This window comes from Cervus canadensis, chromosome 1 (genome assembly GCF_019320065.1).
Source record: "Cervus canadensis isolate Bull #8, Minnesota chromosome 1, ASM1932006v1, whole genome shotgun sequence".
Classification (NCBI taxonomy): Eukaryota; Metazoa; Chordata; class Mammalia; order Artiodactyla; family Cervidae; genus Cervus; species Cervus canadensis.
Window position 1 is genome coordinate 28,915,657 of NC_057386.1, and position 134,609 is coordinate 29,050,265.

At 43.7% G+C, this 134,609-nt stretch overlaps 1 protein-coding gene across 1 annotated transcript; it reads left to right on the forward strand.

The window, feature by feature from the left end:
- Nucleotides 1-22,118: 22,118 nt before the first annotated feature.
- On the forward strand, nt 22,119-105,091 carry HS3ST3A1 (heparan sulfate-glucosamine 3-sulfotransferase 3A1). The gene is made up of 2 exons (XM_043473731.1): nt 22,119-22,717; nt 102,346-105,091. The coding sequence occupies exons 1-2, from the start codon at nt 22,119-22,121 to the stop codon at nt 102,965-102,967; spliced, it is 1,221 nt and encodes a 406-aa protein (XP_043329666.1). The 3' UTR covers nt 102,968-105,091.
- The last annotated feature ends 29,518 nt before the right edge of the window (nt 105,092-134,609 follow it).

Below are 134,609 nucleotides of genomic sequence, written 5' to 3' on the forward strand. Positions count from 1 at the left end.
CCTGAACCCAGGCAGAGCCAGAGGCCGGCCCGAAGATATCACTGCTGGGAATACAAAGGCATCAACTTCCGTTCATGATTTATGAACAAGCGGAAATAGTCATAAAGCAACCTCTGCTGAGAGAGCAGCCATCAGCCCACCTCTTTCCTTCTTCCTCTTCCAGGACAAAGGTGCTGCTAGCAGCCCTGGGGAGCAGGGAGTCTGCTAGGAAACCAGCTCAAATCAAGTGGCCTCCCCTCCCATCAATGCCTTCTAGAAAAGCCTCTGGGTAACCCCTCACTCGCCCTGCCTCTAGGGTCTCACGTCAGACTCGGCCACTTCCTTGTCACCACGGACTCCTCACTCAGCATCCTGTGCCTCTGTTTCCTCGACTTTGCGCTGCACCTGTTGTGGTTATTGTGTCCAGAATGATGGACTGCATTAAACAATTCACACATAGCAGAAGCAGGAAATGTTAGTTATCATCCCCAGGTGGGGCTCCACTCTGAGACAGTGAGCGACCAGATTGGAACAGGGGGGTCAAACAAATCCAGGGCACAAAGTCCCAGGGATGGGCTTAAAGCCAGAGCTTGTGTTCCAGCCCCCAGTGAAATCAGTGCGAGGTGGACCCACGCCGTGACAAGGGGACACCGGCTAACACATGGTGGCCCTCAGTGCCTGGCGTGGCTCCATGCAGCTCACATATATTAACTGCTTGCCAATTTCACCACAACCCTGGGAGGTTGTAACTATTTATACCATCTTCCTCATTTCTCTAATGAGGAGGTTGATGCCTGTGGACAGTAAGGAAACTCCTTGGGTCACCTGGGATCCTGTGGCTGCCTGACTGGCTTGCAGTGCATGATCTCAACCACACCACCCTCCACCACTCAGAGTCAATGAGGCAGACCGTCCTGGGGCCAGACAGTCTGAGCTGGGCTCAGCTTTCTAGAGCCTAGTTGAATTGAACTCCTTCATTTTGCATAGGCAGGAACTGGGGGTGAAGAGACGGTTTTGGATGATGCCATGTAATAGGGCAGTCTGAATCAGAGAGGTTGCTGAGAGTTCTAATTGTGCCGCAAAACAGCCCCTGACTTCAGAGGGCTCACTAATCACTAAATCGCACCTGGGTTTAGGTTCCCACACCTAGGATCCTGCCTCCTGCCCGCCTCACAAGGTGTAGGAGAGACCCTCTGGGTGATGTGCTGGGCATGGTGAGTGCTACCTGGGCGGAGGTGGGGTAGCTGTTCTTGCCCAGTTTCATGCATTTGAAGCGGTGGGGTCCAGAAGTCTGACCTGAAGACTAACTCCAACTCCAGGAGGCCTTCCCCTGCTGTCTGCTGTCTGGAGAACAGAAATGAAAAACAAAGCCAGAAGTCTAGTGAAGCCGCCTGCCTGGACTCCACCCAACATGGTTTCCAAACCCTCAGAGCCAGGGTGGGTCACAGAAATGGGGGCAACAAGAAAAGGGGCTGAAAAAAAGGAAAAGGGGCTGCCAATATAACTTGGGGCAGCCACTGTGGTAAACAGCAAGAAAGTTCCTCAAAAAACTAAAAATAGAACTATCATATAATCCAGCAGTCCCACTTCTGGGTATGTATCCAGACAAAACTGTAATTCAAAAAGATCCATGAACCCCAATGTTCATAGCAATACTATTCACAATAGCCAAGACATGGAAGCAATTTAATGTCTGTTGACAGAGGAATGGACAAAGACGTGGTACATGTATACAACTGAATACTATTCAGCCATAAGAATGAACAAAATAATGCCATTTTTAGTAACATGGATGCAATTAAAGATTATAATACTCAGTGAAGTAAGTCAGACAGAGAAAGAGAAATACCATAAAATATCATTTATCTGTGGATAGATGGACCTGAGAAAATGGCAACCCCCTCCAGTATTCTTGCCTGGGAAATCTCATGGACAGAGGAGCTAGGTCATCCATAGGGTCATACAGAGCTGGACATGACTGAGACAACAGCATATGTATGCATGGAACAGAAATGGACTCACAGACATAGACATCTGGCTTGTGGTTGCCAAGGGGATGAGGGTGGGAGAAGGATGGACAGGGAGTTTGGGATTAGCAGATGCAAACTAGTATATATAGGATGGGTAAACAGTAAGGTCATACTGTATACCACAAGGAACTATATTCAATGTCCTGTGATAAAAGGAATATGAAATAAATACACACACACACACACATACACACACACACACACATATATATATGTATAACTGAATCACTTTGCTGTACATCAGAAATTATCACAGCATTATAAATCAACTATACTTCAATTAAAAAAAGAAAAAAGAGGGCCTGCCTATAGGAGGAGCATTGACAGGGCAAAGAGTCCTGAGTCCAAGCCCCGCCCCTCACCCATCGGCCTGGCTCTGTGCCAGAGAAACCAGTGACCCTCTAGGCTTGCCTTGACCTCCCCTTCCCAGATCCAGGGCTCAGGTTAAATTGGTCCTCTTCCTAGTTACTAGATGTCCATTCTCTAAGGCTCAGTTCATTTCACAGTTCATTGCAGGGTGCCCTGCTGGAGATACACAGAAGTACACGGAGAACCTAGAAATGGGAAACCTGGAAAGTACCTGGTTACCATGCGTGGTTGGGGGTGCAGTTTAAGCACACGATGTGGGAATTTTAAGGAGGATGTGGTTAACGCAGTTTGGGAAAGCGAAATGTTGAGCGCTTTGTGTACGCAAACGTGTTTCATCCTGAAAGCATTCTCAGAGATCAACATAGTTAATTTTGCAGATGGAGCTTCAGTGACAAAAGTCACGTACTCAAAAGGTCAGAGTTAGATGTTGGGATCTAACTACCGAAGCAAAAATCCAAGTCCTTGCTACTATCTCACGTTGCTTCTCAGCGTTTATGGAGTATCTACTGTGGACCAGGTACTCTGCAAAACATGTTGCACATATTAGCTTATTTAATCCTCACAGAACCCTTGGGAGACAGATAATATTAGTCTCAATTTCTAGCAAAAGGAAGCTCTAGTAACTTGCCCATGGCCACATCAGGAAGACAAAGAGCAAGATTTGAACTCGACAAGATTTGTGGAGCTCCAAAACCACGCTCCTTCAACTACACCCTCATTTTCTCCTCTCTCTCCTCTCTTTTTTTTTCCCCTATAAATTTTAAACAAAACATTCCCAGATTCCATCAGGAGTTTGATGATAGGCTGCCATTGCTGCAAGTGAGCATAATCCTCACCATCCCTACCAGCCCTTCTCTCCTTATTTCAGGGACCAAATATTACCTCTCGAGCCCTACATAGATAGCTGCCAGGTCCAATCACTTCCTGTGATGGAAGACTTCTAGGTCAAGCAGCAGGTTGGTGTTGCGATCTTTGCGTACTAAATCCATAAGCATGCCGCCCGCCCCCCCAATCCAAAGTGACCACCTGTAACCCTTCCTTCTACCTGTGTCCCACATCCCATCAGTTGTCAGATCCCTGATGTTCAAAGCCAGGCTCCACCTTCCCATAGACTTCCTCAAATTCAGGGAACCCCTCAAACTACATCTCTTTCAAATCTCTCCATTGACCTCGGGTGCCAGACACATAACTTCCTAAAGAGCAGCAGAGGAGATATCAGACAAATAGCACAGCATGCTAACTGAAATAGATAGTATGTAGAATGGGGAGTATAGAGAACTAACTGGTTTAATGATTTTTCTGCCGAGATTATGGAAAGGTGACAAAAATATCCCTTCTCATTCTGAGTCCAGGAAGAAGCTTCTGAGTCTTTTCTCTGAAAAGGCAGCAAACCCTTATCTGTCAAAGGAGACTTTTTTTCTGATACAAAATCCACAGCCTCTGCATCGTTGTCGTCTTCATGTGTGTGTGTGTGTGTGTGTGTGTGTGTGTGTGTAATTTTATTCATATGTTTATTTTTGGCTGTGCTGGATCTTCACTGCTGTGTGCTGGCTTTTCTCGGGCTATGGCGAGCAGCAGCTGCTTTCTAGTTGTGGCGCCACGGGCTTCTTGTTGCAGTGGTTTTGCTCGTTGTGGAGCACAGGCTCTAGACCGTGAGTTCAGTAGTCATTGTGCACCGGCTTAGTTGCCTGCCCCTTGGTATGTGGGATCTTCCCAGACCAGAGATTGAATCCATGTCACCTACCTGGGCAGGCGAATTCTTTACCACCTTTTATTTTGAGCCCTCTGTTGTATTTGCATTATTAAAACTCTCTCTTTTGATCAGTCTCATTCTAGTATCTTTTTTGTTGTCTCCTCCAACCCAAAAGGTGATGGAATAGCAGTGAAGCAGCAGTCAGATGGAAAGGAAGGCAGGTTAGTCCAGGAATTGTCAGCCTGACTCTGCTCCTCAGGTGGGGAGACCAAATGTCCCCGTTTGCCTGGGGACTTTCTCAGTCTTAGAACTGAAAGTCCTACATAATGAGAAACCCCACAGTCATGGACAAATCAGGAGGGTCAGTCACTCTATCTTTCTAAGATGAGAATAGAGAGGGGTAAAGATGTAAAATTAGTGTGAAAAAGCTAAACTTTTCCTAGAGTTTCTTTTCTTTGGAACTAAGAAGACTTTCTAGAGATGACAATCCCCTGGAAGATGTGCTAAAAACACAGATTGATGCTTTCAAATTGTGGTGTTTGAGAAGACTCTTGAATCCACTGGACTGCAAGGAGATCAAACCAGTCAATCCTAAAGGAAATCAACCCTGAATATTCTTTGGAAGGACTGATGCTAAAATCGAGGTTTTGGCCCCTGGATGTGAAGAGCTGATCCACTGGAAAAGACCCTGATGCTGAGAAAGATTGAGGGCAGGAGGAGAAGGAGGCAACAGAGGATAAGATGGTTGGACGGCATCACCGACTCAATGGATATGAGTTTGAGCAAGCTTGGAGAGATGCTGAAGGACAGGGAAGCCTGGTGTACTGCAGTCCATGGGGTTGCAAAGAGTCAGACAGGAGTTAGTGACTGAACAACAACCGCGCCTACCCCAGTTTCTGCTGTGGATGTCAGGATAGAGTGGAGTACCTGCATTCCTGGCAAGGTCCCATGTGATGCTGCTTCTGCCGTTGGTCCAGGGACCATACTTTGAGAACCACTGCTCTCCAGTTTACAGATCTCCCCTCCAGAAAGTACAGGATTCCTCCGACTGTGATTACACTGGAACCATCTTGCCACTAGGTCTGACCTTGTGCGTGCCCACTGAGCCATTTTATTCTTGCTAAAGTCTTTATTGTTCAGAGAGAGCGAGTGAGTGCCAGGCCAGTGACATAGCCACCACTGATTAATGAGCCTCCTGCAGCCCTTGCATCTTTGGGAGACCCTGGCATGCGGCTTTTGCCCTCAGAGCCCTGCGTTCGAGGGGGAAAGAAATGAGAGGTCTCTTTAGAAAGGCCAGAGGGTGAAGGCTGGAGGGGCTGGGTGAGGCTGCAGATCACTGGAGAAAGACCAACCTGACCCTCTCCAAACCCACAACAAAACCTTTTCTTGAGTGATTAGCCCCAGAGAAAGGTGATTTGTTAAAGCCCTGGGTTCACCGCCTTTGTGTCCTGGGCCTTGGACATCTGGCAGGAGCCAGCGAGTCCTCTGATAGCGGGCTTGAGCCCCCATTCTCACCCAGTGGACTGTGCATCATTGAAACACTGGCTACTTATTCTCATGCTAATCTGTGAACTCGAGAGCAGATGCGAGGCGTTTGGTTCTGTTCTTGCGCGCTTGTAAAGAACTAATGCAACTTTTTGAAAAGGGAAGGGCAGAGTTGGGCTGAGAGAAGGGTGAAGGTGAAGGGGGAGAGGGAAAAGGAGGGGACGGGGGTGAATTCCATAAAGAAAGAAGAGTTTACTTGAACGACTTTCTTTCTTGGTGGGCAAAGCACCGTAGTTCATGCAAACTCCAGCCAAAGAAGTATAAGACAGGAAATGTGAATTAACATTAAAGCTGTGGGACACCTCCAACTTGCAAAGTGGACAATGTTCATAGAATGCAAAGGCAGAAAGGCATAGACCTTTCTCTCTCAATAAGCTCCCATGAGTTTTTTTCTGTCTTGTGCAAAAACTTTATCTTCTTGGGCATGGAAACTTTATTCCAGCCAGTAAAGATTACAGGTGGCACAGTGGTAAAGAATCCACCAGCCAATGCCTGCCAACACAGGAAAACCCCCTGGAGGAGGGCATGGCAACCCACTCCAGTATTATTGCCTGGGAAATCCCATGGACAGAGAAGCCTGGTGGGCTACCGTCCATAGGGTCACAAAAGAGTCAGAAATGACTAAGCATGCGTGCGCGCACACACACACACACACAGATTGCTTGACAAACTTATGGCACCCTTCATTTTATAGTTAGAATACCATTTGAAAATTGAGATAAGTTAAAGGGGAAGCTGGTAGTTGTTCAAAGGACTATGTCTCTATTTTTATATGCATTTCCTTTTTTCTATCGATAAAAAGATATGTATAGATTTATAGAGAGAAGGACAGATAAATAACTTTCAAAGCTGTCAGGCATTTAATACTGTTATTCCTGTGTGGTTCATTTGACTAAAGTGCCTATATTATTGATTGCATTGTAAATCTGTTAATGAAAACATTGATTCTGTGGAATATCTAGATTTGTTTCCTACACTGTCATCAGGAAAATTCTTAAGGAGAAAGACTTATGATGCATTTCCTGATGGTGGACTGTCCCTCTTGCCCAGAATTTGTGACCTATTTAATGCACACCACGGACATAGGCTGACATCTGCAAAGCATGCCAACTCAAAATTGTTTACAACTCTCACCCAGATGTCCTCTCCGGGCCACCAGCTAGCATCATTCACTTTAACGGCTCTGCCATGTCAATAGCCTCTTCGTGCTAAGTGACCAGACCGCCACCTTCCACTCTTGAATCTTTCAAGAAGTCTCTGAAGTCAGAGTTGTCCAGATTTCCCGAGGGGTGAGAAGAACATGGAATGCTTGTTACACAAAGACCTCTCTGGGTCTTCCACTAGAGACCCTTATTCAATAGATGAGAGCAGGCAGGAGTTCTAGCACACCTGCCAAGAGTCCCAGGTGACTCTGACCAGCAGAAATCTCTGGATCACATTGTCCAAAAGAGCGTGTTTGTGACAGTTGTGGGGTGAGCAGGGGTCTCGCATGTAACCTGAGCTGCATGCCCTCTGCCCCTTCTCTGCGAATGCTGTCCTCCTTTGTTGGGCAGGTGCTTGGGTGTATAGTATTTAGTTGTAATTTTAAAATAGCACACCTGTTTCTCTCGTGATCTAATTCTCCTTTAGTACACTTGTGTTTAGCCACCTGTGACTTCTGATACCTGGCATGCCTGTTTTCACTGTACTGCCATTACCTGGAGCTTCTGTCTCCTGGTACCTGGTCCTCAGGTCTCTGTCTTGTAGAACGATGGGCACAGGGACATTTGGTGATGAAATATATAGTGCAGTAAGTGTATGGGCTTCCCTGGGGGCTCAGACAGTAAAGAATCTGCCCACAACGCAGGAGACCCAGGTTCAATCCTTGGGTCAGAAGATGCCCTGGAGAAGGGCAGGGCAACCCACTCCAGCATCCTTGCCTGGGAAATTCCATGGACAGAGGAGCCTGGTGGATTACAGTCCATGGGGTCATAAAGAGTCGGACACGACTGAGTGACTAACACACACACAGACAGTAAGTGTATAGTATTTAATTGTAATTTTTAAAATAGTGCACCTGTTTCTTTCATGATCTAATTCTTCTTTAGTACACTTGTGTTTAGCCTCCCTTCAGGCGATGCAGTGGTAACAAATCTGCTTGCCAATGCAGGAGACACATGTGGCACACTTTTGACCCCTGGGTCAGGAATATGCCCTGGAGAAGGAAATGGCAACCCACTCCAGTATTCTTGCCTGGAGAATCCCATGGACAGAGGAGCTTGGTGGGCTACAGTCCGTGGGGTTGCAAAGAGCTAGATACGACTGTGCACAAAAGAGCATTTTCTTTGAGTCAGTCACTCTACAAAACCTTTTATATGTATTAACTCATTTACTGCTCATGTCAACTCAGTCATCTTAGATAATCATATTTACTGTCATCCTCCTGACATAGATAAGGAAACTGAAGCCGGAAGAGATTAGGTAACTTGCCCAAGATCAGGTAGCTGACAGGAGGTGGACTCAGGGTTAAACCCAGGTAGTTCAACTCCAGAACTCAGCACAATATACACATCAGTTATCCTTTCATATAATCCCTCAGTTCCTCATCTGTAAAATGGGAGTGTTAGATTTGATTTGATGTAACCAAGGACTGTGAGGAAAGCTGAGCACCGAAAAATTGATGCTTTTGAACTGTGGTGTTGGAGAAGACTCTTGAGAGTCCCTTGGACTGCAAGGAGATCCAACCAGTCCATCATAAAGGAGATCAGTCCTGGGTGTTCATTGGAAGGACTGATGCTGAAGCTGAAACTCCAATACTTTGGCCATCTCATGTGAAGAGTTGACTCATTGGAAAAGACCCTGATGCTGGGAGGGATTGGGGGCAGGAGGAAAAGGGGATGACAGAGGATGAGATGATTGGATGGCATCACCGACTGGATGGGCATGAGTTTGAATAAACTCCGGGAGTTTGTGATGGACAAGGAGGCCTGGCATGCTGCGATTCATGGGGTCGCAAAGAGTAGGACACAACTGAGCGACTGAACTGAACTGAACCAAGTTTATTTCTATAATGGGTATATGATCAGAAATTCATCTGTGCATAAATTCCAAGGATTTTTAAATAACTTTTACTGAATGAAGAGTGTCTACATATAGTGATTTTTAGATGTGACTCCACCATGATTCAAATGCACAGGGGGTATAATTTATACCTATTTTCTTTCTGTCAGCAGTCCTTCATTATGTCAGTTTGGTGATGTCAATTTAATGAAGTGAAAGTTCAGCAGTTCAGAACTGTGTGACTAACGACATTGCACCTTCGTCATCATTAGCACTTGACCCAAGGATGCTAGAGATACACCTGGCAAAGTTAGTTCTGCAAAAGAACCAGCGAGACTGGTGGCAAATACTTGCTGCCCTGTGAGGTCACGTGTGTTGGCCCAAGCGATAGAGAACATTTGGTAACAAGCCTCTGGGACACACGGTTGGCCCCCAGGTCACACAAGAGCAGTGGAGTAGAGGAGCGCACAGCCAGGCAGATTAGCGGCGCATCCTTGCTGACACCTGCTCAGCATTCAGAGCCTGGTCCAGCATTGACGATACTGTAGGAGACCTGTAAGCTTTAGAGTGGATACAGATAAAGCATCTTGCTAGTATTTGGTGAGGGGTTGTTTGTTTGTTTTTAAAATACCTATTTATTTACTTGGCTGCACTGGGTCTCAGCTGTGACACGTGGGATCTTTAGTTATGGCATGTGAGCTCTTAGTTGCAGAATGTAGGGTCTAGTTCCCTGACCAGGGATGTGTCCTGGGTCCCCAGCATTGGGAGGGTGGAGTCTTAGCCACTGGACCACCAGGGAAGTCTCATATAGCTAGTATTTTAGACTTGCCAATCGGTAAAGAGTCTGCCTGCAATGCAGGAGACCCGGGTTCAATCCCTGGGTCAGGAAGATCCCCTGGAGAAGGAAATGGCAACCCACTCCAGTATTCCTGCCTGGAGAATCCCATGGACAGAGGAGCCTGGAGGGCTACAGACCATGGATTCACAATGGGTCAGACTTGACTGAGTGACTAACACAAACAGTACAAAAAAAGCAGCCTCTAATTAAGAGCCAATTCCTTTAAATAATTAAATAAATGAATAAACAAAATATATGGAGAGAAAAATGGATGTCAAGATGCATCTATGCATGTGTGTATGGGGTTGTGACTTTTAAAAAATTTATTTTTTACTCTAGGCCAAGGTCAAAACCAGTTTGAAAAGCACTCCTTTAGGTCTTCATGTGACCGATAATTGCACCATCTCCAAAAACTCTGTATCAGCACATGCTATTTTTCTAGCCACTCACCTCAAATTCACTGGATTTTACCATTTCTCACTGTTTGACGCCCACTCATACCTTCCCTTTTATCCCACTCAGCTTAGATTCTATAGTTCTCCATGGAATGGTTTTCCTACAATCCCTCCCTTAACTCCCTTTTCTTCTTTGACTTCAGAGTGTTGTTTGACAACCTCCACTTCGGGGTCCCTAATCTTGATGCATTTCAGCTGTGCCCAGGCAACTGACTGAACACAACTCAAGAAAACACAACTGTGCTAATTTGTTGTTCACGACCACACGTGCCAAGTGGGCTGTTGTGCTTGCTATATTTCCAGATAAACTCACTCTCCTACTCTTAGATGACACAGTTTCACACCTTTGTGTTTGTTTTCAATCTCAGGCAAATTCTCTCCACAAGGAGGCTAAGGTACCTGTCTTCATTTTGTTGTATAGCTAAAGACTCCATAATAAACAGTGTATATTTTTCTGACACTTAGTAAAGGTCTCGTGAAAGACTTTAATTAACTGGGGTTGGGTCCTTTGCCTGTTCATGAGCCAATTACTATGGCCAAGTTCTGACTTTTGTGCCCACCCCTCTAAATCAGGCTGGATCCACGCTTTCCAGGCCGTATGGATCAAGAATGAGGGGGTGCTCACTTCCCAAAGACATATTTGGGGTACCTCCAATGTAATATGAGACAGAGAGTTCTTGCTTTGCATATGAGATTCATAACACAATGCTTAGCACCCAGCAAAGAAACATCGAAAGTGAAAGTGAAGTCGCTCAGTCGTGTCCGACTCTTTGCGACCCCATGGACTAATGTAGCCCACCAGGCTCCTCCGTCCATGGGATTCTCCAGACAAGAATACTGGAGTGGGGTACCATTTCCTTCTCCAGGGGATCTTCCTGACCCAGGGATCAAACCCAGGTCTCCTGCATTGCTCGATGCAAACAGCACATAGAAAAGCTTTGGGATGTAGACAAAGTCCTACTTAGATAAAAAGCTAAACCCTAAAAACTTGCATCACTGAACAACAAAAAAAATGAAAATAAATAAAATATGCTCTCTATTCTTGCTCAAGATTCTAGGACAACAAAATACATCTAAGGAAAGAAGAAAAAAGGAAACAATAGAGTTACAAGCAAAAATCAATTAATCAGAAAATAGAAAACAGTAGTTCTACTCATCAGTTGTTTTCTCTTCTTTTAGATATAAAATAAATAAAAGTATATAACTCTGGCAAGCTTAATTAAAAGTGATGTGTGTGTGTTGAGTCATGTCCAGCTCTTTGGGATCCCTTGGACTATAGCCCACCAGACTCCTCTGTCCATGGAAATTTCCAGTCAGGAATACTGGAGTGGGTTGGCATTTCCTACTCCAAGGGATCTTCCTCACCCAGACATCAAACCCAGGGATCCAATCCACATCACCTGCATCTCCTGCACTGGTAGGCAGATTCTTTACCAATGAGCCACCTGAAGGGAGGCTAAACACAGTATACTAAATAAGAATTCAAATCATGAAATAAACAGGTACAATATTTTAAAAATTATTGAATATGATCCACCATCTGAATACTTGATGAAGAGAATGATTTTAGCATGTTTTTAATGTTCATTGAGCAAATATTATACAAAGGAAACATAAGCATATTGTCATAGAAAGAAATCAATTACATATAGCAAAAACCAAGAATATCCCCTTTTCCTTCTCTCTTGCACTCTTCTTGAAAATAAGCACCGTCAAGAGCCGAGAGTTCATTATTTTTCTTCCATTGATGATTTACATATATATGTGTTTATGTCTTCGGTGTCATATGGGAATATCAAACCTGTGAGATAATATTAACCACACTGCTCTGGGACTTACTTTTTCACTTAAGCAAATGAGTTGATGATAAATCTAATGCTGATACGTAGATCTATCTCATATGATTTTATACCTTCAGCATGTTCCTTAGGAAGGTAGCCTTTTATATGACTTAACCACTTCTCTGTTGATGGACGTTTAGGATGTTAGCAACTTTCTTCTTATAAACATGAAAAATGAGCCTCTCTGAATCTTTGGGCTCAAGGGCAAGTATTTCTTTGGAATAAATTCCTGGAAGATTTCTATTTCGATAGAGGGTGGCAACTTGTCTTCCTAAAGGTCGCCACCTAACTCTTTTTGAATCTTCTTTTTGTTTATTCTTGAAAATATTCTCTGTCATCAATGTTTTTACTCTGCCAACGGGATGAGGCCAGCCAGTAATTTATATCAGGCTTTCACTGCTCCCCAGCGGTAATTTCTATTACTTATTGATCACAAGAGTCAAAAGATAAAGCTGCTTCTTCAGTTCTCATCTCTCCAGACTTGGGAGAGACTTAGTAAAATTTCTCAGGCTTATGTCCATTCACTAGAATGGTCTCTAAGGATTGAAACAAACATAGGCGCAGAATCAAACATTACTGCCCAGCTCAATTCCAATTAGTTTTCCTCTCTTTTTCTTTCCTTTCTTTCCTTCTGGTAAATTTTGTAATGGGAGAAAAGTAGCTTGTTTCTCAATTTTTATTCATTTCTTTAGGTAATGAGTAAAAGAAGTTACTGTGAAGATTTTCTGGGAGAGAGATTTTCTGTGAAGAATTTTCCATCACAAGGGAGAGATGGAGTTCAATCTTTTTTATGAATACAATATTCTCTTGATCCTCACTGATGATATTAATTTTGTTATTGAAAAGGGTTTTTGCTGTTGTTGTTTGTTCTTTTTTTTACAATTTACCTACAGATATCATTTCTTCTTTTAATGCAATTGAGTATCAGTCTTTCCTGGTGGTTCAAAGGTTAATCAAATGTCATCACTGATTGGCTATTTTGTAACCTATAAAGAGAGTGAATTAATATCTTTCAAGTCTTGTAAGATCCTCTGTTTCTCTGCCTATGCTTTTTTATGTAGTTTGGGCACTGATAGGGTTACCAGGTGAGGTGGGCTGACCCCTTGCTGGACCAGACGGCAAGCAGTGTGGGTGGGAAGGGCAGAGGAAGAAGGCTGAGCATCTCTTCCTGTCTCGTCACCCTGAGGAATTACTCCTCCACTTTAAACCCACCTGTGGCTGTGGCCTTGGGACCACACGGCGGCATACTCATCTCACAGCATGCTGGGGAGCACTTGGCTCCCTGTGTCTACTCCATTCTCCTGGCTTGCTTTCACGCACTCAGCAACATTTCTGGTCCACTCATTACACTTTTTCCTTTCCCCTCCAAGGTAATGAGTGCTCAGATTACCACGCTGATCTAAATTTTCATGAATAATTTTAAGGAATAATTACTGATTCAAGAAACAGTGGAAAATCTGAATATAGCAACCATGATTTTTTTTAAATTGTCAGTGCATACCCTTCCTCATTAGGGCTCCAGATCCAAATTGCTTTATGAATAATTTTTATATTACTCTCATATAAAGTATTTCTACTCTTGCAGAGTGTGGGAAAAAAATATAGACTATTTGGAAAAATATAGATTTTTTGGGATCATTTTAGAAATCCAGATTAATCATAATAAAAAATGACAAAATTGAATACAATAAAAGTTTAGCCTTTTGAATGAATATTTATATAAGCATTTCAAATAAAATTTACGCAAAACACATACAATAGCAAAATAAAATAATAATAATAACAATACTACATTACCATGAAGGTGAATGTGCACACACTTCAACATTGACACACATTAATGTAACATGAAATACTACAGAAAACAAATAAAAAAGAACAGGTATCTCAGTATCTGTTAACTATATTAAACAAAATCCCAGTTAATATGTATTTCTACATTTGAAATGAAGTTATCTAGTTCTTTAATAAGATAAAAAAAATCCATAATGGAAAAAGAACAAACATTACATTTTAACAGTCAAAATACAGAAGTATTCCATAAATAACATAATCAGAAGGACATCTGATATTTTATTATTATTTTGCATTATTTTTGTAGTTCTAACCAATTCAATGTGGCAAGAAAAATGAATGAGGTAGATGATTTGGAAAGCAGATTTAAAATTTTTGTCTACTAGAGATTAAATGATTGTCAACTGAAAAACAATGAAACTAGTAGGAGTGTCCACTAAGGGTGCTAGTTACTGAACATATGTGGAAAAGGCAATAGCTTGCTTATATATCAGGGGAAAATCCTGAAAATATCTTGAGGAAAGATTTATTTACAAAAAGATCATACATCTAACTCACATAGGAATAACCATGACAAAAGATGCAGGAATGTTATGAAGACAATGAAAAATTCATCCTGTGGCCATGCAATATAATTCAATAGAACAGAATAACTGGTGCTCTAGAATAAGGCATACCATGTTTTTGGAAGGGATTACATGTATATGTATGTATATACATATATGCCTGTGTTTGGATGTGTGAATTTCCTCTCAAGTTCAGTAAACTGAATTAAAGTCCAGTAAAAATGTGAACAGCATATGGGGAGTGGTCATTGATATAACAGACTTCAAATTTCTAGGAAAATAAAGATGTCAGAATAGTCAACACATTTTGAAATGCTAGTTTGGGTTTAAAGTCGCAAAGTGATAGTTCACAAGTAATACTGTAATGATAGTATGTGATCCTCATGGGAATAACAGTTGAGTGTGTGTGTGTGTGTGTGTGTGTGTGTGTGTGTGACATAGTCGTGTCTGACTCTTTGCGACCCTTTGGACTGTAACCCACCTGTAGCCCTGCCTGTAGCCCAGGCTCCTTTGTCCATGAGATTCTCTAGGCAAGAATGCTGAAGTGGGATGCCATGACTTCCTCTAGGGGATTTTCCCAACCTAGGAATCGAACCAGCATCTCCTGTGTTGCCTGCATTGCAAGTGGATTCTTTGCCCACTGAGCCATCATAGAACAAAACAAAATGTTCCAGGACAGATTTGAATATGGATCAAGTTAAATGTGGGCTTTCCAGGTGGCTCAGATGCTAAAGAATCCGCCTGCAATGCAGGAGACCTGGGTTCGATCCTAGGGTTGGGAAGATCCCCTGAAGAAGGAAATGGCAATCCACTCCATTATTCTTTTCTGGAGAATTCCATGGACAGAGGAGCCTGGCGGGCTATACTCCATGGGGTCACAAAGAGTTGGACAGGACTGAGAGACTAACACTTTTCAAGTTGAATATAGGAGAAACATGTCATTTCAAGTCAGCAAGGAAAGAATAGTTATTAGGAAAACTAGTTCATCTTAAGAAGGTAAAGTTTGAAGGTTAACTTGCTACAAGTAGAGAAATTGCTTAGGTAAGAAACATACTCAGAACACCCCTTTCCTGGTGATATTTCCTGGTCTTGCTCATGATCTCTTAGGATATTTAGTACACTAGATTGAATTTCCCTGTTTATAAAGGAAAAAAAGAGATCTAATGATATACAAAGAAGAAACTTTTTTAAATCATTGTATAGCCATGTCTAGAAATGTTTTTTTTTTTTTTCCTGGGCAAATGGGTCTATAAAAACCACATTCTTATACAGTCCAGAATTTGAATTATCCCACTTCCTTTTAAAGGGTGAGAACTGTGTCAGAGGCTAAGCTGTAAAAAGCTCAGACATGAGCTTGGGTTTTTAGTGTTTAATTAGTAAAGATAAGCTTTATCTTTGCAGCCCCAGCTAATATTATGCCAGAATTGAAAGGCAGAATGCTAAAGAGATGGGGTGTGATCAGATGGATAAAATGACCAAGTCCATGTGCAGAAACTATCAGCGGGAATGAATCTTGCACTCAGTTGCTTAATAATATGTCTGGAAAAGGTATACTATAGTATAGTATAGTATAGTGTAGAAACAACAATTGGAACCAAGAAGAAAAATAAAAGCCATTTGTTGAAAGAAGTACTTTGCCTCGGTATGTCAAGGCATGTTCTGATGAGTTAACTAAGCCTAGTAGTCCATACCTACTTCAGAGAGTGTGTTGTTTAGTCGCTCAGTCGTGTCCAACTCTTTGTGACCCCGTGGATCATAGCCCGCCAGGCTCCTCTGTCCATGGGATTTCCCAGGCAAGAATACTGGAATGGTTTGCCATTTTCTCTTCCAAGGAATCTTCCAGACCCAGGGATTGAACCTGAAACTCCTGCATTGGTGGGTGCATTCTTTACCACTGCGCCACCGTAGAAGCCCTCAGTGTTCAGTTCAGTTCAGTCGATCAGTCGTGTCTGACTCTTTGCGACCCCATGGACTGCAGCACGCCAGGCTTCCATCTCTATCACCAACTCCCAGAGCTTGCTCAAACTCATGTCCATCACCGAGTCGGTGATGCCATCCAACCATCTCATCCTCTGTCATCCCCTTCCCCTCCTGCCTTCAATCTTTCCCAGCATCAGGGTCTTTTCCAATGAGTCAGTTCTTCTATCAGGTGGCCAAAGTATTAGAGTTTCAGCTTCAGCATCAGTCCTTCCAATGAATATTCAGGACTGATATCCTTTAGGATTGATTGGTTTGTAGTAGTTAAGAGAATGTAGTGGGCACAAAAAAACCTCAAGTTGGAAATCAAGTATTCACAAAGTAAATTTTTCATACTTTTGAAAGCTGAACTGAATTTCCATTTTTAGTGCCTGTTTTAACAAGTGGCAAAAATGTAATCATAGTCCATTCTGGGTACCCTTGGGGTCTCTGTCTCCCCTGCTCCCATCCCCTTATCAATCCCTCTGCTCCCACTCTGTTTTCTCTTGTTTGGTCTTAGAGATGCTAAGACATCACAGAGAATCTGAGCTTGGGCCATTGTTCCCATCCACTGGGCATCTGACGAGCTATACTTTGTCCTCCCTGTCCTTGGTCACCAGCGCATGCCTATCGCAGTTGCATCATGCCTTGTTCCTGACCTCCAGGCTTCTCCAGACCCTGCATCCTTATCTGGACCCCACTGCCTCCTGGTTGTTGCTTCTCCCATGACTCTGGCGTTTTGAGGGGGTCCCTGGGGAGTTGTTGCTGGTGCTTCCTGCTAAGGAATCCCACAGCCCCTCTCCTCCTTTGCTCTGAAGTGGGGGATTTCTTTGAGGCTTGCCGTTTCTCTGGGTTTCCCTGGAGGCAGTTGCACAAGTCTCCTTTGCTCTCAGATTCCCTCGGCTCATCTAGAGGGTCTAGCTCCTGCCAGACATAATCTCTGGAGGAGGGTGGACAGGAAGCATCAGCCTGTCTCTCTTCTACTTTTCTTCTGATTCATATCTCCTCCTGCAACACTGAAAGGTTAAAAATCTCTAGAAGTGGAGAACTAAGGCAACTCACTCAGAATCACCAATCATTCAGGTCTATTGTTTATGCCTCACATCCTTCTAAAGTTCACCTAAAAGATTAACTCAGTTTGGATCTTCTATTATAAAACCTATGTGATTTCTTTAAAGTTTTTTTTTAGGTGGACCAGTTTTAAAATCTTTATTGAACTTGTTATAGTATTGCTTCTGTTGTTTTATGTTTTGGTTTTTTTGGCTGACAGGGATCTAAGCTCCTCGATCAGGGATCGAGCACACACTCCCTGCAGTGGAAAGAGAAGTTTTAACCACTGGACCACCAGCAAAGTCCCTATGATATCTTTTAAATAAAGGAAATGCTAATATTATAATGAAACAGAAAAAATTATGGACTCAGCATCCTCTACTTTCAGAAAAGAAACACAGAACAAATTTTAAAAAAAACCCATATAACCCACCTTGAATCAACTTTTAGCTCCCTGTTATTTATGTAAATAGGTACCGTTTTTTCAAGTAACAGTTCTTAATTCTTCTGATGCTTAGCTTTTACTGTATTCAGGAGATTTTGAGAACCTGAGCGATTAGTCTATTGAAAATGTCCCTTGATCCTTTTGCATGTTAATTCACCTCTTGATAAGGTGTATTTCCAAACCTGCACCCATTTATTTCATATGTCACAGAATCAGAAAGAATTGACTCAGGACAGAAGCAAGATGCGTGAGTAATTATCAACCTTTCCAATTATTTTTTTTGCCAAATCAATAATTCATGAAAATGACCATTTGTCAAGACCTTAGTTAAAGTCCTATCCCTCAGGGGAGGTGGGTCCTGGAGAAATAATAGAACAAAGAAAATTCCAGATACATGGGTGGAACGTCTCCCACCTGGTCTCAAAGTAAAGCCAGCCCTCACTATCTGCAGCTGAGGCCCCTGTCTGTTCAGAAAACATTTGTCCTCTGAGGTTCCTGACAATAGCGAGCCTTTATAAAGTTTAGGATTACATTTCTTGAGGCGTGTTCTGAGAACAATGAATGTTATTGGATAGGACATGGGTAAGAGGAGTCCATGGTCCAAGAGGCTTGGAAAACATTGGATGAAGCAAATTTAACTGGTATCTTTACTAAAAAGTCATCTCAGAGACTGTAGAATGCTAATGTCTATTGGGAATACTCAAGAGGGTACAGTCTTTCAGATTTATTCAACTGTAGAATACTTTGCTATGGAACACCCACCAGGGTTCGGGATGTAGCTGGGGAAACTCTGGCCTCTTTCAACACTGGAAATGGCAAGAAAAGACTTGAGCATCCACTCAGAGTAGGATGCTAGGAGCAAGCCCCAGCTCCTACCTGGCCTTTAGTAAATATCATTAGTCTCTCTCCCTCATCATCCTTTCTTTTCCAAACTTCAGAGACTAATACTGGCCACTAACAGCAGTAAGACAGCTTCCCTGGTGGCTCAGCAGTGAAGAATTCACCTGCCAATGCAGGAGAAACAGGTTCAGTTCATGGGTCAGGAAGATCCCCTGGAGAAGGAAATAGCAATCCACTCCAGTATTCTTGCCTGGGAAATCCCATGGATAGAAAAGCACAGTAGTCTACAGACCACACGGTCGCAAACAAGTCAGGCATAACTTATTGACTAAGCAACAACAGAAACAGTTGGTAAAAGCACTTCTTAATATGGTCTTGTAATAATTTTGCTTGTTTCTCAGTCTGGAAATACCACTATGCTCATCTCCACCTCCAACAATCTTACTCCATCTTCAACAAGGTCTTTCTTCAATTCCACTTACTTTGGGAAATCTTGGCCATCTTTCAGGGCACATCCAGGAGCTGGATGTGAATCTGGTGAGTGGGTAGCACTGTCAGTCATTCGCTGGAACACAGTGCACTGTTGCATTCTAAAGAATGTGTGCATGTTTTGTCTCATCGAGATTACAAGCCCCTAAGACCTGTGTTTCCCCTCATGCAGGAGATCGGCTGCTTGCTCATCCAGATCCATGTCACCCCCTGTTTCTGCTCCAGGAGGCTCACCTGGAGAGCTGACATCAACAGGCTCCCAAGCTGTCTGGCTTCCATGATGGTTTGGCCACTGTGGGGCCAAACACAAGCTGGATTTTTAAGACTTGGTATGAAAAGAAAGAACATAAATGACCTCAGCCATATTTATATTGACATGTTAAAATCACATTTCTAGGTAGGTAGGATATATTACTAAAATTAACTTCACCTGTTTCTTTTTACCATGTTTAAGGTGGCTACTAGACATTTAAAATGACCTATGGGGCTTGTATTCACGGCTTATATATTTTATTTCTAAGGTACAGGGCTGCCCTAGAGCTAGATATGGTGGGAGTGGTTCTGAGAACTCCAGTCTCCTACATAGTGTGGGTGTTTAATACCCACGGAAAGGAAATACCTGTACTTGGAATGTGAAAGTCATGATATTCCACCATGTTGGAGCTGAAGCTAGAAGGAAACTTGGCCACCACCATTTCCAGATGGGAAAACCCAACCGTGTTTGTAAACATTTATAGGATTGCACATGTTTTCAGAATAACTTTAAAATTATCTTCTCTCTCTCTCTCTCTTTTTTTTTTGGTCTTACTTCTGCAAATCAGACTGAAATACCTAGAGATAAACTAAAATATATTAAAGCTCAACTAGATTGTTGACATCCAGTATTAGGACACAATGAGGCATTAACGCTTGGCAGGACTTATTGCTCATCCTTGTAAAAGCCCATTGCTTTACGGCAGCAGAACCTAACAAACTCTTCACCAGAGGACAGAAAAGGCTGGGATTGGCACTTCATAAACAGAAAACCACGTCCAGCCCTGAATATTTATCCAGCTGGCCCACATACAGCGATTCCACCCAGGCACCCAGAGTCAGAAACCGCCAGATCGCCCTGGAAAGGTTATAAAGACTTCACTTCCATGTCAGATGGAGCGCGGGAAGGCAGACAGGCCAAGTCCCCACACTGGGCAGCAGGAGCTCCCCGCAGCCCGGCCCCGCGGCCGCGGCCAGCCTTGGGCAGCACCCACCCGGCGCCCCGAAAGCCGCCCGCGCGGCCTGCAAGGGTGAGTGTGAGGCGGCCAGGCTACCGCCCACATTGCGGGGCGTCCTGCTGAGACCAGGAAACCAAGAAATCAGGAACAAATCGGATTGGAATTAAAAACCACCTCATGCAGGTTCCACGGGCCACCTCCCTCCATTAAACAGCAAGGCGATTTGTAGGCCTTTCTGACCCGCTCTCTGAGGAGCGCGGGGAGAGGATGTAGGGTCAGGAGGGGCAAGCGAACCAGGAAATCGCTGCTCAGGAGAAGACATTTAACTCGGCACTGGGGCGCGCGCGCGCGCACACACCCCCCCCCCCCCACTAAAAGAATTCCCATCAAAAACTGGGCCTATGGATTTGGAATCGGAGTTGATTTCTTTAAAAAAAAAAAAATCTGAATTTCTCCATTTGATTCAGTTATTGGCTCATTTCCTAAGAGGTTGGTGGTTTCCAGGTCCAGCGAAACTTTGATCATCCTAAACTAACATAGGGAAACAATGAAATGAAAAGCAAAAACAACAAAACACCAAAAGCTGCTGCGAGCAGAAGGCTTCGCCCGGGCGTCCGCAGTGGACAGCAGGGTAGGTGGGAGGCGAAGCAGCAGCGAAGGAATCCAGTTCGCCCCGGACAGCCAGGGGCGCGGCGCCCGGCGCGGTCCCGGGAACCGCCACCAACGAAGCTTCCGAAGGTTCGCGGAGGTGGGGAGCTGGCGGCTCCGGGGTCAGGACGGAGCGACCCTGGAGGGAGAGACCCCGAGCACAGGGATCGGAGGGGTCGGGGCTGCGCTGGGCTGAGCGGCGTCGGAGCGGTTCGGGAGCCCCTGATGGAGCGCGTGCCTCGCGGGGTGGAAGTCAGGCCCCGGGGATCCGGCGCCCGCGCCGGCCGGTCAGAGGTCCCCGGAGCCGCCGCAGACCCGGCCCGGCTCCGAGGGGGCGAGGCAGCCGGCTGGGGTGGAGGGGGCGGGGTGGGCGGAGTAGGGGAGGGGCGTCGCCTTGGTCGCCCCCGCCCTCTGCGCGGTCATTGGGCGGCCGCCGCGGGGTCCGCGCCACCTTCTCCCCCGTGCACCCGCCCGCTCCCCCTGCGCTCCTCCGGGGGCTGGTCCGGCCCCGGCCACTGACGTCACCGACAAGTTTGCTGCCCTCGGAGCTCCACGTGTGGCGGCGGCGACGGCCCGGGAGGCGGCGGGGAGGCGGGGAGCTCAGTGGCCGCGGCTGCAGACGGGTCCCGCGCAGCCCGGTTCAGCCGCGCCGCTCCCAGGTGGGACCGAGAGCCGCCGGAGCGGCCGGGTGCGCACGGAGAGGGGCGGACAACTGGGCGCGGCCCCTCTGGCTCCCGCTCCGGCAGAGGGACTCGGGGGACCTCGCCCCAGGGCCGGGAGCGCGCACCCAGGCGGGCCGGGGACCGAGCAAGCGGCGGCTTGGAGGCGCTGTCCCCGCCGCGGTCTGGAGCGCGCGGAGCCCAGCGGCCCGGGAGCCGCGCGTCCGCTCTCCGGGACTGAGCGAGGGATGCGCGATCGCTGAGCTGGGACGCGCGCTGAGAGGCTGCTCCGGCCCGGGGCTGAGACGCACTCCTTCGCCACCAGCCGCCGAGATCCCCGTTCCGGCAACTCTCGGGGACCTGGGGCGCCGAACGCGGCCCCGGGCTGAGGACTCGAGCGAGTCTAAGACGATGGTTTCTTAAGCACGGCATCACGTCCCCCTTCCCGCCCCCTCGACCGACCGGAGGCTGGGATCCCGCGCGCGGCTCCGGGGTCTCCTTCTCCCGGAGGAGCTCCGGCTGCTGCAGCCCGGGCAGCTTGCACGGCCGCAGGGGCGCAGGGCGATGTGGCCTCGGTCCAGCGCGCAGGAGCCCCTGGAATATGTCCCGGCACCTGGCGGAGTCCCGGCCTAGCATGGCCCGCGCGCTGCCCGACGTCGCCTCCGGCTAGGATGGCCCCTCCGGGCCCGGCCGGCGCCCACCCCACCTCTGCCGAGCCGCTGTCCCGCAGCGTCTTCCGCAAGTTCTTGCTGATGCTCTGCTCTCTGCTCACGTCCCTCTACGTCTTCTACTGCCTGGCCGAGCGCTGCCAGACCCTATCGGGCCCTGTCGTGGGGCGGTCGGGCGGCGGCGAGGAGGCGGGGACCCCGGGCCGCGGCGTCTCGGCCGGAGGCCCGGGGGAGCTGGCCGCGTGGCCAGTGGCCGCGCGAAAGAAGCGCCTCCTGCAAGTGCGGCCGCGACCGAGGCGCCGGCCGCCCGCCCCGAGAGACGACGGCGAGGAGGCGGCCGGGGAAGAGGAGCCCCCCGGGCTGGCGGGGAGTCTCGGCGGCTCCGGGGCCGGGAGCAGCGTGGCCGAGACCCCGCCGGGGACCTTGGCCCTGCTACTGGACGAGGGGAGTAAGCAGCTGCCGCAGGCCATCATCATCGGCGTGAAGAAAGGCGGAACGCGGGCGCTGCTGGAGTTCCTGCGCGTGCACCCCGACGTGCGCGCCGTCGGCGCAGAGCCCCACTTTTTCGACCGCAGCTACGACAAGGGCCTCGCCTGGTACCGGTGAGCGGGCGCGGGGCAGGGCGGGGGCGGCAGGAGCGCGCGGTGGGCCCCCAGGAGCCCGTGGCGACCCTCACCCAGTGCACTCCCTCCCGGATATCATCAGAAGGGATAGGGTCACCAGTCGTGGTCCTTAAGACGAGGGCTTTTCCCCACCCTGCCTCTGTCTAAATGTGGCGAAATATTTAGTACTAAACCCCTGTATTTTCGATTTGCCGTATAGACTTTATTTCCACAATAAAGCGGATGGGGGCGGGGGAGCGTGATATTTTGGCCTTTGGAGATATTTTACTTTAGTTTTTCGGATTCCTTTCCCCCCAAATAGCCCATCTCTTCATTTTCTCCTACTCTGTGGAAGTAGAGAGAAAATGTCCCTGCTAAGTTAGAAACCTGCTCACCAATTACTAGATAAGTAACCTGGTGGATCCTTTCCCCAAGGAAACCTGTTTCTATTTCTCCTTTATCTTCTGGGCGGTTCCCTGGGGTTAATGCAGTCTTTGCCATCGCCTATTTATTTACTTATCTTAACTCTTTGCCAGAGAATTGTCCTGGGTGGTAAGTAATATAGATAATTGTTCTGAGTGGTAAGTAATACAGACACTTAAAGTGTCAAGAACTGGACTCTAGGTTTGGGGGTATGTATGTAAGAGTGTTTTTTAAAAGGCTTTGTTAGCAATAACTTTTGTTTAGGGCAAGGAAATTCTACAAAATGCCCTCTGTATTTGTGGGAAGGAATACCTTTTGTCTTTGGACTGGCAGAAACTTTTCTAAAGATCTTCAAACAATTCCCTTTATAAGTGAGGTAGCCGAAATTTTTGTTAAAGGAAGAAAAGTGGGGGAAAAATAGGAATCTTGGTAATGCTGTGAAAAAACCCTCCTAATGCAGTGTAGGAAACAAGGCTGATTTAGATCTTAATCTTAAATTTGCCAGTCTTCTCAAATTCAGACCACCTTTAATAACAGAATAAGCCAAACTCTAATAAATCTTAGTGTCACCTGGGTTTTGTTTGCCATAAAATATTGGTGTTTTTTCTCTCCTCGGAGCATAAGGAAAAATATGCTGGAATTTTCCATTTTCTAAAGTTTTATCTTGTTCATTAAAGGTGCCTTCTCCTTGTTATTTTAACTGAAATGAGAGTACAAAAGTTACACCACCATTTAAGTATATTTCAAAAGCCCACTCAATTAGCCATTCATCCCCCAAAGAGAAATGAACGTGATTTGACAAGTTTGTTTACTTGAGAGTCAAGCACAGGAAGCAAATTTACAGTAACCCAACTCAGGAGAAAACGGTTTCGTCCTAAAAGTCAAACTTGAACATTAAACATGTTTCAAACAGTAACTTTCCATTTGTTGGAAAGAAAAACAAACAGCCTTCCCGTGCTATGGGATATATATCATTTAAAATCATCAGCCACTTAAAAAAATCCCCTTGTGTTTCTGTCATTTCTGTTGTATCCTCTGGGAAGTTCTTATAAAAATGACCTGTTGAATCTGGAAACAACAGGTCCTTCTTCTTAGCACAAAGGCAGCTCTGTTTTTTCCATCAAGGACACAAGAAAGAAGTGATTAAAGACCCCCTAAAACTCTTATCTAAAGCAGTTTGCATTGAATGCGGCCCGGTCCACGGCTGTAAGTGAACACATTTCAAGCCGACTGCCCCAAAACATCTAAGACCATGTTGGACTCTGAGGTGCTGTTAAGTATGGTGAAATATTTAGTGCTAACCCCCTGTATTTTCGTTTCGCCACATAGACTTTATTTCCACAAAGTAGGATTGTTTCTTCCCGTTTCAGAGATGAGTATCTGAGGGTACAGTATATCTAGAGAGCTGGATCTTATTTTCCATGGACCTTTCTGAGCTAGTGTAAGAGAAGGAAGGTTTCAAGGTAACTAGAAACACAAGTTTTGTGTTTTTTTTTTTTTTTTTTTAAGAAGGGAGAGGCAATTTAAAAAAAGAAGAAAAAGTCATAAACTTTTAGGCTGTTCTCTTGCTTGGAAACTGGATGCATGCTGTAAAGTAAATATCTCCTTGGATTGTTTACTTGAGTAGAGGAGTTTTATAAAGCAATTTATGGTGGTTACAAAAATAACTGCACAGTAGACTTCATGGTTTGGTGAATTTAATTTTCTAAGTGTTAGAGCAATGTCTTTGTTTTACCATTTGCAATGGTCTTTTATGGGATGCATAAATTTAAGTTTAACTCAATTACATGGAAAACTGTTATTTAAAAAAGTCCAACCTATGGAGCCGGGATTATGCGATTATTTAATGAAATTTTGCCACAGTTCCCTTTCATCTTGGCTCTGAACTTGGAGTTAGATATTTGTGGAAAAGACTGAAGACTTAAACAAGAAAAAGAAAATCACACACAGCACCATCTATTAGGCACGTTTTAGCTCTTGGGTTTAGCCAGTATTTAGGTAAAGGGATTCCTTTTAGACCTTCTTCGTCCCAAAATTGTAATATAGGATTTCTAACACACACTTATGAAATGCCATCCCCCCAATGCCCCCCTCCCACACACACAAAGGAACAGAAAGAAAACCCTAGTATTTGAGCCCTGAAGTGAGTTATTTCAAGAGGAAAAAATCTGTACAATATTTTTTAGATGCTCATTGACATGGGAGAATCATACAAGTTTAGCCTTGTTTTTTCACCCAGTGAAGTTTCTCTCCATTTGCCACAATAGTTTGTTGTGGCAGCGCCCCCTACCGTCCTGATGATGGCACAAATCTGTTGCTGATGGGAAGTTGGGAGAAAAATCTCTTGGAAATTGAGTTTGCTAGTTTAAAACGCCTCTTGCTAGGATGTGTCAATACATTTCTCTCTCTGGGGAAGAAAATTAATGGTACTTTTTAAACTACATCCCAGAAATAGTGTAATCAATGGTTTCTTCATTTGGACAAGTGTGTAGCAAAGCTTAAGAAAACAAGTTTATTCAAAATCTCAAAAAAGGAAATTATTCATATTGATTTTAAATGTCCGAATAGTACTCTCAAATCAGTGAAACACAGGGACATTTTAGTATGCCAGGGAATTTGTTAATGATAACTTAGGAAGCTTCAGTGGAGTTTTCTGGATATGAAACTCTGCCCTGATGGGGTTTAGAAAACATTCCACATGACTTAATTTAGCCGACATGCTATCAGGACGACGACAAATGTCTGGCTCGCGCATCACGGGAAAGCAGTCCTTCACCATGCTGTGTCTCCATGTCCATCGGATGTGTGGCGGGTTCCTCAAGAAAAGTGGGGAATTGTTTCATTAATTTCAAAACTTTAAGATTTCTTCTGAAAGTTAAGACCAGATACCTCTGCTGTAGTTCAAGACCAGGTGAACTTGGAATTCAATAAGAACCCCCCTCCCCCACTCTGCTTGTATATTTGCACTAATTATAATGTATGGTTATTTTTCTCCTAAAAGATACCTTAGCTTTTATCTTACCTCCTAAGATAAAGAATACCTATTTATAAAGTATTTAAAGATACATGTGTGTGCTTATACATACTATGTATTTATATATGTATGTATATGTTTGCATTCTGTAACACTTCAGTCTTTTATTTTGGGACAAGATAGTTAAGTGTTCATTGTCTAATCTCTTATGCTAGCATATCTCATTCCTATATTTTGATTCAGTTTTTTTAGTGAGACCAGATGATTTCCACAGAGAAAAATGTTTCCAATATTATTTTACTCTGTAGCAGTGGTCCCTAGCCTTTTTGGCACCAGGGACGGGTTTCGAAGAAGACAATTTTTCCACGGACTTGGGGTGGAGGAGGGTTTCAGAATTATTCAAGCGTATTACATTTATTGTGTGCTTTATTTCTGTTATGGTTATGTCAGCTCCACCTCTGATCATCAGGCTTTAGGTCCCGGAGTTTGGGGACCCCCGTGTAGTAACCAGGAAGATCAGAGGTGACTCAGCTTGGAGTTCAGGAGATGGTTCTTTCCTTGGCTGCAGAATGTGAAGCTCTCTGGCCCTTCCCGATCACGGCCTTGTTTATCAGCCACGGGAGAGGCAGGCTGAGCAGAGGCACTTTCGGTTCCTATCGGGGGTGATGGGCGTCTCAGAGCAGCTGGGAGCAGCTGTGGAGCACCCCCGTGTTCGCTTTCCCACCCTTGTGAGCCACCAGCCCTTCTGTAGGAAGGGTGGGGCGTGAAATGTGAGCCACAGGAGTCTGGCCACCCATGCAAGGTCCTGGGGACTGCTGTCCAAAGAGGCCCTGTGTCCTCAGAGGGGAGTGAAGGACCTTGGAAGGCACGAAAGGTGGGGTGGGGCGGAAAGTGGGGAGAAGCAGCTTTGGGCCCTGAGTCCTGTGTCTTTGGAGGGGGAAAGGGCATCATGTCTTTCATTCATTTGCTCCCAGGAGTCCTCAGTGACTGGACATTTCCTTCGAGTAGGAGGTTGCAAACAGTGCCTTCAAGAAGCCTTATGCTGCCATTTTGTTTGCCCTGGGTTCATGCTCTGGTAGACCTCCCTGGCAAGACAGGTTCAACAGTCTCGTCTGTGTGTGTGTGTGTGTGTGTGTGTGTGCACTCAGTTTGTGCATGAACCCACCTTCAAGAGCAGGCACCCAGTAGGTGGAGAAAGTGATAGAACTGATAACAGGAATGTTATTTAGTGGTTAGGGAACTTCTGAGCAGTATCAGACACCTAAGTGAAACAGGGTCTAGGATATGTGAGTGATTATTCCCTTAGAGCGATGAGATTTATCACATGCTGATAGAGCATGAGATGGCTGGATGGCATCACCGACTCAATGGACATGAGTTTGAGTAAACTCCAGGAGTTGGTGATGGACAGGGAGGCCTGGCGTGCTGCAATTCATGGGGTTGCAAAGAGTCGGACACGTCTGAGCGACTGAACTAAACTGAACTGATAGAGCGTATGTGAAACGCAGAGCCATTTAGGAGCAAAAATCCTATGGTCATCTCCTGCCTTCCCTTTAAAAAAGAAACCTAAAAATGCTCTGGCCCAAATATTTGTCTCATGGAAATGTCTGTGGATGGGCCCAGAAAGAGGACATGCCAAATCTGTCTTCTGGAGGGGTCATGAGAACAAAATAAGCTTGTGCAGTTAATGACAAGAGGGAGTGACCTTACGTAGGCCAGAAGCTCCCATCTTAGGAGAGTGTCACAGAGCAAACAAACCCACTTGATATAAACAACTAAGGCTTGCCTGTCTCTACGGGATGCGTTTGAACAACTGCACATCACACTTACCATCACTCAGGTTGCTGGGTCGGAAACTTCATAGATGTAGCGCTTTTCCTTAGGGAAAAGCTTTCCCTTTCTCCACCAAGGAACAGGAACTTAGCTGATAAAGAGCGTCATTTTTACGTGTGCTTCCTAGTGATATTGGACTTGAAGCTTTGAGAAAGCTTGTTTCTCCTTAAGTGATGAATCCTTATTGTGGAAATGAGGTTTCTTATTAAGGCATATGCCTTTAATATTATAACCAGAGGAAATTGCACCTCAGTAATATTTTGGCTCCCTAGTCTTTGCATTTGTAAGAATGTCTTTAAAATGTTTGCCAGCACTTTAAAATCTTTGCTAATTTGATACAGTTACAATGTCTCTATGGGCATAGGGATATTGATACAGTTAATAAATAGGCCTATGTGAAATAAACCTAGGTGAAACCAGAACCTAGAAATTGAGGAAATGCCGAGTTCAGAGACCTGAAGCATATTCCCAGCTGCTTGCCTCCAGTGATGCAACTTCTGATTTTTTTATATCACTCATGTGGTCATGACTGTTACATTTAATCTGTGATCCTTTGAAAGCTGTGTTCCAGAAGTTCAGATTTGCTGTCAGATGGCTGTAAATGTGGGCTTCCCAGGGGGCTCAGTGGTAAAGAATCCACATGCCAATGCAGGAGACCCAGGTTCCATCCCTGGGTTGGGAAGATCCCCGGAGAAGGGAATGGGAATGCACTCCAGTATTGTTGCCTGAAAAATCCCATGGACAGAGGAGCCTGGCTGTTTACAGTCAATGAAGTCCTAAACAGTGGGACATGGCTTAGTGACCAAACACGCACGCAAGGCGGTAAATGTTAAAGAAAAGAGGGAATATTTAGTAAGAAGGAAACTAAGTACTTGGCGTTAGGCTTGTGATATTCTTGCAAAATTTAAAAAAAGAAAAAAAAAAAAATCCTGTTAAGGGGACTCTTGAGAGCAGCCCACTTTGAATGTGACGTTTAGCGCCACCTAGTGGGAGGGAGAGTCAGCAAGGAACCCAAAGGGCTGAACTTGGAAAACTTCTTCATGATCAGAGTATATGTGGTCCCCCCATTTGTTTTAAACAAAAAAGAAGGAGGGAAAATCATGCTGGGTAGCACTTACAGCCTCTCTGCCTGAGCCCGCTCTTTCAGGCAGGGAGGTTATCCTTTAGAGAGAAATAAAAAAGACCTGCCTTGACAATAAACCTGAACAACAAGGTAGAAGTGATTAGGAGATTTGTATTAAAAATGTGCATGCCTGAAAGAAATACCATATGCCCCAGATTAGTTTTGTTAGTGGGTTTTGCCTCTGTTTCTGAAAACCAGCTTCACAGGAAAATACTTCCAGATGATTTTTATTTCAACATCAGTCATGCAGTCTTATTTCTTCCACCCCGCGTTGGACAGGCTCTTGAGGAGGGTCCCAGGATTCTTAAGGGGTGGCACCCAGAAGCCGGTTTAACCCTTGACATGCCTGAGATACACTTTGCAAGATCTGTCCGTGTGGGACAGTCTTATAGGAAGGTCCTTTCAGAGTTTCCAGCAGGAGACAGCTTCCTGTGAAGCCGCCCAGGGCCTGGGGAGCGGGGTGGGCAGGTACACAATACTATATATAAAATAGATAACCAACAATGGACCTACTGTATAGCACAGAGAACTCTACTCAGTATTTTGTAATAACCTATATGGGAAAAATATCTGAAAAAATAGATATGTATATGTATCTGAATTACTTTGTTCTGGATGTGAAATTAATGCAACATTGTAAATCAACTCAACTCTAGTTTTTTTTTTTTTTTTTTTTAAGTAAGCATGGGTGGTAAGGGGCTTATAGGAATGTTACAGTGGAGGAACCCGGCGGACCCCACCCAATCCAGGTGATGTGAGTGACATCCCCTTATTTTCCTGTTGAGATCTTGTGTGTGTGTTTGAGTCAGCTGTGTCCAACTCTTTGCGACCTCATGGACTGTAGCCCACCAGGCTCCTCTGTCCTTGGGATTCTCCAGGCAAGAATACTGGAGTGGGTTGTCATTTTCTTCTCCAGGGAATCTTCCCAACGCAGGGATCGAACCCGAGTCTCCCACACTGCAGGCAGATCCCTTACCATCTGAACCACCGGGGAAGCCCCTGAGATCTTGTATCCCCTGGTGTAGTGCAGGAAGGAAGACTTCACATGCGGGGTTTTCTGCCCCCGCCAAATGTTCAACCCCCGTCTGGTCATGAGAAAACATGAACGGATGGGGCAGCCGCAAAATACCTGAGCAGCATTCTTCACAAATGTCGAGATCGAGACTAGCAAAGCTGAGACACTTGTCACCGCTGGGAGGGGACAAAAGAGACTAATTACTAATGAGTAAATAGAATCTGGTACCATCCACTGGGTCCCGGAATAGAAAAAGGGCATTGATGATAAACTGAGGCTATGTGACTGGTGTCTGTGGTTTAGTTCATGGTGCCATTGCAAGGTTAGTTTCCTGGTTTGATCCTTTTCCAGGGAAGATGATAACCTCAGGGGAAGCTGTCTGGGTTTCTGAGAATTTTCTGTACTATTTTGTTTACAGTTTTGTTGTCTAGAATAATCCCAAAACCAAGGGGGAAAGAGCATCATTAACAAGGAAGGCAGAGGTGTGGGATGAGGGTTCAAGAGGGGTTCAAGAGGGAGGGGCTATATGTGTACTTACAGCTGATTCATGGTGTTCTACAGCCGGAACTAGCCCAACACTGTAAAGCAGTTATACTCCAATTAAAAAAGAACAGAAAAACAAAAACAAAGAAGGCAGAGGGCTCGAGGGCTCATTCTGAAACCCTCTACCAAGCGAGCCCCTTTCCTCCTCTCCTCCCAGCTCCCCGCACCCCGCCCCGTCCCGCCCCCCAACATGGGCTAGCCAGCTCCCCTCCACGCCAGCACCTGTTTCTCTAGACATGCTGATCCTTCCCTCAGCTTATTTCATAATAAAGTTGGCTCGGGGCTCCCCTTCCTGCTCTCTTGTCTCTGAAACATGGGCAGAGACGGTTTTGTGTTCCTTTTCTGTTCTTTGTGGCTGGCAGGTGTCACGTCACGAAGGTATAAAGTCATTCAAGCCCTCTCAGGCTGGAGAGCAAAAGCTCTGATGTCAGTGATGGGTTTTTGAGGACACAAAGGACTGAAGTGGAAGTCAGAGGAAAGTCTGACGTGGGCATCTGGCTTTGTCTGTTGTTGCTTCCAACCAAGGAGGAGGAGTTGTCAGGGGTGGGGAAGCTGGCAATGTAGGTTAGAGGGATGGATGGACCCGTGCCTGTGGATGCACCTTAACCTAGCATGACAATACAGTTTAGATTTTAGGGGTGAGCTTAAATATTCTTTTTTAAAAAAATATTTATGTATTTGGCTGCACCAGCTCTCAGTTGGGGCATATGGGCTCTTTAATTGCAGCATGTTGGATCTAGTTCCTTGACCAGGGATCAACCCTGGCCCCCTGCATTGGGAGTGTGGAGTCTTAGCCACTGGACCGCCAGGGAAGTCCCCTCAGTTTAAATAGTCTGTCTCCTTACTTGACCTTTTGCTTTAACCTTTGGTTTAGACCCTGGCTTGTGAGACCCGCTGCAGCAGCGATGCAGGTCTGGAACAATTGCAGATGTGAAGGAGAGGGAGGAAAGGAGAAAGTCCAACTTCCATAGTGCTGGAGGGCTGGACCTGGGCCTTCTGGGTGGTTCTTCCTGCTGGAACGACTAAGCCTGGGATGCCAGTGTTATCAGGCTCCAAGTTCCCATCCAGGCAGCACACTGGCATTTTCTGCATCTGTTTTTAAGCACACAGTTGTGCATCGGAGGCTCTGGCTTAATGGAATTATGAAAATTTGCCTCAAAACATCTCCTTTGATATTTTTAACGACTGTCAAAATAAAAATCACATTTTTACTAAAGCAAAACAAGAAAACAACTCTGGCTACATCTCGAGACTCTAAGAAGATAACAGTATTTCCTCTTAATGCTTGACTCACTCACCTTGATTGAATCTGTTTTATGAACCTGTGTCGTGCCAAGGACAAGCTACTAAATGCTTGTATAGATAAAAATAATTTCTATGATTTAATGCTATTCTGGGCTTGTTTGGCATTTTTCCACCTTAGACGGCATACACTTTTCTTCATGCAGTTTGGAACTTTATAAGTATAGCAAAATATTTGAACCTGCAACATATATTTGATGAAATGTCATTTTAGTTTCTATTTCACTTATTTTCACTCTAATTTTTGTTATTTTCTTCCTTCTGATAACTGTGAGCTTAGATGATTCTTCTTTTTCTGATTCCTTGAGGGGTAAAGTTAGGTTGTTTATTTGATTTTCTTGAATGCAGGCATTTATCACTATGAACCTCCCCCTTAGAACTGCTTTTACTGCATCCCCTAGGTTTTGGTGTGTTTCCTTTCCACTTTTATTTGTCTCAAGTTATTTTTAAAATTTACTTTTTGATGTCTTCTCTGACTCATTGGTTGTTCTCTGACTCATTGTGTCGTTCAGTCTCTACATAATGTGAATTTTCTGGTTTCTTCTTGTCACTGGTTTCTACCTTCATACTATTGTGTTCCGAAAAGACATATATCATGATCTCAAGCTTCTTAAATGTGTTAAGACTAGATTCATGGTCCAGCCAGTGACCCACCCAGGAAAATGTTCTGTGATGTTTACAGAGTTCATCTGTAAGCATATCAGAAATCCTGAGCCATCCAATTGATTTATCACCCATCCATTAAAAAAAAACAATTAGCATGGGAAAAAAAAAAAAAATCCTCTTTGTTTAGTGGTCCAGATGAGCAAGTTTCCTCCTTCTAAATGGCTGCATGGGGATGCCAAAATATTGTCAGGAGAATAATGAGAAGGCAACTGGCTGCTCCTAGAAGTGGGGGGCAGGGTGAGTTGGTGGTTGTACTCATTCCTTGGAATCTTCAACCCTGTGCTCTCTTTTGACTGTGGGAAACCCCCAGCCACCTCGCCCTGAACATGGCTGAGTCACTGCCAAAGTCCATCTTTCTTATTCTTTTCTGAAGTATTTGCACTTCAGATTGACACTTTTATCCTTTAGAAGTGTTAATACTCCCAGTGAGGCCATAGCCCAGTTTTTACCCCCCAGCACTCTTCTGTTGATCTTCATTATTATTATTATTAATAACTTTTATCTAATTATTCTGCCAGTTGGTCATGAGTAGTGCCAGGCTCTATACTATAATGGTCAGATCATTGCCAAGTAAGACGTGACTGTCGATATGCATTTCTTTGGTTCTAACAATCAGAAACTGTAAAGAAAATTGGAATTAGAAGGTATCTTAGAGATTGTCTTCTGCCTATGAAAAAACAGGGTGCCTTGCCTAAAATTAAACCAAAGACAAGAGCTCAGAGCTTCTATTTTTCATGGTAAAATTCTGGAGACTACAACTGGGAAACCATTGCTTGCTCTGAATTACGTAAATTTTATTTTGGAGGATTTATGTCAATGGCAAAAATATTCCAGAGAATGGAACAATTGATAGCATTATTTTATCTCTTTCCAAGACTGGTGAATTAAAACACTGAATCAAATTGAGTCAGTGATCAATTCATCTTTGCATTTCTGGCTTTCATCTCAGATGTTTTCACCAATATTTTGATGCTTATAGATTTTGGAATCCAGCTAGCACTATTGGCCTATGGATCCTCGTAAGTAATTTGTTTTATGGTTGTTACCTGTTTGTAAAAGATTAGTGGGAGAAATCCAAGTACAGACAGGAGAACGTTTTCTTTTTCTCTCTTGAGCGTTTGGAGTAGGAAGTAATCCATCAAATTATAGGAATAAAATTCCTTTCCCTTTTTCAGAGTTCTCATTTGGATTAGAGCTCTCCTTTCCATAGGAAATATCAAAGTTGCCAGGCTGGTTTGAGTGACAAAGTCAAAAATGGTATGTTTGTTACGGTCATAAATCTTTGCAGATACTCATTACGCTCAGGTATTTTAAAAAGGGAACTGGATTAAGCTGCAGTGAAAGTTACATTCCCAGGGCTAACTGCTCCCCTCCCCTCGTCACCTTCCTTAACTGAAGTCACGTTTGCTCCCAGTGGATGCTTTGAAAAGTTCTGGCCCTACAAACCGGCTGCAGCGATGAAGTGATTTCGTTTTACAAACAAAGCTGTTGAGTAAACAAATCTGGCATCTGGTTCTTTTTCTCAATTTTCTGCTGGACTTTAATTATTCTTGTAGTTTTCTTTCATCAAATGTTGTGGGCTTACTTTCTTTTTTAAGAAATAAAGGCGGCTTGGTTTTCTTTCTACTGAGGTCTTTCTCTTTCTTCTTGCTGTAGAAGGACTTGAGATTACAACAGTATCTGTTAGAAAGGCTTTCCCCAAATCCAGAGGGTCTGCTAAAATGCCCTGCTAAGGTTTAATGATGGAAAGAAAATACAGTTAATGTATTTCATATTTATACAGGGAAAGGTCATGGGGAGCTAATGCTTGTGATGAAAATTCTTGGGGTTTTCAGGTGCACTTGCTCTGTGGCAAAGGGTGGCAAGTTGGAAGCAAACATTGGAGAAACCGCTTCTCGGCTCCAGTTGACAGGAAAGTAGATTCTAATTGCCATGCCCTCTGATTTCTATAAAGAATCTTGGGATATTGATTTGTGAAGTAATTAGCCTCCAACTAATAAAAATAAATGAAAAAAAAAAAAAAAGAAAGTTAACAGGAAAAAAAAATAAAAAAATAAAAATTATAAAAAAAAAAGAATCTTAGGATATTGATTTTTCAGAAACCACAGTGAGAAATAATTAACATATTCAAAACCAAAACTCAAAAAAACCAAAATTCTGCAAAGAATGGAGTAAATCAACCTCTGACCCAGAGTGGCTGCTGGTTTTTAACCTTTGGCTTGCAGTGAAGATCCGTGTCAGCAATAAAAATCTGGTGTGTACTAAGAGTTTTTCAAACTCTGACTTGCAAGACATTGGTGTATAATAAAGCCAGTTATTATTTTTTAATGGAAGGGGTTATAATAGCATAAAATAAGAGAGTGAATCCCAGGTAGTAACCCAGGCAAATATTACCTTGACAAACTTGCTTCAGGTACGAACACAGATAAGTAGATCAGGTGTGTGCAGGAAGGTTGGAGATAAAATGTACTTGTCAGTAGTGGATCTCATTAGAAAAAACTTTGAAAAACCCTGGCCAGTGTGAACAGAGGTCCTGTGTGAAAAAACTACAATGAACATACCAGGGGTGTCCCTCCAGAAACTCACCTCAGTCTTTTTCCACCTTCTATCTCCAGGCCCTGGAACTTCACCTGTCACAGGAGAGATTCACTATTTGTTTAGCGAAACAAAAATGATGCCTTAGGTCATGGGCCAGCAGTTTCTTCCTGGAAAGGGCCGGTAGTAAATGTTTTAGATTTGTTAGTCAGACGGGCTCCATCACAAGTATTCAAGTCTGTTTCTTACCAGGAGAGCAGCCTTCTTGTTTTTCAGTCACTCAGTCATGTCTGACTCTCTCTGCGACCCGATGGACGGCAGCACGCCAGGCGTCCCTGTCCTCCACTGTCGCCTGGACTTTGCTCAGGTTCATGTCCATTGAGTTGGTGATGCTAGCCATCTTATCCTCTGCCGCCCTCCTTTTGCCTTCAGTCTTTCTCAGCATCACGGTCTTTTCCAATGAGTGGGCTCTTTGCATCGGATGGCCAAAGTATTGGAGCTTCCTTATGTAAATGATGGATGTGGCTACCTCCCAATATGTAAATGAATGGGCTTGGCTATGTCCCAGTAAAACTTTATTGACAAAACAAGCCTTTGGCTCACTGGACATGCTTCTCAGACTTCTAGGACAGGCTAAAAACTTCATGTATGTCCCTGGACCTTCCCTGACTTTACTTATCATATAACTCTCAGGTGAGTATCCATCATGAACACTCACGGGAGGTGTTGAGGATGCATGATGTAGCTGATGGACTCCCCACAAGGTATCACTCAGAAATTACAGCTCCTCTTGGCCAGATGAGGCTAGAAGAGTCCATCCTGGGAGTGACCTGTGGGAACTTTTTGAAATAAGCAGACTTGTGCAGGACGATGGCATTTCATGTAAAGGTGATTCATGTGCTCAATGACAAACATTTTACTTTGGAAAAGACATCATATAAACACATCTAAGCGGTCTTTGGTCTTTTTCTTTTATATAAAAAAAGCTTAATAATGCATTTTGCTGTTACCTTGACTTTGTACTTGAGTACGTGTTTAATTTACACACATCTTCCTCCACTTCTCCATTTTTCCTTCAGTCTTTTGGATGCCTGGGCATCCTGTGATGGGGTCACTTGACCTCTGTCCTGAAATGCAGTCCCATCCTGTGGTTTCAGCCAACAGTCTGAGTTTGCAGGTGAGGAGTGAGACGTCAAACTGGAATCAGTGTCGGGAAGGATTTTTGAGGCTATTCCATGGCATGTGTAAGGAGATTAATAATATTTGATAGAAGCCAATACACCTGAAATATTACAATTTCAATGCATAATCAACAGTAAAACATTATTGATGAGATATTTTGGCATTTTTCATACAAAATCTTCCAACTCTCAGATGCATTTTATTTTTTAACACTTTATTTTTTAGTTTCAAGTTTTAAATTTTTTAGTTGTGCCGCATTGGCATGTGGATTTTAGTTCCCTGACCAGGGATTGAACCCCTGCCCCCTGCATTGGAAGGCAAATTTCTAACCACTGCACCGCCAGGGAAATCCCTTTTTTTCTTTTAATTGCAGATTGTGTTCTTTGGATGGATGCTTAAGGCTTCCTGCATTAGTTTTTACACACAAGTAGCATCTGATATTCCTATTTAATTTTCTTGAACATTCTGGGAAAAGTGTAGTGGCTAATTTCCAAGGCAGTGATGCACGAGCCTATTCTAAACTCCATCACAAGGGTAGAAGGCAAAATAAACTTGCTTTAAGAATCCCTATCTTATTGAAAACCCACTCAAAAATTCCCTGAAAGAATGAAGACATTTGAATACTTTGTGTTTTCTCTTACCAACACTGAAATTTAAAGTTTCAACCGTGGATATTCTTTCATTGGTGGCATCTTATTTCTGCTCAATGAATGCTTAATAGCAGACATTGTAATGCTTGTGATATTTTCCTTTTCGCTGGGAATTTTGGTGATGACGAGAAAGCATTAAAAAAGGGAGGGGGAGAAAAAGCTGAGAAAAACAAACCAATGTATTCCTACTGTTTGACTCACAAATTTATTGCTTGTGGGAAAAAATTGTTTCTGTAGTGTTCATTTCTCATGTAAGTCGATGGCAGTCATTTCTGTCTGATTCATAGAGGCTCGTGGAGAAAGGACTTGGAGGACATTGCAAGTTGAAAATGGCTTAAAATAAGGATACTCGAGTATCTAAAGTTCAGAAGCTATTTTCATGGCATCTCTCTAGGTTTAGTCTTGGAATATTATAACTGATTAATCTATTTCACTGTGGTGGTCCTTTCTAGGCCACTCAGAAATTGAGGTGGGGGGTGCCTTTAAACAGCATGGTGATGGATCAGGGGGATCAATTTGGAGAAGAGGAGGGAAGGGGAGTGTGTGAGACTTGCAGAGAACTGTGGCAACCCACTGCAGTGTTCTCACCTGGGAAATCCCATGGACAGAGAAGTCTGGCGGGCTACAGTCCCTGGGGTCGCAAAGAGCGCAAAGAGTCAGACACAACTTAGCAACTACACAACAACAACAGGAACAAACAAGTTCAGTTCCTAGAGAGCTGAGATTTAGTGCAAAGTCTGTGAAACTCAAACAGGAACTGAATATCATAAAGCTAAATCCAGTCACACCCTTCTGAGCCTCCAGTGCCCTGGAGGGCTTAAGGGTATACAAATGACTGCATGGACTCTTCGCTCAGCTAATATCTGATTAAAATGAAACCAGTCACCCCATAGCCATCTGCATTTGTGTGACAGAACCAGAGAGCGTTTCACTGTGTGGCCAGAACACTACGTAATTGCAGCAGTGGAGAAAGCAGAACACTAGAAGGGGAAGAGAAAGAGAAACACTTTGGAACAAATGCCTCAGAGGCCACCGATAAAGGGGCCTAGAGACCCACCTGGAGGGGTATGAGGTGGGAAAGGTGGTTCAAGTCTGGCTGGTGGGCGCCCTTCTTCTCGGTAGATTCCTCCACCGAGATGTGTGTCATGGCATGATTCATGTCCAGCAGATTTGTAAGTGAAGTGAAAGTCACACTCTGTCAGCGTGCCTGCTGGGATGACTGTCCGAGACAGCATAGCTCAAAAAGAGGGTTTGGGGAAAATATGACCAAATGTCAAATGTGATTTCTTATAACAGATTATTGATTTCTTGGGGAGAGGGAACAGGAAAATCATGAGTGGCATGATAAGATGTGTGAACAGAGGTATACAGATGTAATAGGTGATTATTATGAAGTCCTTACAAATCTTGATAGCTCAGGTGGTAAAGAATCCACCTTTAACGCAGGAGACCCTGGTTTGATTCCTGGATCAGGAAGATCCGCTGGAGAAGGGATCGGCTCCCCACTCCGGTATTCTTGGGCTTCCCTTGTGGCTCAGCTGGTAAAGAATCTGCCTGCAATGTGGGAGACCTGGATTCCATCCCTGGGTTGGGAAGATCTCCTGGAGAAGGGAAAGGCTACCCACTCCAGTATTCTGGCCTAGAGAATTCCATGGGGTTACGAAGAGTTGGACACAACTGAGTGACTTTTACTTCATTAACAAATCTGTTAGACATGAATCATGCCATGACCAATCCCCTGATTGTTATCAAACTACATCAATGGAGAGATTTATATACATGCACATATATAAATATGTGTGTATATATATATATATATAAAATATATATTTGTGCATCCTGAAATTCCCAGATGTAGAGATGTTTGTACCTGCCCCTATAATATGTATATATATATATATATATATATATATATAGGGCTTTCCAGTTGGTGCTAGTGGTGAAGAACTTGCCTGTTAATGCAGGAGACATAAGAGATGTGGGTTTGACTCCTGGGTTGGAAAGATCCCCTGGAGGAGGGCATGGCAACCAGTCCAGTATTCTTGCCTGGAGAATCCCACGGACAGAGGGGAGCCCATGAGGAGCCCAGAGGGTCCCAAAGAGTCGGACACAACTGAAGCAAGTTAGTATGCTTCAGGGCTGAGATACACAGATGCGTATGTATATATCTAAAAGTCTGTATTGATACATAGTCCATTCACAGTGTGTTATTAATTTCTGCTATGCAGCAGAGTGACTCAGTTATACATCCATGTATCCTTTTCCATTATGGTTTACCGCGGGGCCCTGAATACAGTCCCTGTGCTATACCGCAGGACCTTGCTGTCCATCCATTTGGATAGATTGTATTTTGACTCTCTTCTTGCAGGCGTTTCCCCTTCGTTTATTTAAAAAAAAAAAAAGCAAATCAATAATAGTTCATTTAAACGCCTCTGTTAGTACATAGACTTGAACGTGGGACTTCCATGCACCTAGTCTTATAGTCTTAGCACCGTTTTAAAGGTTCAAGTGAAATGGTTCAAAACAGGAAGTTCTTAAAAATTGCATTCTCACTAGATATGTAAACAATTTCAACACAGTGATGTGGGCGTCTGACTTCTGATTGCCTCTTATCAGAACTTAGTAGAATATGCTAGCTCAGTTTTTGAAAGCGTGGGCAAAATCATTTTCCTTAAAGAAAGTACTTTTCGTTCCTCCCCAAGGCCTTACAGATCTGAACTGTTGAACCCAGACTTGAGTAATGATGTCCTATACTTTGCCAAACAAGTCGTTTCCCCCTTTATCACATCCATCAGAAGGGGAAGTGTCCCGCCGGACAAACTGTTTCCCAGGAAAAGCCTTTTCGTGTGTATGTGTCTGTTTTCTTAAGTCAAAGTAAGTTGAAAATCAGGAAAATTTCAAGTTGGTTTCTGTATTGTTTGCAGGTGATGTTCATGAATCTGAGTCTGTGGGTTGTGTTCTGTCGGCACCAAAATGCTGAAGCATTAATCAAAGAGGAATCTATAATCACAGAAAAATAATGCAGATCGTTTAACAGCACCCAATCATGTAAAAAGGATGGAAACAAGGCATCGTTGCAGCTTTCTTAGACACAGCTGCAACTAAATAAAAGATATGTTGTAAATATTTTTTTGAAAACTTGAAAAATTTAGGCCCAGAACAGTGTGACTGAATTTACTTCTATTGTATTTAATTCCTATTTGAATGTCACAGAGTTTGTACTAAAGCTTTCTCTGGAAACTGAACTTGTTTGTACTTATCCCAAAATCAATTATTAAGAAATAAGTACACGATCGTAAAATCTCATATTAGCATTGGAAATGACCTCTGAGTCATTTGGCCCAATACTTATCTGATAGACCAAAGTTTATTAATATTAAAACGGCTCCATAGCTACTGTGGTCAACAAATCATCTCCTGATATATCTTAAAAAACTGATAACGTTTGTGTGTGCTCGGTCTCCTAGTCGTGACCCCATGAACTGTAGCCCGTTGGCTCCTCTGTCCATGGAGTTTTCTAGGCAAGAAGACTACAGTGGGTTGCCAGCTCCAGCCCCAGTGGATCGTCCTGACTCAGGGATTGAACCTGTGTCTCTTGCATTGGCAGGCAAGTTCTTTACCACCGAGCCGCATGGGTTGCTCTTTCCTTCTGTAGGGGATCTTCCCAGACCAGGGATCAAACCCCCATCTCCTGCACTGCGGGCGGGTTCTTTTCCCCTGAGCCACCGTGGAAGCCTGAAAGAAACACTAGATGAATGCAGAAAACTGCAGTCAGCCGAACTGAGTCGTGTAAGAACACACACATGCGGATACATGCCTCACCTATCCACCAGCCACCTCAGCTCAGCTCCAGTTCTGACTCACATTTATCCGTGTCTGGTCAACAACTTTCTGCCGCCTTTTTGACAAGCTTCCTTCAACACTTTACAATAACTCCCAAGCTGCGATCTTCCCAATGCCCACTTCCATGGAAAACTTCAGGGCTTTTTCAAGGTCAAGGGTCATATTTATTGTTGTTTCTATGAATTTCTTAACCAGTTCAGGTGTGAAAACTGTGCTTCCCTTATTGTTAGGTTCCTACCTTTCAAAAAAGTGTGCCCCTGATAAAGTTTGAGAGTGTTGTACCCTTACTCCGTTTTCCACATAAGCTCTGTGGTTTTTATGATGAGTCTTCCCTGGTGGCTCAGAGGTTAAAGCGTCTGCCTGCAATGCGGGAGACCTGGGTTCGATCCCTGGGTCGGGAAGATCCCCTGGAGGAGGAAATGGCAACCCACTCCAGTATTCTTGCCTGGAGAATCCCATGGACAGAGGAGCCTGGTGGGCTACAGTCCACGGGGTCGCAAAGAGTCGGACACAACTGAGCGACTTCACTTGACTTTATATAGTGGGGGATTTGGGAATGTGTATTGTGAGTTACAGCACAGCTGATTATATACCATCACAGAAAATGTAGCAATGTGGTACAGACAAGCTTTATACCAATCTAATGTATTTTTTCCTTAGGCATTTTACTGTGATCGCATATTTTTAAAATTTTGTTGATCTAATTAGACTCAGGGCATATGTACAGTTTGTTAGGAGTTTTATCATTTAGAAGTTTCATATAAACATTTTATAACTACATTGTTAGACCTTTGATAAATATTGTAATGACTTCTAAGCCTTCTTTTAAGAATATGTCATAATTTACTTATCATTTAGCCTTTAATCACTTTTTGCTGCTGTTCTGCTGCTCCGTCATATCCAACTTTTTTGCAATCCCCCTGGACTGTAGCCTGCCAGGCTCCTCTGTCCATGGAATTTCCCAGGCAATACTGAAGTGAGTTGCCATTTCCTCTTCTAGGGAATCTTCCCAACCCAGGGGTTGAACCCATGTCTCCTGTATTACAGGTGGGTTCTTTACCCAGTGGGTCATTGGGAAGCCCAGGTAATCACTTTCTAATTTGGGACTATTTTACACAGTACTTTGATAGATATCTTTGTAGAGCTTTTTGTTATATTGAATCCAACTTGTTTGGAATGAACTCTGAGAAATAGAATCATAAGGTCAAAGGCTATGAATATTTGATACATATTGCTGAATTGATTTCCAAAATGATGGTGTGAATTTATACTCCCAGCAGTGTTGTACAGGTGAAATGTGATCAAGTTTCTCTGTTTTCAAGATTCTCAAACACAGAGAGAAAATTCCATTTGAACAAGAAGACATGAGCCCTGCATCTGCAGGATCAGATGTTCAAAACTGCTCTCTCATTGCCTCTACTGGTTCCTACCTTGTTCTTAGCATCCTGGCTTCTTTTAAATCTCCTTCTAAAATGTCCAGGAGTGTTGTCTAGTCCTTTGAACTCACATCCTCAAGACAGAGGTCTAGCTGTCCATCCCCTAGGAGACCTGCTCCTGAACCCTTCAGGTGATGACCTGGGACAAGTCCATTCCCCTTGTTAGGACCTCAGTTTTGTTTTCTTAAAAACTGAGTTCAACTCAGCATTTTCTGAACATATTTTGCCATCTTTAGAGACATGTTCTCACAGAATTCATAGAGGTAAGAAAGACATGGTAAAAGTTGAGGAGAAGGGAGATGAAGGCAGATGAAAAACATCTATCCCTCTATGACTTAGGAGAAGACTGATTTTCAGAATAGCATTTAGTTATGAAACATTTCAGGATAAAGTTAAAAGGATTTTACAGTTAGTGTCCATCTACTCACTACCTAGAGTCTATTTTTAACATTTTTTTATATTTCTAGTAATTAAAATTTTTTGACTACACCATGTGGCATGCTGGATCTTAGTTCCCCAACCAAGGATCAAGCGTGTGCCCCATTCATTAGAAAGCAAAGTCTTAACCACTGGACTGCCAGGAAAGTCTCACTGTGCTTGTTTTATCACATATTTTTCCGACAACTGTGGATTCTCTTTTGTTTTCACGATCCCTCAGGGCACGGTGACTCTCCTCAGACACCATGGGGCTCTGGGAAAGTTGGGGTAGTTTTGGCAGTTAGTCACTGAAACCATTGGAGTTGGCATATTGGTACCTAGCACCATCTTGGATGGTACCAAGTACCATCTTTGATGCCCTCTGAGGGAGATTTTCTTCCTGCAGTTTCAAAGAGAAGAGCTTATACTAAAATAATGCATCCGTTGCAGAGTGTAAAATATAAAACTAAGGAGACTGGATTAGAAATAACACAGGATCTGTAGATCCACATGAGCAATGGTCATCAAAGCCATCTCACTATAGACATTCCAAGGTTGCCACCACACAGAGTAAGGATTTTTTTCTTTTGGACTTCCCCTCAGGACCATACAACTCACAAGAACACTGGCTTTATTGCTCTGGGAGGCACACGCTAGTTAGACTAGTGATGCTGCTCCTCCAAGCCACCCCCAGCCCCCACTTTCTCCCGTTCACTCCAGCTGTGGCTCTTGTTCTCATGACCCATGAGCTTGTGTGGGCTGAAGTCACGAACCCTGAGCTCCCTGGGTTTGCAGACATCTGAGGAGAGGGCTTTGATGACAACGAACTTCTCTTGCCTCTTTGTGCTGCTGAGCAACTCACCATCAAATGCCCGTGTCATCCTTTCCTTCTCTGTAAAACACGGCCAAGGATTTTTACCTGGCTTGAGTTAGAGGGTTGTTGTGATTTAAAAAAAAAAAAAAAGAGAGATACTTGGGAATCCCAAACTCCTGTAAATACATGAAAAGTACATGGGGTAAAATGATTTTAAATAACAGTTTGTGATACTGATGGAGGAGGGCATGGCAACCCACCCCAGTATTCTTGCCTGGAGAATCCCATGGACAGAGGAGCCTGGAGGACTATGGCCCATGGGATCACAAAGAGTCAGACATGCCTGAAGCAGCTTAGGACAGCACACATGATACTGAAATAAAAGTAAGGCAAAAAAAAAAAAAGATTGAAGATGCCTTAAATACTAGCATGCTGAAATTAGGTACCAGTGATGATTTCTCTTCCTGTTTCCAAGATTGTTTAGACAGTAAGTCCCCTACAAGGGAACTTTCAAGTTGTGGGCTTTCAAAGATGGGGACGTGCATTTCCATGTCCAGTCATGTCAGTTAGCTGACGTGTCTGGAGCACATTGTCAGATGCGTGCGTCCTCTAAAAGTGGTTGAGCTTTTGTGCCCTTGACTGTGCCGCGCTGTGTAGACCACAGTAGTGTAATATCTTCATTTCAAGCCCAGGCTGTCCCAAACTTCCCAACAGAAGCGAAGTTCCCAAGAAATCTTCCCAAACAGAAGCAAGCCTAAAAGCAGTGGTGATGTAGCTGCTACTGCTGTCCTTTTCAAAGTACGGTAAAAATAAAAATGTTTTATTTTTTGTTTGTTTGATTTCAATGTATTATTTGTGTGAGAAGTATTATAAACCAGAGCTTCCTTGGTGACTCAGACGGTTAAGAATGTGCCTGCAATGCAGGAGACTTGGGTTCAATACCTGGGTGAGGAAAATCCCCTGAAGGAGGAAATGGCAACCCTCTCCAGTGTTCTTGCCTGGAGAATTCCATGGACAGAGGAGCCTGGTGGGCTGTAGTCCATGGGGCCACAAAGAGTTGGATGCAGCTGAGTGATTTACACACACACATGTTATAAACCTAGTAGAGTCCAGTATTATATAGGCGACTGTGTTAGTTTGGTACCTCGGCTAACTTGTTTGGACTTACAAACAAATTGGACTTAAAAACATACTCTCGGAATGGAACTCATTCATACATGTAGGGGACTTCCTACCTTTATCGTGAAAAAGTGTATTAGGACTAAGCATCTGTTGTTCTCATCATCTTAGGACAAAATGCAAGAAGTGACTTTTGTAGTAGCCAGTGAAAGAGGGAAGCCATCAGTCTTCTTGGGGAGAGACTGGAACATCCCAGAAATGAACCTCCTTTGCCTGCTGGTAGCCCCGACTGCTGATTTATACCTTCTGCAGCCTACGAGCATTTGTTTACTTTGCATCCCTGGGTAACAGCTGGAGTCTCGCAAATGTGTTGAGAATATTTGAAAAAAAAAAAAAAAAAGAATATTTGACTGTCAATAATTCTGGAAGGTGTTATCACGTTGGAGCTGTCGAGAGACTTTGAGAGGTTAGATTAACTGTTAGGTTAACTCACTAGCTCCTGTCTTCTGTGCTGTGCCCCTTTCAAGGGGGGATTAGCAGTGCCCGGAATAGAATTCCCAGGTCCCAGATTCTGTGAGCAGGAAGGTGGGAGGAGTGGGAGATGGCCAAGACCCGGTTTAGGATTTGGGAGCAGAGAATGTGGAAACCAGCCAGGTGGCAAGGGCAGGCATCCTTGAGAATCTTGAGTGTGCTCTTTGGAAGTTCTGTTTTGCCTTTTTTTAACCCCAGGGGATTGGATGTACATCAGAATTTCACTTCCAGTCTAGTTTCCTGCATTAAAATTTCAGAAGTTGCTAGTTGTGAGAAATGAACATCTTAAAAATCTTGGCTGGTCAAGTAAGTCAGATGGAGAAGGAGAAATATCGCATGACATCCCTTATATGTACAATCTAAAAAGGAATGATACAAATAAACTTACTTATAGAGCAGAAATAGGCTCACAGACTTAGAGAATGAACTTATGGTTGCTGGGGGAAGGGATAGTTAGGGAGCTTGGGATGGACATGTACACACTGCTGTATTTAAAAGGATAACCAGCAAGGACCTACAGTATTCCACAGGGAACTCTGCTGTGTTAGGTGGCAGCCTGGATGGGAGGGGAGTTTGGGGGAGAATGGATACATGTGTATGTAATGGCTGAGTCCCTTTGCTGTCCACCTGCAGCTATCTCAACATTGTTAATCAGTTATGCTCCCATAGAGAATCAAAAGTTTAAAAAATTTGAGCTGGAATATAAAGTATAGATCGTGGCTGGTTGTACAGAAAGAGGGGAATGGATGAGCTGGCAGGACCAGGAGTGGGGACTCATCAGATTCAGTCTAGAGTCAAAGCGAGCGTCAGGCTTTGTGCACACGATGGCATTTCAAGGAGTCTGCTTTGGGGGACTTGTGTGCTGTGTGTGTCTGCCGTGTGTTCCCACAGTATACGCTTAACTTCCCTCATGAGATGTGGGACCAATATAGTCGCATAAAAACAGCCTGTAATTATTTCAGAAACACTTGCAGGGGACAAGCCAAGATGGGAAAAGACATGCTTTCCTTCCGGCCTACCCTCCGCCCTCTAACAATAAACACGCAGGAAATGTTGCCGAAAATGTAACAACCACCACAATGGCTCAGACAGTAGAGAATCTGCCTACAGTGTGGGAGACCTGGGTTTGATCCCTGGGTTGGGAAGGTCCCCTGGAGGAGGGCATGGCAACCCACTCCAGTATTCTTGCCTGGAGAATCCCCGTGAGCCGAGGATCCTGGCGGGCTGCAGTCCGTGGGGTCACAAAGCATCAGACACAACTGGGCGACTAAGCCAGCAACAGAAACACGTGCGCCCCGCCAGAGTCCGGAGACTGGGATTCCCGCCTGCCGGAGCGGTGCAGACTAAGACTGTGGTGCCCATAGGATGCCCAGGACGGGGGACCTGCAGCCAGAAGGTGGGTGTTCTGGGATGCGGCCTGTGTTTGCCAGGAGAGACAACACAGTGACCCCTACTTCAGCCCAGTGCCTTGACACACCCCCTGCACTTTGACCTCATGGCTCACCTCCCAGGCTCAGAAAAATGTGGCAGAGAAGCTTGCCTTCTCAACAGGGGTTTGGGCAAAAGAAGAAAAAAAAAAATCACCCACAAAAAATTCAAACCGCGGTTCTGTATGTTGGGATGTGGTCTGAGCTTGTACTTCCTGTGAATGTGAGAAGTACTCACTGAGACGTCGACGGGAGAGCTGGTCTCAGGACTGTTGAAACCCCTGGTGTCTTGGGCAGGGGAAAGAAAAAAAAACTGCTTTGGATTTTCTACAACTTGGTTCCCAAGAGAATTCCTCAGCCTGAACAACCACAGTAGAGGGTGTGGACACCATTAGCAATTTCAGTCACTTGAGAAAAGAAATCAACCATGAATGAAAGGCAGGAAATCTGGCAAACCCCAGGCAGACCTCAAAGATATAACACTCTGAAAGGTGCTTACAGCTTGTTTTAAATTATTAGAGAAATTGTAAAATATGTAAAAATTTTAAAAAAATATGTAAAAATTACAATGAAAAAGTGTGACAGCAGAAAAAGATTGGGGAAAGGACCAAAGAGAATGTGGGAGGAACATTGGAGCTGAAATGAAAGACTCAGTGGCTGGGCTAAGCTGCAGATTGAAACAGAAGAGACAAACAGTAATAACCAAGAGATCAGTCTGACAGGTTTACCAAACACAAGAGCCAAACGGCCAGAACATATTGATAACTAAAAGATTTGATGAAATCACCAAAGAGATAACAGGATGGGGGATTGGAAGAGGATGGTTTATAGGCAGAGAATAGACTTGCTAGGTCCAAGGTACATTTAATAAGATGTCCAGAGAACAGAACATGAAGAACTTTCAGATAAATAGAGTTAACTACACACAGGTTTTTGCTGAAACAACTATTAAATGACATATTTTATCAAGAAAGACTGAATCCATAAGGAAAGCATGGTGTATTAAAAATAAAAGCCATGTGGAGCCAAGAATTGGGTAAATATGCTAGTACATTTAAATGAAACTTAATAAAAGTGATAAATGGGTTGGATTATTAATGAGACTAAGAGGTGAAGTGGGGGCAGTGTTGACAGTGATGTTCACTTTTGATTTTCTTAAGTTAATCATCAGGCAAACCATTTACATGTAACCACTGGAAGAATAACTTCAAACTGGAGGACAGTAAAATAAAATACGTAATAAACTCAATCAACCGTAAAGAAGTAAAAAAATGAGCCAACCCTGCCCCCCATAGAATAGGAACAGTAGAACATACAGATAGACATAGAATCTAGAAAGCAGCAGATAAGATGGTATAAAACAAGCCCAAATTTGTTAAGTAATCAAGCTAAATGTAAATGAATTAAACTCAGACGTTGGAAGATTCTCAGATTGGATAACTTTCTCAGAAAGAGAAGCCTCAATCACAAAGAACCTGGATCTTTGGAGAAAATTTCTACTCCTTTCAAACTTCCTCCATACTTCTATTTTCTACACCGAGGCATTAAAAATACATGTTGCTGTGCACAGACTGAATAAAGATCAGAGTGTAGAAAAATTATCATTAACACATGTCCTGAGGTGCTGCTGATGGAAGAATGGCTTTTCTTGGATTAACATGAAAAGTTTCTTAAAATCAATCCTGAACTTTTTAGTTTCCTACAGAACAGTGGTGATGCTGATTTTGGTCAGGGGGACTGGTCCAAATGTTTCATTGTATAAGAGTATCTTGGGCCATTCATTAATAATTAATTAACAAAAACTCTGTGCCCAGCATCAGTGCTAACAGTTACGATTTTGTGACTTTTTAAAATGGGTTTACTGTTTTATTAACATTTAATCTTCACTAAGAAGGAGCTCAAGTATATGCCTGCCACACATTCAGATTTTTGAAAGGAGGATAAAATGGACAGCTTTAAGGGTGCAATGTATTTGTCACTGCACAATATATTCAGGAATTAGACAATCTAGGGAATGGTATAATTGGACAGCAAGGAGATCAAACTAGTCAGTCCTAAAGGAAATCATCCCTGAATATTCATTGGAAGGACTGATGCTGAAGCTGAGCTCCAATACTTTGGCCACCTGATGTGAAGAGCTAACTCATTGGAAAAGACCCTGATGCTGGGAAAGATTGAAGGCAGGAGGAGAAGGGGACGACAGGTTGAGATGGTTGGATGGCATCACTGACTCAATGGACATGAGTTTGAGCAAGCTCCGGGAGATGGTGAAGGACAGGGAAGCCTGGTTGCAGTCTGTGGGGTCATAAACAGTCAGATGCAACTTAGTGACTAAACAAGAAGTAACTCTACACCACAAGTACAGCAAAAAGCTCTGAAATTGGAGGGAAAAAACCCACCATTTAGGACTGCACAGAGGTCCTTGGCTGTTGACACAATCTCCCCTTGACTTCAGACTTGAGACAAACTGAGGGAGTCTGTCCGTACACAGAAACTCTGAACTCAGAACAAACAGTAACAGGATATATTGGCCAGAGCCAGTTCAGATTGCGGGGCCCAGTCCAAAGCCAGCAGGGTTGGCTGGAGGCTGAAATGTTGCAGCCGAGGTCCAAGAGAGCAGACATTTTCTAAAAATTGCTTATTTCCCAAGAAATCCCTAAGAATTCATTTTCCCAAACAGGAAATTTTGTGATTTTTTTAAATTGCCCTCTCATAGTTGATGAAAAGCATCTAAAAAGCTCAGAAACATATAGTCAAGACACGAAGGCGCTCCAGCCATGCTCTTTGAGGTCACATTTGCACAGCCAGAAAGAGAGAGAACAGAGCCCTCAGTACATCGTGGGGACATACATACTCTGTATGTCTCAAGAAAAGGTCGTTTCATGCTTTGCTGGGCTAAATGTCTTTGTATTAGTCATTCCTAGAGGCAAAGCTGGAAAGAACCTTCTGAATTTCCAACCTCTCCAGCTACTGTAGACCCAAAGGAAGCTAAACGCCCCCAGCAGCCCTCCCCCTGCCAGCCTATGCTGGAACGGCAGAATGGCTGGACATCTGTGACCTTTACGTAGTTTGTCCAGGTTCTGACTCCTAGATTACCTACACAGATCATCCTCCAGTTGCCCTGATTCCAGCTGACGTAACATCCTTGTGCATCACAATCTGAATAGGACATGGGTACCGGCCAGCACACCCACCCTTCACGTGCCTCCAAGAGCCGAGAATTCGCCGTCCTCTCCTGTAGCATACGGCCCTTCTAAGCCCTCCACTTCCCTGGGCTCCAACTGTTGTTTCTTTCAAAACGGTTGTCCCCTGAACAGATGACCTGTGATCTAACCATCAAGGCTCGGGTGGCGTGTCTGAAGGGCTCCTCATTTCCTTTCCGTGTGGGGTCCATCCATCCCCAGAAAAGACTCTGATGATGGGAAGGATTGAGAGCAGGAGGAGAAGGGAGTGACAGAGGGTGCGATGGTTGGATGGCATCACCAAATCAACGGGCATGAGTTTAAGCAAACTCCAGGAGATGGTGAAGGACAGGGAAGCCTGGCATGCTGCAGTCCATGGGGTCGCAAAGAGTCGGACTCGACTTAGCGACTGAACAACCACAGCAACATCCCCAGAGGGAGGAGGGTCTGGAACTAGTTTGGGGACAATGGGTTCCCTTCCCGCTGCCTTCCGTCTGCAGTGTGCATCCCAGGCATAGGTATTTTCCCACCTTCAGTGTAGCCCTGAGAACCTGGGGAACCTGGTTGAGAACCCCTGTTGGGTTGACTCAACTCCGTTATCCCAGCAAAGTGAGCAAACAACAGCTGGCCGATTCAGCTCCTCAGGCTCTGTATCCGCTCCTGATACACAATCCCCTTGTAAAAGAAGCTCAGGCCTTCCAGGCACCCGAAGTTAGAGAAAACTCATCTTTTTTATGAACTCGAATACGGTCCTGTCATAGTAAATATAAGATGGTTTACGGTCACAGGGCACGTCGGCTGGCTTCATAAACCCTGCCTCCTGGAGCTCAGCTGGGTGCCTTGATATTTGACTCTACGGATGAAGCTGGGCCCTGGTGGAAATGTTTGCCAGCGATTTCCATCAACATAGAAAAACAGGACTTACAGCCCATAAATTCTCTGCCCGGCCAGGGCTGGGGGCTGGGGGTAGGTACGGAGGGGCCTGGGGGGAGGGTGTTAAAGGACCTCCATCCGGATAGTGTTTCTCCAGTTTTTGAATCTGTCTTTCACGCTGGACATTTTTATAGGGCCATTCAATCCCAGGATGTAAGGAGATCAGAGGGGGCGGGAGGGGGCGGCGATGTCAGGAATCGGATAGGGTTACTGGCCTCGCCCGCTGTTTGTCCGTGAGTGCCCGGCCGCTGCGCTGGTGACAGGATGTAACAGTGCTCACAGAAGGGGCCGGGGCCTGTCCATTTGTCTGTCGGAGGCAGATGGATCTGTCGGAGCAAGTCACCCTGGACTCTTCTGGGCCAAATCTGTCTGACTCATCTTCTGGCACACATGGCAGGCTGCTGTCTGCAGCCCCCCTCCCCTGGACACAGAGCCAAAGATACTGCTGGCCCGGCCCACGCAGGACAGCACGGGAAGGCCCTGGTGGAGGAGATGGGGCAGGGGCCGGTCCATCACTCGTTCCCATTTCTAGGGTGTTTGACACCGGCTGGGCTCTGCTGGAGGAGGTAGCTGTCCGTAGAGTTGAATTTGCAGAGGGCTTTGGCAGTGTGGGGGTGTTTCTCCTGCAGTTTGGCTCCCGGTGCAGTGCGAACCCTTTCAATGCAAAGAGCTGATTCTCCAAGGAAGCTGCTGGTGGCTGAGAGCAGCACCAGCAGCGAGAGCCTCCCCTGGTCACCCCTGATCGGGACCTCTGTGCTGGCGAAATACACAACATTATGGGTGCTTCAGTGCACAAAAGGGCTGCTGTTTGCGGTTGGGCCCATCTCCTGCTAGAATTCCCCAGTGTCTCCAGCCCTGGGGTCTGTGGCCAGTGCCTTTAGGGATTCTCCTGGCCTGGCATCTCCTCATGAAGAAGGCTCAGGAGCACGTCAGCAGCAGGGAGAGAGAAGTGCAGACCAGCATCACCTCCTGAGACAAGAAACTTCCTGCATCTCGGCAGTAGACCAGAATACTCAGCTGCAGCCTGAGTCTGGGCTGCCTTCCATCCAGGGCACTGGGTCCCCATGCTGGCTGCTTTCTGGAGCCACCTGGGGAGCTGGTAATACTGATGCCCTGGGTCTCCTGCAGAGACTCCTGTCTGAGTGGTCCCAGTGGAGGCCAAAGCTTCTGGGAACATGTGCCTGCAGGCAGGGGGCCGGCCCTGCTTAGATGTGTTAGGACTGGAAATGAGGGAGATGGAGACATTTGTTTCTGGTCTTTTGTGCCTCTTCTACACCCACATCCCCTTGGGCTATAAGCATTTAAGGTTTTGTGCTCTGTTGCATGATCTGCTGGAATTTTTTTGAATTTCACCAACTTGTTCTCAGCCCATGAACGTGAGGAATGCCACTTTAATTCCTCTAACTTTGGTGTCTTTTTCAGTTAAAAGGAGAAAACACTGGAAAGAGTTTTTCTGCAGTTGTTTTATTGTTGTTTAGTCACTCAGTCGTGTCCTACGCCTTTGTGATCCTATGGACTGTAGCCCGCCAGGCCCCCCTGTCCATGGAATTCTCCAAGCAAGAATACTGGAATGGGGTACCATTTCCTCCTCCGGGGGATCTTCCTGGACCAGGAATTGAACCCCCATCTCCTCTGTCTCCTGCATTGCAGGTGGATTCTTTACCTGCTGAGGCATTGGGGAAGCCCTAATTACTTTTCAGTAACCTTGTCATTTTTTTCAAGTGCTATTTTTGATCTTGGCATTTTGTAAATATTTTTATGACAGTTACTAGACTTCAGTATTTAGCTGGTCTGTTGTTGAAGACTTTTATTCTCTGGTGTCTCCTTTATCCAGCTATTTTTAAAAGACACAATACATCAAGCATAAAAATAATACAGATAATTTCTCATGTACCAGACCTGACATTTTGCCATATTTGCGGCAGACACAGGTACAGAAGGATATAGATGTTTTCAAAGACAAGCTGGTCATGTAAGTTAACTCAAGTCTCCTTGAGTCCCTGTTGGATTCTAGCATCTCCCGCCCTCCCTTGAGGCAACCACCATCCTGAATTGCTTTTTTAAATCATTCACTTGCATATTTTTACTTTTATTACCTCTTTATACTATAAATAACTGCCCAATTTTTAAAAAATTCTGTGAGATATTGAACATGTTATTCCCATTTATCCATATAGTCGTTGTAGTCCTTTAATATTTTCAGCATTTTATTATGAGTCTTTCCAATTTTTTAAAAACCTCTTAAATGAGAAGATTTGTCTTTGACCTACTTCACTTAGTATGATAATCTCTAGGTTGATCCATGTTGCTGCAAATGGCATTATTTCATTCTTTTTTATGGCTGAGTAATATTCCATTATTCATTTACTCCTTGGAAGAAAAGCTATAACAAACCTAGACAGCATATTAAAAAGCAGAGACATTACTTGGCTGACAAAAGTCCATCTAGTCAAAGCTGTGGTTTGTCCAGTAGTCATGTATAGATGTGAGAGTTGGATTATAAAGAAAGCTGAGTGCCGAAGAATTGATGCTTTTGAACTGTGGTGTTGGAGAAGACTCTTGAGAGTCCCTTGGACTGCAAGGAGATCAAACTAGTCCATCCTAAAGGAAATCAGTCCTGAATATTCATTGGATGGACTGTTGCTGAAGCTGAAACTCTAGTACTTTGGCCACCTGATGTGAAGAACTGACTCCTTGGAAAAGACCCTGATGCTGGGGAAGATTGAACACAGAAGGAGAAGGGGATGACAGAGGATGAGATGGTTGGATGGCATCACCGACTTGATGGACATGAGTTTGAGCAAGCTCCAGGAGTTGGTGATGGACAGGGAAGCCTGGCGTGCTGCAGTCTATGGGGTTGCAGAGTCAGACACAACTGAGCTACTGAGTTGAGCTGAATATTCCATTGTTTGTATGTACCACATCTTCTTTATCCCCCCGTCAGCGGACACTTAGGTTGCTCCCATGTCTTGGCTATTGTGAATAGTGATGCTGTGAACACAGGGGTGCATGTATCTTACTGAATTAGGATTTACTCTGGATAGATGCCCAGGAATGGGATTGTTGAATCATATGGCAACTCTTTTATCAACTTGCTCTTTCTTAGCCTGTCTTTATCCTTAGTATTTCACAATTTATCCATTTCTGTAAAGTCCACATTTAAGTTTGGTGAGTATAGGGGGCAGATATCACTTAAAACTTTCTTCAAGTTTTGTTTATTTACTGTAAATCTTTTTTTCCTCTCCAAAATGTACCTCTGCTGTCCCTTTCTATTTAAGGCTTTGTTCCTTTAATTTTGTGGCTTCTCTTTCTAGAACTGATGTCTGTTGTTATCTGTTGACTCATACTTGAACATTCAAGGTTTTATTCAGGCCTTTAATTTGCTCAAAAAATAGGGTGTGTGATTCACCCCAGATAAACAGGAGGTCCAGTTAATGAAAAATCCAGTCTAATTAAGTGATTCAGCAGCTGGGAGGTGGAGGGAAGAGGTGGCATTTCAGAGGACCCACCAGAAAAACATTTCCAGCCTGTCCTCTGACCCCCCGTTTGTTTCTGTGAACCTGCTGGTCTCCATGGCTGCTTTCTGCACGGGCTTTAGCTTCTTGGGAGTTTGCTGGTTTTGTCTGTTTTCATTCTGTTTGACCTAGTGGTCTCTTTGAGTCGGTGATGTGACTGTGTCTTACCTACTTCCTCCACCTCTACCTGCTCTTTCAGGGAAATTTCTGCTGTCCTGAGGGTTCTGCGGAGTGCACGCCCTATTACCATTGTTTCTGAGCAGGTCTCTGCTTATTCTTGATCTGCTTATGCAAGATTGCTCCTTGCTGTCTCACCCTCTCTCCTTCTAGGGAGACTTGAGGATTTCCTCCAAGGAACCCACTACTCACAGCTCATACCTGCACTTCACTTAGGAAAGGTGCCCAAGTGTCAGGCCCTTCACATGAGTCCATCTGCGCCCTGGCTGCAGAGGTGCCCTGAGGCTGAAGGCGGAGGCCACCCTTCACTGATTTTCAATGCTGAGTGGGGTTTCCAGATCTTTATCCTCCTCCTGTCATTTTGTCTAAGCCTGGATGAAGGATGTGAGAGGGAACGATTTTTAACAACGTCAGAGGTGTCTTTTACCTTCATGACGGGTTCCTTTGCTTCTATACTTAGGAAATCCTGCTCCGGGAGTTAACTGCAGGTACGGCTCGGTGTTCAGGTCCTTATAGAAAATAGAGTATCTTCCTGTGCACACTTAGGTCTTTTCCCATCTGGAATTTCCCTTCGTGTGTGGTTTAAGGTACAGAAGGCGCTTTATCTCAAATAGTTAAGATTGTCCTAGCACCTTCTGCTGAGTATCTTTCTCATTTTCATGATTTCACTCAGAAGGGCCACATTTACATCATAGGTAGATTGTGTCTTGTTTGAATGTGAGATCCATTTTTAAAATTTATTTATTCATGTATTTGGCTGCGCTGTGTGTGAGTTGATGTGACACGCTGGGTCAGTAGTTGTGGTGCCTGGGCTTAGTTGCCCCACAGCATATGGGATCTTCCGGGACCAGGGAGCAAAACTGTGTCCCCTGCATTGCAAGGCAGAGTCTCAACCACTGGACTACCAGGACGTCCCCTGAATATGAGCTCTTAAAATCCACATGTAAGGCAAGTTCTTAGAGACTCAAACATTCCCCTGGGAAACCCTTTGATTGTGTCTAGATTGCTGCAGAGCGACTAGCTTCCACCCCGAGGGTCCCCCAGGGGAGGGGGACCCCTGAGGAGACTGCGGAGGTACAGCATCCCTCCTTACTTTCTCAGGAAGCCCCCCTCCTGAATATCAGGACAAATCCCCTGTAGTATTTCAGGGAATCCTCTCTCTCTGTTGCCAAACTGAATCTGTATATGTGAAATGGGTTTTTTATGTTGAATATGACAGCCCTCTAAACATGGGTGGATCCTGCATCTCCACTGGCAATTCTTAGTCTGACACTGTAGGAACCCTGGGGTCCGTTTACGAGAGCAGGGATTTGGAGAAGGCCCCTGGAGCAGAGTGGGGAGAACTGCATGCAGACAGCGGGCTCCACAGAGAGGTGTTTAGGCTTCCACCTGTGCTCAGGGTGCCAGGTATTTCGGATCAGCAGGCATATGGGTAGCAAGCTGGGGAGGAGTGGGTGTCGGCCTAGGAGAGGTAGGTAGTCTGGGAGTCCCTGGGGGACAGCTGTCACTTCTGGGCTGAAGGGTTGGTTCATTATTTGCTAAGAAGCCAGGTACCCAGAATGGTTTTAAGGGGAATTTAGGAAGAACGATTCAGCAAGATGAGGGTGCAGGAATGGGTTAGAATGATGGTGGTTTGCCTACAAGATCACTTATGAACACATCACATAGTTTAATCCAGATAAGAAGGCAGAGAGGAGTTGTGGGTGAACAGATGCTGGCGGGAGGTGACATCTGTTCCAGGGACAGTGTCTTTCCTGCCACCTACCCTGGCAGATGAGGGAAACCTCGATGAACTTCTTCTCTTCCTGCTTGAAAAACGAAATCTTTGCCTTCTGTCTCTTTCAAGGGAAGACTAAGCATGCTTCTAACGAGTTTGCTTCTAATGAGACTTTGGACAGGACAGTTCCTGGGTCACCAGCACTGGGTGAAGAAGGCCATGCCCTGGCCAGGGCCGTGCAGTGACCCCTGAGTGCCCGGCGGGTGACCGCAGCCCAGGGACGCCAGCACCACGTGAACCTCGAGTGCTCAGATGGCCGCTCTGGTCATAGCTGAGTCTGGGAAAACTTGGCGGGTTTGCCATTCCCCTTGGAGCACTTTTATTTCTCAATTTTATTTTTTAATAAGCCTGATACATTATACATTGCTCATTTACTACTAAAATTGGAACCAGTAGAGCAATAACTGGCAATTACCTCTTTGAGCGCTGTGAGTTTCCCTGCTACTTTTCTGCAGTCAGCGAAGGCTCCAAGCTGCTCCGTCTGCTGGCCTCAGGCTGTGGGCTTTGCAGCTGGGCCCGTGAAACTCCGAGCCTCTCTCCCAGCCTCTCTCCTGACACACGGACCTATTGTTCACAGGGCTGGCCTTTGGGCCACAGTGATGCTTGCTCATGAGTCGACTCTGCCCCATGGGAAGGAAAGAAAAAGGATTTTAAATTTACTTGATCATGAAAAACCAGGAAGCAGAAGTCCCAGGGGAACCAAAAGTCCAAATGACACCAATAATGCCACTTCTTGAAGCAATCGAGAAGCACTCCTTGCTTCAAAAAAGATTTTTTCTTGTCTGAGGTGCCTCTGGTCAGCTGATACACTCTTTTCTGAATGCTCTAGAGTTTTTTCCCAGGCACAATATTAAATAGTGTTGATTTTTCAAAAATATATCTCTTTTTATGTTCACCATTCCTAACCTCATTCCCTTACTCTTTCAAGTTGTTATCGTTGTTCAGTTGCTAAGTTGTGTGTGATTCTTTGCCACCCCATGGACTACAGCATGCCAGGCTTCCCCGTCCTTCACTATCTCCCAGAGTTTGCTCAAACTCCTGTCCATTGAGTTGGTGATGACATCCAGCTATCTCATCCTCTGTCTTCCCTCTTTTCCCTTTGCCTTCAGTATTTCCCAGATCAGGGTCTTTTCTAATGGGTCAACTCTTTGCATCAGGTGGCCAAAGTAGTGGAGCTTCAGCTTCGACATCAGTCCTTCCAATGAATATTCAGATTGATTTCCTTTAGGATTGACTGGTTTGATCTCTTTGCCGTTCAAGGGACTCTCAAGAGTCTTCTCCAGCACCACAGTTCAAAAGCATCAATTCTTCAATGCTCAGCCTTGTTTATGGTCCAACTCTCACATCCATACATGACTACTGGAAAAACCATAGCTTTGACTAGACGGACCTTTGTCACCAAAGTGGCATCTCTGCTTTTTAATATGCACCCTTTCAGGTACTTCCTTTTAAAATTATCAACGGTCTTGGCCTAACCACCCACATTGTTATCAGATTTTCCTTAAAATGATACCCAGGAGGAATCTTATTCCTTTGGAAACCCTTACAGATAGGAACTTCAGATCAAGGGATGATTTAATAGTTTCCCTATAAAAATTCCAGACAGAATTCCATAGGAAACTTAGACACAAGACAAGGGTACAGAAATATGGGAGCTGGAGACCCCAAGGAAAACCAGAGATTCAAAGGAAAAAGAGCTTCTGCATAACGTAACCAGAGTTGGGGGTCTTTCTGTCTCATAGATGAGACATCTCATCCATTCAACAGATCATAGGCTTACTCTTTGGGGTTTTCTTGTTTGTTTATTTTGCTTTGATTTGTTTCTAAGACTTTCTGTTGAGTGGCGAATCTGCTCCAGGCAGGACTGAGGCTCAGGCCTTCACATGTTACTCAAGTTTCTGATTTTTGGCTTGTTGCAGAAAGATTAGGTGTGGGAAGCTGTTTAGCCCAATCTGCAGCTTCCATTTCCTCCTCTCAAGTTCAAGGGCTCAGAGATGGCTGGAAGAGAGAAGGTTTTAGCCATCCCTTTCTTTATCTGATGGTAAAGAATGGTAAAGAATCAGCCTTCACTGCAGGAGAGGCAAGTTCGTTTACCGGATCTGGAAGATCCTCTGGAGAAGGCAATGGCTACCCACTGTTGCCTAGGAATACCATGGACAGACAAGCCTGAAGGATTACAGTTAATGCAGTTGCAAAGAGTTGGTTAGGACTGAGCAACTAACACTTTCACTTTTTTCTTTGCTTTAATTTGCATTTGAGAAGTCTCCCCACCCCACCCCCGCCCGCCCCCAGACCACCGTGAAAAGTTACTAACAAATGCAATACTGAATGGTCCTGATCCTGGAGTTGGTTGGATCACTCTCTCCCCAGCCAGTAGGCAGAGTTCTGGAGATAAACACATTTCAGTACAGATGGGGACTCTTTTTTATAAATAAATTTACAGAAGAGCTGACAGAGCCAAAGCCAGCCACCTAAGAAGAGGTTGAAAGAACACCCCATCCACCCTCCCTATGTCTACTTTTCACATGCCTTGAGGATTCATACCTTCACAGGGAGGTTGTATTGATCAATGTCGCAATCATATTTTGCCCTGACATACCTTGGCACTTAGATGATGAGTACCGTGGTCAGCCAAGGGAAAATTAAAGTGTTCAAAACTAAAACCAGCAATTGCCAGCCAGATAGCCATAAACCCAGCTCTAAGTCAAACAAGTAAGTGCCTGTCAGCTGGACAAAAAAAGGATGAGATGGAAGATCCCCTGGAGAAGGGAATGGCTACCCACTCCAGTATTCTTGCTAGAGAATTCCATGGACAGAGGAGCCTGGGGGGGCTACAGTCCACAGGGTCACAAAGAGTCAGACTCAGCTGAAGAGACTGAACGCATATGCACGTGGTCCTTAGAACAGGGCAGAGGTGAGATCCAAGCTGGGCTTTAGGACCACTCAGTGCTGTATGCTCGGTAGAAGGTGGAAGCCTGTCAGGGGAACCTGAACATGCTGCCGGAGCAAATAAACGGTGACCCTGCCTTTATTTAAAAGATTGCTCCTTTGTTTGTGATTGATATTTTTGCGTCAATTCTTATTTCTTAAAATACTGCGTGAACATCTTACTTATTCTGATGACTGCATTTTTGGTGCCCTTGAAATTTTACACCAGAGGAAAGTATCTCAGTCATCTTTCCCTGGTCCTGAATAAATCCCTCAGTTTGAATTTCTCCCTAAACCAAAACCAACCTTTCACTTAGGATTGACTCTCTTAACAGCTTTCATGTATAATATTTGTTGTTTGTTGTTTTAGTTGCTAAGTCACATCTGACTCTTTTGCAACCCTATGGACTGTAGCCTGCCAGGCTCCTCTGTCCATGAGATTCTCCAGGCAAGAATACTGGAGTGGGTTGCCGTGCCCTTCTCCAAGAGATCTTCCCAACCCAGGGATAGAACCCAAGTCTCCCACACTGCAGGCAGATTCTTTACAGTCTGGGCCACTAGGAAAGCCCCTGAGATCTTGTATCCCCTGGTGTAATGCAGGTCAGGGGCTTCATGGGCTGGCTTTTCTGCCCCCAAATCCTTGACCCCCATCTAGTCATGAGAAAACATGAACGGATGGGGTAGCCACAAAATATCTGAACAGCATTCTTCACAAATACTGAGATAGAGAATAGCAAAATAAGACTGATACACTGTCGCCGCTGGGAGGGGATAAAAGAGCAGTGAGAAGGGGGCCGTCTGCAAACCAGGAGGAGAGCTCTCAGCAGACACCGTATCTGCTGCCGCCTTGATTTTAGACCTCACGGCCTCCAGACTGTGAAAAAAGAATGTCTGTTGTTCAAGCCACTCCATCTATGTTATTGAGTTACAGGAGCCTGAACCGATTGTAACAGTATACAAGAGCAGCACAGTGACAGAGTCATTGAAGACAGACTTGGACTTGTTAGTATCATTAAATAGCGAGATGTTAAAAGGTGAGGCATAGGGTCAGATGCTGAGGGAAGGGCTTGAGATGAAGGCTTCTTCTCTTCCCCTGACATGGATGGGCGTGGAGGGCAGGTTTCTGTGTAAAAGACAAGGTCGAATGATTTACTAGGTCATAGAATAACGGTGGGAAGTTTGGTCATCTCTGAGTCTGGTGTATGTTCCGTGAGGTTCCTAGGCAACCTGGAAAACACGAGTTCCACAGCAGGGTGTTCACTAAAAGTTGCATACCATGGGGTCTTGGAGCTTCATAGTACTTTTTACAGCATCACAGGGTCTAAAAGTCCTTAACATTAAACACATGTATCTCAACTCTTTCTGAACTTATCTGTTTATCAAATCCATGTTTTCATGCACATATATTTTCATTTATTCAACATTTATTTATTGCACATCCTTACATGGCCCTGTGCTTGAAAGGTTAATTGTTCAGAGAATGCAGTTTGAGAAATGATGACCTTGTCCATACTCTTTATTTTTTGGATTAGGAAAGTAAGCGCGTGAATGGTCAAAAAAGGGAGGAGTTAAAGATGAGTCACTGAAGAGGAGGTCCAGTTTCCATAGGGAAGTCAGTGGGGACGTTGCCTGAAGAATGATGAAAGCTGAGAAGAGTGACATGGAGCTGGCAGGACGAAAGTAGGAAGGCAGATCCATTTTTTCCCCTGATGATGATAAAGGAGTGAGACAAGATAGAAGTACTTATATCCTAGCTTCAAGGAGGGAGTCTGTATAGTTGTTGTTCAGTTGCAACGTTGTGTCCAACTCTTTGCAAACCCATGGACTGCAGCACACCAGGCTTCTCTGTCCTCCACTATCTCCTAGAGTTTGCTCAGATTCATGTCCACTGAGTTGGTGATGCTATGCTATGCTCATTTTATGACACAAGAGTGAGTGAAAGCACTGGTGGAAACGAAGCATAGAAATACAGGGGATCCCATACAAAAGCAACCCCTAAAATCGATAAGAGGCTGGAGATAACAATTCATCTGATACTTTTTAAGTTACTGGGCTGGATGCCCTGGGTAATGCAGATCAAGCAGGAGGCAGCCTCTTCCAGAACTGAGGTCTCTTCCGTGACCTCACAGACAGGGTGATGCCACCCCAGATCCAGGATCCACATTCATCTGTGTCCTGAGCACAGGTTGGCATATTTCAGAGGCCACTCAGCCACAGAAATGGGGCCCAGTGGAGTGGGACAGGAAACATGAAAACCTCTTCTGTTAAGAGAGATGCTTAGCCCCCCAAGTCTAGAGAAGGAAGAAAAGCTTTCTCAGGTCATGATGGCAAACCAAAGGGAAAGAAAAATCCAGAAATGAAAGCTCCGCTCTGATGATAAGCAAACCATGGGGTGGGTTACTGGGGAAAGTGCTCCCTGGAGCCAGCACAGGGTCCATGTCTCCATTCATTCATTGTCCCCTGGTCTCATTACCCGGACACTCTCTGGTGTCATTAAGATATCAGCGTGATGTAGGCATATCTGCATGGGCAGTTTAATGATGTCTGGGGAAGGCACAGTGTTTATTCATGGGTGATCTTGGGCAGTTGTCAGACTCCAGCCTGGAGATAAAGATGCCAGGTCTCAGGGATGTTAATCCTCCTGCTGGCACTTGACAAACGCGGGAGCCAGCTATTACCAAACTGATTATTTCCATCATTAACAACCCATCCATCAGTCTCCTTTGCCCGACGTGGCCACATGCATTCATCTCATCATAAACAATTATCTGACAAGAGTGCCGAGAATTGCTGCTCAGGGGGGAATTGCCCAACCTGGTCCGCCACGGGATGTAGCAAGCTGACCCCCTTGCTAGCACCCTCATTTCATTAATCAGATTAAGACAACAACCCGCGGAGGGAGCGTCTTGTTAAACAACAATATCCAATCAGGGTTCCTTTGTGTTGCCCGCCTCTGTGGCTGCGTTTCCTTTCAGAAGATGAGGCTTTGCAGGTCCCCTTGGAAAACCCGCATCTTTGCTCCTGTGATCACCCACCCATTTATAATAATTACTCGTGTTCCGAGGAGCAGGGCGTGCTGAAGGGCTGGAGTGATGGAGGCACCATCTGCTGCTTATCGCTCACCTGAGTCAGAGTCTCCTGACATCTCTTCTCCACGGCAACATGAGCCAAGCGGAGCCAGTGAAGAGGCTGGGGCTGTGCCAGAGAAATGATGGATGGAAGCAGGGGAGACAGCAGCTCTGCTTCCGGGCAGACAGCCCTTTCCTCCAAAGGGTGACTCATGGCAAAGGCAGTTTTACCCCAGTTACGAAGGTCGTCCCGGACCTAGTCACGAAGGACTGATGTTTGTTTCTATGTGCCTACAGCTTAGACAGATCCCATTACACCTAGGGAAAATAGAACCCTCTGTCCTAGCTCCCCTCTGCTTTTTCTTCTGGTGTCATGCAAAGTTTCAGGGTTTGGTTTGTCAAGGAGTTTAGATGATTGCCTTTTCAGTAAACACTTGTTTATATTTTTAAAGCAAACCTAGAACAAGGAATAAAAACATTCATCCATTGGTATCCACGGGGGATTGATTTCAGGACCCTCCGTGGGTACCAAATCTGAAGATGCCCAAATCCCATCTCAGCCTTCTGTATCCTCGTTTCCACATTCATGGATTCAACCAGCCGAGTATTGCATTATATTAATTGAAGAAAACTCCCTGTGAATCCACACAATTGAAGCCCACGTTGTTCAGGGTCAGCTATATATATACGCAGGCAGGACGTGAAGATTCATCTGATACTCTAGGATTTATCTTTAAGAGATGAATATCTTCTTAAAGAGATATTCTTAAAGAGATACTCATCTTTAAGAGATGAGTATCATCTTAAAGATACTCTTCAAAATTCATCTGATACTTTTTGTGCTGGATGTTCTGAAGTTTTTGTTCTGGATGCTGACATGAGCATACTTCAGAGATACTGCAGGTTTGGTTCCAGATCGCCAAGATAAAGAATATTGCAATAAAGCAAGTCATGTGGGCTTTTTGGCATATAAAAATTATGCTTACATGGTGGTCTATTAAGTGTGCAATAACATTATGTCTAAAAATCAGTGTACATGCCTTAATTAAAAAATACTTTGTTGCTAAAAGTGCTCACCATTCTCTGAGCCTTCAGCAAATGATCATCTTTTTGTAATTCTAACATCAAAGATCACTGATCACAGATCACCCTAAAAATATAATAATAATCAAAAAGTTGGAAATAGCATGGAGATTACCAAAATGTAACAAAGAAACATGAAACGACCAAATGCTGTTGGAAAAAGGATGCCAATAGGCTTGCTCAAGGAAGGGTGGCCACGAACCTTCAATTTGTAAAAAATGCAAGGGCGATGAAGCTTCCCAGGTGTAATAAAATGCATGAATATTCAGTCATGTGCAACTGTATGATCCCATGGGCTGTGTAGCCCACCAGGCTCCTCTCTCCATGGAATTTTCCAGGCAACAATACTAGAGTTGCTATTTCCTACTCCAGGGGATTTTCCTGACCCAGGGATTGAACCCATGTTTCTTCCATCTCCTATAATGGGGTATGCCTATGTTTATGTATGGGTTAGTTAGGGTTAGGGTTTAGGGTTAGGATGGCATTTCATTTGATGACACAAACAACATGTTGATGGTGATTAGTTTCCATTCATATAATGCTTCAATAATAGTCTTGATTTTCACAACAAATGTACTTGCTTTAAAAAAAGATTTTGGGGGACTTCCCTGGTTTTCCAGTGACTGAGACACTGTGGTGCTAATGCAGGGGACCTGTGTTCAATCCCTGGTCAGGGAACTAGATCCACATGCCACAACTAAGACCTGATGCAGCCAAATAAATAAACGTTTTTTTAAAAAGAAAGACTACATTTAAAAATTTTTTGGAAGCTGAGATTAAGAGATGCCATGCAACTTGCCTTCTATCGTGATCTGGTTAGCAGTCACCTTTGATGAGAGGCCTCCTGAGTCCTACTCTTATCACTGAAAATCATCTTAGACTCGTACGAGTCCAGCATTCTACATGATGCTTCAAAATCCTGACAAATGGTTATTTTTGTGAAGGGATCTCATTTCCCTTTGTGTAGAGCTCATTCTTCTTTTGAATAACTTTAATCATTAAAACTTCTTTTTTATAATTGAGCCCAAATCTTTTATCTTTATCGTTTTAGCAGATTCTAGATTTCCTCCTAGGAACACAGAGAAAAAAATTAGATTCTTCATGTCCTAGCCCCTCAGATCAAGACCTAATGTCTCCTGGAAATAATCTTCTTTATGATGATTCCAGATCTTAAGGTTTTATGGTTCTGTATGAGTTTGCTAGGGCTTCTCAGGTGGCTGTGTGTGAGCTAACTTGCTTCAGTCATGTCCGACTGTACGATGCCGTGGACTGTAGCCTGCCAGGCTCCTCTGTCCGTGGAGATTCTCCAGGCAAGATTACTGGGGTGGGTTGCCATGTGCTCATCCAGGGGATCTTCCCAACCCAGAGATTTAACCCGCGCCTCTGGGAACCCCCCTGCCTCGCCACCCCTCAGCCAGGTGGCTCAGCAGTAAAGAATCCACCTGCCAATGCAGGAGACATGGGTTTGATCTCTGGGTCAGGAAGATCCCCTGGAGGAGGAAAGGGCAACCCACTCCAGTATTCTTGCCTGGGAAATCCCATGGACAGGAGACCCTGGTGGGCTACAGTCCATGGGGTTGCAGAGTCGGGCATCACTTAGCGACTAAACGACAAGAAACAGTTTGTTTGCTGGGACTGCTGTGATAGAACGCCACAGACTGGGTGGCTTAAACTGTAGGAAGGAGTTTACTTTCTCACAGTTCTGAAGGCTGCAAGCCCAGCATCAGGACAGCAGCAGGACCTCGCTGCTTGGCTTACAGATGGCCACCTTCTCACCGTGTCCTCATGTGACCTCTCCTCTGTGCAGGAGCATCCCAGGTGTCTCGGTCTTGTCTAATAAGGACATGAGTCCTATTAGATTAAGGCTCACTCTCGTGATTTCATTAACCTTCTCTGAATACAGTCACTTTGGGGTTTAAAGCTTCAACACATGGGTTTTAAGGAGACATTGATCCCATAACAGGTAACGTTAGGTCAAGGCTTTCATTTCTTCAGCCATGCTTTATTATACATACAAAAAACTAGAGAAAACCAGAACTTTGCACAGATGCAAAAAGAAGAACTGACATGCATCTTCCTTATTGGAATAACCTTCAGAACTTGTGTCCACCCAATGAGAACTATGTCAACAGCCAACAGATGGCCACCCGGCCATGATGCTTGAAGACTCAACCTAAATCAATGTTGAAACTAATCAAGCTTATGATTCCACTAAAGGAGGAGAGTTCTCAAGGAGCATGAGTCTCTTGGAACTGGTGCTGTTCTGTAGCACAGGATATAAAATTGGAAGAGTTGGCCCCTCAAGTCTCGAAGAAACTGGACTCAGGCCTGAATTTCTTATAATATGTTTGGGAAGGTGGAGAGGGTAATTATACAAACTGGCTCTTCCATTCCCAACATGTATACCAAGAGTGAGTTGAGACAGTGATGAATTACCAAGGATGAGGTTAGAATAATTTAATAAGAAAAGGTGGAAATGTGGTCTTTAATTCTTAACCTTCTGAGCTGTGGCTAAAATCCATTAATAGAACACGGATTAAGAAGTCTAAAGTACGATTACTCAGCAGCTCTCACCAGTGAATCACTCTGGCACTTGGGCCAGAATTACATCTGAGGATTCTTTCAAACTTTATGGCTGGGTCTTTTTTTTTTTTTTTTCTTTTTTCCCTGGCTTGACTTCTTTTGTAGTCTTGGGCTCTTTAGCACAGAGATAGGAAATGTCTGGCATCCATTCAACACTCATTCAAACCACAGGGTAGAAGTATAATGGAGGCCTTCGGGGATATTCAGGGTCAGTTTGAGTACTTCATATCCTAGATTTCAGTAAAAAAAAAAAATTCTTTTACGCCATCAGTAAGGAGAATTGTATCACAATATACAAGTAGATTTAGCAAGATTTACAAATCCACATGTGTTTCTTTAAGCAGTAGATTTCAAATATTTGGTGACCTTAGAACTCTCGGTTCAACTGAAATTTTACACTGAGGCAAAATGGAACAAAGCTGGTGAAAGGAAAGTTGCTGTGCTTAAAGAAGGATGTGAGTCTCAGAGACCCACCCCCCTTTCCATTTCCCTCTTTTGGGTAGCCCCCAATGGAAATAAATGCCAAGATCTTCTAAGAAGATAAATTGAATGCATTTTCTCTGGAGGTTCTTACTCTACAGTGATTTTCTTCTGATGAACCACAGAGCATGTGTGAGTGGAAGCTGATCATTAAATAGTAAATCACACCTCTCCTTAAGTTCTGAAAAATATTTTGAAAATGATATGTGATCATCCAACACAAATGTAGAGATGAAAGGAGTCATATTTTCCCCACTGCAGGAGCTTTTAAAACTCTTTGGCTGTTTAAAGCAAACTGCTGAAACAAGGTATACTTTATCAATTGACCATGCATTTTTTAATCCATCACATCTACAGTGTCGAAGATGGAAGGGACCCTAGAAATTGAAATCAAATGAGATTGTTGCATAAAAGTGCTTTGTAACCTTTTATAAGCCTTTTGTAGATTGTTGCTCGAGAGTATTTTGATCAATTAGAAAAGCTTGGTAATCAGAGTCCATCAGAAATTAAAAAGAGAACATTTACTTTCTTTGTATAAAAATGCATGTCATCTATACTAGAGATGTATCTCAAGGAGCTAATTTTTGCTGGAACTCAAAAGTCTATCTATCAACCTGGACGTGCAAGTCTAAAATGTTTCCATGGAGGGAATTAGGGCTTACTCACCTAAGCCTGGGGGGCAGGGCAGGTTTCCTTTCTTTGTAGTTCTGTGGTGACTTTGTTTTGAAACTTATAAGATGGAATCTCATCTCCCATGGTTCATGGTGAGCTTTTAACATCACTGAACTACAGCCAAAATGATCTCTAAGAATCCTTTAGACCCATGGAAATTATTTTTGTTCCTGGAAATTTGGCCAAGAGATTCTTTCTTTTTTTGTTTTTAATTTTAACTTTTTTAACACCAAAAATATTTTGTATTGGGGTATAGCAAAAAAACAACAACAACAAAGAGAGATTCCTTTTTCCGCGTTGTTGGAAGCCAAGGCTTCTTTTGAACCAAACAGGGCAGCATAAAAACATTATATGTTTCGTTCTCTTTAAACATGATTATTGAGTAGTTGAGGAATTGTCCACAATCTGATTCCACTGTACAAATTTCCTGCTTTATCCACAACTTGACTTCTGGTGATAGGACTGATCTGTAACTCAAACAAATTTGAGTTTGCAATTACTCAGTAATAGCAAATCTGCAGTGTTGTTTAAAGAAAAAGATGCTCTTCAGCAACAGGTCTAACCTGTGAAGTGAAATGATGGAGAATGACTAACCACAAATCCCCCCACTGATCTTTAGTACCTTCCTCTGAGCTAGGACCTCAGTTTAGAGGAACACTGGGTGATAATATGGGATTGTGTCCAACGATGCCCACCAACAGTTCCTCCCATCCATATTTGTGCATCCCTTTATCCCATTGAAAGGTGGAATCCGATAATCTAGTAAGTTCTTCTCCCTTGGATCTGAGCTGGCTGTGTGACTTGCAGGAGTCAGTAGACAAAGGCAGAGGTGATGCTCTGCCAGTTCCAGACTTAGTTATCCATGTAGAGACCTGACAGCTTCTGCTTTTGCTCCCTTGGTACTCTGACCCACAGTGTGAGGAGGCCCACCGTCTGGAGAAGGAGGTCAGCCAGTCCACCTCTTTAGCCCCCTCAGCTGAGGACCCATACTTGTGATGAAAGCTATGTTGTTACTCTAGCCCCAGCTGAGATCCAAGATGAATAAAAGCTACATGAGTCCAGTTGACATCACATGAAGCAGAAGAACCGCTTAGTCAAGCTCTTCCTAAAATACAAAATGCTTTGTATTGCTTTCAGCATTACGTTGTGAGCACTCCCTTAAACAGCAGTGGATAACTGAGACAATAGGCCAAGAGGTTTCTGATGGATTTGATTTGGTAGAATTTTCCCTGGCACTTTTCCTTCCTCCTGAGAGACTCTTCTGCTTTTGTATCTTTGGATGCTGCCCAGACTCTTGGTGAAGAGAAGTGAAACATAAACAAAACATCAGGGACTTGTCAGTGGTAGACCCTGCAGGACTTCCCTTCCCCCAGAATGGGGCCGGATTGGGGGCTGGAGGACCTGGGCTACCCAGTGGGTAATCTGAATGACTGGAAGTAAACCACTGAGCCATTTCAGGGAAGGGTAAAAAATTTTTGGAAAAAATAGTGGGATTGCCCTTGTAAACGCAAAGGGTGACTGAGCTGTGTAGTACCACAGTGAGCTTTGTTTCAGAAAACAGCTGCTGGATATCTGACAGTTAAGGGGTAAGACATGTTGTTTCTGTTGGGTAAAAAATACTATAAAATTGATGTGTCACGTAAAATGCACAAATATGCACTTAACAAAAAAAATAGATATTTCTTGATAGAAAACACTTTTTAAAAGAGTGGGAGGGCAAAGCAATCTGCTAAAGAATGTTTATTGCATTCGTTGAAAACTCAGTTAAATTCAGTGAGATTGTCACCTAAGAAAACAGTGACGTCCGGATTTTCATGTTATTGAAATATCGATGGCATAAAGTGGAGGCTGATGAAATAAAAGATCCTTATTACTTTCAGTACCTTGGAATAACCTTCTCCCTGTGAACCTCAGGGCGTGCTTTCCCAGTCTCTTCGCCCCACTCCCCTCATCCCTGTCCTGTAAAAGAGGCATCTCTACCCTCAGTTGACAAGTGTCTGGTGGAAATTTTATAAGGTTTTTTCAGCGAGGCATCAGTTGTCTTTAATACTTGAAAGGAAATTGAAGGGAAGGATTCAATTACTCGTGTGAAAAATGAACCTTCTCCCCAAGGTTTGGTCACCGCTGGTGTGCTTGTTTTAAAGCTGAATTATAGGTGCAATACGTTTGCCAGAGACATGGGCATTAATTTTCTCAAAGCATTCAAGATGGGGAGGACACAACTGGGGGGAGTAGAGAGAAAATAAGATAGTAAGAGTTTTACGTTGATTTATTCACCTTTGTGCAAAGTAGCAGGGACAGGCGGGGGACTGCTTCAGGAGCTGTGGAGGGAAGGACTACAGGGCAGCCGGCCAAACAGAAAGTCAGATTGTTGTTCTTAGATGATATAGGGTCAGTTTATTTCTCTAGCTACTTTATAAAAATACATATGCATAAAATATGCCACTGGTGCAGCCGTATGGGCCAAGGCCATGCTGTTTATCCAGGAAATGATTGTGTCCCTAACCTGCCTGTCTGTTAGCTCATTCCTGTCATAAAGTTAAACCAGATCTGTGCAGAGCATAGCCTATGATTCCAGTGTGTTCAAGTCGACCAGTGCAGAGAGATTGACTCACAGCCCACCCATCCTCTGTGGATGGATGTGTGGATGGATAAATAAATGTGTGGATGGATGGGTGGGAAGAGAGGCAGATGAATGGATGGGTGGATGGATAGTTGGGTGGATAGGCAGATGAATGATTAGATGGATGGATGGATGGGTGGGTGGATGGGTGGATGGATGGTGGATGGGTGGATGAGTGGATGATGGGTGGATGGATGGATGGAAGGGTGAATGCATGGATGGGAGGGTGGATGCATGGATGGAAGGGTGGGTTGATGGAAGGGTGAATGTGTGGATGGAAGGGTGGATAAATACATGGAGGGGTGGATGCATGGATGGGTGGATGAGTGGATGGATGGATGGATGGGTGGGTGGATGGATGGATAGCTTGATGGATGGATGGATGGATGTGTGGGTGGATGGTTGGGTGGGTAGGTGAATGGATGGGTGGATGGATGGATGGATGGGTGGGTGAGTGGGTGGATGGATGGGTGGGTGGCTGGGTGGAAGGATGGATGTGTGGGTGGATGGTTGGGTGGGTAGGTGAATGGATGGGTGGATGGATGGATGGATGGATGGATGGGTGGGTGGGTGGGTGGATGGATGGATGGGTGGCTGGGTGGAAGGATGGATGTGTGGGTGGATGGTTGGATGGATAGGTGAATGGATGGGTGGATGGGTAGATGGATGAGTGGGTGGATGGTTGGGTAGATGAATGGACGGGTTCTTGGGGCACAGAGTTGATGTGCCACAGGTCTGCATAGGTGAGCTGTCCCTCAGAGATAGGGTCACTACATGCAGATGTGAGAAGCACTGGACCAGGGATCTGGGGGTGGGTCCTCCCTCAGTCATTAATTATCTCCATGCAGGACCAGGTATGTCCTTTATGGGGCATGATACAGAGTGAAAATGGAGGAGTCCTTGTTAACAAATTATCATGAAATTTTAGCTATAACAGCAGAGCACTGAAAGGAGGGTGGAGCCCTTCTGAGCATGGACCCTGAGAGACTGCAGGTCTGATGCCCACAAAGCCCATCCTGACTTTGTGACTTTTAGACAAGAAGCTTCTTCTTATATGGAGGGTTCTGTTTTCATGCCTTAAACCAACTGGTTTAATGATTGGTTTAATGATATGGTTTAACCAACTGATATGTTTGGCAGTTTTAGCCATAGCTAGGGAGGGGGTGGTGGGGAAGGGACTGAAGTGCTATCTGGTGTTCCTGAGCATGGGAAGGCTGTGATATCTATGGAGAAAATCAGTGTGTTAGATAAGCTTTGTTCAGGCCTGAGTTAGTGTGTGATTGGCTGCAAGTTCAGTGTTAATGAATCAACAGGATATATTAGATGTATTTAGATAGAAACACACATAAGACAAGATCATGTACTGATTAACTGATGGGAATTTTGTGATCAGAGGCTCATGGGAACCCAGTATAACAGCATGGTTCAGTATTCGCTAATTCAGGGGTTGAGGGAGGTTGTAAAGTGCCTGGAATAACGAGAATAGATTGTGTGGTTGAGAGTCCACCTGTTCATGTGAAGGGTCAAAAGGGCAATGGAATGCATCCCATCTTTAAGGAGTGTTTAATGACAGAACTGATCATTCATGACTCCTGCTCAGTCCAAGTATCTTAAGTACATCATCTGTGAATTCTGAAAATTGGGCATTAAGCCATTTACAGGAACGAAGACTCGGGTTGACATAGCTACGAAGTGGCCCTTGCAGATGTCATGAAAATAGCCTGTTATGTTTTCTCCCTTTTCATCCTGAGTCAAAACCAGTATGTCACTGTATTGTTTACTCGTTGCAAATATTTCTTAGAAATAGTCGAAGCCACCAAGATTGTAAAACCACCAGAACCTGATTCCAGCACGCTGCTTTTCGATGTTCTTATCATCTTCTGCCTAGACGTCCCAAATCCCACCCTTTCATCTGAGGACAATGGAGGATGGTGGCCTTTCCCATCTTAAGTGTCCTGTGAGCGGAGAGAATTCCTTAATTCTCTCCTAAACTCTGTGTCTCCAGATTCCTTTTCTGCCTTGATCTCCACTCTGTTCGTCTTCCATTCTGAGCCCTCAGGTTCTGGATCCTCCTGGAAGCCTCCTTCCCACCATCTTGTCTCTGCCTCCTCCCCACCAGGAATTCAGCTTGCTCCTGAAGTGTAGCCTTCTTGTCCTGATTTTGAGAACAGTGGCTTCTTCTGGAACTTGCTTCTGACCCCTGACAGCCTCAGGACCGCACATTTGCCAGCTTGAAGTCTGAACTTTCATGTGGTACCTCTCGGTCTTCATCTTGCTCCTCTGGGGGCTAGGAGAGTCCATCTGGGTCCCTGCCCCCTGTTACAGGACAGCCCGGTCTTTTGCAAATGCAATTGTAAGTGGACACGTGTGCAGAGAACACTTGTGCGTGCAAGGAGATTCCCTCCACGTGCAGGAGCCCACTTTCAGCTGCCCCACTCCAGTCTTGAGAGCAATGGCCAGAGAAGTCACTCACTGGTGGGCTGGGGTACTCTGGTGCAGAGTGGCCGTCTCAATTCATCTGGCCGATTGTGTTTGCAAAGAAGCTTGAGTTTCAACTCTAATTACAGCCGCTAATTCAGGCCTGGCCTTCTGATCATTCATCTTTTAAGTGTTCAGCTTCTGAATCCCATTTGGTTCCCTGTCCTTCCCCCACCCCCTCCCCTTGATGTGGCCAGAATAGTTAACTCAGACAATTAGTAAATGCTGAATCATTGAGTCAGTGAATGAAGCGAGTGTCTGTGTGAGGTATACAACTTCCTGAGTGGGTTTAATGGAAGCCTAAAGAGATTTTTCACAGATTCATGGGTTTTCAAAGGAGAAATTTGCATATTAATAAGAAGCTGTTCAGACTGATTCGCTTAATGTGTTTGGAGTAAGTATAATTAAATGTCAAGGGAGATATATCATGAAGTAATGGAGCTGAAGCCAATTTATCAAAAATAAGGTCTAGGGAGAGACATTTCAAATAATAAACAGTTCTCCAACCTTCCTTTTTAAGGTGATTTGCTTAGTCTGGGCCAAGATTTACACATTTTTTGAGACTCGTTCAAACAAAGATGCTGGGAACAGAGTCGGGGGGTGGGATAGAAGAAATGAACATTTTTTTTTTCTATTCAAGTTTATAACATTCAAGGCAGTCTTTCCTGCCTGAAACATTTTAAGGGAATCAAACCTTTTTAATTTTTTCTCTCAAATATTGGGATGTGGTAAGATCAGCACCTCTGAGCCTCTCCTCATGTACGCAGCTGCCATTTGCAAATTCCTTGTTCTGATGAGAGGGTATGTCACGTTTAGCAGCATCTGGTCACCCAGGAAATGCACCGATGACAAAAATTGGTTGAACATTGAAAAGGATTCTAAATGTTGAAGGCGAGCATTTACTAATAAGCATGTCTAAGGAGTTGACTGTTCTTTGAACAAACTCAATCTGTGGGTCTTCACCTTGAATGTACTCTGGAGAGAAGCCATGGTTAAAAGTACACAGACACCTTTTTATGCTTTTCTCTCTAAATGTTTGAATGGACCAAGACATCCAGGGAAGTAGATGAATTCTCTTGAATTCTGGATATCACTAAGGTGACCTTGGGATTAGATGCTTGAGCAGATCAAATGGAAATGGGTCTTGATTATGTTTATCAAACTCTGAAGCCAGTGAGGTCATTCCTGGGCAGACTAGAATGAGCACACACTCACCACCCCTCTTCAAAGAGGTTTGGGGTGGGAGAGAAGGACTTGATTCAATGCTGTAAAATCACAGGATGGAAGGGAGGTCGTGCCCACCTCATCCTTGTGTGTGATGCCAACAAAATGAAAACTTTAAACATTTACAAAACTAAACACGTTTACAAAACTTTAAACATGTTTCCACATGCAGTGACTATGCATGATGCTGACTGTAGCCATTGAGAAGATTATATAGAGAGAGCCACTTGAGGATATAAGCTTTTTGAAGCACCATTTAAATTTTGGTTGGTAGCAGTTTCCTCCAAGTTTTGCAAAGCAAACTCACCTTGAGTTTCATTGGGTTTGATCTGCTTTGTCCTATATCTGAACACAGTGTATTACCTAGGGCTTTTTGTGGGGTTTTTTTTTTTCTGTTTTTTCCATTTATTTTCAATTGGAGGATAATTGCTAGATGTCCATCAACAGATGAATGGATAAAGAAGTTGTGGTACATATACACAATGGAATATTACTCAGCCACAAAAAGGAATGAATTTGAGTCAGTTCTAGTGATGTGGATGAACCTAGGGCCTTTTATACAAAGTGAAGTAAGTCAGAAAGAGAAAAACAAATATTGAATATTAACACACATATATGGAATCTAGAAAAATTGTGTTGATGAACATATTCATGGGGCAGAATAGAGACGCAGATGTAAAGAGCAGACTTGTGGACACTGAGAGGGAAGAAGAAGGTGGGATGAATTGAGAGAGTAACATTGAAACATACACATTACCATATGTAAAACAGATTGCTAATGTGAAGTTGCTGCACTTAGGGTTTTTTTAGAATTACTTAATATGACTTTGTAATAGCAATGCCCATCTTGGGTTTAAGTCCCAACACTCCCTCTTACCCTTTGGGTAACTTGGGACAAGTTGTTGAGTCTCTCTGCACTTCAGTTTTATCATCCAGAAAGGTGGAAGCCTTAGAGATAGTGAATGTGAACTATCTTATTATTGTGATTTTTGGCATTTGACCCGTGAACTCATGAAGCCATCATTTTTGGACCACTCATCTGTAAACATCCTTTGCATTTAAAATGACTGGAGACATCGGACCTAACCAGGAGAATCCCCTGGGAACTTCATGTGGCCTCTATTTAGAGCAATGAGAAGGAGGACATTTCTTCCCCTGGTCATGTCCCTTTTCCTAATGACAGATAGATTGCAGCTCTGTTTTCAAATGTTTGTACAAAACTATGGCAAGTCTTACTCTGTGATAGAGTCTGTGCTGACTGCATGAGGGAGGGTGGATGTCCAGAACCCACCTGCTTCACCTGCCCTCTCACTTAGCTTTTGTTGTTCGGTTGCTCAGTCTTTGCGACCCCATGGACTGCAGCATGCCAGGACCCCCTGTCCTTCGCCATCTCCTGGAGTTTGCTCACATTCATGTCAGTGACGCTATCCAACCATCTCATCCTCTTTCATCCCCTTCTCCTCCTGCCTTCATCTTTCCCAGCATCAGTCTTTGCCAAGGAGTCAGCTCTTCGAATCAGGTGGCCAAAGTGTAGGAGCTTCAGCTTCAATTTCAGTCTTTCCAGTGAATATTCAATGTTTATTGCCTTTAGGATTAACTGGTTTGACCTCCTTGCAGTCCAGGGGACTCTCAAGAGTCTTCTCCAACACCGCAATTTGAAAGCATCAAATTAGTAAACATATCACTTAGTAGGGCATCCCTAATACATTTCCAAAGAACTTTCAGCACTGTATTCAGCCAAATTTGAGTGCATGACTCACTGGCTTACATTTTCTCTAGCTGTTTGGCTGGATTTGCATCATTTTTTTAGTAACGTGCCATTTTGATCACATCCATAAAATTTCAGATGGACACAGGAATACTGCCCTGGGGTCACGGACACCAAGACAGCTGTATACAAACATTCCTTCGTTTTGCAAAATAGAAAGTTCATTCTATAGATGATTGCTTGGCAAGTCAACAAACCATAGGCCTGAAATTTATTATACCTTCAAGGTGTGCTTCCAGCTTGGAGCTTTTCTTTCAACTAAATATATTCATTACTAAATATAATATTTCCTGGCTCCACCATTCCCTGGACTTTCCACACCATGACCAGTTGGAAGGACCCTCCACATACCTAGCTGAGAATGAAGCCTATTTAACTTTATCCTTGAGTCCAAAGGTACCAAATTCAAAAACAAAAGATGGAATTTTGTGAAAGCAATGGTTTTGTTTGCTACTATCACATTTCAATAGGAAATGCTTTTGAAATCCTTGAAGTCTGCCAGCAAAATATATTCCCTGTAATGTTACTTCTCTAGTGTTTGCTGGTGTTATGAGGGCAGGAGGATCTTGTGGTCAAATATGAGTGGGAAATGGATTCAGCCAACTTAAATGGGCTTTAATGGTGGACTTTTAAGGGTTGTGTTTCTAGGATTTGCTGTGACAAGTAAGTGACATTTGTCATGCACAGTGTTTCCCCCGCGACAATGAAAACCCAAAGGACTGTTTGTTTCTTGGGTTTTCACAAATGAAGTTTGGTAAATGCTGTTTCGTGGGTTTTTTTTTTTTTTAATTACTTATTTTTGGTTCACTGGGTCTTCATGGCTGCGTGGGCTTTGTCTAGTTGCGGTGAGTGGGGGCTGCTCTGTGTTGCAGAGCTTGGTCTTCTCATTGTGGTGACTTCTCTTGTTGCAGAGCACAGGCTTAAGGCACATGGGCTTCAGTAGTTGCAGCTCACAGGGGTCAGTAGTTGTAGCTCATGGGCTTTAGTTGCCCACAGCCTGTGTGATCATCCCATGTCCCCTTCATTGGCAGGTGGGTTCTTATCCACTGTACCACCAGGGAAGTCTGCTGTTTTGATTTTTTATTGAAACAAATTGTGATTTATAAAATGAAAACTTTGTCAGGATGGATGAACTTCATTGTTAGAATTTGATAGCAGTCTTAAGGAAGTTATTTTGTATCTCAATGGGCAGATCTTTTTTTTTTTTTTTCTTTCCTGAATAAGTAAATGGGGATGGGAGTGTTAACTGCCAGTTTCTTTCCTGAAAACATGAGCCTGGAGGCTGAATTTTACATGATAGATTGGCGTTACTATATGATTGATTTTGCAGTAACGTGGGACAAGTAATTCATTTTCTCCCTGACAAATAGCAGGTGGTATTCGTCCAAGGAAACCACCTACATAGAAGTAAAATGTCTTTTTTTTAGGGCTGTCAGGAGTACTGTGCTATGGAATTTTCCATGTTTTATTGCTTTGGGTAGCTCATTCTCCCAGGGTTACCATTTCCATAGTCTACAAACCAAGAGTGTTACTGAAAGTGGGGGCCAGCTGCTCACTGCTGAAAACAAATAAAGAGGCCAGGCTGGTGGAAAGGAGTGTGTGTGTGCATGCTCAGTTGTGTCCGACTCTTTGTGACCACATGGATTGTAGCGCCTCAGGCTCCTCTGTCTATGGGATTTTCCAGGCAAGAATACTAGAGTGGGTTGCCATTCCCTTTTCCAGGGGATCTTCCCGACCCAGGGATCAAACCCACATCTCTTGTGTCTCCTGCATTAGCAGGTGGATTCTTTATCACTAGTGCCATCTGGGAAGCCCCAGGTGGAAAGGAAAGTTTGCTTTATTTTGGATGCTGGCAGCTTGTGGGGGAGGGCATACACCGGTCCAAAGGCCAACTCCCCACCCCCCTACCCCCCTTCCCAACTGGTGGGCAAGAGCTTTTATAGACACAGGGAGGGGCTCCATGCAGAAACAGCACAGTCATCTTGAAATGTGTCATCAATGGTCTGACCAGTGTCATCTTGATTGTTTTAAATACTATTAGTCTTTAGCTTCAGGATCGGTTGGTCTCCATTTCTTTGAGGTCAGTTCTTGGAATTGTGGCAGCTTATGTCGTGGCTACAGCCTGGTCATCATGCAGATGACTTCTCCCACCCAGTGGAGGCTTCAGTATCTGTAAGACAGCTCACAGGATATGGCTCAGAATGCTATCTATAGCCCTTGAGGAGGAACTAAAGGTCCCTGACTTTGCTGAATGACTAAACTCTTATTATTTGCTCTCCTTTCACTGTTTTCCTTTGTTTCTGTATATTCTCACCTCTCTGATTAAACTTATTCTTTGGCTAAAGTATTTTCCCAGATCAAAGGCAGGCTGAGGACACTGGGGGCAAGGACCATAGGGTCCCGCTTCATTTCAGCAGGACTGTACCTGCAAGGCTTCTGTGATGGTGGTGTATCTCGGATCCTGTGTTTTCCACCTTTTTGTTTCCAGTGTCCCATCCTGCCTCCACCGCTGCAGTTGTGGAATACTCCGTTCCCACACACCGCCCTTGGTCCCACATCCGCATCTTTATATCTCGTGCCTTTTCACCCATTTCTCTGCTGGAAATGCTGAGTGTTTTCTTTTTCTACCCATTAAACCCCCCACTCATTCTTCAGATGTGCTAAGTCACTTCAGTCATGTCCAACTGTTTGCAACCCTATGGACTGTAGCCCGCCAGGCTCCTCTGTCTATGGGATTCTCCTGGCAAGAATACTGAAGTGGGTTGTCATACCCTCCTCCAGGGGATCTTCCCAATCCAGGGATTGAACCCTCGTCTCTTAAGTTTCTTGCATTGGCAGGCAGGAAGCGCCTGGAAAGACGCTTCTAGAACCACCAGGAAAGCCCATTCTTTAGAGGAAACCTCAAATGCCACTTCCTTCATGACCATGTTTTCCCACATGGTTGGATTCACCACATCCTTTCCTGAGTTTTATGCCATATTGTTTACATCTCATTCCCCGTCATTCTTTGGGTTTTCCAGTAGGTGGATCCTGAAGAGGAATTAGATGTATAAAAGATGACTTGGAAAGAGGCTGCCTGTGGAGGAAAAGGCAAAGAACCTGGATTGGGCAGACCCAGTGTAGACCAGACAGTCTCTGCCAGCCCCAGTGGTTGACCCATAGCCAAGATCGCTCATCAGAGGCTTACCGATTTGGGCTAAGCTTCTGTGTCACCACTTTGTCCAGTCACTGACCAAGAGCTGCCCGGAGCAAAGTCTGTGATTCCCACTGGGATGAACCCTGTGGGCTCCAATGGCTGGGACCTTTCTGCTGGTCACACAGCTGGGCTGAAGGTCCTTTCATGAAGGGAGATCAGTGTTAACTCATTTCTGAGCCTTCCATGTTTTTTGCTGCTGATCAAAGTTTTTTTAAAATATAATTTTATTTCTTTGTTTGTGGCTGTGCTGGGTCTTCATTGCTGTGTGGTCTTCTCTAGCTGCAGTGAGTGAGGGCGCCTCTCTAGGTGCGGTACACAGGCTCCTCACTGCAGCGGCTTCTCTTGTTGGGGAGCACCAGGCTCTGGGGTGCACGGGCTTCAGTAGTTGCGGCTCCCTGGTTCTAGAGCCCAGGCTCAGTAATCGTAGCACACAGACTTACTTGCTCCATAGCATGTGGGATCTTCCTGGATCAGGGATCAAACCTGGAAGGCAGATTCTTCACCACTGAGCTACCAGTGCAGCCCCCATCAATTTTTTTATTCTTTGACCTGAATACCCAGCATGTTAAAACTAGAAGTAATTTCAATGCAAGTGCACTGGAGCCTCTACATTTTACAGACAAGGAGGCAGAGATGCTGTCTTATTATTTCCTTCATTCTAGGATCCATTCTGAATTGACTCTCAAATTAGAATCTGCTGGATCAATCCAACCATTCCCATTCTTATTCCATTCCAGTGATATTCAAGTATCCATTTTCCCAGCCATCTCACTGCCCTCCCCACCCCCCCACCCCCCACCAGGAGGCACTACCTTTTCCTGGGAGCCAAGAGAATGAATGCTGATGGGTGTCAGGGAAGAAAATGAGGGAATTATTTGTGATATCAGTGCTTGGCCCAGTGGTTCAATGACACCTTTACAGAAAACGGCATTGACACTTTAAATATCAGGCTTTTGTGACTTGAAGTCCCCAAATAATTTCAGACAATAAGGGGAGCTGAACCCACAAAGGCAGATGAGCTGCAGCAAGAGTTGGGAGTCTGAGTGCAAATTTTTGTTCATTGAAGGAGGAAGATCGGCGGCAGAATGGGAGTCCATTGTAGGAATATCTGCCCGTCGTCCTGGGTATCACTCACTCTTCCTAGAAGGTGCTGGGCTCTGGGGTCTTAGATGCCCTTGGGGGGAGCTCTACACACTGGCTGTGGGTACCATCCCTTCCTCCTCTCCTGAGAGGTCCGCTCTGCTCTGGGGTGACGGTCTTGCCCTGGCTGCCAACCCCATAGCAGGTGATGTCTGTCTCCTTGGTCCTGAGGGCCCTTGATGACTCAATTCTCTCAAAGCAAACACTTTCCACATCAATAATTAAACAGATCAATTAGGGGGAATTTACCAAGTATAATCAGGCAAAATCAACTGTGTGCCCCTCGAGCATTCTATTTTTCATGCCCCGTTCCCTCCCTCCCCTTCCCCTGAAGTATTGTTTTGTGGACACAGAAAGTCTCTGTTTTGTGTTTTTATAAAGCCCGAGCAGAAAAGGGGGGAAAAAAAACAAACAGGCAGTTGTAAAGGATGGACGTGAGCAGTGGTAGGTGACCCAGGCTGTTCGGTCTCCGCTCTCTCCTTATAGCTCCTGGGGCTTGAGGAGTGGAACTGGGGCAGGTTGTTTTGGGGGCGGCACATGCTGTGGGGAAGAAAATCCATGGGGAGGGGGCCCTGGTCCCCAGAACGGTGAAGCTTTCAGCCAGAAGCAGTGTGTGTTAGGCGTTAGAAGGCTTCTTATCCCACAAACAGAATATAGGCCATCTTTTCAAAAAGCTACAAAACATTGATAAAATGTTCATCTGCTTGGCCACAAGAAGGATAATAAGTTTCCTGAAATGTTTAATGTTAAACACAGTTTGACCACAAGGGGAAAGTAATAGTAAAAGGACAAATTGAATGAATGAAACCACTACAAGATTAAAAACCATTTTCCTAAATCCCTGAATAAAAGAGGAAGTCAAATCAGTGGGAAAAGGTCATTTAGAAAAGGGACAAACAGTAAACTAAATACCTGTCGTACTTGTTCAGTCAGTGATACACAAAGGGTGAATTCAAGTCCTCACATGTTTTAATATCAAATTAGCAAAGAATGAAATCAATATTCAGATTCAAAAATCAGAAAATGAGCAAAATGCAAATAAAACAATGAGAATAAATATGGTAAAAAATATCAGTGAAATTAGAAAACATACAAAGAAAGTGAAAATCAGGAAGGTTGTCCGGCTCCAAGACGGCTGTAAGTGTATGGATTGTCCACCTTTGTGATTGTGGGGCTTCCAGGCAACTGTTGCCGCCTTTCCCAGCATCACAAGAGGTGGGGAAAGATGTCCAGATCTTTCCTAAAGAGCACAGTCCTTCATAATCATTACCCAAGGCACTGAAAGAGCCTGCCTCACCTTGGGAAGTTGGCAGGGGAGGCAGGCATTCTCTACTTGGGGAGCAAGTGTCTGCCGTGTTGTCAAAACCACCAGCCTTCACCGCCCTTACTCACATCTTTGCAGCATTTGATTTTTGACTTTGTTGGTCAGGACCACTTTTTATAAGGTAGTTTTTCCATCCCCTGTTTTGTCTCTCATCAACACCAGCCTTCTCCTTCCCTGCTTTGTTCCATCAATTGTTAGCATCCTAGACTCAACCACCTGATCCTGTTTCCTTCTCAAGAAACTAACCGGGTTCTTTGTCTTGTCTTTATTTTACCCATTTTCTGCACAAATACACGGCCAGATCTTAACATCACTTTTGTCCTAGAAAGGAACAAGTATTGGGGGAAAATGGATAAAACTTCTCTTGATCTTTTGCCTTATTCTAGAGTCTTCAGTGCTGAACCCTTGAGACCTAGTTCCTCCCTTCTCCCTATGAACCTCCTCACTTGTTTCACAGCTCACTTTTGACTTTACCTCTTGCCTCCTCTCCCTGTCTTGACCTCCTTCTGATCCATTTTCAAACACTCAGCATTTCTAGCTCATTTTAGATGTCTATTTCAGTTTGGGCTTTCCTGGTGGCTCAGTGGTAAAGAATCTGTCTGCCAATACAGGAGACACGGGTTTGATCCCTGGGTCAGGAAGATCCCCTGGAGAAGGAAATGGCAACCCACTCCAGTATTCTTGCCTGGAGAATTCCATGGACAGAGGAGCCTGGCGGGCTACAGTCCATGGGGTCGCAAAGAGTCAGATACGACTTGGCGTCTGAGTACACATGCACACAGGGAGCTAAGATCCCCCGTGCCGGGCAGCACGGCCAAAAAATAAATAAATAAATAAATAAAAAGTAAAATAAGTGCTTTTCAAAAAAAAACAATGCCTTCTATTTGATCCTGTCTAATAAATTCTTATCTTGTATTTTATTGTAGTCCATTCTTTTCACTGCAGGTGGCAGTTTTCTAAAGCTGTGCTTCCCAACAAGGGATGAGTTTGCTTCCCAGGGGACACTTGTCTGGAGACATGTTTGGTTGTTGTCATGCCCCAGGGGCCTGGTGAGATAGTTCTGGCATCTAGTGGGTAGAGGTCTGGCATCTAGTGGGTAGAGGTCTGGCATCTAGTGAGTAGAGGCTTATTGGCTGAAATTGTTTGGGGACTTCAAGTCGCCTGCTCACATCCTACAAAACACAGGCTTGCCCACCACAAAGAATTATCCGTCCTGAAATGTCCATAGTGCCAAGGTTGAGAAACCCCTCTCTGAAGGGTTGTGTCCATAGATCTAAAAACACTTCTCTGCCAGGGTTACCAAGAAGGGGGCAACACTGCCCCTAATAACACACCAAGTTTCTTCCAAGAGGAATAATAAGGACAAGTTTTGTCTTTCTGGTTAGTCTCATTTTCCCTTCCTTTAGTGCATGGCGTCCTCTTTCTTCAAGTGTGTGTCAACTAGTGAGACTTAGGTCTCCAAGGCCACTTGGAGGTTAAAGTACTAATGAACGCTCCTCCAAGTGTCCATAGAGGCTGATTCAGCACGCGGGGCGATTAGCAGGGTCGGGTTAGAACTAATGAGCTCTGGCTGCCAGTTGTGGCCATTGGAGTCTAGTGGGGCTTTGAGACCCAAAAGCCCTCGACTTCATTCTGACCGGCTTGGACTTCTATTACTTGAAAACCCAGGAGGGAGAAAACTGCTGAAATGGTAGTTTCCTCCCCATCAGGCTAATTACTTCTTTTCCCAAGATCAAGACTGTATTTGGAAGGGCTGAGACATCTGAAAGCAGAGAATATCCTGCCTACTGGGGCAAGGAAGCAAGGGCTGTTGTGTGCCCCTCAAAAGAGATGGGCGATTAGCAAAGACTCTGAAAGCAGAACACGAAGTGGAGAGACTTGGAATAGAGTCTGCAGACCCACCCGGCCAAGAAAGAGGTGGTTGTGACTGGAAATGCCAAAGCCCGGGCCTGGGAGGTGTGCCCTCTGCTCCTGAGTAGGAAGAAAAGATGCCAGTGGGACTGGAAGAGTTCAGCAGAATGCATGAAAGTGGTGGAGAATTTGGAAGGGAGCAGATGATGTTGCTTTTGGGTGGCAGGTGTGAGATGACCTCACCAAGCTGTCAGCAAACTCAGCCTAGAGGAATGTGGTTCTAGTTTTCCTATGAATAAGTGATGCATTTTATTTATCTAAATGGAAATATGTTGCCTATTCTTGAGCATTCTTGTTTGTTTATTTGTTTTGGCTGCTCCAGGCCTTAGTGGTGGCACTTGGGATTTTAGATCTTCATTGTGGCATGTGGGATCTAGTTCCCTGACCCAGGGATCAAACCCAGGCCCCCTGCCGTGGGAGCTTGGAGTCTTAGCCACTGAACCACCAGGGAAGTCCCCAGCATTGTTAGCTGTAATCACTATGGATTGGTTTTACAGATGTGCACTGGTTAGGAAGTCTTTTAGAGGTTGCTCTGGCTTAGAGCATAGGGTCCTGGATTTTTTATCCTATTTGATTAGTAGTGCTCAGTCACTTCAGTTGTGTCAGACTTTTTGTGACCGTATGGACTATAGCCCTCCAGGCGCCTCCATCCATGGGGATTCTCTAGGCAAGAATATGGGAGTGGGTTGCCATGCCCTTCTCTGGAGGATCTTCCCAACCCAGGGGTAGAACCTGCATCTCTTATGTCTCCTGTGTTGGCAAGCATGTTCTTTACCACTAGCGCCACCTGGGAAGCAGTGTTGGGCAAATTATTTTGTGTCTCCCAGCCAGACTTTTGTAATATTTAAATGCATGGTTGGACTGGTGTCTTATATAAAGCTTTGTTTCTCCTTGAACTTACTATGGATTGAAGAGAATTGGTTGATGTCAGAACTGTCCTGTTAGAATAATTTCTTTACATCTTCACCTAAGCTGAATTAGACATTAAAAGCATACCAGGGGAGGGGGACTTAATAACAAGTGAAAACTTTCGATTATAAGAACTAGGAGAGTGCCGACAACAACGATATGTTAGTCAGTTTTCATAGGTCCTTTGCAGGCTTCTTAGCATTTTGAAGGCAAAAGTAGGGAGATGATGGCAAGTGACTGAATTTGATTTTTATAATGGGATTATTTCATTATTTCCATTAAATGAAAGAGGAAGCTGAGACACCAAGAAATTAAGACACTTATGGGTCACATAATTATTAGGAAATGGAACCAGACGCTTCTAGTCCCAAACTTGACCCATTTTCACAGTATTTTTCCATCCAACCACCTCTAAGTTCTGTGCTTCATATCAGGGGATTGTCTTCTGATATTTTGGATTTTATGGTTATTTTAAATGCCTTGAAGGCAGTTAACAGTATTTGTTGAAGCTTAATAGGAAGAACAGTCCAGCCCAATCAATGAGTTTCTAGTGACTTGCTATTTTCCTAGACTTGCTGAAGGTTAAACAATAACAAAATCTTCTCCCAGACAGTCAGCATGAAGGGAATGAAATAACTATGTACATCAGTATCTAGGTATTTACAAAAGATCTCTCTTATTTTCATCATCTGAAAGTCCAAACTAAATCAAGCTCAAGGAGTTTGAGAGATCATATTGTTTTTGTTCAATTGCTAAGTCGTGTCCGACTCTTTGTGACCCCATGGACTGCAGCACGCCAGGCTCCTCTGCCCTTTGCTGTATCTTGGAGTTTGCTCACATTCCTGTCCACTGAGTTGGTGATGCTATCTAACCATCTCATTCTCTGTTGTCCCCTTCTCCTTTTGCTTCAATCTTTCCCAGCATCAGGGTCTTTTTCCAATGAGTCGGGTCTTAGCATCCGGTGGCAAAAGTATTGGAGCATCAGTCCTTCCAATGAATATTCAGGATTGATTTCCTTTAGGATTGACTGAGAGATCATATAGCAGTTGGCCATTTCTGTGGCTAAAAATAAACTCATCGCAGCGCCATCACATCATCAGCTTCACCATACCGAGCGCCTTCAACTTGTTTGCTCGCGTGTGCAGCATCTTGGGTACCTCTAACAGTTTCTCATCACGGCTTTTCCCATTCCTAGGAGACACAAGCATTATCTTGATGGCCTTACCCACCCCCAACAGGAGCCACACACATCTTTACCAAAAAAATAGGCTAAAATAAAGGTTAAGTGACTCCTTCACTCATGTCCACACCATCCGTGTTGCAGACAGGCACCAATGCTGGCCATTCAAAACATTTTGCAAACCAAACCAGTGATGTAACCACGTAGACTTCATTTTAAGACGTCCGGGATTAGGGTCTATTTTCTTATTTACTCTGCTTTTGGCATTTTAGGACTGAGTTAGGGCTTCTCTGGTGGCTCAATGATAAAGAATCCATCTGCTAATGCAGGAGACCTGGGTTCGATCCTTAGGCTGGGAAGATCCCACATGCTGCGGAGCAGCCATGCCGATGGGTCACAACTACTGAGCCTGCGCTCTAGAGCCCAGGAGCCACAACTGCTGAAGCCCACGTGCCTTAGAGCGCGTGCTTCCCAACAAGAGAAGCCACCACAATGAGAAGCCCTTGCACTGGAACTCGAGTGTAGCCCCTAGTCTGGAGAAAAGCCCTTGCAGCAATGAAGACACAGCAGAGCCATAAATAAATAACATTGTTTTAAAGTGAATAAGTTAAGGAAGATGAGTCAGAACAGAAGGAGCAATTCTATTTCTTAGAGGATACAGCAAAACTTTTGGTATTGGGACATGTAAGTTGATGAATAATTCCACTCACTAACCTGTTAATAGTTTGGTGAGCATCTGTCCAGATTTTTGGTAAGCCCATATTATATACCAGTACATCATGTCAGTTATTATGGCTAAAATCGTGTTTCATAACATTACCACAAGACCTCAAAGACATATGGATGCTTGTTTGACAAGGCTGCAGGGTTCTTCTGATCTGGGTTGGCCTGAGATTGCTGCTGGCCTTGCTCACATGTCCGCATGTCTGTGGTCAGCTGTGAGTTGACCAGATGGCTGTCTTGATCTTGCCAGGGTCTACCCACATGACTGGGGAATCAGCTGGCTGAAGGCTGGTCTCGGGTAGGCTTAGCTGGGATAATTGGGTGACTGAACTTTGTTCTGTTTATCGTCCACCCTCCAGAAGGCTGGTCCAGACATGACCTCACAGTGGTGGCCAGACAAATGAGTGGAATATGCAGGAGGTTTTTCCAACCTCTTCTTGAAATAACTATACAATGTTATACATTGTATAACTATAACATTGTATAATGTTATAACTATACAATGTTGATGCTCATTGACCAAAGTAAGCCACATGGCTGAACTCAGTATCCAGTCATGGGAAAATAGATTCCGTGTTCATGATGAAAAAGCTGTAGAAGTCATGGCAAAGGGCGAGGAGAGTGAGAGGGACCAAGAATTGGGGCCATCAACACACTCAGACCAATAATCACTGAAACATCCTTTAACACATTAGTGTTTATTTATTTATTTATTTATTTTTTACAAGTGTTTTTTTTTATCATATTTTTACACATATGAGATAATATCCTATTATTTTATGGCTTACACAATACTGAAGATCTTTCTTCATTTGAAACAGATACAGTTACATCTTTTTTACCTTGCACAGTGTTTTTTTGGATAGCATATGCAGTTTTTACCCAGTCCCCTAATAATGGGCATATAAATTGTTTCCTGTTTTGGGAATTTTTGGATGGTGCTGCCATAGACACACATTTGCATAAAGTTTTCTATACTGACACTGATGTTTCAGTAAATTGAACCTATGGAATCCCTCCTGTTTTATCCTCCAGCAAGACTGAGCCACTTGTAATTCCCTGAATGTGTCACCACCTACTGCGCCTCCATGCTTCAAACCCTGTTTCTTCTAAAATCCTGCTCCTTGGTCCACTTGACTGATAAGCTCTCGTGAAACCCATGAAAAAGTGAATCTGCATGTAACATCACTGACGATTGCCTTCACCGCCACCCTGCAGGGTCTCAAATTCATAGTGTGTGCAACTGTACTGTTATTCCAGCCTTCACTGAGGCACCACTGTGTTTGTGAAGCCTTCTCTAAATCCCTTAGGCAGTTCCTGTCCTTCGCTGAACATCTAAGCACTCCTATTACAGTCATTGTCCCAAACCCCTTTGCTATTCTGTCTTTCTGTCAAGAGGGTAAGTAAGCTCTTTGAGAGCAGGCCTGCTGTCTTTCTGATTCTTATTGTTCCATTTCCTGGTGGGGTGCTTGACCCAAGTGGACACTTGACAAAGGTTTGCTAAATAAAAATCTTACACTTGGGGTCAAAACTAAAGGTAACCGTACAATAATAATTCAACAGATACTCATTCATTCACTTAACAAATAGTTATTGAACATTGGCAGTGAATTGCATGTTTGAAATGGGAAGATGGCAAGAATGTCAGTGTGATTTCTTGACATCAGATGGTGTTTTGAAAGACTCCTTATATCAATGTAAAGGAAATAAAATCTAAGAAAAAAGGCATCTCAGTAGAAAATAATAGATCAAAATACATAACCAGGAAATAGAAATAGCATTCTTTAGAAAAGTCTTTAGAAATAGCATTCCTAATAAATGTCTGGGAAAATGTTCACTGGCTTAAAACATAAGTATTAAATATTTAAAAATTTTTCCCATATATTTATTGGCATTAATTATGCAATATTCATAATGCACAGTATAAATGAATGCATTAGAAGACATACTTTAATATATTGAAGTAGAACTGAGATATCTGAAATAATATATTAAAATTCAGAGATAAAGTTTAAATACTTTCACAGAAGGCCAGTTTGCCGTTATGATTCAAAAACCTTTACAATATACACACCTTCCCTTCTACTTCAAGGAAATAATTAAACATGAATGAAATGTTTAACTTTGGAAACAACCTAAGTATCCAACAATAAGGAATTCACTGAACGCTTCGTGGCAGTTCACATAATAGCACACTACATGGTCATTTAAAATTAAGTCAGTGTGTATTTAAGGTCAGAAATTTCCTATTTCAAAGTGTACAAAAGCAGTTCAGAATGGTTTACATACATAATGATCTCATTTCACAAGTGTTATAAAGAATTGCATAGAATAGCTTGGATGAATAGACTTCAAGACACTTCATCTGAATGTACAAGAATTTGGGGCTTCTCTAAACTTTTTCTACAATGAATCTTCTCAATTTGTATGTTAAATTTTTTTTTAATTTAATTTTAAAAAGGCCTTGGGGACTTCCCTGGCAGTCCAATGGCTGAGACACCGTGTTCCCACCACCGGAGGCCCAGATTTGATCCCTGGTCAGGGAAGTAGCTCCCACATGCCAAAACTAAAGAACCTGAATGCTGCAACTAAGACCCAGTGGAAAGCTGCTGTTTTTCTCTGGAGTCGTACCCTGCAGCCTGCGGTGTTTTGTTTCCCTGAATTGATGGGAGAGCGATTCCTTCCTGCTCCATCCCGTGAAGGTGGTGACAGCATGCCTGCAGCATCTCTGCCATGGAGGGCCTCCCTGTGAGTCGCTTCATTTCGAAAGTCCAGTTCCCAGGGACCCTCAGGCTTGTTTGGAGTCAAAGCTTTGTCTGTCTGCCTTTTTTCTCTGCGATGACCTCTCTGAGGCCTGGTACATCCTCCCTGTGTGCTTAACAGGTCCCTGGACAGAACTATTCATGCATCTAAACATCCCGTGCATCTAAACATTTCCAAAGTGATAAACCAAGCGAATAAACCGTTAAACAAAATATATTCTGTTCTTCTATTTTGATAGAAGAAATATTTGAATTTGAAATACTCCTTAATAACAACAAAACAAAAAACAACAGTGCTTAAATCTATTGTTTTTATGTGTCTGAAAGTTTAGGCAAAATACCAGAGGTAACTCGATTTAATTGTTATTGCTCAGTTGGGTCTATGGATGGGCCAGCGATGTGTGGGTGAGTAATGAATGGAAACACGCACACATCATGAGCAATTACATCTTCTGCAGTACAATTCATTTCTCATGCTTCATTTCAGCAAAATACTAATTACATTACCGTCAAGATTTTTATGATAATTTTGTTCTGGTGGCAATAATGACCTAGAGCAGGGGTCGGTAGACATTTTCTGAAAAGGTCAAGATCATAAATAGTTTAGACTTTGCAGGCCATCTGGTCTCTGTCACAAGTGCTCGACCTGCCGTCCAAGTTCAGAATCAGTCACAGACTTTCCATAAGCAAAGCCTGACTCTGTGTTCACTATTCGCTACTGAGACAAATAGCTGGATTTGACCCGTGGGCTGCCTGGTCCCTGTTGGAGCCATGATTTTCTCCTCCTGGGCGGCACAGGTGGCAACCTTGTCGATGGAGTGGATCTGTGAACCCTCACTGATCGCTCTCCCGAAGTTGGTTTTGTCCGTTTGTCTCACTTCACAATTGATACCGTGATTTTGGAGGTTGGTCTCATCTCACCAGAGTGAGACTATTTTGGAAGTTCTGTTAGTGAGACAGAACATAGGTCATTTTTTGCAGGTCAAACCCAGGGAAGCTGATAGCAGGTCCTGATGGCCCATTTTAGAAAGAACATCCAGGGAGGCCAGGGCCCTAGTCCCTGAAAAACCACAGCTTCATGTTGATTTTCCTGCTTTGAACTTTAAAGGCAGGGGCTTCTACGGTGTGGCTCAGTGGTAAAGAATCCACCTGCCAGTGGAGGAAACACAGGTTCGATCCCTGGTCTGGAAAGAATCCACATGCCAAGGAGTAACTAAGCCCATGTGCCATGACTACTGAACCTGTTCTCGGGAGCCCACATGCCGCAACTACTGAGCTCATGTGCTGCAACTACTGAAGTCAGAGCGCCCTAGAGCCCATGCTCCGCAACAAGAGAAGTCATTGCAGTGAGAAGCCTGCTCACCACAACTAGAGAAAGCCCGTGCACAGCAATGAAGACCCAGAGCAGCCTAAAATACATACACATAAATAAACTTTGCAGGCATATTGCTGAGCACCCACTCTGTGTCCAGAACCTAACAAACAGAAATCAAGGAAACCAAAACCGACAACAACAAAAAATGCATCCTTATCCAAATGTAACAAAGAGGCTTTCTAAAATGTCAAGGTTTTTCTCATCCTGCCCCCATGTGTCTCGGCTGCTCTGCTGTCCTTAGATCGTCAATTTCAAGCCACGAAAGCACATTTCTTGCCTTATCTGTAGTGGCACGTATGCGAAGGGCTGATAATTCCAGGCTGATGAGAGGATCCGTCTGCAGCTGCACAGAAGCTGACAGCCCTCAGACCAGTCGTTTATAAAACCCTGTCTGGAGCCAGAATGAGCTGAACTGGGGGCATGCATGGCCGTGGCCATGGCCGCAGCCCTGGCTGTGGCCGCAGAGCTAGGAGAGCTGCCCCCACCCTCGGCCCTGGCCCTGCCTGCCCCATGAGGAATTCCACGTCTCCTCTGGATGGTTGATCTTGGAACATGGTTAAAAGTACCAGATAGGATGAAGAACAGCCCCTCCTTTCATCGAGGCTGGTGTTTAATGCATCATTCCTGCCTCAAAAGGACCACAAGGGAATTTCCCCTGCAGGGATGAACTATATGGTTTAGGGAGTTGAAACCTCAGCATGGTCGAACCCAGAGCTCTCTGTATTTCTAGAATTTGAGAAGAATTTTGTATCATGGAGACAACAGTGAACCAGGGCTCAGGTGAACAGGGTCTAAGCCAAGCCTTGGGTCCATCCAGCTTTGGGTTTTTTCAGAAAACCCATGGTTTCCTGCCTCTGTGAAACCACAAGACTGGGTCGGGGATTGGGTTGGTGCTTTGAGACTCCCCCCAGTTATCCGTCAGTGATGGTGCCCCCACAAGATCACAGTCTTACCTACTTCCTTTTCTCCAGCTCATTTTGGTTTCTTTTTGGTTTTTACTTTATATTGGAGTATGGTTGGGGGCTTCCCAGGTGATTCCAGGGGTAAAGAATCCACCTATAATGCAGAAGATGCAGGAGACCTGGGTTCAATCCCTGGTTCAATCCCTGGGTGAGGAAGATCCCCTGGAGGAGGGCCTGGCAACCCACTCCAGTATTCTTGCCTGGAGAATCCAGTGGACAGAGGAGCCTGGTGGGTTATAGTCCAAAGAGTTGGACATGACTGAAGCAACTTAGCATGCACTCGGAATATAGCTGATTGACAATATTGTGTTCATTTCAGGTTCAGCAGAATGACTCATATACTATTCATTCTAAATATATTTAAATACTATTCATTCATACTAAATACATCTGTTCATTTTAAATTCTTGTCCCATGTAGGTTATTACAGAATATTGAGTGTAGTCCCCTGCGCTCTACAATAGGTGCTTGCTGATTATCTATTTTATATATAGTAGGCTTTGCATGTTACTCCCAAACACCTAATTTATCCCTCTTCCCCCAACCTTTCCCCTTTGGTAGCCATCAGTTTGTTTTCTATGTCTGTGAGTCTGCTTATGTTTTGTAAATAAGTTCATCTGTGTCATTTTTTTTTAGAGTCCGCATGTAAGTGATATCAAATTATATTTGTCTTTGTCTGACTTTCTTCATCTCATTCTTGATCTGTCTGTCTTTCTGTAATCTCTCTCCCTCTCACACACACACACTTTTAAGAGTTTATAAATATTATTTAGGCTGTAGATGCTAATTTAATTACAGTTTATCTCTGTTTTCTATCAGGTTCAGTTCAGTTCAGTTGCTCAGTCATGCCCAACTCTTTGTGGCCTCATGGACCAGGCTTCCCTGTCCATCACCATCTCCCAGAGCCTGCTCAAACTCATGTCCATCGAGGCGGTGATGCCATCCAGCCATCTAATCCTCTGTCACCCCTTCTCCTCCCGCCTTCAGTCTTTCCCAGCATCAGGGTCTTTTCCAGTGAGTCAGTTCTTTGCAATAACTCCAATTCCAATACTGTTTTCTATAGTCATTTTTTTATAACTAGATTTAGAAACGTTAAGACATTTCTGTTGTACAGTCACTAAATCGTGTCCAACTCCTTGTGACCCCATGGACTACAGCATGCCAGGCTTCCTTTCCTTCACTGTCTCCCTTAGTGTCCTCAGAGTTATGTCCATTGAGTCAGTGATGCCATTCAATCATCTCATCATTTCTCTTCTAATTGAATTTCTATGTCCCCTCTGTTTCTTGGACATTTGAGCTTTTCATTTTGCTCTGTCTACTGTTCAATTAAAATGAAATCTCAAGGTTGCTTTTTTGCTTAAATTCTCCTAGATGCCAAGTGTTTGGAATCATTGCCTATCTGAAGATGTAATTTGGATGCTTCTTTCAATGCAATAAAACTGAGCTCAGTAGAAACAGCTCAGATTTTTCTCTTTATAATCTTCTATACATTGCGGGCCCTAACTCAGGTCTATGCCAACCCCTCTCCCACCTTCATAGGTGTCAGTAGCCTAGATATTGTGCTGTTTTGTTTGCCTTTCTTTGGGAATGCCCTTGAGATACTTTCTTTATCCTCAAATTCTAGAACACTTTGTGAATACTTTTCAAAGTGTGGATCTCTACCAAGGCCAGAACTAGGATGCGGCATCAATAGTACATAGAATGCAAAAGTCAAGGAGATGTTCACTCCCAGGCTAGCACAGGTATTGAAACCTGTGTACCTGGACTGAGTAATGATCATCCCTTCCCAGCATGATGCATAAAGAACACCTGACATCCAGAGATAGATCCACTGTGGACAGACGGAAAATCCCCATCTTTTTCCCAGGTCCTCTCTTTCCCAGACTCTGGTTGTCTTTATCAATTCTGCCACTATTATTAGGTGGTCCGTTACCTCTAGATTTTAATGGGGTTAGGGCTTTCTTTCTGGGTATTCTTTGATATTTTGAGAGGACTTTGGGAGAGGTACGTCAGTTCCCAAGAGCCAGACACCATTTTAAAACAGAGTTTGGGGGACTTCCCTGGTGTCCCAGTGGTTAAGACTTCGTCTTCCAATGCAGGAGTGTGAGTTCGATCCCTGGTCCGGTAACTGAGATCCCACATGCCTCGCAGCCAGAAAACCAAAATGTTAAACAGTAGTAATTTGTGACATTCAATAAAGACTTCAAAAATGGATCACATAAAAAAAACTTAAAAAAAAAATAAAAATAAAACAGAGTTTGGGATGCTGTAAACGAGGTTAGAAAGGATATTTTCAATCTTATGAACACATGAGTTTCCCAAAGAAGTAAACTTAGAAGGAGAAAATGAGAGGGTGGAACAATGAGCCTTGTAAGATACTGGTCTATTTTTGTATTTCCTAAGAGTCCACAGATGATAAAAATTGTAGAATTGCTTGGGAAACTCTGAGATCCCACACCGACATCAAGGATTATGGATTGAATTTATGATCCCAGATAACCCTTGCCTCTTCCCCTTCAGGACTGCCCTGCTATATGACCTGGATCCAGATGTATTTTCTGTCCTTCCATGAGGCTCCCCCACATTATCAACCAAGAATCCTTGACTTCCCTCTCCTCCCCTGCAGTGCCAAGGAGCATTGTGTTGCTTTCTTGAAATAAGCTGGTTTCCTTGGTCCATAAGCCTGAGGAGGGTGAGAACCATCTCTTTCTGTCTCTTTACTTGATTGTTCAGATGTTTAGAAGGAACACTGGCTTTCAGGGCACTGGGAAATGTATCCATCTTTAAGTCTGACGCTTGGATATCTTGACGACAGTTTGCTTATCAGATCTGCACATCGATATTCGGTCAGTGTGGGAGCCGGTTCCAAAACCATACATCTTCCTTTCCTACAGAAGCCAACTCAAAAACATCAGCGAAAGGGAGTTTTCTTTCCAGCCTCAGAAGGCACGTTCGGAGTGGGGGTCCCACATAATGCCAGCAGGAAAAGAAATATTGCCATAGCTGCCCTTGGCCCGGGCGACGCAGGCCCGGCGGCATTGGAGTTACTTTGCTTCCTGTGCTCCTGGCTCACGCCATCGGAGGCCCCCCTGGGAACCACCTTCACTCCATGGCCATGAAAAGAGCATGTTTTCCCTAGAATTTCCTGCTGCCGGAGGTTTCCAGAAACAGACACACAGTTCTGTTTGGTTGCAGAGACTAAAAGGAAAAAAAAAATGTATGTGTACATGGACCAGATTTATTTATTTCTCAAGGTAAATTACCTTTGCCTTACAACTTAGGTCCTTCCCTTACAGAAGAAAGCCTTTGAAAAAACAGGCAGTGTCTGCGACCTGTTTGCAAGATTCCAGGCAGAATGATTCATGCTCTTGAGGTGGATAGGGAAGTAGTGCCTGTCATATTCCCTCGTTGTGACAGAATGTCAGTGATGGATCTGCCATCTGCCAACAGACCCCTGCCCAGGTCCAGGAAGGTGGAAGGAGCATGTGCTGTGGGGCAGAATGGACCTGGATTTTCATTCTGTCCCTTTCACTCATTACTGTGTGTCTTTGGACAACAACTGTAATCTCTCTGAGCCCATTTCCTCCTCTGAGATATTACGCAAGTAATTCTAGCTTTTCACTGTTGTGAGATGCAGGAAAGAATACATCAGATCTCGATCTACAGTAAATGCTAAGTATGGGTTCCTTTGCTTCTGTCTTCATCATGTCTTCCTAAGACACTTGGAATTGAATTCTTGAGTGTCCTGTGTCTGTTATTGGTAACAGAGTCTTTTCTGTGGACTTCACTTTCTAGCAGTGACATCTTGTTTTGATGTTTTGGCCACAGAGGATGAGTGATGCAGAGATGGGTCTCCTTCGGGACTTCCCTGGTGGTCCAGTGGTTAAGACCCCCTACTTCCAGTGCACAGAACAAGGGTTTGATCCCTGGTCAGGGAACTAAGATCCCACATGCCACATGGTGCAGCCAAAAAAAAAAAAAAAACCACACACACACACACACGCAGATACAGAGATAGGTCTCCTTTGTCCCTGTCTTCCTGAAGGCAGCAAGATTACTCAGCTGGTGGATGGGCTAGTTGGTCTTTCTGCTGCCTCCAGGCACCAGGGAGATGCCAAGACAGCCTTCATCTGAACCAGCCTCAGCACTTTGCCTTGGTGTCTGTTACTGGAGCTGTATTCTTTTCAGCCTCATTGATTCTGAAATCAATTCTGTTGATGCCAAGTTGCCCTGCTTAATGGTTTGCAAAAATCTTTTTATTTGATTGGTAGTCACACTTCAGAAGAGATCAGCAAGTGTGAGGCTGGGTGGAACTTTCAATCTGACAGGTTACTAATGAGTTAAAGCCCTGAACATACGTGGAACTTTAGAGCTGGGATGGTCTCTAAGATATGGGAGATGGTGGTCTTATTTTGCTGATGAAGAAACCAAGGCCCAGAGAACTTAAGTGATCCACTTAAGGTCACACAGCTTTTAATATCAGAATCAAAGCTGAATCCACACTTCTATTCCCAGTTTTGAGTTTCCTATGAAACTCTGTTTTCTTCATGGAGATGTATGATCCATCTAAGCCATGTTTTAGGATAAAAGCAATCATGTGTTGTCTTTTGTCTTCATTAGAATTCTCAGGCAGAAATCTTTTTTTTCTCATGTGAAAGATTCTTTAGTGTCTTCTATTTATTCATCATATAAATTAAGTGATGTATTTCTTCCATTAGTTATTTTTTTTAAAAAAATGAGTGTAGCAATGGTCTTATTTTTTTAACTTTTTTTTTAAGTATAGCCAATTAACAAACAATTAACAGACAGTTTCAGGTGACCCTCAAAGGGACTCAGCCATACATACACATGCATTCTCCCCCAAACCCTCCCATCCAGGAGGCCACATAACATTGAGCAGAGTTCCTTTTGCTGTGCAGTTCAACTGCATTTTTGTTTTGGGAGCTGTTTGGGGGGCTTTTTTATAGTAAAATTTCTATCATTTTCCACCTGTAAAACTTTGGGATCTTCTTTGCAAACATCCCCTCTGTTCGCTCCGTGAATCAGTTGTGTGGCCCCCTGTGGCCCCCCCATCAGTATTCCTCCCTTTCTCACCACCTTTTTCTTCCTCACTTTCAGCCCCTAACCCAGGTCCTCTGCTCCTCAAGCTGGGATCGCACTGGAAGAACCTCCCCAGATATATCTAACTACCTGCAGGGCTTTCCTGATCCATCCTGACTTGTACGCTGACTCAGATTTAATCTCTCACTGACGTTAATCACACCCTCCCCTTTTCAGTCTAATTTCACGCAGCTCCCCTGTTTCAAACAGACAAATTCCTTCATCTGTGTTCAATTTGGGCCTTTCAGCCTCTTCACAGCCACCCTATGGGGTAACTTTCTCACATTATTGGGTCTGCATCCATCGAACTGGCTCCGTCCGAGTCACCCTCTGTATGTCCTTTTCCCATTGCTCTTGTCTGCTGACTTTTCTCTCATCCTATGCAACAGGGATAACCTGGCCGCGGGCACTGGGAGGACCATCCATCACCTCTCATAGACAACCATGGGAGCTTGGACCTGCTGCTTTTCCTGCCTAAATCTCAGCTTCTTCCTCAGAAAAACTGGGAGCATAATGTCTATCTTATCTTACAGGAGAAAACCATTGATAAATGTTTTGCAAGCATACTACATTCTTCAGCTATCTCTGTGCTTGTATCCACACTGTAGAGACACATCCTCCGTGATACTGTGAACTCCAAGGCGCTTATAGCGCTGGGAGAATCTCATTTGGGACAGAGGCCAGGCAGCTCCTGTTCTGATAACTTGCCCGGGGTGAGGGGCAAGGGGTCCCTAGGAGGATCACTGGTTCCTAGAGATGGAAGCTCAATCCTTGTCCCTTCATGAACTAAACTTCCACAAATTGTAAATGTAGTTGGTTTAGCAAATGCCCTTTTTTATAAATTATTTACTTATTTTTGGCTTTGCTGGGTCGTCATTGCTGCACAGGCTTTTCTCTAGTTGCAGCAAGTGGGGGCTACTCTCTAGTTGCAGCGCATGGGCTTCTCATTGCAGTGGCTTCTCTTATTGTGGAGCATAGGCTCCAGGCTACAGGCTGCAGTAGCTATGGTACACAAGCTTAGCTTCTCTGCGGCATGAGGGATCTTCCCAGACCAGGGATTGAACCCTTGTCGTCTGCATTGGCAGGCAGATTCTTTACCACTGAGCCACCATGGAAGTCTCGCAAATGCCCTTCTTGAAATCCACGTGTTCCTTGGAGAATTGTAGAAAACTGGTCCATTTATTTTTATATGTGCCATAAGTTTTTACTGAAGTATAACACCATTCAGAAAAGGACTCAGATCCTAGGATCTGACTCAGTGATGTTTCACAGGGTGGATACTCATGTCACCAGCACCCAGATCCTGCACTGGGGTATTCCTGACTTTCCAGAAGCCCCTGTGGCCTCAGTCACTAATCCTCCCCCCCACCAAAGGTAACAGCTGAGCTGACATCTAACACTAGAGGTGGGTTTTGCCTGTTTTTGAGCTTTTTATAGGAGACATCATCTAGTGTATACATTTTTGTAACTGGCTGTCTAATTCATTTCTATTGATACAATTCGATGTCTTTGTCTTCTGGGTGAGTTCTTTTTTTAAAGAAATCAGGCTAAAATAGACATAACATTTGCCATCTTAGCCATTTTTAACTGACCATTTTAACTGACCATTTCCCAGGTCAGTAGCAGTAAGTCCATTTACGTTGCTAAGTGATCATTCTCCTGAACTCTTTTCATCTTGCAAAACTAAAATCCCCACCAAATACAAACTCCCCCTCCCCCAGCCCCCAGCCCTGGCAATCACTATTCTACTTTCTGTCTCTGTGAATTCAGCTTCTCTAGGGACCTCATACAAGTGGGATCACACAGTCTGTATCCTTCTGAGCCTGGCTTATTTCACTCAGCATAAAGGCCTTAAGGCCCATCCGTGTTGCAGCAGGTGTCAGAATTCTGTTCCCTTTTTAAGGCTGCATAATATTCCACAGTATGGGTAGATCATGTTTTGTCTGCCCATTCAGCCCTCAGCCCTCTGTGGACACTTGTGTTGCTTCTACTCTTTGGCTATGGTGAATTCTTCTTTTTTTTCTTTGGAGACAAAGAACAAAAGTGTGCCATGCACCTGGTAATAATCCTCCATTTGCTTGTGAAACTCTTTCTTCTTGTGAAACTCCTTCTTCTCCTTGACATCTTCAGGAGAAAACAAATAATCATCTCTAATTTTTCTTTATAATTCTAGTTTCTACCCTTTTATCCTACCCATTTCTACTATAAATTGTCTCAAAATTATTTTCACTCCTGCAAAGTGAATGGAACAGCCAATCCCGTTTGCCTGGAAATTAAGGCATCCTAGGACCCACCCTGTCCATTGTTCACTGGAATTTCTCACCCTGCACCCCAGCTTGTCTGGTCTTTAGGCAAACCCACATGTCTTCTCATTGCACTCGCCTCTCTGCTCCCCTCACTTGCCCGGTGTTTCTGAGAAGTTCTCATTGTGCTTGTGTGGCTCTTCCATTGAGTGTCCCAGGCTGAACCCTTATACAGAGCAGTCATAGTACATGCTTCACTTGGGTAAGGAAGGAAGATGTCTAAATTCACCTAAACACTTTGAAATACTATATTCCAACATATATGTGCATTTTGTTTTGTGTGATAAAGGAGCTCTTTTCTGAGCATTAAAATTCAAGTTGCAATAAGAAAACGAATCTAAGAATTTAAAAGGGAGATGGCCATTTAAAGAATTCTGAGATGAGTCCTTTTACAAAGCAATAATTCTCTGCAATATAAGCCTCATCAAGGATTTACTTGCACTTGCATTTCTTCCTTTATGAAGAAAGTAGGTAGCAGGCAGCCCCTAGTTCACTCGAACTCCCCATCCCGTCCACTTTCCTCATCCTGAAGATGACAGTAATTAATGTGTTTTTCCTCTGAAATCCTATTTTAGCTGTTTCCTCTTCAAACTCCTCCTACTTTGGATAGCTCTTTTTCCTACCCTATCGAGATAATTTAAAATAGCATTTCTTTTCTTCAGGGATATGGGTAATATTTCCTCTGGGCCGGCACAGTCTATGACTTTAATCTCTGCTGACAGGCCGCTGGGGAGTCTGTACTTCTCCCCGGGGCCGGAGGGCAGGAAGACTGAGATTGCCCACCAGCAGCTCCCATCTGAAGGGTGTTATCTCTATTCTACTGGCAAAATGCGAGGTCGAGTGGTTAAAAGTCAGAGATGATAGGAAAGGAGGCAAGAATGCTGACTCTTTTTAAAAAATCATGAAATACTCCTCCTTATCATTTCAGTGGTGTCTGAGGTGTGTTTTTTTTACAGCCCAGAACTTTTTTCACACATTTGATCCAATTTTCTTCCCTGAGATAGTCCAACAGTTTCTGTATAGATCTCCTGGCTCATCTTATAAAAGTGTAACTTAGCTTCCAAAGTAGGTTGGTCTAGCCGACTTCTCAGTTCCATGAAGGGGCTATGTGTGTGTGTGTGTGTGTGTGTTGTCGTTGTTGTTTAGTTGTTAAGTCCTGTCCAACTCTTCTGTGACCCTATGGACTGTAGCCCTCCAGTCTCCTCTGTCCATGGGCTTTCCCGGGCAAGAATACTGGAGTGGGTTGCCCTTCCCCTCTCCAGGGAATCTTCCCGACCCAGGGATTGAACCCAGATCTCCTGCATTGCAGGCTGATTCTTTTCTGCTGAGCCTTGAGGGAAGCCCATATACGTGTGTATATATGTGACGAATCCACAGATTCAGTCACTGTGAATATATATATATACACACACATACACAGTGACAAAATCTGGGGATTTGTGTCACACGGGGGCCCCAGCATTACACAGGCAGTCATGACCATCTGTGTCTCCCTTGTGTCAACACAGACTTCCCTGGTCTTTGCTTTTTCTCACCCAGACCTTCAGATATGTCTAAGAAATGGGAGATGGGGACACAGTTAAAAGTTCTGAAAAAGGAATTGCAGATTTCTTAAATCAACAAGGAAAAAAGCAACAGGAATCAGATATCTAATTATCATTTCCCCTCCAAAAGAAAAGTAAAGATAAGCTGACTAAAATATCAAAGAAAGAAAATTGTGAGGAGATCTGTATCATTAAACTAAGCCAGCATCAGTGGCTTATTGCACGAATGTTGAAGAATTTGTGCCAGGTATAAATGCACATGGTAACAGATTGTTTGTGAAGCAATTGACATGATGTCTGAGATAAACGTCAAAGTAATTCATTTGGGGTGATGGGGGAGTTGACACAGTGGGTTAGGAAGGAAATGAAGTTGGCAGTCAGTTGCTTTTTGAAGTTGGATGTAAGTTACGTGAGATATATGTTATAGTTTTCTCTACTTTGGGGTATATTTGAAATTTTTCATAATATACAATTAGCAAATATACAGGAGGAATAAAATTACAGGAAATCAAACAAAAGCAGACTCATGTAACACAGTACATTTTTTATTACAAAGGTGAAATAGAAGTTAATAATAAAATTATGAATGAAACCAGCAAGTCAACCATCAGAATTTAATAAAAGTAAAAGCAATCCTAATGCCTGAACCAAAAAGAAAAAGCATCAAGTGCAATTACTAAATATTTGTGAAGTTATGCAAAGGACCAACAGTACATGTCGAAGTTTGGGGAATTTGACCAAGTCTGTACTTAAAGGGAAAATAGTAGCTTCAAATGTTTTTATTACTTGAGATGAGAGAAATTATAATAAATGAACTAAACATTCAATTAATTAAATTGGAAGAACAAAGCATGAATAGAAAAAGAATAAATGTCATTAAAAAAGTAAAATGCAAATAAGTAAATTTGAAAAGTCATCTACCAACTAGAAAGAAAGGCAGGAAGAACCCCCACAAAATTATAGTTGAGACAGGGCATAAAACTTCAACTACTCAACTGGGTGATTTTTAGGAAAATATTAATTGACAAAATTCACCGAAGATGAAGCAGATCATTACAAAACAACAATAACCACAAAAGAAACTGTAAATGTATTTGAAGATTCTAGTCCCTTTCTTATCCTCAACCCCCAAAAGCACCAGTATTAGATGGCTTGGGGCTTCCCAGGTGGCCCTAGTGATAAAGAACCTGCCTGCCAGTGCACAAGACACAAGACTTGGGTTCGACCCCTGGGTCAGAAAGATACCACGGATCCAGGATTCTTGCCTGGAAAATCCCCTGGACAGAGGAGCCTGGTGGGCTACAGTCCATGGGGTCACAAAAGAGTTGGACATGACTTAGCCACTAAACAACAACATATAGATACATATTTCAAATCTATGATAAATAGTGGATTTAATGGCAGTACACTTTTGGAAAAACACATAGGTTTTATTTCACGTGCTTGTACTTTTGGACTGGCTCTGAGACCCATCCTTTCTCATGCTTGAATTCGGTAGCAATCTCTCCAACAGGACTCTTAACAGGAATTTCCCCCCTACCCCCACATGACAAGTGATTCTAACATTTGTCAGGAAGAATAAACAGACAAGAATCGTCAAGAACGTTTTGAACAACAGAGTCAGAATTTACTTTGATGTACAAGAAAATATATTACCGTAACATGATAGTAACTTAACATGACAGTTGGGCCAATAGAGAGAGGGACCACGATATTTAAACTATTTTAAGGGTGGCATTTCAAATTATTAGATGATAAAAGATGGATTATTTGATAAGTCTTGTTTGTTATTGGAAAGTTCAGAAATTATAAAGAGAAATATTTTGTGTACTACACAATGATATTATGTTGATTATAGTTTGTTTATAAGAAAACGACAAAAAGGGCTCAGGGTATTTTAACACCATCTCACTGCTGTATAATTGTGTTTATTACAATATTCTAATTCACCTAAAAGAATTTGATCAAGGTTATTGTCTTACAGCCTTGTGGGTTGATGATTATAAAAAAATTACATAGCACTTATTTTGTGCCAGGCACTTTTCTAAGCTATCAAGGTATATTAATACCTTTAATATTACACAACATCACAACATCCGTGGGAGGTCAAAATAGTGTTATTATTTCCCATAAAGTACATCCACTAGGAACTAGGGGTGCAGAGTGTCTGTGCAACTTCTCCGAGGTCACAGCGACATACCTAGTAAGGGGAGCGATTGGTACATCAACTCAGGCCGCCTGGCTCTGGGTGCATAAGACTTTCGCTCTCCTAGAAGGAAGCTCACAGAGTCCATTAGGGGAAGGCACTCAGGCTCCTGGCTCTAATGTGCCTTTCTGCTCCACTCAGGGACCTGAGGTTCTCATATCAGATGTTCAGGGCCCTCTAAAAGCTGGATACGGCAGAAAATAAGGGAAGAGGTGACACCAGGAGAGGATCTCAGAGAATGTCGAATCTTTCTCCTTCTACCCTAAACTAAGGTGCCTTCACATCTTAGGTGGATAGAGATCATCTGACCTCCAAGCTTCAGAGGGACGTTCCTGTATCTCTCAGCTCTGAAATTTGGCTTACATTTTTTCATGTTTCTACAACTGTAATTAGATGGAGCCAGGATTGAAAGTGTTGACATTGCAACTGGATGCTCGGTGATGACCTAGAGGGGTGGGATGGGGGGACGGGTCCAATGGAGGGGCGGGTGGCAGGGAGGGGGTATGTGTATACCTATAGCTGATTCACGTTGTACACCAGGAATTTACACAACATTGTGTAGCAGTTAACCTCCCATTAACAATCAATTTTTTAAAAAGTGTTGACTTGGAGATGTGTGGCCAAAGAGCTGTGACCTCTGACCCGCCCTGGTCTGTTTGCTCCGCGCAGGGACCTGATGCCGAGGACCCTGGACGGCCAGATCACCATGGAGAAGACCCCCAGCTACTTCGTGACGCGCGAGGCGCCCGCGCGCATCTCGGCCATGTCCAAGGACACCAAGCTCCTGGTGGTGGTGCGGGACCCGGTGACCCGGGCCGTGTCGGACTACACGCAGACGCTCTCCAAGCGGCCCGACATCCCCAGCTTCGAGAGCCTGGCCTTCCGGAACCGCTCGGCGGGCCTGGTGGACCGCTCGTGGAGCGCCATCCAGATCGGCCTGTACGCGGAGCACCTGGAGCGCTGGCTGCGCCACTTCCCCGCCCGCCAGATGCTCTTCGTGAGCGGCGAGCGCCTGGTGCGCGACCCGGCCGGCGAGCTGGGCCGCGTGCAGGACTTCCTGGGCCTCAAGCGCATCATCTCGGACAAGCACTTCTACTTCAACCAGACCAAGGGCTTCCCCTGCCTCAAGAAGGCGGAGGGCAGCGGCCGACCCCACTGCCTGGGCAAGACCAAGGGCAGACCCCACCCCGAGATCGACGCGCAGGTGCTGCGGCAGCTGCGGGATTTCTACCGGCCCTTCAACCGCAAGTTCTACCAGATGACGGGCCACGACTTCGGCTGGGACGGATGAACTTTTAATTTAAAAAGAAAAAAGAAAATATCAGAAGATAATATATTTTTTTACCAATCGGTAGAGAAGAAGCAGTTTAATATTTGCGCTGCCGATATTTGTTTCAGTATTTTTTTTCCCCCATGAATGTTAAAGAGATTGTTCTCCTCTCCACCCTCACAACTACCAACCGCAATGGTTTCCATAAAAAAAGGAAACCTGCAGGAATCTCCATTTTCCATCTTTATTTTATGTTTTACGTGCACAGTTATGAAGTATGAGTGTCAGTTGCCATTAAAACTTTCAAGAAATTCCTGAGAGTATAGCTCACTCCCTCTCTTTTTTTAACACAGCCCAGATAAAACTGATATCTCTCCTGATGTTTTTCTCCCTTTAATTTTGTTCCTGTGCCACTTTTTCTTAAACCCTTTCCCAATTAATAATTCTGTACGGTTACCCATCACTTCTCGGATATCACAGTGTTTTCAACTACATCTTTCTTGATCCTTATATTCAGCTGTGATTTAACAACATAGAACAGGAAGGCTATTATCCCCATTTTATAGATAAAGAAACTGAGTATCAGGGAGGTTAAGTGACGTATCTTACTGCCAGGTGGTGGACCCTTGACAAAACTCCATCTTCCACTTATTCCCTGTTTTGTGCCACTCTTCTCAGGAAGTATGGGAAAGGCACAGACATCCTTTAGAAATACTTGGCTAGTTTGGGGAGGGTTTCCTGTTGCTTTTGAGTTCTAGGCAAGCCTTATGGCGCTCAAGACACCTTACACAGTTGTGCTCAAGGAAACGACTCTGTCCTGGACACAACGTCTTTTAAGAGGCAGTCTTCTTGGCTTGCTAAAGCACCCCAAGAGGTGGAAATCCCGACTGAATTGAAGTGAGGGGAATTACTGGATTGTTGCATGGAGAACAAGGTGGCTACTCGCACTAGGAGCAGGACAAGCTGTGGTAGAGGCAGAATTTACGTATTCTTGTTTTGATTACCTTATTTTTTTTTCCTTAAAGAAAAACCCACATCAGTAAGAGTTTGCAAATAGCAACCTCAGTTTTTAACCTATTTTTTAACAAAGAAAGTCTGCCTCTGCTTATAACATCTTATTTCTAACCTTGGAGCTAGTACTAAAAAAAAAAAAAAAAAAATCAACATCTTATTTACAAGGCCCTCAGTTTTTTATGGGTGGAGGGAGGGCTGTCACTTTGTCACTTTATTTTTCCCCATTTCCTCTTTATACCAATTATAATATTCATTGATATTTGGAAAATAGTCTTAAGAAATGCAGATATGGGTATAACGGTGATTTTTTTTTTCTATTCTCCCATCTGTTTCTGCCTGTTCCCCATTTAAATAGCTCAAATAAATCAATAGTTTATTAAGAGTGTTCCTTTCCTCTCTGAGTGGGCATTAACCAGATTAGCATTAATGGGAATTAAATTGGTTTAGAGAAGAGCACATATGCACAAACTATATAAAACATTTATAATTAGTCTGTCAGCAACATTTTATTACAGGTTTAAACCCAAGAGGAAAATGTCTCCAATCTCATGAACGTTTTCCATGTCTGCCAAAATGGAAAGGACCGGACACTCCAGTGTTCTAAAACAGTATTCTTTTTTCTTCTCTGTTTTGTCAATCGAACCTAACGTCATTTTAAAATATGAAGTTTTATTGTGCATTTGACAGAGATGCTATTACTGAGTGAACTATATTTCTTGAGAAGTCTAACACAGGATTAAAATGAAGGAAAAAAAACTTAAGTTTCTAGGTATCCTATTCTTGCTTTAAATCTCTGGATTTATTTATTAATTCTCTTTTATGGGTGTTAAGTAGACCCCAAATCCAGGTCCCCTTTCCCAGCTGATCTCCTTCCCTTCTGTGCCCTCAGCTTCCTGACACTACAGCCTGTTTTTCTGTTCTACTTGAATCATCACTACCAGCAGCAAGAAATGCGTTTTATACTCTTCATCTTTTCTCTTATATCTGTGCTTCTGATTCTCTCATAAGCATTTGTTGGCCTTACCCAAAGGTGGCTCGCACAAGGAAGCAAGCACATCTAACAATTGTATTCATCAGCCTTCATCTTTTTATGTTAAGAAATAATAAAAGAACAGAATTGAGTGCAAAGAATTTCTTGCATGTAGATTTTTTTGTTTGCTCATATGATTTTTTAAATGGATGACTACAGAGCATTCCAGGAAAACCTTCTAAGATTTCATAAGAATATTAGAAGTTCTTGATCCTAACCAAGTGTATGAAGATCTCAGGTCAGTGTACCCCAGAACAGGAATTTTCCATTTCTGCCTTTATGTGATATTTCCCCTTTCTGTGTGTGGACTTGGACTCAGATTTCTTTTGTCCATTTGGCTCCATCACATAAGAAATAGGCTGTGCTCTTGATCTGAGCCTCTTCGTCACCCTTCCTCCAAGCTCTCTGCTCCACAGTCATGTCCACTGACCTCCTGCTCTCCTCTCAGACGTAGAGAACAACCAGAGGTCAGCCTCACTCTGAATCATTTTGCTTTTGAGGCCATGTCTACAGTGTATAAATTCTTCTGATTAGTAAGAAATTCTAAGAGAAATAAATTTTAGTCTATTGACTAGAGATCAGTAAGCTTCTAAAGAATGGATATTTATTATTCCTGGAGTATCAATCCCACTCCAATTATCTTATTTTCAAAGATCCTCAAAGTTAGAGTAAACCTTGACAGTGATCGGGATTAAATCCCCATTTGGCACTTGAATTCTTTCTTCTGCTGGTTGTGCAGGGGTTTAAAACACTGATGTGTCTATCAATTAACTCTTGATTTTTGCAGTTGTAAAGAGGATAAGTTTCTTCCAAACACTTCCATCCTGTCAGCTGAGACCTGCCAAATCTGATGCCTGTGAAAATAAGCAGCATTTAACATGTGAATAAATAAAATCTATCTGTAAAGCGGTAATGTAATAGTTTATGTGAATGTAGCAGATTACCCTTAAAGGCATCTTTTGTCCTTAAACCAACACCTATTTCCACTCACATTCAGTCACTGTACAGATGAGAAGACTAAGGTTGAAGACAGTGGTTCTCAAAAATAGCAATTTTTCATCCCAAGTGATGTCTGGAGATATTTCGGGGTTCTAAATAAGCATAGTAGAGAATAGGGTACTCCTAGTGAATCAGCGCCAGGGATGCTGTCGAATATCTAATAATGTACATGAGAGCCTTCATCACAAAGAATCATGACACCCAAATGTCCAATGATGCTGTGGTTCCCCGCTGAAGAAGTAAACCAGTTACAGCCAGTGTGTGTCCAAACCAGGTCTAAAAAACCAGACTGTAATTAATGCTTGACTGGTAATTCTTTCACTCAGCACTCTAGGTTTTCTCTTGAAAACATTTCTTTCTCTCACTCTATAAATGACTCCATTATAGTAAGCAGATCAGAGTTTAAGGGTGTGCTTTGTCAAGAGAAGTACTAAAGAGAAACTTTGCTGAGCTGGGTTTTTACAACTGAGACACAGAAGCAGCTTGTAACAAACGGTGGCTGCATTTCTGAGAAGTGGAAACAGCTTCACATGAAAAAATGTCATTAAACATTTCTAGAGTGTTCCTCAAGTTCAAGTCTTACAGCTTCAGTCCTCCTCCATGAGAGTGGCTTGACAGTATTTCTTGTCACCTGATGCAACCAAGTATCAAGAAGTAGAGGTAAATGCCTAGGCTTCTGTTAATCAGCTAAATTCAGATGGACATGCTGTGGTTTATAATTGACTCCTAGTGGATGCAAAGAAAGATGAATTCTTACTGCTACGTTTTCTACCAGGTCTTTGTATGTGATCACCGTAGAATCAAAGAGAAGGTATGGTTCCCCAAATTAGAAAATATGGAGTCAGTCCAGTGAAAGTCTTAGTGTAGGAACTTCCCTGGCAGTCCAATGGTTAAGAATTCACCTTCTGGAAGTTCCGTGGTGGTCCAATAGTTAAGAATCCACCTTCCAATGCAGGGGACATGGTTCAATCCCTGCTGGGTGGCGGGGGGAGTAAGATCCCACATGCCACAGAGCAACTAAGCCTGAACACCACAGCTGACAAACAACGCAGCCAAATAAATTAAAAAAAAAAAAATTTTTTTTTTAAAAAGAATTCATCTTCCAACGTAGGGAATTCAGGTTCAATCCCTAATCAGGGAGCTAAGATCCCATATGCCTCATGGCCAAAAAGCCGAAGCATAAAACAAGCAATATTGTAGCAAATTCAATAAAGACTTTAAAGAAAGGTCCACAGCAGAAAAAAAATCTTAAAAAATAAAAACGGATGTCTTAGCATAGAAATAAAACCCCCACCTATGCTCCTGTTGCAGCCGATAACCACTGAGGATGAATGGGACTTTCAAAACCCAAACATCAAGAAGCATCAGTGTTACATGGAGTTTATGGTCCTTGAAATATCTTCATCAGTGTGAAAATAGATTTGCATTCAGAGTCTCGGCTACATAGGTGAGAACCATGGATAGGAAAAGCACAAACCTGTTTTTCACATCATGAAATTTTGTAACCTTTAAAACTTAAAAAAAAAAAAATGAATTTGGGAAAATTATAAAGCAGTGCAACCTCAAATACAGAGTAATAAAATAATGCATTTTTATTATGTCAGGAGGAAATAAAGCTGAAAATAGAAATCGCTTCTAATATAGGAATCCATTGTGGGACATTTAAGATATTTAGTGAGTATGTTTCAGGCTATAATCCTAATTTTCTAGTTAAATTTCCAACTGTTGGCTGTGTTCGTTTAATAGCTATATGCTCAACATCTTAACTCTCCTCTAATTTCTCTGTCAAAAGGTAACAAGAAAGAAGGATCATGCATTCTGCTCTGAGCCCTTTTCATTCCCATCATTCTGGGTCTGATCTTTTAGGTACAAAGGGTCAGACAGGATGAAACAGCATCCTTTGCTAGCTCTGGCTGGCTGGCATGTGATGAAGCTAGATTTCTAGCTTTCTAATTCCTCAGAGGCGTCAAGGTTACTGTCTAATCCACACATTGTTAAACTATGGTCCACGTGTTTCTTATAGTAAACATCGAGTATTTATCATCCTTGGGGGCTTCTTTTCATTGCAACGAGAAGTGATGTAGATTTTCCCCTCCTACCTCCAAGCTCCCTGCTCCCTTCCACTTTCCAAGTGCCTTTTCTCTGCCTTCATCTACCTGTGTCCACAGATCCTTGGTGTCCTCAAGGGCTTCACCTACTGATCTAAGTTCTACCCTCTCTTCAAAGGCACCGTGCTAGATGCTATCCACTCCACACTTCAGATACTTGCATTCCACCTAAGGCAGCAGCTCTCAGCTTCAGCTCTAGGGAAAGTAGTCTGTTTATCTGATATAGACATCAGGAGAGACTAAGGTCAGATGGGTTTCAGTTTCCCCAATGGTATTTACATTAGGAAAAACAGGGCCCACAGGAAGGTGGATGAAACAGAGGTGAAAGTTGGGGGCACCCCTTTGACTGGAGCTGGAGGTGTTCTCGGAAGGACACTTCCCAGGCCTCCAGGGCCCCGCCCCTCATCCTTGACCTGAAGGGCCAGGGTCAGCGACTTAGCATTCCACTCCTGAAAGGTCGTCTGCCTCTGGTCTGGGCAGAGGCATGTTTCTCCCACCTGTTTTCCCACAAAGCCTTATCGAAGCTCGGATTTCTTTATTTCAAGCCTGCAACAGCTGGTCAACCAGGGAACAGTAGGAAGTGAGAAAACTCGACAGTCATTTCACTGCAGTTTTTCAGAGGGAACAAGAGTTCTTGATCAGTTACCATCAACTGATACCTCTAGAGCCAAACCTAGTTCTTATTTCAGACCACTTGATCTTACCCTTTAAAGCTCAGATCAGTTGTTCTTTGTCACAAAGAGTTCCAGTAAATATTCTAGAATAATAAGAATAACTTTATATAGAATGATTCAAAGCATGTTTATACTGTAGTTAGGCCTGAATAGTTTCTTTTATTTCTAAATTAAAAAAAAAAAGTTTAGTCTGTTATAGCTTTTCAGCATTTCCAACAAACTCCACATGTCCCATCAACTGAATAACTTACAAATATCTTTGCACCCTTCTTTCCCCTCGCCCTTCTTGCTTCCATATCATTTCTCTTCTAGGTGACCTCTTACCCCTCAACATTTTAGTGTATCCAAATCCTATACCAAAAGTCATCTTGCATCCTTATGTTTTTTAGATTCATTCCTTTCTTTTCACTGAGACTCTTAGCTGTTACTTTTCGCTTTTGGTAACCACCTGGCCCCAAAATCATACGTTATTTTTTATTTCCAAACTTGCCCTTGATTCTGCCTTCTTTGATCTTCTTCACCTTTTATTAGAATGTGTCTTTTCATTTTGGGCTTCCCTGGTGGCTCAGATGGTAAAGAATCTGCTTGCAATGCAGGAGACATGGGTTCGATACCTGGGTCGGGAAGATCTCCTGGAGGTGGGCATGGCAACCCACTCCAGTATTCTTGCCTGGAGAATCGCATGGACTGTGGAGCCTGCCAGGGTTGCAAAGAGTCAGACACAACTGAGTAACTAACACTTTTCATTTTAGGAAAAGTTCTCTTTAGAGAAAAACACCCTTCCCACCAGTATCCAAGCATCTGGCACTGAAACCTTTCTTGAGGGTGCAGCTTTCTTATCCCTTCTTATCCACAAAGATGGAAAAGCACCAAGCAGCCTCAAATTTCAACTGTAAAATGATTCTGTACTCAGCACATCCAGCTCTTCTTCCACCCAGCCATAAATAATGAGCTCCTCTTCAGACTGTTTGGCCCCTGCTATTTGATGAGGCCATTAATAAAAAGTTCTGTATCAACAGAATGGTAAACTCGATTAGCCTGAGCCATATATAATGAATACATAGAAAAATTGGAAGCAGATCTCTTTTGACCAGCCTCATCCTGTCTCCTAACTCAAGTTGCAAATCTCCCATGTGATCATAATGTCCAGACTCCGTCTCCCTCATCAGTACTTCAGCGTGTGTCCTTAGCTCTCTCAGCAGGCTCTTCCCTGCTTTTTCAGGCCAGTTTATTCCAATGACATCTTCATTATTTAACTGACTCTAGCTCTAGTTCCTCCAGTTTTATCGTCATCATTTTTACTGTCCTCTGGGCTTCCCTGGTGGATTGATAAATAATCCGCCTGCAATGCAGGAGACTCAGGGTTCACGCCCTAGGTCAGAAAGATCCCCTGGAGAAGGAGATAGCAACCCACTTCAGTACTCCTGCCTGGAAAATTCCATGGAAAGAGGAGCCTGGTGGGCTACCGTCCATGGGGTCACAAAGAGCCAGACATGATTGCATGACTAAACCACTACCACCATCTTTTTTTTCTGGTATTGTCACCGTGATGTCTGTTATGTGCCTAAAATTGTGCTGTCCACCTTTGTCTGACTCTTTATCACCTTTCTAACCAATCCTTCTCATTTCCTACATTATTTAAATTTTCCCCCCATTCATTGCTTCAGGTCAGGGATATAGCCATGCTGATAAACAATAGGATTATACATTCATTAGATTTACCTAACACTTCATTAGATTCATTAGATTTACTTAACCCACGAGGTTCCTCTATCCATGGGGTTTCCCAGGCAAGACTACTGGAGTGGGTTGCCATTTCCTTCTCTAGGGAACACTTCCTACTTAAATAGACCATAAAAGGAATCCATGGTTTGTCCAATCCATCCATTTCTTAACCCTATCTTCTTTCTCTTTTTTTTTTAAAATGGTGTTCCAATTCATCAGCTCTTTCTGTGCCTTCATGATGAAACCCCAGGTCTTGTGGATTATTTTGTGAATAGTCTTGATTTGATCAGAAAGGATGAAATCTTGCATGAATCATTCAGTATCACTAAACCTCAATTTTTCTCATTTTCTTTTTAAATGCACAGGATAAACTGTACTGTCAAGTTCATTCCAACTGAAATGTCTGGAAGCATTTTATGGCTGGGGCTGTCACAACCATTTTTCTTCTGTCTCTTAAAATGATTATCATTTCCATCACTTTAACTATTTGCCATAGTCCACTGAAAACTGTCACCAATTGGACTTCTTGGAAGTCCAGGGGTTAAAACTCTGGGCTACCACTGCAAGGGGCGTGGGTTCAATCCCTGGCTAGTGAACTAAGATCCCACATGCTGCACGGCACTGTCAAAAAATAATAAAAATAAATTCAGTTTCTAGATGTGTTCAATCATTCATCCAGCTCACCAAACATTTTTTAAAAATTGCGACCGAAATTTGCTTTTATTAATAAGCATCAGTGCTAGCTTGGCCACCAGACATTTCCTTCCTCTCTTGCTTGGCCACATGTGTCAATGTCAGAGGAGCCACGACTACCCTTGAACTGTGAGTTTCTTCCTATATTTTCTGCTGCCCTGGTGTTCTCAATCCTTGACTCTAAGGCCATATCTTTTCTGGATTCTGGGGGAAAAAAAATCTGTTAAAAAAAAAAAGCCCTTAATAACAGTTTCTAAACTGAGACTCTCTTAATCCATCCATTTTTGGCCCTTTAATTTACAGACTACCTCCCACCTTGAACAGTAAAATATAGCTATGAAGAAACTTATTCATTCTTGTGTTAATCATTGCCTCCATCATCACTTTGATCTGGTCCAGACAGACCATGTTTTTCCACTGACATATGCTATTTTCTGTGGATTTTTTTACTCTGACTTTTTCTTCCAACTGCATCATCCATTGCCTGCTCAAGAAAGAAAGAGACAGAACCTCACCCTGTGAATATTTCACTACTGAGAGAATCACCATTGATAACCTTTTAGAAATGAGAACTCTGCTTCTTGCCTCTTGCTTAGCCATACAAATGCCTCCTGAGTCCAGTGCTTGCCCAAAGATCACCATCAAGTAACCTGAAAAGACAATATCTATTATTTCATGTCCTGACATCTAAGGTTTTAATAGTTAAATCCAATTGGCTTGAATTTGTGGGAATTTACTTAGTTTCCAAGGGATCTTTGGAACTCTCTTTTTAAAAAGGGATCTTTAAAAAAAATTATTTGATAAAATACACTTAAAATCTACCATCTTAAACCATGAAGTGTATAATCCGGTGTCATTAAACATATTCATAATGTTGTTGGGCAGCCATCACCACCATCCATCTCCAGAAATTCATCCTCCCAGACAGAAACTCTAAATCTGAAACTCTAGACAGTAACTCCCCATCTCCCCTCCCTCACCCCAGGCCGTCTCTGCTCTACCCTCTGTCTCTGTAAATCTGACTCCTCGTGGTACCTCATGATGCATGTGTGCTCACTCAGTCGTGTCCAGCTCTTTGCAACCCCATGGACTGTACCCCGCCAGGCTCCTCAGCCCATGGAATTCTTCAGGCAAGAATGCTGGAGTGGGTTGCCATTCCCTTCTCCAGGGGGTCTTCCTAAACCAGGGATTGAACCCAGGTCTCCCGCCTCGCAGGCAGATTCTTTACCATCTGAGCCCCCAGGGAAGCCCAGTGCCTGGCACGTAGCAAATAGGATGCAAGTTTCAGCGTTTCTAGTAGCTATTGTTTAGAAGCCTTACAGACTCCCTCTCTTTTAGGACATGATCATTTGTATGAATCATTTTACACAGGTGTATCCCTATCTTCCTATGCATTTCCCGGCCTCTCCGCACAGATTACGCAACTTGGGATAACTGCTCTCCATTTTAAGATTATTTCACCCTGAAATTAGAAGACTGCTCAAACACACACTGGAAACTTCTGAATCCTAAAGTTCTTGAAGCAGAGATGGAAGGAGAGAGGAATAGCATAAACCCACTGATGGAGTTCGTGTTTGAGAGTCCACAGTCACAACCCCCTGTTTTGCAGAAACAAATCATGGGCAGGGGAGAGTCTACCTGGGCTTGCTGACTCTAAATCATCCAACAGGAAGCAAACCCTCAGAGTTACTTGGTGGAGGGACCCATGGGTCTCGCCAGAGAAGGGCTGTCAGAAGCCACAAGGAGCAGCCCCCATGGCCTCTTGTCCCCATTCTCTCTTGTGACTTTCCATTAATCCTTAAAGCTCTTAGAGGCTCACCTGTCTCCTCAGAGAGTAGGTGAGATGGTCTTAAATGTTCCCATCAGCTCTCAATAAGGATAAACACATGTTTTGGTCAAACTTGAAAATAGGATGGCTTGATGAACCCTAATGATGACACATTTTAACTGTGGCCATGTTAAAGTTTGCTCAAGCTTTTTGATGCCAAATATTAACTTTTTTTTCATCAGCATCCCTGAAGGTGGAGCTTTACATGTTCATCACAGAGTATTCCTTGGAGACCCTAAGTTTAATGGCATGTCCTCTCTAAGATCTTTGCAACCACAGGCAGAATATTGTCTTTATTTTAAGAATTCTTATCACGGGCACAGAGATCGAACAGACTTAATGTTAATACCAGTGTACACCACATCCCACTGCTGTAATCATCAGGTAAGGAGACAATATAAGTTCACATTTCTTGTTTTTATTAGAAGAGGAAGGGACTTACCTGAGGGTCCAGTGGTTAAGACTTTGCTCTTTTAATGCAGGGGTCTCTAGTTTGATCCCTGGTCAGGGAGTTAAGATCCTACTTACTGCACAGTGTGGTCAAAAGGGGGAAAAAAGAAAGTTGGAGAGGAAGAAAGATGGTGGTTTGCAAGTTTAAAATATATTGATTTTTCAAGTGATAACTTTAGGGGAAAAAAGCCTGATGAGAGAAGATGACTCATATACTGGCAACCTCTCCAAATATAAACTAGGTTAATCAAACTGGGAAGTTGTGTTTATCAGACTGGTTTGAGGTCATGGAATTAATTCATGATTACAGTTACAAAACCTCAACATGACGCAAATGCTCTTTAGTAGCACTTCTATAAAATGAAGATATTTACCATGAAATAGGACTTATGTGCTATGAAATAAAACTTTACAAGCCTCCCAGCTTTACAGACTAGGACTATTAGCATTTTATATATCTATCAAATTGGTTAAAGAGTTTTAGCTTCTCTGCCTTTTCTGAAATAAAAAGTTGTAATTTTTCAAGGGTACATCTAGGCTTCCTAGGGATTTTTGCAAATATATCAAGGTTCATAAAAAACAAGCAAATTCATCGTTTGCCTTGATGGTTGGGTTTCATTAAAGCCAATGGCACGCATTTATTTATTTTCTTCCCCCTGGAGTGCAAAACCAACTGAAAGGAGACCATTGGTGGTGGTGGATGTTGATTCAATGTAATTTATTTTCTCATGTTTGTTGAAGTAGAAATTATATTTACATATATGCTATATTAAGAGGACACTCTATTTGAAGTTCCAAGTTGTTTGGTTGTTTTATATGATGACCATTAACAAAGAAAAAGAAAAGCCTTTCAAAGATCCTTTAAAATATTTTTCTATGACTAAATCATCAAAAAGATAGCTTTTATGTGCTTTGAATTTTCTTTTCAGTATTGCAAATTTTGCCTCATCTGAGACAACTGACCTTTTTATTCCTCCAAAGAAATATAATTTCTTCTTCTGCTTTTAGCCCATAATTTTTGATTAGTTCTTACAAAGCTGCTGAGGTCTTTTATTCAAAATGTTTCTCTTTTATTCAGAATTTTCTTAATTCTTTAACTTATCTACTCTAGTAATTTAAACTAGACACTATGTTTAATGTCTTAATTGCATTTAATGTATTAAGTGTAAACTTGCTGTGATAAAGTTACAAAAAAGAATACTATAGGCAATAATAATAAATTGAAAATTTAAGCTTAAGGGAATTTCTTGGTGGTCCAGCGGTTAGGAGTCTACCCTTCCATTGCAGGGGGCATGGGTTTGATCCCTGGTCAGGGAACTAAGATCCTGAATGCCACCGGGAATGGCAGAAAAAAAAATAAGCTTAAAACTGGAAAATCCCATTTTAAATATATTTATTAAATTGCACCACTATACCAGGTTTTCTATCTCTTTCTAGTAACATGAAATGTGTATGTCTTCTGTGATAAAGATTTAAAGAGTTTAAAACATCTGTTTTTATGTACTTTATTGGCTACTTTCTGTTCTGTGTTATTCCTGTTTAAAAAAAAAAGATTTTGTTTGTGTTTTATATTGTGTGTAATAAATGGCATCCATTTCATACAATGCAGGGTCTGTTGCTGGCATTCACTGGTGCTTACTTATGGGACAGTCTGTCTTATTTTCCATGGAGATTCAAGTAAAGTAATTCTGACTGAGGGCCAGTATTTGGTGAAACTCTTCTTTGGGTCTCCAGCCTCATCACTGTGGACCATCTCTCAGGGCAGTAATGTTTGACCCAGGCCTCCCAGGATGGAGGGGATTATTGCTGGCGATCTGAGGGTACGAGACAGCACAGTCCCATCACAGAGCAGGGTCTCTGAGCACCCAAGTCAATGAGCCGGTTTATTCTTTCAGGTCCCTATTGAGGGGTCAATGCAGGTCCAGTGGCACCACTGTGGGGGATGGACGTGACCTGCCTCCCCTGTGTTGTCCACTGCCTCCCACACTCACAGAAGATGCCATTCTCCATTCATAGTGCGATGATGTATTGAACCCTGAATCCCTGGAAAATCCTCCCCAGGCACATGCTTAGAGAACCTACTACCAAGTGGCCAAAGCCGCTGCACATGATGAATCTATCTGCATCCCTGTTGTAGACCTCAGGGCATGAACTCAAGGGATCAAATGGAAAAATGAGGCTTAGAAAGAAAGATGGACAAGATCCCTGGGGCCTCAAATAGTATGAGACCTCTTTGATAGTATGTTCAGCTTCATCACATTTCAGCTTCCCAGACCTTCAGCTACAATACAAGAGCCCAGAGATATCTGGCTTCCCAAAGATCACAGAGTCAGATGATGGTGTTTTTAATTTGCTTCTCTTTCTTATGTTAATGGAGATATCAATGACATCAGATCCTTAGAATCGTTGTAAAGATTCTGCAAAGTTGTGTGCATCAGGTTCTGAGAGCAGGGCTTGGTGAGGGATGGGTACTTGATAAATGTCAGCTGTCGCTGATATTCACATCACTCAGGACCAAACAGTTCCCCTCCTGGTGAGGTCTGGGGGGCCTTTCTTGTGTGGGCTCGGGGGAACCTCACCCCTGCTCTGGGGACAAGGCATGTGAAGGAAGTGACAAACTCCCTCTAAGTTAACCACATCACGTCAGAATAGCTACATCAGCGGGGTCTATAGCCTTGAGTGAATTCGAATATATTTCCCCCAGGCAACCTGATCCTGGCCCCTCACAGTGCTTTCCATTAACTTTTACTTCTCCTCCAAGAGACTTTCACAGGAAATGTGGTTTTAAAAGTGTTGGAGGAACTTGTCAGCCAGGACCTCCTTCATTACAGAGCCCAGGTGAGTAACCAGGGCAGGAAGACATCTGTTCCTTGGCACCCGGCTGCCCCATTGGGCACGCAGCACCCCCACTCCAGGGGAACAGTTCATAGCCGAGTCCCTTCTCACCGTCATCTGCCCCCATAAATCCTGCATGTACTGCGCATTGATACCCGTGGTATCCTGGGATGCAGCGCTTGATTCATTAGCCACCGGTGAGGTTAGGAATCCGAAGGCCTGCCTTTTCTTCTCTGCTTCATTATGTTCAAGAGCAACTAAGAAAAGCCGTGTTGTCATCACAGGCTTGGCCATAAATGCCCTTTCAGTGGGTGAAGCTGTAGCCTTGAGGCAAAGAAAAAGGGTCGGGTGTTTCTATCACATTTTCTAGATGAAGATAATGAAGGCCATTGTCAGAGCCTTTTGGTCTGTGTCTCTCAGAGGAGCCTAGTAGGCTACAGTCAAGCTTCCCTGGTGGCTCAGTGGTAAAAAAAAAAAAACCCAGCTGCCAATGCAGGAGATGAGGGTTCTATTCCTGGTCTGGGAAGATCCCCTGGAGGAGGAAATGGCAACTCACTCCAGTATTCTTGCCTGGAGAATTCCAAGGACAGAGGAGCCTGGCAGGCCATAGTCCATGAGGTCACAAAGAGTAGGACATGACTGAACATGCATGCTTTGATATGGACCATTTTTAAAGAACTTTTAAAAAATAATGTTTTAATGTAGACCATTTTAAAAGCCTTCATTGAATTTGTTACAACACTGTTTCTGTTTTATTGCTTTATGTTTTGGTTTTTTGGCCAAGAGGCATGGAGGATCTTAGCTGCCTGACCAGGGATTGCACCAATACTTCCTGCATTGGAAGTCTTAACCATTGGACCGCCTGGGAAGTCTCCTAGAGACCACACTTTTGTAAAGAAAACCACCAAGAAAGTTTCATGAGTGAATCCTATTGTCTCCTCTTTCTCTGGTTGTTCATCCCTCATTCATACAGCTGTGAGGACCACCTTTCTCTGTGGCAAATACCGGGGCACTGGCAGGCTATCTGGGCCAAGTCAGTTGACCTCCAGAGCTAGTGTTATACAACTCCTGTATCCTTTTCATCCATGCCAGATGTTACATCCACTGTCATCGTTTAATGCACACAGCATCCTGGTCAGAAGTTTCAATGTCAGATTGTTTCTGGATAGTTGTTCAGTTGCTCAGTCATGTTCGAGTCTTTGTGACCCCATGGACTGTAGCACTTCAGGCTTCCCTGTCCTTTACTATCTCCTGGAGTTTGCGCAAGCTCGTGTCCATTGAGTCAATGGTGCCATCCAACCATCTCATCTTCTGTTGCCCCCTTCTCCTCCTGCCCTCAGTCTTTCCCATGTGTTGGGTCTTTTATAATGTGTTGGCTGTTGGCATCAGGTGGCCAAAGTATTAGAGCTTCAGCTTCAGCATCAGTCCTTCCAGTGAATATTCAGGGTTTGTTTCTTTTAGGATTGACTGGTTTGATCTCCTTGACGTCCAAAGACAGATCAACGAAAAGGATCCTGTTTCTTTGATGTCCCTGACTTCACCCTACCACTACAGTAATGTTCTAGAAACTTCTTGTTCAAAAATTTTTATTAACCCACTATTTGTCTTCCATAATTGGTCTGGATTTTTTTTTCTGATGCTATTTTTTGTGATTCCTTTCTTCCTTTCCTGCTACCCATCTGACAGTCCACGTGTCTGGCTCATGCCTTTTGGAATATTCTACTCTTGTTCTCCTTCCTCCTAATTTCTCTGCAGGTCATCACACCCTGACCCTTTCATGACCCTGTTGCAATGCTTTTTTACATAATCCTTCCTCCAATCACTCCATGACTTCAGCTACTCCCCTTCTCTGAGCCCTTCACTGAGCCTCTTCTGACACCTGACAATCTCTCTCTCTCTCTTTTTTAATATATATTTTTTTGATGTTGATCTTGCCCTTTGATTGTTAGGGATGGGGGAGATAATCTTTGCACAGGAGTCCACCCTCCCCCCGCAACCCCTCCTGTTGCCAGCATCCAAAATAAAGCAAACTCTCCTTTCCATTCACCTGGTCATTTTTATTGGCTTTTGAGAGGCAAGCAGTCAGACCCCACTTTCGGTTACAATGTTGGTACCTTAAACTCAACCATGATGAGAGTATTTACACTGTGGAAATTAGCAAACACTACAAACATGGCCTTTCTTTTCTTTTTTCCTAAGAGAGCTAGTTTACCAAATTCCACTGAAGCAAGTTCATCTCTACTCCTAAAGACAAATATAAGACAGAATACCTGCCCACAGGGATGTTATCCCATTTCTCCTAAAACAGAAACTGTATCCTATCTCTTCAAGGCCAAGTCCATATGAGGAAGCTGAGGCTCACAGCTGACTTCTCCAAGGGAAAGAACAATGAATGGAGCCCCCCCCAGTCATCTAGATCAGCATCTTAGTTCCACCCAGGTCTGGACTTAAGGTACCACATTTTTTTCTGCCCCAGAGTCAGATGAAGCTAAGCAAGATGGAGAAAAGTCAAATGGACTGTTTAACTTTTTTAAAGGATTTTATTGTTGTTCTGTTTCTAAGTTCTGTCTGACTCTGTGTGACCCCATGGGTTGCAGCACACCAGGCTCCTCCATCCTCTACTGTCTCCTGAAGTTTGTTCAGATTTATGCCCATTGAGTTGGTGATGCTACCTAATCATCTCATCCTCTGCTGCCCCCTTCTTTTGCCTTCAATCTTTTCCCAGCATCAGGGTCTTTTCCATGGAGTAGGCTCTTCACATCAGGTCGCCAATGTTTTAGAGCTTCAGCTTCAACCTCAGTATCCAGCTTCCAATGACTATACAGGGTTGATTTCCTTTAGGATTGACTGGTTTGATCTCCTTGCAGTCCAAGGGACTCTCAAGAGTCTTCTCCAGCACCACAGTTCAAATGAAGTCAATGAACGCTTAGGATAGAAGGAGCTGCTTCCACCCCAGCCTCTCATACATTTCCACATCATGCCAGCCCTAATGGGGAGTGACAGCTGATGAAAGCTGCTATTCATGGTCATCTGAAACAGCTTTTCCTCCCAGATGAAATTCGGTGTGGCATGAGTCTAAACATGCAGACCAAAGGCCGGGCGAGTGTATTCCCCAGGTCTCTAAGGGCTGGCAGAGGCAACTCAGTTTGTGAAGGGGGCTTCCTGACAGGGCATCACACAGGCCCAGTGTAAACAATAGGAGTCTTTGTGCCCCAACCCCCCGGCCCTGAGCGTAGGCCCGAGAGGGTGGTCCTGGCCCTGGACTCTGCCCATCTCAGGCTCTCCTCTTTGTTTATAATCAGCAGCAGGCACTAGGGTGACTTTCGAGTTTGGTGACTCGTATTTTCCACCACCCTGTGGAACAAAGCTGGGATTTGTCCTCACTGCCTCCTAGGTGGACCACGTCCCTGCAGGGAGCCATGTTGGGTGGACGACACGATGCTTCAAATGCTTCAAATAGTCAGAGATGGTTATTCTGACTCCTTGTCTGGAAGAACCAAAAACGAATGCATGTCCAGCCAAAGGGCTTTTTGTGTGGAGTTTGGAGACATTGGGTTATTCCAGCAAACTGTAGACGGATCTTTACCAGCCTAAGGCAAGCAGGCACCCTTTGGAACAAGAAGCCAGAGCTTCTACTCTGAGTCTTGCCATCTGACACTGACGTGAAGTAACAAACATATGGTTTCCATCAAAACAGAGTTGGCTCTATTCCATCAGCCTCTGGGATCCAGGGACTTAGAAACTGGGCGGGAGGGGGAGGGGGGGTAGTTTCTCGTAGTGAGAGGTTGGATACTTGGAAGGTGTCTGGGCATCGGGGCCAGGAGTTGAGTCCTTTTGGAAGAACCAATGCACAAACTCCAAGAAGGTGAGCATGGGCCAAAGTGGCAAGATCAAGAGAATATAAAAGAATGAAATACTGCCATTTGTAGCAACAATGGCAGACCTAGAGATTGTCATACTGGCTGAAGTAAGTCAGACACAGAAAGACAAAATATGATGTCACTTATATGTGGAATCTAAAAAAAAAAAAATGGTGCAAATGAACTGATTTACAAAACAGAGAGTCACAGAAGTAGAAAACAAATTTATTGTTACCAGGGGTAAGGTAGGAGGAAGGATAAATTGGGAGATTTGGACTGACATATACATACTACTATATATAAGATGTGTGTGTGTCAGTTGCTCAGTTGTGTCTGACTCTTTGTGACCCCACGGACTGTAGCCCACCAGGCTCCCCTGTCCATGGAATGCTCCAAGCAAGAATACTGGAGCGGGCTGCCATTTCCTTTTCAAGGGGATCTTCCTGACCCAGGGATTGAACCTGCGTCTCCTGCATCTCCTGCATTGCAGGTAGATTCTTTACTGTCTGAGCCTCCAGGGAAGCCCCATATATAAAATAGGTAACTATTAAGGACCTACTGTATAGCAGAGGACATTCCACTCAACACACTGTAATGCCCTATATGGAAAAAAAGCTGAAAAAAGAGGACATATGTGTATGGATAACTGATTCACTTTGCAGTAAACCTGAAACTAACACAACGCTGCAAATCAACTAGACTCCAATAAGTTTTTGTTTTTATTTCCCCAAAAGCAGAGTCTAGGGCTGAGAGAAAGCTGATTTAGTCCCACGGCTTCTGCCTCCATCCCGAGTCACCTATCAAGGTGCTGCTTCTTCCTTGCTCTGAGGTTCACTTCAGTTCAGTTCAGTAGCTCAGTTATGTCCAACTCTTTATGACCCATGGACTGCAGCACACCAGGTCTCCCTGTCCATCACCAACTCCTGGAGCTTGCTCAAACTCATGTCCATCAAGTCGGTTATGCTATCCGTCCTCTGTCATCCTTGGCTCTGTTTCAACTACCAGAAATTTGGTTGTGGATGCCCAGCTAGGAGAGGTGAAGTGTACTGTACATCACACTGGCAAAGGCAGGCCGCTGGGCCAAGAAACCAGAGCAGAGCATCAACGTTTCTCTCTTTGGCTCTCCCGACTCCTGCCCCGTCCCTGAGATCCCTGAGGAATGATTACTCATCTGAGGCCACAAACGCAGCTTCTCAGACATCTTTTCTCCAGCTAATCTTCTTTTCTCTATTAAGATCCTATGCCACTGTTCTATTCTTTTATATCCCCAGGAACTTAAAACTATGTATAGAAACTCAAGAAATAAGTTCTTGATTGTGTAAATTTTAGGATCTTTCAGTTCCCATAGTGCTGTGTTTCAGTGTCTTGCTAAGTGCCCAAGCAGGGTGTGTGTGTGTGTGTGTGTGTCTGTGTGTGTTGGGGGATGGCCTGTCTGGTCCTCAGTAGAGCCAGCATTCATTGGGTTTTCCTCCCTTGTCCCGTCATTTCCTACAGTTACTTGACCATCCAGTCTGTCGCTTCATCCTTCCTGCAGCAGACAAAAGTCTCTTCATACCCACCTGTCTAGCTCTGAGTTAGCCTTTTCTGTTTCTCTGGGCAGGGAGCGGTGTGCAAGGCAAGTATTCACCCACTCTCTGGTGCCCTTCTTAAGTCTAAGGACTCTGAGTCCTCGAGACACCCACCAAGGCTCTTTCTCCCCTAGAGCATCAGAGAAAGGGGTTTTAATCTCCCCAGGCTCCACAGGCAAGACAGACACAGATGTCACGGCCGTAATTCTCCAGCCCACCTGGAGCTGTCATCCTGCCGACCTGCCTGAGGACCAGATGGGTAGAGAGTGGAGCTGCACCACTCCTAACCTGTCTCTAACCTCCTTTCTCTCCTCTAATGGGAGGAGGAAATGGCAACCCACTCCAGTATTCCTGCCTGGAGAATCCCCATGCACAGAGGAGCCTGGCGGGCTACAGTCCATGGGGTCGCAAAGAGTCGGACACAACTAAACATGAGCGTGAGATGGTTGTCTGAACTCACTTCTCCGAAAATATTTTGAATGTAAAGTAGACATTACAAACCAGGTAACATGGGTGAGAAAACTGAAGCCAAGGAAAAGGGAATTACTCATCCAAAATGTTCTGCTAGGGAAAAGCAGCAGGGTGACTTCTGTGGAAATTCTGTTTCCCACTTGATGAGTTTAATCAGATTTCTGGTAGCTGGAATAATGGGTGCTAATAGAATAAGCATTTTAATATGGCTTTTACATGAGAACCAGGAATGAATCTGAGTGGTGAGAATTCTAATTTGGGTGTAAATGTTAAGGTTGTAGAAAATACCAAAAGGAAGCTTGAAGTCACTGGCTCCTAGGAGCTGCTAGAGTATGAGTGGGGAAATAGCATAGATAAATTCTGTGGGTTTTTTATTCAACAGTTATTACAACTATGTTAGCACTGCTCTAGGCATAGGTGACAGGAATATAAAGATGAATAAAACACCATCAAGTAAAATTCAGATGTAGTGGAATATGAGTGTTTCGCCTATCTTTTACAGAGTTCAACTTGATTTTTACTGTTTTCTTTGCTTTATTAGGTTTCATAATACACCTATGTGGAATCTAGAAAAATGGTAAACATGATATTATTTGCAAAGCAGAAATAGAGACAAAGACATAGAATACAAATATGCAGATGCCAAGGGGGAAGGGGTGCTGGTGGAGTGAACTGGGGGATTGGAATTGACACATATGCAGTGTCGATACTGTGTATAAAAGAGATAACTAATGAGAACCTACTATATAGCACAGGGAACTCTACTCAGGGCTCTGCAGTGACCTGAATGGGGAGAAAATCCAAAACCAAGGATAGTGTATGTATATGTGTAGCTTGGAGTAGGAAAAGGCAGCTCACTCCAGTATTCTTGCCTGGAAAATTCCATGGGCAGAGGAGCCTGGCGGGCTACAGTCTCTGGGGTTGCAAAGAGTCAGACACAACTGAGCACGCAGGCAAAAACAAATAAACAATAAAATTCCAAGGAACTTTTTAAAAAATGCCTTTGAGAAATGATGTCACTTTAATCATGCCCTTACTAGGGTTAGGGTAAGTAGTGATGCATGAGAAGACATTTGGCCCCAGAGTTTAATTAATGATTTAGTGATGCAGTAGGTCTATCTAGGGGGAGGGAGAAGAAAAAAGGTTGCTAGTGAATGAATGAATGAACTCTATGCATCTGTTCATGACTCTTGGGTGTCTGAAGGCAATGGGGGGAATCGGATAAAAAGGGTATGACCAGCTAGAAATCCATTATCAAATGCACAAGTTGCCACAATGCCACGTACTTTGTGAGAGTACCATCTACCACCGTCAGGAAGAAAATTGCATGTTTTAGAGGAATAAAAGCAGTCATGCCTCATGAACACAAAAAGTTGTTCTTGGAGACAGGAGTTCTGAATAAATAATTGATGCTTCTTTTCGCTGAATGCACAATGGATTTTTTGCATCATAAATAAATGAGCAACCTTTTATTTATCCGGTGAGACCTCCTTGGGTGCACATGAAACATCATTCTTATATCATCATGTTCATTTAAGGGCTAACCAGCTGTTTGCTCTCTGCTCTCTGGGACAGGAGAAATGGTTCAAACAAATGATAATAGCAAGTATGTGTCTGCCACAGGTTCTGCGGGGGCCTCGATCAGATGATGTTTTATGGCATTTTCTTAAACTTCACACAAAGAAAAGTGGAACATTGTTTTCTGGGAGATGGGTTTTATATACCTGTATTGGGAGTCATCTTGTTTTGTGAAATTCTCACTTTGTATTACAAACTGGGCTGCAAATGCAGGACTCAAGAAGGTCATCATTTCCTCCCAGGCATTCTGCTCATCGCTGAGTGCACAGTTTTGCTTAGCTTTAGCTCTGCGGGCCATGCCTCTTATGTCTCCTGCATTGGCAGGTGGGTTCTTTACCACTAACACCACCTGGGAAGCCCACTAGTTGGATAAAGCGAAGCAAGTGGAAGTGATGAAATTTTTTCCTTGCCAATACATCCTCTCTACGATGCAGAGACTGAAATTAAAACACCCTCTGGTGACAACCTAGAGGGGTGGGATGGGGAGGGAGGTGGGAGGGAAGTTTAAGAGGGAGAGAACATGTGTATACCTGTGCCTGATTCATGTTGATGTATGGCAGAAACCATTACAATATTGTAAAGTAATTATCCTCCAATTAAAAATAAAATAAGACTCTCCGTGAAACTTGAGGCTATCAAATAGGTTCTCCCAAGGCCTTTGGAAGACAAATAACAAGCTGGAGTTATTGTGGTCTAAAAGAAAGAGCATGTTGGAAATAGGACTAAAAGCCCTTGGAATGGCTGGAGTCTCACATGTGAGGTGATATAAATAGCTGAATCAAAGGATGTCTGTTCTAAGTTGTCCTTTTTGCTGGGTATTCTTGAGGGGAGCAGAGCGTGGGGCGGGTCCACTGGATCTGAGGGAGGGAACCAGTGTGGACCAGGAAGCATTGCATTCCTGGAATAAGTCCCACTTGGTGATGGTGGATAATCCTTCTAATACACTCCTGGATAGGGAGGGATTCTTTCTTAAGTAATTAATCTGATGCATAATATATGTTGTTGTTCAGTTGCTAAATTGTGTCCAACTCTTTGTGACCTGGGTCAGGAAGATCCCTTGGAGGAGGGCATGGCAACCCACTCCAGGATTCTTGCCTGGAGAATCCCAGGGACAGAGGAGCCTGGAGGGCTACAGTCCATAGGGTCGCAAAGAGTTGGACACGAATGAAATGACCTAGCATGCATGCATCCAATTAAACAGGCAAGAGAATGTCCACATACTAAGAAATATTAGACATTTGTCTAATTTTAATCCTCAATTTGAGAGGTCAGGGAGCAGTGAATTCAAACTTGAATACAAGGAGTCTTACCAGAGCTGAAGCTGGAATCTGCCTGGAGGGAATGGCTGGATGGAACATGGTTTTGTTTGTTGGTTTTGTGAATTTTCTCTGTTTGTTCTGTTTGGCTGCTTATAGCTCCTTCATTACGAGTAGCTGCCTTTGTATTAATACCAAGCAGCCCTTCAAGTGTGCACTTGCTGACTCCCTGACCTCAGTGACTGATGATGCTCTGCTGCCAAGCCCTGGTGTCGACACACCTAGAAAGAGCAGGGGTGAGCCGATGCTCCTAGGCTTGAAATTTCTGCCTTCCTCACAAGCCCCTGAACTTCAGTATTTGTGACTCTGCTAAGCTGCTTATAGTCAGTCCCCCAGGCTACACACTTATTCACTCCCTCAACAGTTACTCACCGAGTGTCAATCACATACCAGGTACCACCACCCTGAGTATTAGGGATGTATGAACCAAAAGAAAAGACCTGATCTCAGCCCCTATGAGGTTTTACCACATTCAAGGGAGACACACAACATATACACAAAATAAGGATCCAAGATTTACCATCAATTAAATATTACCTTCTGAATTCAAAGGGGCTTCCCAGGTGGCTCAGTGGTAAAGAATCCACCTGTCAATGCAGGAGATGTGGATGTGTTCCTTGGGTCAGGAAGAGCCTCTGGAGGAGGAAATGGCAACCCACTCTAGTATTCTTGCCTGGAGAATCCCATGGAAAGAGGAGCCTGGTGGGCTACAGTCTGTGGGGTTACAAAAGAGTCACACATGACTGGGTGACTGAGCACACTCTGAAATAAGATTCTATTGATCCTAAAGATTGAGGTTCTGGATGTGGGGTGGACTCAAATTTAACTCAGGACTCTCTGAAGAAATTATTGCTTACTTACGGAAACACATTTTTTGAATTCTGTCCCCAAACTCCAAAAAATAAAAAAATAAAGGAATTCTTAAAAGCTGGTTTACTTAGGTTGCTTTTCTCTCTCTTGGCTAGTGTAAATAACACTGCAGGGATGGGGGGGACATGTGTGTGCACCCATGGCCGATTCATGTTGATATATGACAAAAACCACCACAATATTGTAAAGTAATCATTCTCCAATTAAAATAAACAAATTTTAAAACAAAACAAAAATAATGCTGCAGTGAACATAGGGGAGCATATGTCTTTTTGAGTGACTGTTTTTTGTTTCCTCTGGATGAATACCCAGAGGTGGGATGGCTGGATCATATGGTAGTTCTATGTTTAAGCTTTTTAGGAACCTCCATGTGTTTTCCAAAGTGGCTACACCATTTCACATTCCCACCAAAAATTAAAGAATCATTCTTGGTGAGTTTTTTAAGTGTGGATTCTAGATACAAAGCTGAGAGAAAAAAAGCATGTTTCCATTTCTGTTGGTCTTTTGAGGTCTGGGCGGGAGAGAAAGTAGGGTTTCTTGCACTGTGTCTGCTGTTTCCTTAGTAAAAACAACTGTTCTAGGTCCCCTATACTTTCCACAGAACTGACTGGCACCACAGTGGAAAGGCTTGAAGACTTCAAGCTCTATTTGGTGTTTCTGTATAATGAAGATACAGAGTCTCATAGCCCACCCCAGGAATTTCTACTCAGAGCCCAAGACTAAAGGAGTTTTCACCTAGCAGGTAATGGAAGCCCTGTAAACTGGCTAAGAAATTGAGACTGAACACTGTGTCATTCCGCCTCCTGGACTTCGTCAATTCTAAATGAGTGTGAGACAGTCTCAGAGAAAATGAGACCAGTGACCGTAACAGTCATGAAGACGGATGCATGGCTTTCCTAAAACAAGGATGCAAGCTGAGAGAGAGAGAGATGACAAACACACAGCTTTGGATGGGAGTGTTCTTGAAGGCGGAACATTTCGAAAGGTCATTATCATTAACACGACATCATCCTTTCCGTGAGTCTCACGTCAAACAATAACTTTCTCATTCCCAAATGCAACACTATAAAACATATTTTTGAAATTTATGACACTATATATCCAGTTGATGACGAGAGCCAAACAAACGATCACAACACTTAATGCCTTTTAAATGCGGTTATGGAAATAGATGGAAAACAGCCAGCGTCTGCTCAGCACAAGGATATTCAAATCTGATACAATAATCATAAGTTTTATGTTTCTCAGAGCACCCTTCCTCATGTATCAAAAGCCACACGAAATTTAAATAATAGAGTCAATCATCTGGCAAATTTGATTTGGTGGGAAAGGTTTTTCATTAGACTCTCTGGGGAGATTTCAGCCTGATAAAACCCCTATTCTCTAGATTCAAAACCCAGACAATGTTTTGTTGACAAAACATTCGAGAAGCAGGTTATTATAAACATCAAGGAACTCATAACCAAACACTGAAGAACTTCTTGGAAGCCATAATAACCACAGAGGCAGGAGATGCCATGTGTAAAATCATTGATTTTTGGAAGCAAAATCAAATGGCAAATGCTCAGGAGAATATTTCCATTTGGGTCTAATTGGGCAGTTTTTTGGGTATCACTGGAATCTGGGGAACAATTTCCTCCAGATAGATTTAGAAGAGACAGCGCTCTTCTCTTTAGAGTTTTACACAGCATCACATCAATTTATTAAGCAAAAGTCAGCAAAGGTGGAGACTCCTTTCTATGCAACTCTCCAACCCTTAGTAAGATTGTAAAAACACGGTCGATGCTTCAATGGAAACTGGAAGCCATGTGGAAAATCAAGCCCATGCCGTGATAGGAATGAGAAGACTGCTCTGTGTTGGGTTGTGGCGCTAGTGATAAAGAACCCGCCTGCCAATGCACAACACAAGAGATGCCAGTTCGATCCCTGAGTCAGGAAGATTCCCTGGAGAAGGAAATGACAACCCACTCCAGTATCCTTGCCTGGAAAGTTCCATGGACAGAGGAGCCCACCAGGCTACTACTCTCTTGCAGAGAGTGGGACATTACTGAGCGACAGAGCACACACACAACACATACCGTGCAACTGGACAATAGAGGCTGATCCTGGACTCAATTATGGAGTACTTCTTCCTTTGAGGAGCTGGATCTCTGTGATCTGTCTGACAGTTACATTATGAGCTAAAGCTGCAGAGAAAGTGACGGGCGATGGGGAGAGGCCCCATTCATCCACCAGAGTTTACTTTGGCAAATTACCCAGCTAGGATGGAAAAACGCCATGGGGCCGAGGGGCCGAGAGAGCATTTAGTTATTATTTCTGCCAGCAACCTCTGAGCTCCTGAAGGAATCCCAGAGGAATTCGGACACCCTGGTTGGCTCCATTGCCTTTTTGAGCCTCACCCATGTAACTGATCACTCCAGCTCACATGCTGCGGATCACAGGTGAAAGAGAAGTGAAGAGAAATTTTTGTCAACGATTTTCTGGGAAGAGTGCTGGAGACCCTCACAGCCGCAACAAGGAACACATAGAGGCTTCACTTCAGCTGGCCAGTGGCAATCCTGCCTTAACCATGCACTCTGTGTCGTCTTGTTGTTGTACAGTCCCTAAGTCATGTCTGTTTCTTTGCAAACCCCATGGACTGTAGCCCACCAGGCTCCTCTGTGCATGGAATTCTCCAGGCAAGAGAACTGGAGTGGGTTGCCTTTCACTTCTCCAGGGGATCTTCTCAATCCAGGAATCAACCCCAGGTCTCTACATTGCAGGCAGATTCTTTATTGTCTGAACCACCCCAGAAGCCTCGGGGAGGGGGAGGGTGGAATGAATTGGGAGAGTAGGTCTGACATATATACACTGCCGTGGGTAAAAGAGATCGCTAGCGGGAACCTGCCGTATAGCACAGGAAACACGGCTCAGTGCTCTGTGATGACCTAGAGGGTGGAATAGGGAGACAGCGGGAGGGAGCTTCAAAGCTAGGATTGTGCTGGAGTCACCGCACCAACTCAGCATGAAAAACATTGTCCAAAGGCCTGTACTTCAGTCCCTCTAGTGATGGGAGAACAGAGGGCAGAAGGGAACCTGCCTCTGTACTTGGTACCTCTGCCTGTATGGGAGGAGTCCGGGCCACCCAGGGCTGGGCTGCTGGCTTTTTCTCTATCCCCTGTCAGATTTTCTGTTCTTCCAACAGAAACAAGAAGCTTACAACTCTGATAGAAAAAGGAAAGAGGACAACTGGTCTTCCTCCTTTAGATCCTAAAACATATTTACAGTTGCCTTTTAAACTACACATCAGCAACCCTTTTATTTTGTAAATAAAGTTTTATTGGAACACAGTCACAATCATGTGTGTGCCATTGCATATGGCTGCTTTCATGCAACAGTGGCAGAGTTGAGCAATTTAATGCATTATGGGCTTCCCCAGTAGGTGGCTCAGTGGTAAAGAACCCATCTGCCAGTGCAGGAGACCAGGCTCAATCTCTCGGTCGGAAAGCTTCTCTGAAGAAGGAAATGGCAATGCCCTTCAGTATTCTTGCCTGGAAAAAAAATCCTATGGACAGAGGAGCCTGGCGGGCTACAGTCCCGAGGGTCTCAAACGAGTCAGGTATGACTTAGCAACTAACCAACAATGACTGTTTAGCTTCTTCCCTACTGTAGTGGCGGAGAAGGCAATGGCACCCCACTCCAGGACCCTTGCCTGGAAAATCCCATGGACGGAGGAGCCTGGTAGGCTGCAGTCCATGGGGTCACTAAGAGTCAGACACAACTGAGCAAATTCACTTTCACTTTTCACTTTCATGCATTGGAGAAAGAAATGACAACCCACTCCAGTGTTATTGCCTGGAGAATCCCAAGGACAGGGGAGCCTGGTGGGCTGCCATCTATGGGGTCGCAGAGAGTCAGACACGACTGAAGAGACTTAGCAGCAGCCGCAGCTACTGTAGTGGAAAGTGAGGGGCTGCCTTGGATCTGAGCAGAAGTCCCAGCCCTGCCCCTCACTGGCCATGAGACCTTGGACAAATGACTACCTCTCAAACCATGGTTGTCTTACCTATAAAATAAGAGCAACTGTCTCTGTCACAGAAATGTGTTAAGATTGTATAGAAAGGGCAAAACCTATTTTTTTATGCTTAATTTATTTATTTTTAATGGAAGGATAATTGCTTTACAATAATGGTTTGATTTCTGCCAAACATCAACATGAATCAGCCATAGGTATACATATGTCCCCTCCCTCTTGAACGTCCCTCCCACCTCCCACCCTTTCCCACCCTTCTAAGTGTTACAGAGCCCCAGTTTGAGTGAAATCTATTTTTACTCAATCAGCAGGTCAGATAAGAGATGCCCATGGTTGTCTGAGTGGCTTGGGAGGATGGCCCTGGACGAACTTTCCTAATTTTTGTCCTCTGAGTTTTCTTTGGAAGAGTGAATGTTGCTGTTTGGTCAGTGTTTGTATGTATGCCTTTTTTTTTTTTTTTCTGGGCAAATATTGATTTTTCTTGCTGGCTCACTGAACTCCCAAGAAAAACTCTCCATTTCATAAGAGACCATTTGTAAGAGAGTAAATACTGGTCATATTCATAAACACCTGATGAAATAAATTTTATGAATGCTTGGGCTTGACTGATGGCATGACTGGGGTTATGATGTGGAAAGGTAAGCAGGACAGAATCAAGGAAACTGAAAGGGAAAAAATGCCATTAGAAGTTTCCCAAATACAGTCCCCAAGAGAGGGATGTTGGCGTCCCATTTTTCAAGATTGCCCCTCCCTTTGGGACCCTTCAGCCTGTCATCCAATCTTTTGATCTGATGCACAAGTGAGACTGGCTAAGTACACCTCTTCTTGCAAGACCTTGAGGATATTTGCATCAACACTAACACAGGGCATTTCTTTTTAAGACAAAGTTTTATACAATGTGTTTAAAAAGGATGTTGAATGAATTCTGAAGGTCTAGTTGACTTTTTTTGTTTGTTTGTTTCTTGTTTTTGAGAATAAACATATGAACACCAAGGGGGGAAAGAGGGAGGTGGGATGAATTGGAAGATTGGGATTGACATATATACACTATTGATACTATGTACAAAATAGATAACTAATGAGAACCTAGTCAAAGCTCTGGTCTTTCCAGAAGTCATGTATGGATGTAAGAGTTGGACCATGAACAAGGCTGAGCACTGAAGAATTGATTCTTTTGAATTATGGTGCTGGAGAAGACTCTTGAAATTTCCTTGGACTGCAAGGAGATCAAACCAGTCAATCCTAAAGGAAATCAACCCTGAATATTCATTGGAAGGACTGACACTGAAGCTGAAGCTCTAATACTTTGGCCACCTGATGCAAAGAGCCGACTCTTTGGAAAAGACCCTGATGCTGGGAAAGATTGAGGGCAGGAAAAGAAGGGGGTGACAGAGAATGAGATAGTTAGATAGCATCACGGCCTCAATGGACACGATTTTGAGCAAACTCTGAGAGACAGTGGAGGACAGGGGAGGCTGGTATAGGGCAGTCCACCGGGTTGCAAACAATCGGACACGCCCGAGTGACTGAACAACAATAAATGGAAACCTAGTGTACAGAGCAGGGAACTCTGCCCAGTGTTCCGTGGTGACCTAAATGGGAGGGGAATCCAAACAGAGAGGGGGTATGTGTGTACTTATAGCTGATTCAGTTTGTTGTACAGCGGAAACTAACACAGCATTGCAAAACAACTACATTTGGGGACAATTTTTTTTAAAATGGTGCATTTATAAACATTGTCCAGATGTATTGTTGACTATGCATTCATTACCCAGAGGTTTTCTTAAGACAGAGGAGGAGGAAGAGCCTCTCCATGTGTGACCGGAGGAAGAAGTCGGGGAGACGGGAGTGGAAGGCTCTTCCGAGTCCCGATCTTGGGGAGAATTTCAGGGGCTTTGGAGACACAGCTAAGCACTGGCTTCTTTAACTTGCCAGGAGAGAATTTCCGTACTTTGAGAACAAAGGAAACTGAGTGTATGCTACAAATCTGAGAACAAATCAAGAAATAGATCTCAAGGAAAACCCCCTGGGGGTGACTATGATCAGGTCGCTTCACCCACCAGGCAGAAAATCTGAGCAGCTCACTGATAAGATCCCCCCAAGTCACCACAGAGGTTAATCCGTTCCTGATGCTGTTCGGTGGAAAAGGAGACGATTATCCAATGTGTCCTGCTAAAGGCATGGCTCTTGCAGGCCTGGCTGCTCACCTCACTGCCCGGCCAGGCGAGAGGCCCAGGTCCCAGGCCCAGGTTTTTCCCAGCAAGCGCAGGATTCCCCCTGGGTGGGCTGAGCTGTCTTCATTCCTGCTAAGGGATGGGACTTCTGACCCGTGAGTTAACAGGAACTGCCCTTTGAATTTCTTCTGGCCTCCGTGCAATCTATTAAGGCACTTGAGCTTCTGCCTTCTACATAAAACACTCCAATTTTTAAAAACAAACTTTTAAGTCAAAAATGACAGGGTTAATTATTCTGAAAAATGCTGTTTACAGCACAAACTCCATAAAAGAGGATTCATGATTTAATACCCCATCCAAGACAGCGCTGGTTTTCATTTCTGCACAATCAGGGCCTAAATCTATGTCACTCACCCGCCCTGTGCACGCTGGAAATGGTTTTATGTTCCGTCTTACTTTAAATTATACACATCAAGCTCATAACGGGACACAGTCCACTTTGTTGCCAAAACCTGCTAGGTTAGATCATCTATTAAACTCTATTTATTTTTTATGACAAACAAGAAAAATGACAAAGCAGCTACCGAATGCCCACTAATGAACACCAAATGCCCCTCGAGGCTTCCATCCTATCACACTCGTTTGTCCGGGAGTCCACTTAACTTCCTCTTTGATGCCCTACCTCCTAAAAGTAATGCAAAGAAGAAGCTGGTTTTCATAAGCTACCGGGGACGGAACTGGTTACCATCTGCCCTCGCTTTCTGATTCTGGGGTCAAAAGTTTGATTCCACTTTGACATGCAGAGTTCTGTCAAAAGGAGAGAAATTTCACATTCCACTGAAGCTCTTTCTCTTAGGGGCCAAATGAATGAAATGAAAAAATTAACTCTAAATTTGCAAGAATCACCTTTGTATCCATCAACAGTACAAGATAAGGTTAGAGATGAAAACATTCATGGGAGATAATCAAGATAAGCCCAGAGTTTCCTAAGAAACAGAAGATGCGAAAGGGTATTTGGAATTAATCTGATCAACAATTCGGATTTGGACAGTATCACAGATTTTTCTGCATTGTGTATTTTTGCATGTTTGTTTGGAAATCTTTCTAAGTTGTATTTTTTTAAATAAATTTTTATCAGAATAGAGTTGATTTACAGTGTTGCCTTAGTTTCTGCTATACCGCAAAGTGAATTAGTTACATATATACATAGATCCACTCTTCTTTAGATTCTTTGCCCATAGAGGTCATTACAGAGCATTGAGTAGAGTTCCCTGTGCTGTAGAGTAGGTTCTTATTAGTCATCTATTTTATACACAGTAGTGTGTCTATGTCAATCCCAACATCTCCCAATATATCCTTCCCCTCGATTTCCCCCTTGGTGACCATAAATTTATTTTCTACATCCATGACTCTACTTCTGTTTTGTAAATAAGTTCATCTGTATAATGTTTTAGATTCCTCAGAAAAGTGGTATCATTTAATATTCCTCTTTCTCTGTCTGACTTACTTCACTCAGTATGACAGTCTCTAGGTTCATCCATGTCACTGCAAATGGTATTATTTGGGTTGTTGTTTTGTGGCTGAGTAACAGTCCATTATATCTATGTGCCACACCTTCATCCATCTGCTGATGGATTTTAGGTTGCTTGCATGACTTGGCTATTACGAATAGTGTTGCAATGAATATTGAGGTACATACATCTTTTCAGATTATGGTTTTCTTTCTTTTTTTTTTTTATTATTATTTTTTTTTTCCAGTGGGTTTTGTCATACATTGATATGAATCAGCCATGGATTTACATGTATTCCCAATCCCGATCCCCCCTCCCACCTCCCTCTCCACCCGATTCCTCTGGGTCTTCCCAGTGCACCAGGCCGGAGCACTTGTCTCATGCACCCCACCTGGGCTGGTGATCTGTTTCACCATAGATAGTATACATGCTGTTCTTTTGAAATATCCCACCCTCACATTCTCCCACAGAGTTCAAAAGTCTGTTCTGTATTTCTGTGTCTCTTTTTCTGTTTTGCATATAGGGTTATAGTTATCACCTTTCTAAATTCCATATATATGTGTTAGTATGCTGTAATGTTCTTTATCTTTCTGGCTTACTTCACTCTGTATAAGGGCTCCAGCTTCATCCATCTCATTAGGACTGCGTTCAAATGAATTCTTTTAATGGCTGGTACACATTCCATGATGTTACTATGTACCACAGCTTCCTTATCCATTATCGGGCTGATGGGCCATTAGTTCGCTTCCTGTCCTGCTATTTAAAACAGTCGCGATGAACATTGGGGTGCACTGTCTCGTTCAATTGGTTCTCAGGTGTTATGCCAGAAGCGGATTGCGCGGTCAATATGCAGTCTATTTCCAGTTTTTAAGAAATCTCCACCACTGTTTTCCATAGCGGCTGTACTAGTTTGCATTCCCACCAACAGTGTAAGAGGGTCCCTTTTA

Excerpts from the sequence above, each read along its gene's own strand:
- HS3ST3A1 (XM_043473731.1), top strand. The coding sequence starts at position 22,119 with ATGGCCCCTCCGGGCCCGGCCGGCGCCCACCCCACCTCTGCCGAGCCG. Across the intron at positions 22,718-102,345 it reads AAGGGCCTCGCCTGGTACCG|GGACCTGATGCCGAGGACCC; the intron begins GTGAGCGGGCGC and ends TGCTCCGCGCAG.